This window comes from Manihot esculenta, chromosome 10 (assembly GCF_001659605.2).
Source record: "Manihot esculenta cultivar AM560-2 chromosome 10, M.esculenta_v8, whole genome shotgun sequence".
Lineage (NCBI taxonomy): Eukaryota > Viridiplantae > Streptophyta > Magnoliopsida > Malpighiales > Euphorbiaceae > Manihot > Manihot esculenta.
The window spans coordinates 31,116,024-31,253,387 of record NC_035170.2 but is presented as its reverse complement, the minus strand read 5'-3'; the positions used below and the strand labels follow the sequence as shown (position 1 = coordinate 31,253,387).

Here is a 137,364-nt window from a genome sequence, read left to right as displayed (position 1 = left end):
GAGCATGATCTTGCATTTTTCATATGCATTGCAAATTGATAAAAAATTAATTAAATTTTATCAAAAATTTTAATTAATATCGTTTGATTAATTATTTAAATATGCTAAAACTAATCGTTTAATGTTATAAATATACATATAAAAATAGAGATAATAAGGCAAAATAGGGCAAAGATACTAATTGACAAATTTATGAGCTTCATGTATATAAACTTGTAAGTCACATCATGATATATAGCAACATTGCCTTGCTAGCTCAATAAAAGGCAACAATTAAGCCAAAATCTCAGACAGATAAATTAGTACTTTGTCCAATGTTTAAGTACTTTAATTCACCAATCACATGCTAAATAGTAATTAAATTTATTCTTAAAGGTCTCATTCTGCTTTTCAAAATATTATTTTATATATAATCGATTTAAATTTAAAAAATTTTAATTTTAAACACGACTTCAGTATCAATGAATTAAAACCCTAATCGAATACTTTTCAAAATACTTTAATAATGCTAGGTAAGTGTAAACATCTCATGATATTTCATAGTCATAGACAATGTCCTTTTCAATTTTTGTCATCTTCCTCGTTTGATGTTAACTCTTGAGTAAGTGTCACCTTCTGTGAATCCACTCCTTCAAGCTTTCCAGGATTAACACAATTGTGACACGTGGCCATCACATTAGGCAGACACATTGAAGTTAAAAAATGAAATTCCAATAAATAATTATGCATTTTATATGTGACACGTGTTGAGTAAATACTGGCATGAAAATGAAAGGGAAATACAAAGTTATGTGTCTAAGAAAGAAGTTTTGACAATCAAAGCTTAACGAGCACTATGATGTACTAAAGTTATGGATGTAATTGATCGGCCGACTATCTTCATTTATAAAGTCATTTTTCCATTTTATTTGAGATTTATGATGTAATTATTAAATTCTTTAATTTTATAAAAATATAATAAAAAATTAAATTATATAATATATTTTACTGACTCAAAATAATTAATTTAAATTATTTAATAATTTATACCGACTATTATATACAATTTTAATTTTTTTATTTTTAAAAATCTGAAATTTTCCAGTATAAATTTATTATAATACACTGAACATAATAGTGCTGAACAAGCATATGCATAATAATGTCAAGTTAGAATTCAATCAAAAGTGTTGTGTGCGTAAGGGAAATGTCTTTCTCAAATTTGTTTTTAGTTAACATTGTAGAAGAACCTAGATTTTTCCAAAAAGGAGAACTTCTTGCGAAAAATAATAATATTATTTAAAATAAAAATTTTACAATAAATTTTTTATTTAAAATAAAAGAATTTATTATTTTTCTTAATTTATAAAATTTTTATATTTTTATAAAATAAATTTAGATATATTTTTATAAAAATTTATTCATTTTTTTTATAAAATAAATTATACTGAATAAAGGAAAAGAAAAGAGAAAGGGAAAAGGGTTGAGAAAAAAAAGCCGAAAACACCGGGAAATGTTGGTGTGCGTTTAAATGGGTGATGCAATGGGAACTAATCCTTCAATTTCAGGCCACATGTTAACGTAGATATTGATCATGTGATTTAACTTTAAATTTGCTGAAATACAACACCAAGAAAAAAACAAAAGAAAGAAAGTGTTAATTTATTTTAAGATGAATTATAAAATTATATTTCTAGATAATGCTATTATTAATTAGTCGAGAATGTTATTTAGAAAATTTTAAATTTTGAGTTATTTATTTATTTTCAAGTAGATTTACGTTTGATCACTAATTTTAAATTATGAATCGATTCAGATAATTTATCGAATTGCTTTAGTTTCATATTAATCTATTGATTACAATGTGTTTTTATGTTAAAATATAATTTTTGAATTAAAATTCAAGATAATTGAGTAAATCAAAATGAATTGATTTTCGTTGACCAAAAATCATTGAAGTCATCAAACTGATTCCAAAAAATTTAAAATATTTTATTTTTGTATAATTATTTGAATTTGAATAATTTTAAAGTTTTTGTAAATAAGAGTTGCAAATTGCTTTTAAGTATTATTACAAAATATAAGTTTTTTTATCTTATAATTTTTATTTATTTTCTTTTTAAAATTATTATTCACTTTTTTCTTACATTATAATATTACCTTCATTTTATTTTTTTATTATCTTAAAATTAGTATCATTTTCTTTTTTAGACTATATAATATATAAATTAATTATTATAATACTATTTAATTTTATATTGTTTTTAAGAAATTTTTCAAAACATTACTTAATATTTAATAAAACTTAATATATTTAAAATAGTTATAATAAAAAAATTATATTTTTAAATATATGTTAAAAATAAAGTGTATAAAAATGATAGAAATGAGGGAGTAACATATGAATGGATTATAATTTAATTTAATTTTAAAAAAAGTATAAAAACAACTTGAGAATCTTTAATTTAATTTATATTAAAATAATATTTATAATATCATGTCATAATAAATAGCATTAAATTCTTGATTTCGTAACAAATAAAATATAAATATTAATTAAAATATTATGTAATTTTATATTTTTTATTTTAAAATTTATAATTTAATTTATATTAAATTAATATTTTGATGTATGATTTTCATATTAACAATTTTAATAAAATTTAAAAATTACCGTTATTTAATATTACAGGTATTATTTTAATATAAATTAAAATATAAATTTTAAAATAAAAAATTGATAAAATCACATATAATATTGCGTTGTATTTTTCTCTTAATTTTATTTTAGTTTTAAAAGATTTTTTAAAATTTTTTTTAATATTTAATGAAATTTAATATTTTAAAAATAATATAATTAAAATGTCAATGAAAAAAAATATTTTTTTAATATTTATAAAAGAAGTGTAAAAAAATTATGGAAAGAAAAAAAGTACGTATCTACTCAAGGATGTATGGGCATGGAAGTATATATGCATGCATAGAAGTTATTGATGTATGTATGCATATGAATATGGTCCGTGGCTAAATTACTATTAAAGAAATCACTGCACTGCACGTAGCTTCTCGAAAATGGAAGCTAGCTAAGACTTTACAAACAGAGCTCAAATTTCAAACCCATTTCATATTCTCAAGTATATAAAATTTAGTGAGGGGTATTGTGATTTGATTTTTCTCAAACCATAATTAATTACTTAATAATTTTTAATTAACACTTCTTTGTTTGCAGCTAAGTTTGACCACCACCCAAATTATAAAATAAATAAATAAATAAATAAAATAGTAATGAAGGGATTGTGAAAAATAACAAATTGCATTTCCCAAATAATTCACGTTCTCTATATCTACAAAACTTAGGTTAAGCGTTTAATTAAATGAATCTATTTATACTTCTTGGATTTCATTTGCTAGTTTCTAAGACGTTTTGGATGAATCAAACCATAGTATTTTACAATCTGACCAGCTTCTAGATCAAAAATATTTTATTTTAAACATAAAATATTTATAAATGTTAAATTCAAATTCTTTTATTTTTTTAATGTTTTGTGTTAAATTGCTTTCAAGTACTTAGAGGTCAACAGTATTCAATTTAAATCAAAAAAATGATCAAATTGAATTGATTTAAAAATGCAGTTCGATTTTTTATTCATCTTAATTCGATTCAGTTTTTAATTTTAAAATTTTTAATTATTTTTATTCGATTTGATTTTAATAAAAAAAATAAAAAATAAAAAATCGAACTGAATCAATTAGTTATAATAATATATTATTTTCGAGAAATCAGATTATATTAAGATTAAAATATTTTAATTAAATTTTAAAATACTAAAAATAAAATATAAAAAATAAAAATTTATTAAAAATTTAAATCGAACTAAATCAAACTGAATCAGACTGGTTTGATTTAATTTATAATCAAATCAATTCGATTCAATTTTTATAAATATTAAAATTTTAATTTTTGATTTATTCAGTTCGGTTCGATTTTAAACCGAACTGATCGAATGCATACCCTATAAATAGTTATCGATGATGTTTTTTTATTAAATTTGAATAAAATTTTTTTTATTTAAAAAATATGAGAAAAAAATATCTAAAGCTCTTATAAAAAATATATTATTTTATTATTTTATTTTAAACTAATGTTTTTTAAATTTTTAATGCTTAAACGGCCAAAATTATGATGGAATAGTTTTTATTATTTTCCATTTAATTGCCAAATCAAAATTTTAAATTTATGTATAATTCTGTAACAGATTTATTTTTATATAAGTATAGAGATTTTTTTTTTTTTGAAAAAAAAAGTTATTAATTTGACCAAGTCCAAGTCTTAATAGTTTTGTGTTTCCGAGATTGCACGAGTGTGTGTATGAATGAAGAATTGGAAATGAAGCCTTTTTGTTTGAATCTCTACTTTCAATATAGTTTTTCTATATCACCAAACACTATGCCTCTATATCATCACCATATCAAATAACCATGTCTTATTTCCTCTCTCTCTCATGTCAATCTAATTTATATTTAAAATAAATAATTTTAAATTAGTGTTTTAATAAAAAAAAAAATCAAACCCTAATAATTTAATAACATAATTTGCATGAGTAAAGCCTGCTAGCATCCATATTATGGAGCTGATTATACTGAATTTTCTAGTAAAATTTGAAATTAATTTGTGCTTTTTATTCATATTTCTATATTTTCAATTCATTAATCAATTCATACTAAGTAAACTAAATCATCTTAATAAATGGAAAATCTTTATTATTTAAAACGATAAATTTAGACCTCTCAAATTAATTTAAATTAATATAAATTGATATACTGAATTAATTATTCTCCGGTTAATATTATATGAAATAATTAAAATATTTTTGTCTTTAATATTAATAATGCATAATATAATTTAATATTAATTATTAAAATTAATCTGTACTATACATAAAAGTGAAAAGAATGTGGAATAATGGGATTACTCGTAATATTTTTAAAATTTTAAATTATTTATAATAATATTTAATTATTTATATAGTTAATAATTTTATTTTTTAAAATTTAATTTTTAAAGTAGATGATAATTTTATGATGAATTGTAAAATTTATCACTTTTATCTTATTAAATTCTATGATTTAGATATAAATAATTAATTTTCACTTAAAATATGATTTTGAACTGATTTTTAAAAAAGAATTAAGAAAATGAATGAAAAAAGCCTGAATTGACAAATTTTCGGACTGAAAAATTATAATATTGGGTAAACCTATAGTCCAAAACATGGAAAGCTCCAGACAGTAATTAACATATTAGTTTAGTTAAGAAGTTAGTAGATTTAATTCAAATAAATCGCCTTTATTAATTAAATTTATATATAATTAATTAATTAGAAATTAATTTAAAAAATTCGCGTATTTATTATATATTCAAACAATAAATAATAAAATAAATGATTTTTCTAATTAATGAACACAATCTCAATTTGCATGATTTGTTTTACTTCTTATTTTATTGAATCAAGAAAAGAAAAATAAATTTTAATTAATGATTAAATTTAATAAAATATAAAAATAATATTAATAATTTATATTAATTAGTTTCAAATTTAGAAGAATTAAATTACTTATTATATACTAATAAGTTATTGAATTTGAATAAATTTTAACATTTAAAAATCTCAATTATAAATAATATTATGTAATCTACAACTATCTAATTATTTACAAGTATATAACTAAACATAAATTTTAAAATAGATAATGATTTTATTATTTAAATTAATTTAAAGTTAATAAAATTTTAATTTTATATGTTTAAATTTATAAGTGAATAATGATTTTATAATTAAATTTAAATTTTAAACCTATAATAATATTATTATTTAAATTAATTTACTATTAATAAAAATTTAAATTTTGACTTACATATAAATATTAAAAAATAAATTTATAGTATAAAATTAAGGAAATAATAAATTTAAATATTAAATATATTAAAAACTAAAAAAGGATAATATAAAATTACTATATATATAATAAATTAAGTATAAACCCTAAGAAGAGCGAAAGAAACAATTCTGTGGACAAGAAAGAAGGTGGCCAAAAGAAAAGTTGAAAAACAGGGGGGGAGGACCAGCAATGGATGTATACAGAAGAGAACTACAATCCAAAAGCCATGATTGGAACTCACTGTTCACATACTGCTATGACATCACTTTTCCTGGTAAAATTTTTTCCTTCGTTTTCTCCCCCTGATTGATTGCGAAAGTGATGGATAGTCCGTTATTGCTGCCATTTTAGTTTTTTTTAGAAAATTTATTATCTAATATGTGTGTATTATTATTATTATTATTATTAAATTAATTTTTATATTTTTAAAAGTTTATTAAAATATTTATATTTTTTTATTTACGTAAAATAATTATTTTATTTTTTTATTAAAAATAAATAAAAAATAAAAGAAAAAATTATTAAAATTTAATTTTATTCTCAATTTTTATTTAATTTATAAGTATTGTCATTATTAACAAGTAAATTTTTATATTTATTAAAATATTTTTATTTTTTTTAAATCTATTAAAATATTTTTATTTTTTTTCAGAAATATCTTTATATTTTTTTATTAATAAAATAATCTTTTTTTTCTCATAAAAAAAGAAAAAAATTTAGGAGAGATGATAATGAAGAAAAATATGAAAGTCCAAGTTGTGCCTTCACTCCTTATAGACCGTCCCCCTGTCTACAAGGGAATATAAGAATTATTATAACGATTACATTAATGATAATGTATAATTACTATTTTATCCCTGTAATAAAATAAGTAATCCGTTTATGAATTCTTATGTTCAGTTCTTATCTTTTATGCTTACTGTGAGACTTCTAATGGAATGCAGTATGTTGGCTTCGTAGTTCGCTTATATAATTTTGACTAATCAGAGTATTCATGTTCACAGAATAATCGGGTGATTCTTAAGACTGACTTAATTTGAAGGTGTTCAAATTAAGTGCCGCACATTCTTTTTCTTTTCTTAAAGAAAAAAAATGAAGAAAAAAAATAAAAAAAGGAGAAGGAGAAGGAGAAGGAGGAGAAGAGAAAGAAGAAGAGGGTAAGGGGTAGGAGTACGAGAATATAGATGGTAATTTAATTTTTTGCTATATTTTTAACGATAAAAATAGATAAAATGAAATAATTATTTAATTGAGAAAAAAATAAAAATATTATAATAAATTTTAAAAATTTAGATAATAATTTATTAATAAAAATAATAATTAAATACTAAATTATAAACCTCTCATTCTTTTATCGGTTATGACACCCACTTCACTTCAACAAAGAAAAAAAAGATTATTATAAGCCATAACACCTCTGTGTTGAATAAAGTTGAAAGTTTGATAAGTTTAATTATATGAAAAAAATGGAAGCTGTGGGATTTTGGAGTTGCAGATACTAATTAATTAATTTAACAGATTGCAGGTCTCTCTCTGTCTGTCTGCTGCAAGCTTTTTTAATGCAGAAAAAAAGGGCTTATCCAAAGTTCTGGTCCATACTGCACTGCAGTTCAAAATTTTCCATAATAAACAACCCATAAAAATGTCAGTATTTTTGGGTCCGCCATTATTGTTTTCTTCTGCTAAAAATCTGTCCGCCAAACTATCACTTCTGCTAAAAATTGTCTTCACTCCTACTTTTTAACATTTGTATATATTTTGCTCCCTCTTTCTTTCCGGGAAAATTTTTACATTTATCCTTACATTCAATGGACACATGAAAATCAAAGAAAGTAAAAAGAAAAGAAATGAAAGGAAATCATCATTTTCCTTCACGTACTCTTTTACAGAAAAAATTTATCCAAAATGCATCATTTTGTGGACAAAATAGTGAGCGACTGTATTGTCTGCACAAAAGCAGATATCAAGTGCCTTTATATTTATATATATATGGCAGAAAATAGACATCTCCACTGCTGAGATATGAAAGAGACAGCTACCTTCCATGAGTTTACTCTCAGTTATATTATTATGCATCACCCCAGCTGGTTGTGGCCTTATGAAATGACTCACTGCTTTCTTTTAGAATTTCTCTTGACATTGAGAATACTTTTAACTTTTTTCTAATGTGGATTGTGAATTCTCAATCTCAAAAACAATGTTTTCATGTGAAGATTTATAGAGAGTTGCAGGAAATTCAGCGAAGCCAGTGTATTTGACAAAAAAAAAGAAACGAAAAGCCTGAAATTTAAGTGGTTTTTGAAGCTCTAGAAAAACTGGGCTCATGAAAGCCTCAATTGGCACGTGACATGGGCTGGGCTGGGCTGGGCTTCTTCGCTGTTAAAAAGCACTGGAGATGCGGGGGATCGAACCCCGTGCCTCTCGCATGCAAAGCGAGCGCTCTACCATTTGAGCTACATCCTCACACTTGTGAAGTCAGCTCTGGCTTCATCTTATTATTCAATTTAGATAGAGACGGATTACCCAGTAGATTAGAAAGATATTTATAATCTCACATGGTAAATTCTTTTAAGTAAAATTAGTCGATGTAAAAATCCAATTAGAGATTCTATTAAATTCTGACGAGATTTACCATTTGAAGTTCAAATAAAAAATTAATGCTTTTTATGAAAAAAAAATTAAATTTAATAATTACAATAAAACAAGTATTAAAATTCAGTTATTACAGATAAAAATTACCCATATTTTATATGGGACAGGAATGAAATAAATAAAAAAAAATCGAAAAAGAATAACTATTCTTTGTGTTTGAAAATAATTTTTTTCTATTTATTTTTTTTCAATTTAAAGAAAATTTATAAAATCATATATATACCTTTCAATTATTTATGTAAATTTCCAAGATGATAAATAGGAATTAACTAAAACTATTTTTTTTATATACAATAAAAATAAATTTATTTTTATTTGAGATTTTATTTTTCATTTATCTTAAAAAAATGAAAAAAAATCTATATTTTCCTCCTTGTCCTGCACCCATCCTGCTCCCTCAAAATTTTCCCTCTAAGAATGTAAGGCATTTTGCTTAGATTTAAATTTCCACTCAATTGAATTTTATAATTTTAAAAATTTTAGCCGGTTTGATTTAATTTTTATAAAAAAATTAAAAAATTAAACTGAACCGATTAATAATAATAATATATTATTTTTAATAATATAAAAGATTAGACTATAATTAAAAATTAAAAAATTTTAATTAAATTTTAAAATATTAAAAATAAAAAAAATTATTAAAAAATTTAACTAATCAAATGAAATCGAATTAAATTAAATTAAATTGATTTAATTTAATTTAAATTTTATTCAAAATTAATTCAATTTTTATAAATATTAAAATTTTAACTTTTAACTTATTCAATTTAATTTAATTTTAAATCAAATTTATTAAATAACCGTCCTGAAAAAAATACATTATTATTTATCGAGTAAACAAGGACCATTATTGATGAATGGATGTGAATCGCAATTATTTTATCCCTGTGATTAGGACATGACTTGTACTTGATGTCCCTTGAGAATTACTTTTACTAAATTCATATAAAAGTTTAATATAAATAAATTATTTTTATTTGATTAAATAAAATAAAATTATAATAGTTAATTTATATGTTAATCATGTATAATATAAAAAAATAGCAATAATTTTAAAGCAATAAAAAAAGAGATAAATAAAAATTATAGAAAAAAAAAACTATATATTTTTTATAATTGGAGCTGTCTACCTTTGAATAAAACATAATCTAAAAATTAAATATAACATTACCCTCTATATATTTCATAAAAAATATTTTTTAAACACATTATTATTTTAAGAAAATAGCTTATTTTATATGGTGTAACTACAATATTAAAAAAAGTTTATTGAATAAAAAATTTAAATATTGGTAATAATATACATTCATATCTAAAATTTTAAATTTTGCATAATAAAATTAAACCTTTTCAATTTATCACAATTATAATTAAAATATTAAATTGAAATTTGAAAAATTAACAATAAATTACAATATAATACATAAAGTTTTACTTAATTAATAAAATTTTAGAGATTATATTATAATTTACCGTTACTTTTATTTCAAATTTAATTTAATTTTTTTATTATAATTGTGAAAAATTAAAAACATTTAGTTTTATTATTTAAAATTTAAAATTTAAAATATAAATATCAATTGTTCTAAATATTTAGTTTTTTTGCAGTAAACTTAAAAAAAAATGTTAATAAAATTCATCCATACAAAGGCTGATAATATTAATAAAATTCCTTAAAAGGAGATAAGAACTCCTCATTCATTTCAAAAATATATTACAACACAACCCGTCATTGGAGCTTCACAGTAAGCTCAATGATGTTATTTAATATTGCTAGACAAAGACACACAAAACTATTACCACACAAGCTAGCTATGTCATTGGAGCTAAGAAGTAGCCCAATCATATTATTTCATTGCAAGACACACACAAGCCATATCTCTTTAATTTTGGCACCTCAACCAAGACTACATTATGTAGTATTTGCCAACTTCCCTTGAATCCTGTGAAGTAATCTTCAAAGGGCTCTTCAGGAACTTATGCTTGAACCAGTTAGCGGAATCTTTGGGCATTCTTTTCAAGTGATCATGATAGTCAACATAGTATAAACCAAATCTTGAAGTATAACCGATGTTCCACTCGAAGTTGTCCAAATATGACCATGCAAAGTAACCTTTGAGATTAACATTGTAATTCCTGCCAAAACCAACTTTTATTAGTAAAATTGATTAAGAATGATTAAAAAAAACTTTATATTAGTATATTGGAGTTTAGACTCACTTGAGGGATCCCAATGCATGCCACATGTGCTCTTTATAATAGTTTATCCTGAATGTATCATTTCTCATTTGCTCAGGAGTTCGACTTTCGTTATTGTATCTATCAACCCCTGAATTAATATGTGGAAAATTTAAATAAATTGAAGCACAATATTAATGTGAATAGCTCGATAGTAATTCTACAATAAAAGGAATAAATTATTTACCATTCTCAGTAATATAAATTACTGGATCCTCATATGTATCTTTGGTATAGTTCAAAAGATGTCGAATGCCTTTTGGAAAAATGTAAAACCAAGGTGAGTAAGCCTGCAAATTTTTATTTTGATGTCAGTGATACCATCCATAAATGTGCAATTTTCTTCTTTTTCTTACACTAAATTTCATTTTAATACACACTTACATGTGGACCAATCGGGTTACCATCATAGTCATAGGCTGTAAGGAAAAAAAACATGTTATAAATGAAAACCTTTTTCAAAAAGGATACTTATATCAACCCACATATATATTCTTTCTACTCTTAATATATCACATTTCTGAATGAGCTTACCGGTTGTCGTGGTTCGACTATCAGTTTTGTATCTAATATAATCTGGATCAATTGGAGCATTTGGTTTTGCATAATATGAAGTATAATATTGTAACCCAAGAAAATCATATGATTTTCTAAGCATTTTAGTTTCTTTTTCAGTAAAAGTGAGCAATCTATCTCCAACTAAATCTTGTACACGTCTTGGATAACGACCATAAGTTAAAGGATCCATCCACCTGAAAAATATAGTAAAATTATATATATTATTTATCACTTTTGTATATAAGCTGGATTAATTTGAATGAAAAACTTACAATCCAAACATGAAATCAAGTGCTGTCCTGGATGCTTCTATATCAATTAATCTATTGGATAATGGTTCAAACCAAAAGGTAAAGAGTGTTATCCCAATCTTGCCCATTGTCCCGCCGGTTTGGATTTTCTATATAATCAATATAATAAGAATGTCAAATTAATTTAGATAGATTTGTATTTGACAAAAAACTACGCATGTATATAATATATCCAAAAATCACCAACCTGATATTTTTCTCTGTATAAATTAACAGCTGCAGAATGAGCAAGGAGTAAATGATGTGCAACTATATAAGGTTCAGTAGCTGAATTTCCAGCACGACATTGACGATTCACCCAAGATGAACATCGACCGGGAGCAAAAATTCCATCATCATAGGCAAATCCACTAAGAGACCACGGTTCATTAAAAGTCATCCAAAACTTCACTCGATTACCAAATTTTTCGAAGAGAAGATCCGCATAATCACAATAATCATCCCTATACATTATGTAAGATGAGAACATTATATTCAAAAAACTGATACATAAATTTTTCTTTTGGTAGTTTGAAAATATTAGTTGAAATTATATACTTACACAATATTACGACTTAAAAAGCCGCCATATTTATCCTCTAGAGCTTGAGGAGTATCCCAATGAAAAATTGTAACAAATGGTATGAGTTCTGAATTTTTCGCAGCAAAAAGAAAAATTAGAAATTTGATGTAATAATATGATGACTTCACCAGGGCCCTTTATTACTATTTTGAATACGTTTTCCAGATATTAAAGCCATAATTCACAAAATTTAAGAGAAAAGAAGATGATTTTCACCATTTCTTAGAACTTCATTGATAACATCATCATAAAATTTTATGCCCTCCTCGTTCACTCCTTCAGATCTTCTTCCACCTGAATATTTTAAAATTAATATTATAAACAAGTGTGAAAGTACTTCCTATATATCGAGTAATATTCATGTAATAATAAATTACTTACTGGGTATAACTCTAGACCATGAAATTGAAAATCTGAATGCATCAAAATTCATATTCTTCACATTTTTGATATCCTCCTGCAGTTTAATTTTATTGTTGTCAATACAACGATTTTTTTAGAAAATAGAAAAAAAAGTTTAACTATTATACCCGATATCGATGGTAAAAATCAACGGCAACATCTCCATTACTGTGGTCCTTTATCCTTTCTGCAAGATTATATATAAATAATTAATATTTTGCACGTATATATCATATGTTGATATGCATTTAATCGTACCTGGATATTCATGAGTAAATGTATCCCAGACACTTGGTCCTCTGCAAGATATGTTTGTTGAACCTTCGATCTAATGTAAAATTGAATATTATTTATTTTAAGCAAACTTTATAAACAGAAGAAAGAAGCAAAGCAAATAATGCAAACTAGGGAACAAATAGACAATGGGAGAGCATAGATAAAAATGAAGGTCTGAATATACCTGGTAAGAAGAAGTAGCTGTGCCAAAAATGAAATCATCTGGAAAATAAGTACGGTTAAAGTTATCAGGGACAGCATCAACATCATCAGCCATTGCTGGCTCAGTAAGAGCCAACAGGGCTATGAGGAAGACGAGCATCCCCAGAAGAAGAGAGTGTTTGAAAGCCAAAGCCATGTTGATCGATGGTGTTAAGATTTTGAAGTGCTTGTGTGGTTTGCTCTTCTCATGGCACTGCCCTTTATATAGAGTTCATGGTAACGTGATTCATTGCATGCATGATTGTCCACTTGCCCTTTTTGTGTCACGTCGTCGTCCGATGGTTTAAAGCCAAAGCAATATTAATAACTTTAGTTTTCATTTTTTAAATAAATATCTTTTATTTTCTGATCATTAGAATTTAATTTTTTTTCTAAAAAATATTTTATGCATGTTTCATTTAAATAATTAAAAGAATTTTTTTTCTTCTTATTAATTGATATATATAGTTATATAAGATTATATGTATATTTCATTTTCCTTCACTAAATTGATAAAAGTAAAAAAAAAAAGATAATTAAAAAATTTAAAGTTTAGGCTTTTTTTTTTTAATTTTAAGCCTTTTTGAATATATATTGATGACCTTTGGGCTCACCTCACTCTAGTTTAGGGTCAGATCCATGAAAATAGTCAATTACTTAGAAATCTTCAAGCCACTCACGCGAACTAGGTCCAGTCCGCTCAGCCTCACAACCGGGCTTCATCTGGCTTTCTCCACCAGGCCGGCCTCGTCTTCACTGCACCTCGGGCCGATCCCATTTGGGCCCAGCTTTGTTCCTATCCTCCGGCCCAGCCCAGAACCCGAAGAAGTATTCATCCATCCGCCTCGTAGACCCGCCTACACGTGCACAGAGAGAATCAGAGGCCGTTATGCATGGGGCAGAGATCTGATTCCCTCGTACGTCCGTATCAGCGTAGCAGGGACATGTGGTCTAATGATACTCGTTCTGTTGGCACATCACTAGCAGACAAAAGGAAACATATAAAAGGAGAAATACTCCTCTCTAGATTTAAGTTTTTTCTAAATTTTACAGAGCCCATTGTAAAAACCCTATTTCTGGATCTCAGATCATTATATATGATGTTTGAAAATTAGATCGATGGAATTCTAAGCAATATTATTCTGTAACAAAGAAAGAAAAGTGAATTTCAGAGTCTAACTCTGTGTGTAATTTTTATGCTTGAAATTAAGCTTAAATTACGAAAATTAGTTTTAAATACTTAATATTATCAGTTATTTTTAAATTTATAAGTATTTAAATTTTAAATAATTTCGTATTTACTTAAAATATTTATAAATAATTGATAAATAATAGATATATCTAATACAATGTAATTTATAAATATATTTATTATTAAAATTACTAAAAAATTTAGAATATTTGATTATTAATTAATTTATTAGTTTAATGCTAATAAATATTAAAATGATGCACTCATAAATTTAGTCTGATAATAAGTGCCGATATATTTTTATTTTCTCAATTTTTAATTTCATTTAAAAAAAATAAATACTAAAATGATAAGCTGGTAAATAAATAATATTTTTTATAATGTGTACGGAGCTTTGTTAATATTATTGTTGAAAAATGTTTTAAAAATATTTTAATTAAAATACTAAAATAATTTAAGGTTAAAGTATATTTTTACACATAAAATTTTTTAAAATAATTAAATAATTTCAACAATTTGTTTTTCAATTTTTTATTTTTGATTTTTTGTTTTTTTAAAAAAACAACTTCCTCGTCACAATTCTGAAAGGAAGAAAAATTTTGCATTGCTAGTGGAGAACAAGGGTGGCCCACTAAAAAATACATGGGGCCTACAAACACAAGGATTCTCCACAACGGTACATCTCTTTTTTGCTTCTTTATCAAAAGGAAGAAAAATTTTGCATTGCTAGTGGAGAACAAGGGTGGCCCACTAAAAAATCACATGGGGCCTACAAACACAAGGATTCTCCACAACAGTACATCTCTTTTTTGCTTCTTTATCAAGGATAAGATTAATCTCTTTTACAAATTTCAACTTTCTAGTAACTGTACTAAGCCCATTACTTTTTTTTTTGGGCAGAAGATAAAATGTCCATTAATGTAATTAATGAAAAAAATTATTTATATTTTATTTTTACTATAAATTTAATGAAATTTCTATTTCAAAAAAAATGAAATTAATAAAAAGCTATGATATTTTATCTTATGAGAACATATAATTTTGAATAAAACTCATTATAATAGTTTACATAGAAAAAAAAAAAAAAGAATACGAAAGAAGGAGATAGGGCGGATGAACGGACTGTAGACATCGGTGAGAGTTTCAGACTTTTGTGTTGGTGTCTTTCTGGTATCTTTGGTTGCTCTTATTTGATTTACTTTGATTTTTGTATTTGAGTTTCTTCTGTTCTTCCATGTTTTCAAATTCCTAGTATTTTTTGGTAGTGGGGATTGCTCTTTTGGATCTGATTTGAGGGTCTGGTGACTTTGTATCTATGGTTATGGAGAGTTATTTGCATATGTGGTATTGCACCTACGCATCAATACATCCGATGAGCTACGTTCACACAGTCTGATAATTGACTAAGAGCTCTGCTACGCTGTCTCTTTTTGCGGCTAGTTTTCGTCGGTCGTGACTCTTTCCAATCTAGATCTGCTTGCATGTGCAGATGTATCATGTGTCTCTTATTGTTACTTTTTATTTTTGCTAAAGAGTTAAATAAAGGTTGCTGTCATTATTTCTTAATGTACTGATGACTCAAATGGTACATCGGCGACTCGAAATTTGTGCGACGGTGCTTGTGTCGATCAATTGAGTTAATATGAATTAAGAGTTTCTGCTTTTTAGGCTATTGTTTGGGTTCTTGAATTACTGGATTATTTTTGTGGATATAAGTTATTTGGATACTTTGTTTCTTGTTGGACCAGTGAAAAATGCAATAGATTTACATAGTTCAAGAAAAAAAACTTTTATCTTCAATTTTTAATATAAAAAAAATTATTTACTCTCTTAAATTTAGTTTATTAATCTGAAAAAAATCATTAAAATATTTTAAATTATTAATCAATCATTTATTAACTTTAGATATTAGTATTTTACTGTTTAATCCTTATAGCATCAACAAAATTTATTAGTTAATTTTTTAATTTTATAAAAATTAAACTAATTAATCTTTTATTTTAGACTTTTTTCAACACTTAATAGGTAAAATGAAAATTAATCGAGTAATTAATTAATAGAATTTTTAATATTTTAAAAATATTTTAATATATTTTTTAAAATTAAAAAACTAACTAATAAATTTTACTTTATTTAAAAGATTAAATAATAATTTTCTTCAAATACAAAAGTAACTTTATTATAGGATAGGCATTTGCAATTAATTTTGTAACGTTACAATCATCATAAACCTTTAAATCAAATTTCAATAATGAGATTGCTAAAGTCGAAGAAGAAGGAAAAAGAAAAAGTTTTTGTCTGATGATTATAAAATTTGATTTGTAAATTAAATTAATAAAAAAATATTATTTATACTCTATATATACTATAGAAGTATTTAGATTTGAATTCATATAAATAAGGTTTACTAGTATTTTAATAATTGTATTTTAAAAAATAATTTTAGTATTTTAATAATAAAATTTTTAAATGGCATACCATATACTAAGTTTTTATTTTAAGTCTTAACTTTAATCTAAGATATAATTTTAGTAAATTAAAAAATTTGAAATAATAAATCCAATACTGAAAAATATTTAAATTAAAATATATATAATATTATGTAAATTTTGACTTTTTTGTTCAATGAGACTCTTAAAAATATTTATGGCTCTTTCACATATGCAAACTCTAACTCTTCATTCAGAGTTAAAAAGACTTTGTGAGAATTTAATTGTATTAAATTAATTTTTTTTAATAATTCTCTTGTTTAAAATGAAAAAAAATATTATGAATAATCAATACTCTCAATCTTATTGATGAAAAATTATAATAATTAATAATTAATTTAAAAAAATATATAATACATATTTTTTAATTAATAGAATGAAAAGTGTTAAATAATTATGATTGTTCTTAAAAAATTCAATTATTTTTAATTTAAAAAATTTGTATTTTAAAATAACTTGAAATATGATGTAATTTTATAAAAAAATATTTTTTTTACAAAATAAATTATACCAAAAAAAGAAAAATGAGATGTAATTTGTGAAAATTAAATTTATATGTTATATCTCTCCTTCAATACACATAGATTTATTTATTTTTCATTAAACATAATTTTATTATTTTAAAATTTAATCTCTTACATTATTATTAATTTATAAATTTTAATTACATAAAATTTTCATCATTGATATCAGATGACAGAGAATGAACCTTAAATAGTTAAGTTATTATTATTATTATTATTGTTAACTCTTTTGACTAGAAGTCTACTTTTCTTAATTTTTTTAAACAATTATTTGAAATTAAAAATTTTATAAAAATTAATTTTTTTATAAAATTTTTATTTAAAATAAAAAAATTTAGTATTTTTTAATGTAAAAAATTTTCTTCATACATAAAAATGATTTTCTTCATAGATTTATGTAAGTGAATTCAAATTAGTTTGATAAGTGGACTCAAGATATCATATGATTCAGTTAAAAAATTAAAATGTAACTTATTCGATTTAATAGGACAATAGGATTGTAAATCTCTATGCATTTAGGGCTAAATCCATATAAGTGTTGAAAAGAATTAAATAACTCTGTCAAATAGAAAACTTCTGTAGATACGGTTTTATATGATAATAACACGTCGCTAAACAATGCAGCTCTTGGAAACGCACTTACATCAGAATTTGACTCTTGAATTGTTTGTTTCTTTGCTGTTTTTTTGGGAAAAAATAAAGAGCTGCGAACTTGAATTTAATTAAATTGGTGCATGTTAATTTTTTTTATTTATAAATTTTAATAAAATGACACGTATAAATATATTGTTGCGTCCAAATTCAAATAAGGATAATAGGAGGAGGAGTGAGTAGAATTCAGTTCAAATCGAAAAAATTAATCGAACTGATTTAATTTAAAATTTTAGTTTGATTTTTTTATTCATTTTAGTTCGTTTCGATTTAATTTTAAAAATTTCAGTTATTTCAGTTTGGTTCAATTTTGATTAAAAAAAATCGAATCGAATCAATTTAGAGATAATAATATGTTATTTTTAATAATATAGAGAAATTAAAGCATATTAAAATTAAAATATTTTAATTAAATTTTAAAATACTAAAAATAAAGAGTAAAAAATAAAAAATTTATTAAAAATTAAAATTAATTAAACCAAATTGAATTAAATCGAATCGAATCAATTCAATTTGATTTGATTTTTAATTAAAATTAATTTAATTTTTAAAAATATTAAATTTTTAATTTTTAATTTATTTATTTTAATTTGATTTTAAATGAAATAGATGGAATGGATTGGACTCATCGGTAATGGATTGTATTGGAAGCATGAAAAGAGGTCAAATTTGGCTTTTCTTTAATAAAAGACAAAATTTTATTTTAATTAACTTAAAAAAAATTTAAATGACAAGCTATTAAACTGCTTTATTATAATAAATTTTAATTTAAAATTAATAAATTCAAAATTAAATAATTTTAGTTAAACAGTATATATATATTTTTTGAATCAAAAAACAGTATATATTTAAATTAACTTATTAAATTTATAAACATTGAGCTCTCAAATTTTAACAAGTTATATATTTATAAATTTTAAGAGTGTAATTCAATTGAATGAAATTAAATTTTAAAAAACTCAAATTTAAATTATGAAATTTTATGTAAGTTTTAAATTTAATTCTTTTATTATATTGAGTTCAGTATGTTTTCGAGTATATTCAATGAGTTAATTTGTTACTTTGAACTCATAAATTTTAATAATGCAAATACTAACGGAATTAATATTCGGCTCGTTAAATAAATAAGCTTAAAATTTGAATTCGAGTATATTCAACGAGTTAATTTATTATTTTGAATTCATAAATTTTAACGATGCAAATACTAACGAAATTAATACTCGGCTCGTTAAATAAGTAAGCCTACAATTTAAATTCGAATTTAACTTGTTTCAAAAATAATTTGAATTTAATCGAATTTTTATCGAAACGAATCTTGAATAATTTATGAATACTTTGAACCACATAAAAATAAATAAAATTTATATTCATATTTATAGTTTAGATTAGGTAAATTGATTGTAGATATGAACGGACCATTATAATACATATGGATTTTAACTCGCAAAACTCTATAAACCAAGTTTCATGAGAATCTTTAGAAAAGGGCAGTGTTATGGAAATAATTTTCATGATAATAACAATTTGGTTCACTGAAGTATTTTGTAAAATTCCAAGTATTCTATTTGGTTATAAACTTAATTATGTAGGCTTTTAGCCTTACTGAAAAGATTTCAGATAGACATAGAGGGTTCTCGATTAATGATCCTGACTACTCTAACTTTATAATCAAAGAAAGTGAAAAGAAAAGAAATCATCATTTTCCTTCATGTACTCTTTTATAGAAAAAATTTCTCCAAAATGCTTTGATGACCGCTGGATTTTCCTACTCCAATCCTGGGCCTAGATTACGGCCACGGCCCATGAAAGGAAGGCCCGCACGCCCTCTTAGGTAAAACAGGCCCGGATCATCAGACCCCTGAGGCCGGACTCCACCAGATTCTTCTTTCATCGAGATCGGCCCAGCCCGTATAACCTCCCCACGGATTCTTTCTCCTCCTGGGTTCATCGTCCAGCCCAGCTCTCGGCCCAGCCCAGAATCCAGAACGAGACTCGTCATATAGCCTGGCAGATCCGCTCAAGTGTACGCACGGGGGAGAATCAGAGGCCGTTACGCATGGAGCAGGCACCTGATACACTCGTACGCCCATATCTGTACGGCAGAGACGCGTTGTCCAATCATGGGAGAGCCATTATACGTCACCAGCAAGCAGGAAAAAAATGATAAAAGGGATACTCCTCTAGGGAGATAAGCCAAGTTTTTTCTTCAATACACAAACCCTTATAAAACCCTAATCTATTAGATCTCAGATCATCATGCATCATTTTGTAGACAAAATAGTGAGCGACTGTAGTGTCTGCACAAAATCACAAAAGCAGATATCAAGTGCCTTTATATTTATATATATATATATATATATATATGGCAGAAAATAGACATCTCCACTGCTGAGATATGAAAGAGACAGCTAGCTTCCTTGAGTTTTATTCATGGTGGTTGTGGCCTTATGAAATGACTCACTGCTTTCTTTTTCAATTTCTGTTGAGGGAGAGATTGGTCCATTGAGAATACTTTTAATTTTTTTTCTAATGTGGATTGTGAATTCTCAATCTCAAAAACAATGTTTTCAGATGAAGATTTGTAGAGAGTTGCAGGAAATTCAGTGAAGACAGTGTACTTGACAAAAAAACAAAGGAAAAGCCTGAAATTTAAGTGGGATTTTGAAGCTCTAGAAAAACTGGGCTCGTGAAAGCCTGAATTGGCACTTGACATGGGCTGGGCCTCTTCGTTTTCAAGATTAGGCAAAATAAATATAAAAAAAATAGTGGAGATGCGGGGGATCGAACCCCGTACCTCTCGCATGCAAAGCGAGCGCTCTACCATGTGAGCTACATCCCCACACATGTAAAATCGGCTGTGGCTAAATTCAAATAGCATCTTCAATTATTATGATAGGTGAATAATTAGTTTGATGATAATGACGAGATTACCTTCAATTTTTAAGTAAAATTAGTCTATGTAAAAACCTAATTAGAGATTCTATTAAATTCTGACGAGATTTACCATTTGAAGTTCAAATAAAAAAAAATTAATGTTTTATGAAATAAAATTAAATTTAATAATTACAATAAAACAAGTATTAAAATTCAGTTATTACAGGTAAAAATTACCCATTTTTGATATGGGAGAGGAAAGAAAGAAATAAATAAATAATCGGAAAGGCATAACTATTCTTTGTGTTTGAAAATAATAATTTTTTTCTATTTAATTTTTTTCAATTTAAAGAAAATTTATAAAATCATATGTATACCTAAATTTTTCCAAGATGATAAACGGGAATTAACTAAAACTTTTTTTTTATATACAATAAAAAAAATTTATTTTTATTTGAGATTTATTTTTCATTTATCTTAAAAAAATGAAAAAAAAATCTATATTTTCCTCCTTGTCCTGCCCCCATCCCACTTCCTCAATTTTTATTATTTAATATTCTATTATTTAATAAAATATTCATTAAAGTAATATTTATACTTAAAATATACATTTAATAAATTTAAATTTAATAAATAAATTATAGTTTAATTTAGTAAACATACAATCGAATTTATTAAATTTCAATCCACAATTTTTATTTAGTTAGATTAATAAAAAAATAAGTTTTTCAACAATAGAAAAATTACTAAATATAACATCTTATTAAAAATAAACTCATGAAATTTAAAAAAATTTGCTTACTTATTTCTACTTCCCATTTTTTATTTTTAGAAATGAGGATCGAAACATAATATTATATTAAAAATAAATATATATTTAACATAACTCTTAATTAAAATTTTTAAAAAGTAAGAACATCGCGCATATATTTAATCTGATGGTAAAGTATATTTAAATAAATATAAAAGGTCTCAGATTTTATCCTCCAATTTTCAATTTTTCATTTCAAAACAAAAAAAATGTATGCTTACTCTCTAAATCCGCTGCACCAATGCTATTTTAAATATAATTTATATTAAAATTTTAAAATTATTCTTAACATTGTGAACTTTTTATACATGAAGTTTATTAATTTATTTTATTTTTTGATATTCTAATTAAATAATTATTTCTGGTATATGTATTAAACTATTAATAAAAAGTTTACTGCATGCATATAAGAATGACAAAGTATTTGTTATAAAAACTGCAAGCATTATCACTTATTGGCATTCTTTTTTCCTTTGAAGAGAGAAGAAAGAGAAGAGAGAGAAAGAGAGCTAAGATCTCAAGTTTTGTTACCATTGGATCAAGCCATCTGCTTTTAGGCAAGATTCGATCGATGTCGTTGGCCTTGTAGAATTTTTTCAATTTTGTTTTTCGTGTTTGTTCTCATTTTCGTTTGAGTTAGATGGGTGGTCTCTCAAGGTCATTTGTGGTTGGAGCATTGAAGGCCGGTGGATTGTTGACATCGGAATCGTGTTTTGTTCCTTGAGCTATTCAATAACTATACAAATTGCAATCGTTATGGCCAGTGTTCTTCACTTTGGTGGCGGTAGGCGGTGGTCATCCCTGCATGTGGCAGCAGTTGTTGCTTTTTCTCATTCCCGATGGTTGTGTTTCTGTGCTTTAGGGCGGTTTTCTAGGTTTTATTTGCAACTGTTCTTTGTGTTTAGTTTGGATGTTTCACCTTTTCTTTGTATGTATAGGATTTGTGATTGTTGTCCAGATTTGGCTGCTCTCGCACTACATAATGTTGTTGGCGGCACCTATGGCTTGTCCTCCGGCGTGTGGCATCTGTGGGATGTTTACTATGAGATGGTTCTGTCGGTTTTGGTGGAACAGGCTTCGTTTGTGTGGGCTTCTTTTTGGAAGGGTTTTCCTCTCCTGACCCAGATGATGAGGGAGTGGTGTGACGGAAGATGATGGCCTCTCTCTTGGGGCCGGCCTCCCTCTGTGTTTCATGCGTTCATTTTGAGCTTCTATCCTTGCCCTCTGCTGTTTTGAATATTGGGTTTGATGGAAAAGTTTGCTCTTTTCCCCTTTGCCTCGATAAGTTTTCTATGGTCTTTTAGACTACTGTTGAGGGGTTCTTATTTTATTATATCAATTTTTTGATAAATTTTATTTTTTAAGATTTCATTTATTTTATAAGAAATATTTTTTAAGAATATTTTTTTAATATTTAAAATATTTTAAAAAATTAATTAATGAAACACAAAATAATTGAATTATAATTTTCGATTCAATTTCAAGTTAATCCATAAAAACAAAGTCAAAATAACTAAACTAAACTATATATTATACGGCATTATTTTATTATATGTATGATTCTCTTCTCTTTATGTTTTGTCATATAATTTTTTATTAATTTTTTAATTATATTCATTTTAAATACATTAAATTTTATTAAATATTAGAAGATATTTTGAATATTAATTTTAAAAAAATAATAATTAATTAATAAAAAATTATATTGAAAATAAAATAAAATTAAATAGAATTATAATAATTAATTTATATGTTAATAGTGTATAATATAAAAAAATGAGTAATAATTTTAAAATAATTAAAAATAAATAAATAAAAATTATAGAACAAATAAACTATATCTTTTTCATAATTAGGGCCGTCTACCTTTATATAAAACATAATCTAAAAATTAAATATAACATTAGCCTTTATTTATTTCATAAAAAATATTTTTTAAATATATTATTTTTTAAGAAAATAATTTATTTTGCATGGTGAGACTACAATATTAAAAAAAGTTTATTAGACAAAAAATTTAAATATTAGTAATAATTTATATTGATATCTAAAATTTTAAATTTTGCATGATAAAATTAAATTTTTTAATTTATCATAATTATAATTAAAATATTAAATTAAAATTTAAAAAATTAATATAATACATAAAGTTTTACTTTTTTTTAGCAATATCCTTTTTTATTAATCTCATTATATTCATTATTCATTCTCACTTTTGCTTATTCCCACTTTCATAGGCACATTATAGATTAATAAAAATTTAAAATGTAAAAACAATAAAACTTTATAGTCTAAAATATATAATATTTTATTTTATTAATATTATTAATATAAAGTATAGTTTTTTTTATATATGAAAATACGCACATAATGTTGAGTATAAATATTTCACGAACTTTATAATAAATATTTATTTATTATATAATATAATTAATATTATATATGATAAATATAAAATATATCTATTTTTAATATAAATTTGAATTAAAGGGTTTATATATTTAATTAATATAAAATTTTAGAGACTATATTATAATTTACTGTTTTTTTTTTCAAATTTAACTTAATTTTTTTATTATAATTGTGACAAACTATAAATATTTAATTTTATTATTCAAAGTTAAAATTTTAACTATAAATATCAATTAATCTAAATATTTAGATTTTTTTCAATAAACTAAAAAAAAGTGTTAATAAAATTCATGCATACAAAGGCCGATAATATTAATAAAATTCCTTAAAGGAGATAAACACTCCTTGTTCATTTCAAAAATATATTACAACACAACCTGTCATTGGAGCTTAACAGTAAGCTCAATGATGTTATTTAATTGCTAGACAAAGACACACAAAACTATTACCACACAAGCTAGCTATGTCATTGGAGCTAAGAAGTAGCCCAATCATATTATTTCATTGCAAGACACACACAAGCCATATCTCTTTAATTTTGGCACCTCAACCCATACTACATTATGTAGTATTTGCCAACTTTCCTTGAATCCTTTGAAGTAACCTTCCAAGGGCTCATCAAGAACTTATCCTTGAACCAGTTAGCGGAATCTTTGGGCATTCTTTTCAAGTCATCATGATAGTCAACATAGTATAAACCAAATCTCGAAGTATAACCGATATTCCACTCGAAATTGTCCAAATATGACCATGCAAAATAACCTTTGAGATTAACATTGTATTTCCTACAAAAACTAACTTTTATTAGTAAAATTGATTAAGGATTATTAAAAAAAAAATCTTTATATTAGCATACTGGAGTTTAGACTCACTTGAGGGATCCCAATGCATGCCACATGTGCTCTTTATAATAGTTTATCCTGAATGTATCATTTCTCACTTGCTCAGGAGTTCGACTTTCGTTATTGTATCTATCAACCCCTGAATTAATATATGAAAAACTTAAATAAATTGGAGCACACTATTAATGTGAATAGCTCGCTAGTAATTCTATAACAAAAGAAATAAACTATTTACCATTCTCAGTAATATAAATTACTGGATCTTCATATGTATCTTTGGTATAGTTCAAAAGATGTCGAATGCCTTTTGGAAAAATGTAAAACCAAGGTGAGTAAGCCTGCAAATTTTTATTTTTATGTCAGTGATACTATTCATAAACGTGCAATTTTCTTCTCTTTTTTATACTAAATTTCATTTTAATACACACTTACGTGTGGACCAATTGGGTTACCGTCATAGTCATAGGCTGTAAGGAAAAAAAAACATGTTATAAATGAAAATTCTTTTCAAAAAGGATACTTATATCAACCCACATATATATTCTTTCTACTTTTAATATATCACATTTCTGAATGAGCTTACCGGTTGTAGTGGTTTGACTATCAGTTTTGTATCTAATATGATCTGGATCAATTGGAGCATTTGGTTTTGCATAATACGAAGTATAATATTGTAACCCAAGAAAATCATATGATTTTCTAAGCATTTCAGTTTCTTTTTCAGTAAAATTGAGCAATCTATCTCCAACTAAATCTTGCACACGTCTTGGATAACGACCATAAGTTAAAGGATCCATCCACCTGAAAAATATAGTAAAATTATATGTATTATTTATTACTTTTGTATATAAGCTGGATTAATTTGAATGAAAAACTTACAATCCAAACATGAAATCAAGTGCTGTTCTGGATGCTTCTATATCAATTGATCTATTGGATAATGGTTCGAACCAAAAGGTAAAGAGTGTTATTCCAATCTTGCCTATTGTCGCGCCGGGTCGAATTTTCTATATAATCAATATAAAAAGAATGTCACATTAATCTAGATAGATTTGTATTTGACAAAGAAACTAGGCATGCATGTATGTATATCCAAAAATCACCAACCTGGTACTTTTCTCTATATAAATTAACAGCTGCAGAATGTGCGAGGAGGAGATGATGTGCAACTATATAAGGTTCAGTAGCTGAATTTCCAGCACGACATTGACGATTCACCCAAGATGAACATCGACCGGGAGCAAAAAATCCATCATCATAGGCAAATCCACTAAGAGCCCACGGTTCATTAAAAGTCATCCAAAACTTCACTCGATTACCAAATCTTTCGAAGAGAAGATCCGCATAATCACGATAATCATCCCTATATATTATATATAAGTTATTTTATTAGTTAGATGAGAATATTATATTGAAAAATTGATACATAAATTTCTCTTTTGTAATTTGAAAATATTATTTGGGTTTGTATACTTACACAATATTACGACTTAAAAAGCCGCCATATTTATCCTCTAGACCTTGAGGAGTATCCCAATGAAAAATTGTAACAAATGGTATAAGATCTGAATTTTTTGTAACAAAAAGAAAAATTATAAATTTGATGTAATAATATGATGACTTCACGTTGGACGGAAAACTTAATGAAAATTAAGAATTTAAAAGATGATGCAATTATGCTAGTAATTAATTAAATGTAATTATTCAAATTTATGGTTTTTGAATATGTTTTGCAGATATTAAAGGCATAATTCACAAAATTTAAGAGAAAAAAAGATGATTTTCACCCTGTCTTAGAACTTCATTGATAACATCATCATAAAATTTTATCCCCTCCTCGTTCACTCCTTCAGATCTTCTTCCACCTGAACATTTTAAAATTAATATTATAAACAAGTGTGAAAGTACTTACTATATATATGGAGTAATATTCATACAATAATAAATTACTTACTGGGTATAACTCTAGACCACGAAATTGATAATCTGAATGCATCAAAACCCATATCCTTCACATTTCTGATATCCTCCTGCAATTTAATTTCATTGTTGTCAATACAATGATTTTTGTAGAAAATTAAAAAAAAAAAGTTTAACTATTATACCGGAAATCGATTGTAAAAATCGACGGCAACATCTCCATTACTGTGATCCTTTATCCTTTCTACAAGATTACATACAAATAATTAATATTTTGCACATATATATCATATGTTGCTATGCATTTGATCGTACCTGGATATTCATGAGTAAATATATCCCAGACACTAGGTCCTCTACCAGATATGTTTGTTGAACCTTCGATCTAATGTAAAATTGAATATTATTTATTTTAAGCAAATTTTATAAACAGAAAAAAGAAGCAAAGCAAATAATGCAAACTAGGAACAAATAGATAAAAATGAAGGTCTGAATATACCTGGTAAGAAGAAGTAGCTGTGCCAAAAATGAAATCATCTGGAAAATAAGTACGGTTAAAGTTATCAGGGACATCATCAACATCATCAGCCATTGTTGGCTCAGTAAGAGCCAACAGAGCTATGAGGAAGACGAGCATCCCCAGCAGAAGAGAGTGTTTGAAAGCTAAAGCCATGTTGATGGTGTTAAGATTTTCAAGTGCTTGTGTGGTTTGCACTTCTCATGGCACTGCCCTTTATATAGAGTTCATGCTAACGTGATTCATTGCATGCATGATTGTCCACTTGCCCTTTTTGTGTCACGTCGTCGTCCGATGGTTTAAAGCCAAAGCAAGATTCCATGGAGATTGGCCCACTTTTTTCTTTTGACAAAGGGTTAAAATTAATCCTTCATGACGTGCAACGTTCTTATGTATATAAAGAGTCATATTCGCACATCACCTTAAATGAAAATTCTTTCAAATATATTCCACTAATGATAAATTAAAATTTCATATTAATATATAAATTTTACAATATTTTAAATGATTTTTCTTTTTAAATTTTAAATTATCTATTAAAATTATATTAAATAAATATATATATCCGAATGGGTATAAAAATTTTTCACTTAAAAAATTTCATCCAGTAGAATATTAATTGAAGTCTATTTTTTTAAAATATACTAATCCAAATTTGCCAGAAATTGGTTATTCTTAAGCTTTGAAGTGGTAAATTTTACAACAATGGAATCATAGAAGATAATGATTATGAATTTTTTTTAAAAAAATAATCATATAATTTTTAATTAACCACATAAACCTAGGTTCTGAGCGAAACAAGATTATTCTTTAAAATTTTTCTCTCTACAAAACTTTCTCTTCCAACCAGATTTAAGGGAAAACCTCTCCCTTCCTCCTTCCCTGCATTATATTTTTATTCTTCCTTCCTTTTTTTTTTTTTTTTCTCTTTCTTGGTTTTCTTTGTTGTTTCTTGTTTTTGTGTTTTTAATAACTTTGTTTTTTTTTTCTCTTCTTTACCTATCCAACAACTAAATAAATAACTGGGTTTAGTTTTTGCTGTTAAATTTTGTCTTAATGGAGTCTAATATATAATAATGCAGCCTGTCGTCTGTTGAATTCATCTGTGTATGTAATATGCATCAAGTTCTTGGCAAAAACAATTCATATATGAAAGATCTAGAGAGATTCATTTATTATTTAAATAAAGCAAAGGATCCACCACAACTCAGAAAAAAAAAAACAAACATATAGGGTAGGTTGCATTGCAAGAAACTGTGATAATGATGCAAAGGCAATTGGAAAGAAACACACTGTTCTAGTTTCTTTTCCTTTTCATCTTCTTTGTCTTTTCTTTTGACTGTGGAAAACCCTTCTTTAATTTTTTTTTTTTTTTATAACCAAATTTTATTTATATTATTATTAAAATTTAAGAAAAATTGAGCATGGCACTGGATACTAACTCAAAACTCTATATTAACCAATGATATATTAAATGAAAAAAAAAAATCAAAAGAGGCATAATTAGAAAATTATGAAATTTACCATTTAGGAATGTCGCAAGTTTCCTCTTTTCTGATATGAGATTTTGAGTTTGAATTATAGGTACAAAATATCTTTATAAATTTGAAAGGAAGCGTTTTATTCCTTATTACATCTGTTCAATACGAATTTATATAAGTAAAATACGTGATATAGAAGTGTTTTATTCTTTATTGGACTTGTCCGGCACAAATCTGTATAAGTAAAGTACGTGAATTTAAAATACCGGATGATTTATAAAAAAAATGAAAATATTTGAAATTTAATTTAAAAATTAATGGGAAATATGTACAATTTATCAATTTTAATTACTCCCTTTAATGCTTGACATCAAAATATGCTATTTTAGGAAGAAAATCTGTATAAATTTCAGTATTTGCCAATTGTGATAATAAAAATGTACATTGTAAAATTTTCTTTGTAAGGAATATTAATATCTTTTGTTTTTATTTTTTAAATAAATATGTTTTATTTTCTGATCATTAGAATTTAATTTTTTTAAAAAAATATTTTTTACATGTTTCATTTAAATAATTAAAACAATTTTTTTTCTTCTTATTAATTGATATATATAGTTATATAAGATTATATGTATATTTCATTTTCCTTCACTAAATTGATAAAAGTAAAAAAAAAAAAAAGACAATTAAAAAAATATAAAGTTTAGGCTTTTTTTTTTTAATTTTAAGCCTTTTGAATATATATGACGTTTGAAAATTAGATTGATGGAATTCTAAGCAATATTATTCTTTAACAAAGAAAGAAAAGTGAATTTCAGAGTCTAACTCTATGTGTAATTTTATGCTTGAAATTAAACTTAAATTACCAAATATAGTTTTAAATACTTAATTTTTTTTTAAAAAATAGGAACTGGAGAATAGAATTTAAGATCTATTAGATTTACTCAGATACATTTATTATCAGACCAAGTCTATAAATACTTAATATTATCAATTATTTTTAATTTTATAAATATTTAAAATTTTAAATAATCACATATTTACTTAAAATATTTATAAATAATTGATAAATAATAGATATATCTAATACAATGTAACCTATAAATATATTTATTATTAAAATTACTAAAAAAAATTAGTATATTTAATTATATTAATTAATTTATTAGTTTAATGCTAATAAATAGTAAAATGATAAGCTGATAAATAAATATTTTCTATAATGTGTATGGAGATTTGTTAATATTATTGTTGACGAATGTTTTAAAAATATATTAATTAAAATACTAAAATAATTTAAGGTTAAAGTATATTTTTACATATAAAATTTTTTAAAATAATTTCAACACTTTGTTTTTCAATTTTTGTTTTTTTTGAAAAAACAACTTCCTCATCACAATTCTGAAAGGAAGACAAATTTTGCATTGCTAGTGGAGAACAAGGGTGGCCCACTAAAAAATCACATGGGGCCTACCAACACAAGGATTCTCCACAACAGTACATTTGTTTTTTGCTTTTTTATCAAGAATAAGATTAATCTCTTTTGCAAATTTCAACTTTCCAGTAATTGTACTGAGCCCATTACTTTTTTGTTTTTTTTACGTCAGAAGATAAAATGTCCATTAATGTAATTAATGAAAAAAATTATTTATATTTTATCTTTATTATAAATTTAATAAAATTAATAAAAAAAGTCATGATATTTTATGTTATGAGAACATATAATTTTAAATAAAATCCATCACAGTAGTTTAGAGAGAAATAAAAAAGGAAATACGAAAGAAGGAAATAGAGCAGACGAACGGGCAGTAGGCGTCAATGAGGGTTTCAGGCTTTTGTGTTGGTGTCTTTCTGATATCTTCAGTTGCTCTTATTTGATTTACTTTGGTTTTTGAATTTGAGTTTCTTCTGCTCTTCCATACTTTTGAATCCCTCTATTTCTTTCTCACTAAAAATGGGTGGTTGGTATAAGTTTTTATTTTATTTTCTTTTTAGTTTTTTTTTTTGTGTAAGTTTTTAACGTTTCTTAGTAGTGAAATTGCTCTTTTAAATCTGGTTTGAGGGTTTGTCTGTATAGCTTTTGGGAGTTATTTGCATGTGTAGCATTGCACCTCCGAAATACATCGATACGCCCGATGAGTTACGCTCTCATAGTCTGATGACGGGCTAAGAGCTCTGCTATGCCGCTCTTTTTGCGCCTAGTTTTCGTCTAAGCTGCTTAAGTTCGGCCATTACTCTTTCCAATCTAGATTTGTTTGCATGTGTGGTTGTGATCTGTGTTCTCTTATTGTTATTTTTTATTTTTGCTAAAGGGTTGGATAGGGGTTGCTGACATTGTTTCTCAGTAATATTTTTTTCCCTTATCGGTTTTTTGTTGACTCAAATGGTGCAGTGATGACTCAGGATTTAGCTTGAGTCAATATGGGTTGGGAGTTTCTACTTTTTGAGCTACTGTTTGGGTTCTTAGATTACTGGGTTATTTTTGTAGATACGAGTCATTTGGATGCTTTATTTTTTTGTTGGACTAACCCATAAAAAATGCAATAAATTTGCATAGTTCAACAAAAAGATATTTATTTTTAACTCTTAACATATAAAAAAAAATTATTTAGCCCATTAAATTTAATAAAACTATTAATTTAAAAAAATTTATTTAGCTTTTTAAATTTAATAAAATTAATTAGTTAGTCTATTAATTGTAAAAAAAACTCATTAAAACATTTTGAAATATTAAAAAATATACTAATCAGTCATTTATTAACTTTAAATATTAAGTATTCTACTATTTAATTCTTATAGAATAAATAAAATGTATTAATTAGTCCTTTAATTTTATAAAAATTAAACTAATTAGTCTCTCATTTTATATTTTTTTCAATATTTAATTATTAAAATTAACAGATAAATTAATTAGTAGATTTTTTAATAACTCAGATATGTTTGAATATATTTTTTAAAATTACAAAACTATTTAATAAGTTTTACTAAATTTAAAAGATTAAATAATAATTATTTTTGATATAATAACTTATTATAGTATAGGCATTTGCAATTAATTTTGAATGATTATATATAAATATTAAAGAATATTTTATTTTATTTTTCAGCAATTAAATAACAAAATTATAATAAACTTTTGAAATCAAGAAAAATTACTAAAACTGAAATATTTTTTACTCCATTAGTGTTTCATATAAGCTATCTTAAAGGGTTTATTTTTACATGTCATCCTTTAATTTAGACATAATGATTTTAACGTTACAATCACTAATATGTTAGGATATTTTTTAATGTTTTGTTTTTCCTTTTTCTGTTTTTCCTTTTTCTATGTCGTTATCTTTCAAAAACTTTCAAATTAAAATTTTATTTATAAAAATCTTAAATATAATTAAGATATATTTATTATCATATTAAATCTATAAATACTAAATATGATGCGTATTTAAAAATAAAACGTGGCAAGATTACACTTTACATTTTACATTAAATTTATTAAATCTTAAATTGAATATAAAAAATCAATTTAAATAGCACCGATTTTCAATTTATTTTCTTTTGAGGGGACCCAGCGCACCGCCTTTAATTTCTTTGCATGATGATTATTATTTTAATTTTAATATTAATAAAGGTGGCAACATTCACTTGGACCACCTAAAATCTCAAACTATCACATCAAAAAATAAATCTATTTACTTTCATCATGAAACTTTTGTATCAATTCCAATTAAGGAAAGAATATTAATAAAAATATTTTTTTATTAATTTTCTTAAATAGGCAGAAAATAAAAAAAATAATTCTGCAAAACAGAAACAAATCGAATTTAAATCTAATTTATATATTTTTTTAAAGTGAAATCGATATGCAAGAATTAATTGATGAACCAATAACAAGTAAGGCAAGAATTGATTAATGAACAAGATTGGGATCTGAGATAAGCTTAGACTAAAGGTTTTGGAATACAGAATTAACCCTTTTCTCAATAATGAGATTGCTAAAGTCGAAGAAGAAGGAAAAAGAAAAAGTTTTTGTCTGATGATTATGTTTTCAAATTTGTTTTTTATTATAAATATATAAATACTTTTTTTTTTTTGAAGTGAAATGATTTTATATTTAAAAGTAAAAAAGTTAAGTAATTAACTAATGAGCTAAAATATAATTTAGTAGTATTGGATATTTTAATTATATGCATTAATGAATTTTATAAACTCAATTTAAATTCATTCAATTCAAAATGATAATTCATCACTCATTACAATTCACAAATCAAGGATTAATATGACAATCCTATTTATACTAAAAATATTATTTGATTTGTAAATTAAAATTTGATTTGTAAATTAAATTAATAAAAAAAATATTATTTATACTCTATATATATACCATAGAAGTATTTAGATTTGAATTCATATAAATAACGTTTACTAGTATTTTAATAATTGTATTTAAAAAAATAATTTTAAAGTATATCATTTTTTAAGAAAATAATTCATTTTAACTGTATGGTTGCAATGTTAAAAAAACAGAAAGAGTGTTAATAAGATTTATATAAATAGAGTCAAATATGAATCAAATTCTCAAAGCTAGAACTTATTTTAAAAAGAAAAAGACATTCTTCTTTTTAAAAATATATTAATTTTCTCTTTTACTCTCTAAATATTTTTTTATTCTTTTAAAATAAAATATATTTATCGCTAAATTAGAAATATATATGATTATAATACAAGCGGATTTCACAATATTTTTTATAATCATCGAATTACGGTTATTTAAAAAGCTCATTTCTATATATAAAAAGAAACAATTAAAAAAAAAAAAGCATTAATAAAATTCATGTATATAAAGTCCAATAATATTAATAAAATTCTCAAAATACGTATAAATATTCATATTACATTTCAAAATCTATTATCAGAGCAGAATATTCAGTCTGCTTAATTTAAAATCGAATCGAATAAATTAAAAATTAAAATTTTAATATTTATAAAAATCAAATCGAATTGATTTTGATTAAAAATCAAATCAAACTGATCGATCTGATTCGGTTCGATTCAATTTGGTTTGATCGATTTAAATTTTTAATAATTTTTTTATTTTTTACACTTTATTTTTAGTATATTAAAATTTAATTGTAATATTTTAATATGATATAATCTCTCTATATTATTGAAAATAATATACTATTATCACTAATCGGTTTTATTCGATTTTTTTAATTTTTTTCTGATAAAAATCAAACTGAATCAAAATAATAAAAAATTTTGAAATTAAAAATCAAATCAAACCAAAATGAATAAAAAAACAAAATAAAATTTTAAATTAATTTAATTCAATTGATTTTTTCGATTTGAACTGAATACTGCTCACTTGATTACAACACAACCTATGTCATGGGAGCTTAACAGTAAGCCAACGATATTTATTTAATTGCTAGATACACACAAAACTATTACCACACAAGCTATGTCATTGGAGCTAAGAAGTAGCCCAGTCATATTATTTCATTGCAAGACACACACAAGCCATATCTCTTTAATTTTGGCACCTCAACCTAGACTACATTTTGTAGTATTTGCCAACTTTCCTTGAATCCTTTAAAGTAATCCTCCAAGGGCTGGAACTTATCCTTGAACCAATTAGTGGAATCTTTGGGTAATCTTTTCAAGTTATCATGATAGTCATGATAAAGGATTAATTAGATTTCGTCAGAAATTTTAACTAATATTGTTTGACTAAAATGATATAAGAGAAAAAATAGGTTTAAAGACGAACAGTCTTGTTGAAATTCTTTAGAGATTGAAAAGTGTGTTTTTAGTAGTCAAGAAAGGCTATTTATAATAGAAAAAAATTTTAATATGCAAAATTATTAAATTATTTTAAAAAATAATTAAAATACAAAATTGAATGAATTTTCATATCGAATTTTGTGACAAAACCTACGACTCTCGTCACACTTTTGAAAGCCATGCGTCTTGAAATTTTCTTTTCGAAAAGCTATCGTGGGTCTTCATAGGACGTCAATAGCAAAAGTTAAGTCTGATCCAAGTCTGTTGTAAAATCTTAGACTAGTTGCTTCGTGTCAAGTCAATATAGTACAAACTAAATTTCGAAGTATAACCGATATTCCACTCAAAATTGTCCAAATATGACCATGCAAAATAACTTTTAAAATTAACATTGTATTGCCCACCAAAACCAATTTTTATTAGAAAAATTAATTAAGAATGATTTAAAAAAAACTTGATATTAGTATATTGGAGTTTAGACTCAATTGAGGGATCCCAATGCATGCCACATGTGCTCTCGAAAATAGTTGATCCTAAATATATCATTTCTCACTTGCTCAGGAGTTAGACTTTTATTATTGTATCTATCGACCCCTAAATTAACATGGAAAACTTAAATAAGTAGGAGCACGATATTAATGGGAATAGCTCGCTAGTAATGCAATAACAAAAGGAATAAACTATTTACCATTCTCAGTAATGTAAATTATTAGATTCTCATATGTATTTTTGGTATAGTTCAAAAAATGTCAAATGCATTTTGGAAAAATGTAAAACCAAGGTGAGTACGCCTATAAATTTTTATTTTTATGTCAATGATATCATTCATAAATGTGCAGTTCTTTTTATTATACTAAATTTCATTTTAATACACACTTACTTGTGGACTAATCGGGTTACCATTATAGTCATAAGCGGTAAGGAAAAAAAACCATGTTATAAATGAAAACTTTTTTAAAAAGGATTCTTATATCAACCCACATATATATTTTTTCTACTTTTAATGTATCACATTTCTGAATGAGCTTACCGATTATAGTAGTACCACTATCAGTTTTGTATCTAACATGATCTGGATCAATTGAAGCATTTGGTTTTGCATACGATTAAGTGTAAAATTATAATCGAAGAAAATCATATGATTTTCTAAGCATTTGAGTTTCTTTATCAGTAAAATTAAGCTATCTATGGCCATCTAACTCCTGCACACGTCTTGCATAACGATCATAAGTTAAAGGATCCATCCACTTGAAAAATATGGAGAAATTACATGTATTATTCACATGCTTTAGTATATAAGCTTAATAAATTACTAGATTAGTTTGAATGAAAGACTTACGATCCAAACATAAAATCAAGTGTTGTCCTAGATGCTTCTATATCAATTGATCTATTAGATAATGGTTCGAACCATAAGGTAAGATTGTTATCCCAATCTTACCATTCATCCAACCAATTTGAGCTATCAAATTAACCAATATAATAAGAATGTCAAATTAATCTAGATATATTTATACTTGACAAAGAAACTACATTTGTGTGTATGTATATCCAAAAAAATACAAACGTCTACTTTTCTCTATATAAATTAATGGCTGCGGAATGTGCAAGGAGTATATGATATACAACTATATAAGGATCGGTAGTTGAATTTCCAGCACGATATTGACGATTTACCCAAGATGAACATCGACCGAGAGTAAAAAATCTATCATTATAAGCAAATCCACTAAGAGCTCATGGTTCATTAAATGTCATCCAAAACTTTACTCAAATACTAAAATTTTCAAAGAGAAGATCCGCATAATCACGGTAATCATCCCTGTAGATTATGCAAGTTTTTAATAAGTTATTTTATTAGATAGATGAGAATAATATATTGAAAAATACATAAGTTTCTCTTTTGATAGTTTGAAAATATTAGTTGAGACTATATACTTGCATGATATTACGACTTAAAAAGTCACCATATTTGTCTTTTAGAGATTGAGGAGTATTCCAATAAAAAATTATAACAAATGGTGTAAGCTCTGAATTAATTTTGCAACAAAAAGAAAAATTAGAAATTTGATGTAATAATATGACTTCATGAAGAGACGAAGACTTGATGAAAATTAAGAATTTAAAAGATGATGTAAGTAAGCTAGTAATTAATTAAATGTAGTTGTTTAAATTTATGCTTATGAAATAGTGAAGTGTGAGAATATATAAAATTATAAATATATGAGTTAGTAAAATCCTATATATGAAGCCAATATATGTTGATAAAATACTTACTAGATATAACTCTAAACTATGAAATTAAAAATCTGAAAGCTTCAACACCTATATTCTTCACGTTTCTCATATCTTCTTATATATAATATCAATTTCACAATTTCATTTAATTTTTTTTCTAACAGACAATAAAGATTTAGTTTTAAAAATTAAAAAAAGCTTAATAATTCGATTCTAAAAATCAACCGCAATATCTCAAATAAAATTACATAAAAATAATTAATATTTTGTGCAAGTATATAATATATCGATATGCATATTATATTTAGATATTCATGAATAAATATATTCTAAACACTATATATTTTTATTATCGTCTATAATACTCTTTATGGTTCTTCGTCTCGATCATGTAGAATATTAAAGTTTTAATTCTACTTATTCTTGATATTTACTCTAATCTTTAAAATATTTTTTTTAATAAATTTCTCGTCATATAAATACTACGGTAAATATAATAATTAAATTTTGGCTATAAAATTTATTATTGCCGGATTGACAGCAGTATTAAATATCAGATTTACTTTCTTTACTGTAATTAAATTTTGCTGCACATTGCAATAACGTAATACAAATGTTTTTTTTTTCCTGGAAAAAAAAAAGTTGGTGCAGACCGGCTCATGAAACTAGAAATGGGAGAAAATTAGTAGGGTACACATTCTGTACTTTTCCTTTTAAACATTTACTTTTTTTTTTTTTTTTTAGTTTTTGCTTTTGACCTGATACAAAGAACCTATTTTCTTTATATGATGAATTTAATTTTTTCTTTTAATACTTTCCCAGGAAAAAACTTTTTGTTACCGAACTTACAAAAATGGATCAATTATTGCTATTCCAATGCACCATTTCTTTTTATGGCAAACTTCTTTTTTATATGGTATATTACGAATAAATATTTTTTAAAAAATTATTATACACAAAAACAAATGGAATATGTCTTCTATAACAGTTAAAATGGGCAAATTAAAAAAAAAAAAGTTAAATACCCTACTTCTTTTTTTTTTTAAGAAAAATCCCCTAACTTTAATTATTGCAGTTAGATAGTATAAGCAGGGTACAAAAAAAATATATTAATAAGATATATGCATACAAAAACCAATAATATTAATAAAAATTCTCAAAGTTTAGAATTCCTGGAAGAGATAAACACTCTTCGTTCATTTCAAAAATCTATTACAAAACAACCCATGTCAACATTGGAGCTTAACAGTAAGCTCAATGATATTATTTAATTGCTAGACAAAGACACACAAAACTATTACCACACAAGCTATGTCATTGGAGCTAAGAAGTAGCCCAATCATATTATTTCATTGCAAGACACACACACAAGCCACAGCTCATTTTGGCGCACCTCAGTACAAACTACATTATGTAGTATCTGCCAACTTTCCTTGAATCCTTTGAAGAACTCTTGGGTTTTATCAGGAACTCATGCTTGAACCAGTTAGCTGAATTTTTGGGTGATCTTGTCAAGTTATTTTGATAGTCAACATAGTACAAACCAAATCTTGAAGTATATCCAATATTCCATTCGAAATTATCCAAATATGACCATGCGAAGTAACCTTTCAGACTAACATTGTAATTCCTATCAAAACCAACTTTTATTAGGAAACTCGATTAAGAACTATAAAAAAAACTTTATATTAGAATATTGAAGTTTAGACTCACTTGAGGGATCCCAGTGCATGCCACATGTGCTCTTTATAATAGTTTATCCTAAATGTATCATTTCTCACTTCCTCCGGAGTTCGACTTTCGTTATTGTATCTATCAACCCCTGAATTAATATGTGGAAAACTTAATTAAATAAATAGAAGCAAAATATAAATGTGTATAGCTCGCCAGTAATGTTACGAGAGAAAGGATAAACTACTTACCATTCTCAGTAATATAAATGATTGGATCCTGATATGTATCTTTGGTATAATTCAAAAGATGTCGAATGCCTTTTGGAAAAATGTAAAACCATGGTGAGTAAGCCTGTAAATTTTTAATTTTATGTCAGTGATATCATCTGTGCAATTTTCTTCTTTTTTTATACTTAATTTCATTTTAATACACACTTACCGGTGGACCGATTGGTTTACCTTCATAGTCATAAGCTGCAAGGAAAAGAAAAAAAAAAGTTATTAATGAAAACACACTTCAAAAAGGACTCTTATCAACCCATTAATATATATATATATATCCTTTCTACCATTAATTTATCACATTTCTAAATAAACTTACCGGTTACGGTGGTTCGACTATCAGTTTTGTATCTAATATAATTTGGATCAATTGGAGCATTTGGTTTTGCATAATATGAAGTATAATATTGTAATCCAAGAAAATCATATGATTTTCTAAGCATCTCAGTTTCTTTATCAGTAAAATTAAGCAATCTATCTCCAACTAACTCCTGCACACGTCTTGGATAACGACCATAAGTTAAAGGATCCATCCACCTGAAAAATATGGAGAAATTATGTGTATTATTCACATGCTTTGGTACATAAGCTTAATTAATTACTAAATTAGTTTGAATGAAATACTTACAATCCAAACATAAAATCGAGTGCTGTCCTGGATGCTTCTATATCAATTGATCTATTCGATAATGGTTCGAACCAAAAGGTAAAGAGCGTTATTCCAATTTTGCCATTTATCTCGCCAGTTTGAGATTTCTATATAATCAATATAATAAGAATGTCAAATTAATCCAGATATATTTATGCTTGACAAAGGAACTACATATGTGTGTATGTATATATAAAAATTACAAACCTGATACTTTTCTCTATATAAATTAACCGCTGCAGAATGTGCAAGGAGTAGATGATGTGCAACTATATAAGGTTCAGTAGCTGAATTTCCAGCACGGCATTGACGATTCACCCAAGATGAACATCGACCAGGAGCAAAAAGTCCATCATCATAAGCAAATCCACTGAGAGCCCATGGTTCATTGAAAGTCATCCAAAATTTCACTCGACTACCAAATCTTTCAAAGAGAAGCTCCGCATAATCACGGTAATCATCCCTATGCATTATGTAATTTTTTTAGTAAGTTATTTTGTAATTTATATAAGAATATTATATTGAAAAAATTGATACAAAAGTTTCTCATTTGATGATTTGAAAATATTAGTTGAGGGTGTATACTTACACGATATTACGACTTAAAAAGCCACCATATTTATCCTCTAGAGCTTGAGGAGTATCCCAATGAAAAATGGTAACAAATGGTATAAGCCCTGAATTTTTTTGCAACAAAAAGAAAATTTAGAAATTTGTTGTAATAATATATGACTTCATGAAGGGACGAAAAGAAGATGATCTTCACCATTATTTACAACTTCATTGATAACATTATCATAGAATTTTATCCCCTCCTCGTTCACTCCTTCATCTCTTCTTCCACCTGAATATTTAAAATTAATATTATAAACAAGTGTGAGAATGTATAAAATTATAAATGTACGAGATAATAAAATTTATATGAAGCGAATATATATTAAGTAAATTTAGACTTGATAAAATACTTACTAGGTATAACTCTAGACCATGAAATTGAAAATCTGAAAGCATTAAAATGCATATCTTTCACGTTTTTGATATCCTCCTGCAATATCAATTTTACAATTTTTTTTAATTTCATTATTAACGATGAACAAGATTTTTGTAGAAAATAGATAAAAGTTTAGCTATTATATACTTTATATCGATTGTAAAAATCAACTGCAATATCTCCGGTACTGTTGTCCTTTATCCTCTCTGCAAAATTATATAAAAATAATTAATATTTTGTATATGTATATAATATGTCGATATGCACATGATCATACCTGGATATTCATGAGTAAATATGTCCCAGACACTAGGTGCTCTACCAGATATGTTTGTTGAACCTTCGATCTAATGTAAAATTGGATCTTATTATATTATTTATTTTAAGCAAACTTGATAAACAGAAAAAAGAAGCAAAGCAAATAATGCAAACTAGGGAACAAATAGATAATGGGAGAGCATAGATAAAAATGAAGGTCTGAATATACCTGATAAGAAGATGTGGCTGTTCCAAAAATGAAATCATCTGGAAAATAAGTACGGTTAAAGTCATCAGGGACAGCATCAACATCATCAGCCATTGCTGGCTCAGTAAGAGTCAACAGGGCTATGAGGAAGACGAGCATCCCCAGAAGAAGAGAGTGTTTGAAAGCCAAAGCCATGTTGATGGTGTTAAGATTTTCAAGTGGTTGTGTGGTTTCCACTTCTCATGGCAATGCCCTTTATATAGAGTTCGTGCTAACGTAATTAATTGCATGCATTAAAGCCAAAGCAAGATTCCACAGAGGTTGGCCCACTTTTTTCTTTTGACAAAGAGAAAAATTAATCCTTCATGACGTGCTACGTTCTTACGTATACATGGAGTCATATTCCAATTTACCTGAAATAGATTATTCTTCAATATTCGAAATGGTAATTTTTACAAATTATTTTTTAGCTTATCCTTTATTAGAAAAATTATACAATACACTATGCCAGAGTACACGTGACATATTGAGATAATATTTCCTACTAATTATATTATGATATATAAATAAAAAATAATTTATTAAATTAAAAATTATTTTATTTATTTAATATATTTTTAATAATAAAATAATAAATATTTTAATCATATTAATTAAGAATAAACCAAATGGGTACTTACATATGTATTTTATTATTTTTATCTATAAAATATCTTAATTCTATTTGAGACATAATAATCACCTAAATTTTTAAAAAAATACTACTTTTAAACACTTAAATTCAAAAATATTTAAAATTTTAAAATAATTAAATAATTTTCACACTTCAGTTTTTACATTTTTTTTAAAAAAATTTATAAAACTTCCTGATCACAATTCCGAAAGGAAGAAAAAATTTGCATTGAGAACAAGGATGGCCCACTAAAAAATGACATGGGACCTACAACCACAAGATCTTCTACAAGAGTACATTTCTTTTTTGTCTTCTTTATCTGGGACAAGATTAATCTCTTTAGAAATTTCCAACTTTCTAATAATTGTACTACAAAATTGCAAAATGTCCCACTAATGAATTTAATGAAAAATAAAATTTCATATTTTATCTGCATTTGTAATTAATGAAATTAATAAAAAAATCAAAATGATATATTTATCCCCAATTTTGAATCTAAAAATTTTATTATAGTATATAGTGCACATACAATTAATTAAAATATTGATTTTATTTTTAAAAATTAAATAATAATAATTTAAACTCACAAATTTAATTTGGGAATGGTAAATTAATCAGCCTAATTCTGAATAAATTTAATAGATCTGAATAAATTTAATAGATCTTTAAAAGCTCTCAAATTTAATATATTAATTCCATCTCTTTATCATTAAAAAAAATCAAATTGTGATTAAAAAATTACTAAAATACTTTGAACCCTCAAGTGTTTCATGTAAGCCATCTTAAAGGAGGGGAATCCAAGAGCTAAGGATAAGGAGTAATTTTCACCAATAAAAAAAATATAATATATGATGATGCCTGGATTTTTAATGTTTGGGATAAAATCATACTTTAAAAAAGAATACGGGCTCAAGTCCACCGAGTCTTTTTCAAAATAAACTAGCCCTATGTAGCACGCCCTAACGCGGTAATAAAAGATAAGCCGAACAAGTTACCCGCGCAGGTCTATATGTAGAAAGTCTAGTCGGGTAATGTGACAAGAGGTAAGGGAGCAAGCCAGTCACCTCGCAGTTCTATCCGCATGCACGTCAGAGAAAATTAAATAGCCATGAAGAAGTATTCTGACACACCCATAGATATGGAACTGAGTGACAGAGACATGGTTAAATATCACACAAAAATAAAAGGGATAAAAGGGGAAGAAGAATTTCTTTTCCGATTGAATTTAGACAATCATTGTAAATCTTATTTTCTGAATCTCAAAATATTAATATAATAAATAATAATACTGTAAATTATTATGTAATCACCGTTAAAAACTTTTAGATTATAAAATTTATGCATATTACTATAAGTAATTAATTTTCAATGGTTTTAGTTAAATATATGATAGAATTATTTTTTCATCAATTTAAATAACAAACTTGTAATAAACTTTTTTTTCAACTTGTCATAAACTTTTGAAATCAAGGAAAATTACTAAAGCTAAAATATAAGAAGGGGAATCCAAAGAGCAAGGATGAAGGGTCTTTTTTTACATATAATCTTTTAATTTTAAACCTTTTTATTCCCAAAATATATTATAACGATTGTAAGTTGCTTTCCCTAATTGTTAGGAGATAGCTTTTTTTATCTTTTATTTTTCTTTTCAAAATGATTTTTCAAATTCCAAAAAATTTAACGTTATTTCCCTAACGAGTGTACTGTTTCATATCAATTTTTTTTAAAGTAAAATTATTTATTATATTAATAAAATTTTATTAAATAAAAAGAGATATCATCACAAACGATCATATCTAATAGATTCTCTAATCAAAATATAAGCAGTTAGAGTGGCATGACGACGAATACATCTAATAAAAATATGAGTTCTAGGGTCTAACAAAAATTTACAATCATTCAAAATCAAATCTAGTTCAAAAATATCTAAATGTGGAGATTAAATAGATTGAACCACTTGCAAATAGTCCATAAGAATGCAGCCATTAAAAAGTAAAAATTTCGTCGCAAAGAGCAAATAGCAACGGAAAACTAAAACTTTGGTTTCCATCAAAAATAAAATGTCCGGCTTATAACTAGTAACCAAATCCTTCAATGTATTACCTGTCCGAGAATTGCCGAGTCCTCGGCAGTTACAACACAAGACGATAATTGCTTTCGGCTATCCCGACCTTTGACGGGATGAGCCGCTTCATTTTTACTTGTCAAATTAACATTCGCAGTGGTGTGATTAGAAATATCTGAAGAAAAATTAACATTGTTAAAAAATCAAAACAAATATCTTTTTGCTTCTAATTTCATAATAGATACCCCTCTAAAAGATGCCATAAATCTACAAAAAATGTCTGCATATCCTGAAAATTGATTGAATTGTATGTGAGAAACATCTCCATCATACAGAAATTATAAGCGACGATCAGAATATCTCTATAACTCTTAATAAAGACAACAACATCTTTTTTTTAATTAATAGTCAATTGACGTAGATCATTTTTTATAAGAAAGAAAAAGGAGTTATGTTTAAAAAAAAGAAAAAAATGAGAGTATCGAGACATATAAGAACCACAGAGGAAAATATGTATTTCATATCACATTTTTTAAATTCTAAAATTTATTTATTTTTACATTTTAATTTAAAATATGTTATCCTAAGCTTTTCATTTGGTATAATTGTAGCCTTAATTGGAGTTGAATCTTTTTTACACGTAGTATGCCATTTAAAATTTATATCATTCTTTTTTTTTCTAATAAATTTTTTTATAAAATAAATCGATGAAGAAAAAAATTTATAGTTTGTGGAAATTAAATTTATATGTTATATCCCTCTCTCCAATAAATATAGATTGATTTAATTTTCATTAAACATAATTTTATTATTTTAAAATTTAATCTCCATACCTTAATAGTTAAGTTATTATTATTATAATATTTTTTTTACTCTTTTGACTGGCGGAATGCATCTCTTTTAAATTTCTTTAAATGATGATTATATTATTTTAATTTTAATTGGGGTGGAAACATTCATTTGGACCACCTAAAAATCCCAAACTATCACATCAAAATTATATCTTTTCACTTTCATCACGTGACTTCTGTGTGAATTCCAATTGAGGAAAGAATCCTTCAACCTCAAGTCGCAACAGCATCAAAATTTGTCTCCCCTTTTACGTATTTATTTATTAAAAAATTACTGTTTAATTTCTATAATTTAATAAAATTGATTAATTATTTTATTTTAAAAATTATATTAAAATATTTTTGATATTTTAAAATATTAATTAATTAAATTTAATTTTTATAATTTTAAAAATTTTATTAATTTAATTTCTTTATATTATAAATTTAAATATTTTTATAATATTTAATGATTAAAATTAATAAATAAATTAATTAGTAGACTTGATGTTTTAATATTTTTTTAAATAAAAAATTTAATTATTGAATTTTATTATATCATATGAATTAAATAGTTAATTTTTTTTATTTTTTTATTTTATTAACAATAAGATGGATGAAAAAATAAAACTATATTATAAATTTAAATCAAAGTTAAATTTTATATGATAAAAATAATGAACATTTAGTTTAAATTAGATGTTGGTATAATTTAATTATGAACTTGTAGAATAAAAATAATTATTTAGTCCAATAAAAATATAATTTATATTTTTAGAATCGATGCAGCTGCAAAAGGATGAAACAATAACCAGTAAGAGAAGAATTAATTGATGAACAAGATAGGGACCTGAGCTAACTTAGAATAAAGGTTTTGGAAATACCGAATTAAATCTATTTTTTAAAATAAAGAGATTCTAAAGTAGAATTGGAAAAAAAAAGTTGTATGAAATTGATAATGTTTTTAATTGTTTTATTATTTAATAATTAAAGAGATTTATATAAATATTTTTTTTATTTAAAAATAAAAAGATTAAGTTATTGCAACAACCAGAATGAGTTACGAAGTTTTTTAACTCACCTTGAGAAACGTCTTTCCTACATTTTGGTTCTTAAATCCAAAATTCTTTTATTAAAAAAAATCATCTATTGTCCGAATTGCTTTAAGAAATTTCAAGAACATTGTGCTTTTGTTATGACATCTTTAATTTAATTCAACAAAGATGTTTTCACGGGTCAAGTTCTAATGGTTCCTCTGATTCATGCTCATGTCAATTGCTTCCTGGAAACCAAAGAAAGTACTTTGTACATTTATCATACTAATTAAGTCACTCATGGCAGATGAAATCGATTTTAATTGAGAAATACCCAAAATCCCTATTTTCTTGAATTATTAAGACCTGCAACTTGGGTTCTAATAATGGATTGCATTACTGAAATTGAGTATTTTAGTTACAAAGAGGCAGCGGAAAATATGATCAAAGAAGGGTTGATAGACAGTGGCGGAGGAAAGGTACGGCAAGGGGTACGTGCCGTACCGGCGATCGGAAAATGTTTTGAAGGGGATGAAGGTACCGCAGCGGCGCAGCCGGTGTACTACCAAAGGGAAGCTCCTGGCTCAACCACTGTTGATAGAGAAGCTTGTGTTTGATAGTAATTTGATAAATATGGGAAGATACATTATTAACATTAAACAATTGTAATTTTTTAATATTTACAGCGGAGTGAAACTCACACGCACATAGATTTATAAGAAGTTGGGTATATTTGAGTTGAATTGAAAATCTTTGGTTCAATTGGGAATGAATTTTTATTTTGGTTAAAATTGAGCCTTCACTGAAAGTTTAAGGGTAAATATAAGATTTTTTCCATTTTGAATGTTTTCTAAATATTTAAAGGTCTAAATTTTCTATTCATGGAATGGGATAGAATTCGCTAATTATATAATTGATTTTTCTTTTCAATTTAATAATTTTTATAAATAAGGTGTATTGATCTACTTTATATTTATTTAATTTAAATATTAAACGATAAAGAAAAGAAAAAAATTATTAAAATAAAAGAGACCAAAGAAATTTCAATTAAAAATTTAATTTTAGAAAAATTTAAGGAGGAGTAAAATAAGTGCAATAAAATGATAAAACAAACGATTAATTAAAAGTATTTAAATAAGTAAATTCTATTAATTCTTTCATAAGATTAAATTAATTTGTAAAGTGTTAAATTAATTTTTAATTAATTAATAACTCTAATAAGCATATAAATTTAATTAATTAATCACATTAAAAAATCACTCAATTTCTCAAAATAAAAAGATATCCTAATTGTTATTTATATTAATTCAATTAAATAATTATATATTTATTTGAGTTAATTAATAATATATTATTTAATTAGGATATCCAATAGACTATAGAAGTATTGTATCTAAAAAAAATAAAAATAAAATTTAAGATGAACAGAAAATGAAATTAGATCTCACAACTTAATTAAAATTTTAACTAGATTAATATTTAATTAAATAATTATATATTTATTTGAGTTACTTAATAATGTATTATTTAATTAGGATATTCAATAGACTATAGAAGTATTGTTTTTTTAAAAAAATAAAAATATAATTTAAGATGAAGAAAATGAAATTAGATCTCATAACTTAATTAAAATCTTAATTAGATTAATATTCAATTAAAAAATAAATTAACTATTAAAAGTCATTATAAAAAATAAAAAATAAAAAATAAAATAAATATAAATTCAATTCAATTCAACTTAAAAGGATGAAGAAATCGAAAGATAAAGAAAAAGGAAAATGAGGAGACATATGCAGAAGGAAGAGATGAATTAAGAGATATCTTATTACTTCTAAAATAATAATTTATATAGGTCTTTTTCTGATAAAAGGTAAAGAAGATATTAAATTTAAAAAAAATAAATTAATAAATAATTTTATTATTTTTATTTTAATATTTAATTTGATTGTATTTATAATTATCTGAAATAATTTAAATTCTATATAACTGAACTGAAACTCAGCTATATTTTTTTTGAAGTCATGAAACTCAGCTATTTATTCATTGAGTTTGAGTTACGGCCTTAAATAAGGCGTTGGTTCAAAATATATCTAAAATATCATCTACTAATTTTTTTAACACTTTCAACTTTAAATTTGTTTAAAATAAAAATTTTAATAAAAAATATTTTTTATTAAAAATAACATAACAAAATTAAAAAAATTAATATAAAAAAAATATAGTGAGTTTAGGTACTTATTATCAATTTACTAATTTGAATACTCTAATGATAAAGGAGATAATTCTCGCAACATCATTGTAAAATTGAATTTCATGCTTGTTCACTCTGTCGGGTCTCCTTCCACCTGATCAATGTTCAAAATTAAAATATATATATAGCAAATGAATGAAATAATCCATCAATAATTGAGCCCAATAGTTAAAAAGTCTAAAAAAATAAAATTTTGTACTTCATTGAAAAAACCCATTTAAATTTTAAATTAAAAATAATAATAATAATAATTTTCATCAATGTAAAGTGATATTTTGCGATTTCATATAATTTTTAGATTATAAAATTATATATATATATATGATCTAAATATTATTATGATTATATATAAATGATATGATATAAGGGGAATTCTATTTTATTTTTTAAATATTGTAAAAAAGAATTTCCAACAGCGAATTATAAATATTTATATAATGATATTTGTATGAACCGACATATTTTGAAAAGTTTAACTTTTTAATAAACATATTAATTAGATATTACTCTGGACCAGAAAATATAGAATTTGAAAGCATCAAAACCCATAATCTTCATTTATTGGGAAAATTACTTTTTAGTCCCTGAGATATAGCGTAATTAATGGATTCGTTCCTCTATTTTTAGAACCCAACACTTTCGTCCCTGAGATTTAATTCCGTCAAAATTAGAGGTCCCTCCATAAAAAATGCCGTTAGTGACAGAAAAAATAACCGAACTACCCTTTCTAGAATCCAATACTTTAATCCCTGAAATTTAATTCCTACAAATTTATAGGTCCCTCTCTCAAAGAATTGAAGAAAAAAATATGTTTTCGTCTCTAAGATATTATATAATTAATATATTTGTCCCTCTATTTTTTGAATTCAACACTTTAGTCCCTAAAATTTAATTTCGTCAAAATTCAAGAAAGAAAATCTCAAACTCAATCTCCATAAACAAATAAAAATTTCAATAAATTTAAAATTCAAATTCAGTAAAAATAATAAAAATTAAAATATATAAAATTTAAATTATTAAGAATAAAAAGTTAAAACTCAATATAAATTGCTTTTGTGATGTCATTCGCTATCGATCACTGCTCGCCATTTGAAAAATTCATTAAAATATTTCTAACATTTTAAAAAGTCTACTAGTTAGTCTATCCATTAATTTTAGTCGTTAAGTATTGTAAAAAAAATCTAAAATATCCGTGATATGGAGGGACTAATTAGTAAATTTTTTAATAATTTGAGGGACCAATTAATAATTTTTTCTAAACTATAGGGATTAAATCGTAAAATATTTAGTGATAAAATTAATATAGGAACTAACTAGTAGACTTTTTAAAATGTCAGAGATATTTTAATATATTTTTCAAAATTGAAGGATTAAATAGCGAGTTTTTTCATACTATAGGAATTAAATAGTAATTTCTTATTTTATTATTGATAAGGGTATTTTTGGGATTATATTTATTCTCTTTCCATTAACCAAGTGAAAATCATTGACTTAACAGAATTTTTTGACGGAGAGACCTTGAAGTTTGATGGAGGGACCTTGAATTTTGACGGAATTAAACCTCAAGAACGAAAGTGTTGAGTTCTAAAAATAGAGAAACAAATCTATTAATTACGCTATACCTCAGGGACTAAAAAATAATTTTTTCTCATTTATTTTATATCTTCCCGCAATCGTTGTAACAAAATCTTGTTTAATCTCATTATTGACCATGAAAAATCAAGAGCAACCACATAAAAAAAAAAAAAAGGCAAATTGAAAATGCTTAGTCTTATCTTCTCTTTCTCTATATCAGAAAATTCAACTTCTCAATCAAGAGATGATCCAAGTATTAAATAATAATTATTTTTAATTAATTTACAAAATTTTCATTTCGAAAATTAAAATTTTATATAATTTTATAAAAATTAATTTAAATATTTTTCAAAAATAAGTCATACCAAAAAGAAGGTTACAAATGATTTAAATGCTTGAAAATAATACTATTCAATGAAATTATTATGTTGAATTTAAAATTTTAGTTCAGTTATTATGTTCCGTTTACATTATTATGTCTATTTTTAGTTTAATTATTGTCTTTTTTTTTATTTAATTTTCTTTATTATAGTAAAAATCTATTAACACAAGAACATGGATTTTTCTTCATGGGTTCCACATGAATTGATTGCATCCACAATTTCAGTACCTTACAAAGCAAGACCTTGACTTGCTTACAACCATCCAACTCCATTTTTTCCTTTCACTTTCATTTTATTAAAAAAATTTACACCCTTCTTTGGAATGCATAAGGAAAATATTTTTAAATTTTAAAAAAATATTTTTTAAAAATATTTTAAAATTTACACCCTTCTTTGGAATGCAACATCGATCTTATATTATATGAAGCAACTTATTTATTTAGTAAAAGTTTCTCAAAGTGTAGAGATTACCACCAATAAAAATTAAATTTTAATCAGGTTAACTAGTTATATATTTTTAAGATAAATACTGAAATAATATTATGCTAAAAATTAAGATGTATTATTTTTTTATAAAATTAAAAGTTTAATCAATAAATTTTATTAATACTATAGAGAATAAATAATATGATATTTAATATTTAAAATTAAAAAAAATTGATTAGTAGACTTTTTAATATTTTAAAGACGTTTTAAGGAGTGTTTTTAAATAGATATTCTAATTAATTAATGAGTTTTATTAAATTTAATAGATTAAATAATTAGTTTTTAAAATTTTTTAATGTGATTAAAAGCGGCGAGAATTACATTTAGGTTTTCTTAAATTTTAGGAAATTTATTATTATATTTTTGAATTTTTAAGAAATTTATTATTATGTCCCAGTAATTTTTAAATTCAATTAAAAAATTATTATTTTAAAATATAATTAAAATAATATTTTAATTAAATTTAAAAACTTATAAGAATAAACTAATGAATTTGTTAAAATTCAGGTAGCAGTATTAATTCTCACTTAATTAAAGAGTATTCTTTTAAGTCAACGTAGGTCCACCAAAAATATATATGTATTTTTAATTTGGTATAAGAATATCCTCCAGACAGTCACCTTCATAATCCTTCTCTTACTTTCCAATCTCTTGAAAAGCAATGGCAGATGCAGTTCTCTCCGGCATTACTGTTGAAATCATTAAGAAACTGGGTTCACTAGTTCATCAAAAGACCAAGCTGTACCTGGGTGTCAAAGAGGAGCTTGAGAAACTTCGGAGGACAGTTTCAACTATCCAAGCTGTGCTTCTTGATGCAGAGGAACAGTATTGGCAGAGTCATCAAGTGAAAGATTGGGTTGATTCACTCAAAGAAGCATTTTATGATGCTGATGACTTGTTAGATGAGTTCTCCACAGATGTTTTATTGAAGCAGATGATGATCGGTGATAGAATGGTGAAGGAGGTAGGATTCTTCTTTTCAAGCTCAAACCCATTTGCTTATGGCCTTAAAATGGCTTATAAGATTGAAAAAATTAGAAATAAATTAGATGAGATTGCTGCAAATAGGAGGTTTCACTTAAATGAGCGCAATGAGATCCCAACTCCTAGGGTTGAGGAAAGAGAGCAAACTCACTCATCTTTGCCTCAAGGAGTTGTTGGTAGAGAAGACGATAATGAGAAAATTATTGATTTTCTTCTGGATTCTAGTTATGAGGAGAATGTGTCAATCATTTCCATTGTTGGTATAGGAGGTCAAGGAAAGACAACACTTGCTCAACTTGCATTTAACGATGAAAAGGTGAAATCAAACTTTGAGCTCAAAATGTGGGTGCATGTTTCTGAAAAATTTGATGTAAAAGAAATTGTTGAAAAGATCTTGGAATCTCCTTATGTTGGGAAACATGGAAATCTAAATACATTGAAAGATATTCTTCATGAGAAAATTAATAGAAAAAAGTATTTACTTGTTTTGGATGATTTATGGAATCAGGATTCCGAGAAATGGTTTAAGTTGAAGGATTTGTTAGCTGGAGGTGCAAGTGGAAGCAAAATAATAGTGACTGCACGCTATCAAATGGTTTCCGAGATTATAAGATCAGAAGAAACACATTACTTAGAAGGCCTACCTGTTGATGAGTCGTGGTCCTTACTTAAGAAAATGGCCTTTAAACCAGGGCAAGTGCCTAGCTTACAACATGAGAAAGTTGGAAGAGAAATTGTTGAAATGTGTGGGAGAGTCCCTTTAGCCATAAGTGTAATAGGACGTGTGTTGTATTTTACAAATACAATAGATGAGTGGCAACTGTTGAAAGCAAAAGGGTTTTCAAATTTGAATGAAGGGGAGAATAAGATTATGCAAACTCTCAAGTTGAGTTATACCCATTTACCTTCTCATTTGAAGCGTTGTTTTGCTTATTATAGTTTACTTCCGAAAGGTTTTCAAATTGATGTAACCTATTTGGTGAGTCTTTGGATGGCACAAGGATTTATTAAATCTTCGGATTTAACACGAAGTCTTAGAGATAAAGGTTTAGAATATTTGAAAGATCTTGTATGGAGGTCATTCTTTCAAATCGTAGAAAAAGATGATTTGGGCAATGTAATATTTGTGGAAATGCATGATTTGATGTATGATCTTGCCAAGCTAGTAGCCAAAGAGGAAAACGTTTCATTAAATTCAGATGCAAATCGTTTTGAAGGAGTTCGACATTTGTTGATTGATTCTGATGTTGAGTCATGGCGTAAAGTTACAGAGCGTTTACCTAGTGCAACAAAGTTAAGATCGTTTATATCATGGTCAACAAAGCAAGATGAAGAAGAATGCCATGAAATATTTTCCCAGTTAAGTTGTGTAAGGGTATTGATTTTGTGGGGTATGAGATTTGAGAGACTGCCACCTTCTATTGTCAAATTGATTCACATAAGGTTCCTTGATCTTTCTTATAGTGAGGGCATTGAGATCCTTCCGGATTCCATAATTAAACTTCAAAACCTGCACATTCTGATCCTAATAGACTGCAAAAGGCTTAAGCAGTTGCCTAAGCATATCAAAAAGTTAGTCAATCTCCAGCGGCTTAACCTTGGTGGATGTGTTGCTTTGACTCATATGCCACTAGGGATTGGTCAATTGACTTCCCTTGAGCGTTTATCAATGTTCATGGTGGCAAAAGATAACAGTATTCACAAACGTAGTGGTGGACTCAGTGAATTGCGTTACTTGAATAATTTGAGAGAAGATCTAGAGATTTTGAATCTTCTGTATGTGAAAAATCCAGCATCTGAATTTGAGGCTGCCAATTTGAAAGAGAAGCAACACCTTCCATCCTTGAAATTAGCATGGAAACTGGGTGAGCCCTATGAAGATGATGACAGTGATGCTGAAAACGACCGAGAAATATCATTAGAAGAGCTGCACCCGCACTTTAATCTGAAAGGGTTGAGGGTGTATGGTAGTGGAAGACTAGTATTTCCTAGTTGGATTTCTTCCCTCACTAATTTGGTGGAGCTTGTACTTGATAACTGCATAAGATGCCAACATTTTCCACCCTTGGATCAATTCCCTTCACTTAAAACTCTGTGCATTCGTGATTTCACTGATCTGGAGTATATAGAGAGTGAGATTAATTGTGATAGTGCATTATTCTTCCCATCTCTGGAGAAACTCTGGCTCTTCAATTGCCCAAATCTGAAGGGATGGAGAAGTCATACATCCACATCTCAGTCGCTACAATTTCACTGTCTTCTTTATTTGGAAGTCAAATCTTGCCCTAACCTCACTACAATGCCTCTCATTCCATCTGTCCAAGAATTGGCGTTGACAAATGCCAGCAAGAAGTCATTGGAGGACATACTGAAGATGAACATTTCAGTATCCCCATCTACCTCTTCGTGTTCTTCGGTTTCCCCTTCTGAATTGCAACTGTTGCATATCGAGGGAATTGAGGATCTAGAACTTTTGCCAGAGGAGTTGCTGACAAATCTCACATCAGTCCAACGTCTTGATATTCGATATTGTCCACGACTAACAAAGGTGTCTTCTGCTTTGCGGCATCTGGCCTCCCTTGAGACTCTTGTATTTGTGGCTTGTGAGGAGCTTGATTTACTTTATTTAGAGGATCATAGTGACATGCCATGGCAATGCCTTGGAAGACTCCAACGGCTTGCATTTTCCAATTTGACCAAATTGGCATCAGTCCCAAAGGGACTTCAACATCTTCCTACTCTAAGTAGGCTCACAATCACAAGTTGTCCTAATTTGACATCTTTACCAGATTGGATAAAAAGCATCACTGGATTACAATATTTCTGCATTTTAGAATGTCCTCAAATATCAGAAAGATGCAAAAACAACATGGGTGCTGATTGGCCCAAGATTGCTCACATCCCAAATATTATCATTGACAAAATATGGATTCAAGAGGATGGCTGCTATAAACTATGATCAGAAGAATCAGATTTTTCTCCTGGTACGACCTAATCCTCTTCAATAAACATTAATAACTTTTCCTCTATGTTAGAAGCAGACATCATTGTTAGGGATTAAAATTTTCATTTTTTTTTTCTTATTAATGTTGCAGGTTGACAGATATCTTGCAATAATTTGTCTTAAATGTCAAAGTTGTCCTTCATAGATGTTGAACTAGTGGTGTGTAACAATGACAATATCTAGTAATTCATTACTATAATTTCAGTGGCAAGAATTTATTATAAGCAATTTATATTCTTTTTCTCTCTTTGTGGTCTAGGTATCTTGGGGCATGCACTGCTACTGCTTCTGAACTTTTAGATGGGATTTGGGGTATGTACTGTTACTGCTTCTGTACCATCCATATCAGAGGGGTATCACATTGTTAGCAATGTCTCTATTTTTTCTATATAAATAACCATGTGACCAACCAAGGCAATTACTATAGCCACTAGATTAAAATTGCTTCTTCAAGTTTTTATTTTTCTCCATCTCATTCCCTTGTCAGTTACTTATGCACATTAATTATTCTGGAGTTCATTAAAATGCTTTCAAAATTTGTTATTATTTCTGGAAAAAATGGTATTTGGACGCTTCAAATTTCTTCAATTTTAACTTATTCCTTCCATCCAATTGTCCAATTGTCCAATTGTCTGCTTTTGCTACAACTTTATTGATATGCTATCTTTCCCAAATTGAAGACTTTTCTTTAGGCATTTAATATGGAAGTTACTCAAATACAACAAGCTTTTTCTATTCAATGATCCTCTTTTTTTTTGTGTAACGTTTATAGTTTTATAATTTGAAGTCAATTCCTTCACTTCAAAAATAATTTTTATAATTGCAGGACTGCTTGGAGCTTTTATCACTGAATGCATGTTCTGGGTGAGATCTAGCACTAGTTCAGCTTGGGTTAAGATTGCAGTTGAAGATAAAATCTTCAAGCATGCTTGAGGAATTAGCTTTTTATGTAAGTATTCCATTTCCATGTCTTGTCATGCATAAGTTTCTTTTGTGCAATTATAAGAAAACAAATGGATATCCTTGTCTTAAATCAGTTGGCATCTTAAGTGACTACTACATAATATCTTATAGTTTCAATCAATCTAAATGCTTGTTATTTTTGTAGCATTCACATATGCGGCAGCATGAAAATTAAGGAGCCATTACCTTTTTAAGGAGAGCTGTTCATCTAACTTATCGGCAATATTTGCTAAAGGTATTGAAATTTTAGAGGCCATTTTCTCTTTTTTACTTCTATGAAAATTGTGAAGAGTTCAAAAACTAACTAGCCTAACATGTGTCATAGTGTCTGGGCCTGATGCGAACCTCTAATTCTGATTCAAGCAGATTAAGGGTCAGAATGATGAAAGGTTTAGTGACGCTTACTAGCTGAGACCTGCTCAACTGATTATATACATAACAATAATGCAATTTAAATTGCACAAGGAATGGATCTTTCTTTTAAAATTTAGTATGACAGCAGGATGTCTCAAAAGTCAGAACTGATTTGAACTCAGTTCCTGCAACTGAAGGTACGAGTTAAAACTAGTAAAGTGGGCCATCCAAATGGAATTTCCTCATTTTCTAGCTTTTAACTGAAAAAGTTATTTTCCTCAAACATTGTTGCATATTCAGTTGAAAATTCTGTTAAAATTCAGGAATTGAGGATCAAGAATTTCTGCTAGAGGACTTGCTAATGCAACTCAAACATGGTTTCAGCTAAATGCAGCCAATGGAAGTGTCTTTGGTAAATGTTTATTCCTTTAATGATAGTTTGAAGCTATTCTGCTGATATCGTGACTCAATACTTGAAGCACTGCCATGTAATCTCACTGGTACATGTTTATTCCTTCTTCTTTTTGTGTGACAGGTACACAATACGTTATAATTTGCATTAATCTAATGCTTGCTGCTTACTTGCACAGCAGCATGGAAATTAAGGATTCATTTCCTATTTAGTGGACAACCGATCATCTAAGTTATCTCCAATAATTTGTTGAAGGTATGGAGAGTTTTAGAGACCGTATGATTTACCAATTACCATAATTCTGGGGACCTTTTTTGCTTTATGAATTTCAAAAACTGATTACTTCTAATGTCTGTCATTGTCCAGGCCTGAAGCAAACATCTGATTTTGATTCAAGTAGATATAGGGGTCATAATCATGAAAGGTTCAATGATGTCGACTAATTAAGACCTGATTAATTGATTATATATAAGAACTTTGCAATTTAATATTACACCAGAAATGGAGATGTCTAAGAACTGGTTTCAGTTTAGTTCTGCCAATTGAAGATTTATGAGAAATAAAAAACGATCTCTGAAGGCACATGTAAAAAACTAGCAATCTGGGACGCATTAAAGGAATTCCTCAACTTTTAGATTTTTAACTGAGCAATTTATGGCCTTTTTTTTCCCCCAAAAGTAATTTATGCATTATATATATGGGATCTATAATTATGTGTTAAGTCTTATTGCTTGGTCGTTTTACTATCCTTTTATTGTTATCTTTTCTTGTACTTTGTTATAGATTATAAGAAGTAAATATATTAATATAGGAAGTAAATATTGATAGATGGGTTAGTTGCTTAATCTTAGGGATTGTATAATTATAGACTTGATTTTCTTTCCTGTTTAGATACCGTCTTTTATATATAAATAGGTTGTAATCTTTATTATGAAATACAACATCAAATATTATATTTCTACATGGTATCAGAGCCTTTCTCATAGAGATTTTTTTTTTTTCTTTTCTCTCTCGTAAAGTTTTAAAATTTTTTTGGAGACTTAGGGCTCCGTTCATTTGGGTTATCCATAAAGGATAACATTTGGAGACAGTAGCGCTCTGTTCATTTGGGTTACTCATAAAGAGTAACATTTGGAGACTTAGGGCTCTGTTCATTTGGGTTATTCACAAAGGGTAACATTTAGAGACTTAGGGCTCTGTTCATTTGGGTTACTCACGTAGGACTCTATTCATTTGGGTTACTCACGTAGGACTCTGTTCATTTGGGTTACTCACGTAGGACTCTATTCATTTGGGTTACTCACGTAGGACTCTATTCATTTGGGTTACTCACGTAGAACTCTATTCATTTGGGTTACTCATAAAGGGTAACATTTGGAGACTTAGGGTTTTATTCATTTGGGTTACTCATAGAGGGTAACATTTGGAGACTTAGGTCTATGTTCATTTGAGTTATCCATAAAGGTTAACACTTGGAGACTTAGGGCTCTGTTCATTAGGTATTGTTCACGGGAATTATTCATCAAGTATTGTTCACGGGAATTATTCATCGGGTACTGTTCACGAGTACTGTTCATCGAGGGTACTGTTCACGAGTAGTGTTTCTCGGGTACTGATCACGAGTACTGTTCACGGATTCGAAATTCTATTCACAGTAAGGCGTTTTACTAAGCTGAGAAAATGTGGTCTCCCGTTCTAGTGCTGAATCTAAATGTTGAGTCATGGCAAAAAACCGTTTGTGAAGTTTTGTGCGTACGTCAATTATTGGAAGAAGTTGGGTTTACAAATTCGGTGTCTGTTAAGTTGTATGGGACGAGTTGATTATATATGTAACAAGTTGGACATGATTAACATTTATACTCCAACTTGAGGGGAGTGTTATAGATTATAAGAAGTAAATATATTAATATAGGAAGTAAATATTGATAGATGGGTTAGTTGCTTAATCTTAGGGATTGTATAATTATAGACTTGATTTTCTTTCCTGTTTAGATAACGTCTTTTATATATAAATAGGTTGTAATCTTTATTATGAAATACAACATCAAATATTATATTTCTACATACTTCAATAATTTAAACAGCAAAAACCCCATAGTTTTTGCGTTTATTTGATTTGGTTTCTGGGAAAACAAAATGGCAATCTGGACTTTCATCTATAAAATGTAAAGCATTTGCCTCAAACTGAGGTCTAATCTACAGGAATGTGATATTGAAGGTATCCAGCACTATAAACATGCTCTGTTCAGAGGTCTCTGTTTCTAGAAACATTTTCATTTTTAATTTTTTTTTTCATTTGTTTCTTCATTTCAGAAATCATTTATGTGATTGCAGAATCTTTTGGAAATTTTGTCACCCGATGCATGTTCTAAGTGAGATCTAGTGTTCGGGGACTTATGGTTGTTGAAGGTCAAATCTATAAGAATGAGATCTTATGTAGTTATTCCAATTTTCTTGGTTTTTTCATATTTAACTTTCCTATTTTACGTGAAGTAACAAACTTTAAACAAAAACTTCAGATCTTCAGCTTCTGTTTATCCCTTAAAAGTTAATTTCAAGCTATTCTGCTGAAGTTGTACATCAATAGATTGAAGTGTTTCCATGTAATTTTAATTGAGCTATGGAAATACTGGAACTGTTGCCTTTAAGTTCAGAGTTTGGAAATTGATAATGGTTGTGAATGCCCTTGTGCAAGGAAGTTTTTTTTCTCTTTGTTTTGTCCATCACCTTCACATGCATTACTATGAACATAATTCAAGTATAATTTTTTTTTTAACTCATTTTTCTATTTTTTGACAGTCTGGTGCGTTTTGCAAAATTTCAATCTAAAATGGAACTCAATTGCAGTTTAGACTTTAGAGGAAACCTTGTGGGCACAACAATCACTACATGGTACTCATCTTTTTTTTTTTTTTGCCCTCAAAATGTTTTAATTTGACAACATTTAATGAACCGAGTGAAATCCACTCGAATGGACTGATTTGCTTTTCCAATAGGCATATACAATATAACCGTCGTTCAAGGGTTTCACAAAAGCCATTTGGAATTTGGAAAAAGGTATCTTTTGGATTTAGAAGAGTTTAGGGTTGCAATTATTCAATTTATTATTACACTATATTTGTGCACATCTGAGTTTATTTGATTTATAAACTTCTTCCTCGTATGCTCTAGGGTTTCTGTATTGTTCTTTGTGTGTAGTGAAAGAGAAGCACATCCATCAATCATTATCAGTTCTTGCATATGCAAATAGTTGTAATTACAATCTTTTGTAAGGCAAGTACATCCTGTTCTCTTCTTTAAATTCCACAAGTTACCGCATGAATTCTTCAAATAGTTGTAGTCTTGAAATCACATTGAACATTTCACATCTTTTTCCTAGATTTCTTTGTAAAACTGACAAGGATTTCTTTTTATTTTTTTATTAAGGTTTGACTGTAGAAAAATTGAGTGCTATTGTATATAATGTGCCTCTTATATGGACTATAGGCTGTTCTCCCTCTTAAGCTAGCTTTTGAGGTGAGTTAGGCTTCGCCCAAATTTAACATAGTATCAGAGCCTCCCCATCCGATGTTGGGCCTCCCATAAATATGTCAGACACCGGTAAAAATTCTGGGTGTGAGGGAGTGTGTTGAATTCCACATCGGTTGTGGAAAGGGTAATGTGCCCCTTATATGGGCTATAGGCAGTTCTCCCCTCTTGAGCTAGCTTTTGGGGTGAGTTAGACCTGACCAAAATTTAACAGTATAGTTTTGTATCAGCTAAGTTCACTGGTTGGAGATGAGTGGACTTGAACCGCCAACATCCATCACAGGGTAAACCACTGCCTCTTGGGTCGGGGCTCCCGACTGATTCTACCATAGAAAACCCCCCGTGACTATTCTCTGCAGCATTCATGTGCTCTGGACTTGAACACTATTTATGCAGTGGACCCTTTGTGTGAATAATAGAATGAAAGATACTCCTTTTATTTTATCAATAAGATATCCTTCAGTTGAAATCAACCTCAATGCTTGCTACTCTTCTTGCAGTTACACAAGTATGCAACTTGAAAATGGTGGAGTCATTATCTGCTATAGCACATAGTTGATCAGCTGGAGTTTCTTTATAAGGATGAAGTATTTTCCATGTGTTTCGGAACTTTTGTTCTTCCATAAAATTATGAAATGCCTGGTAAATTCTTACTTTAAATGTATCTCATTGTCTCTAGGCCAAAAACGAACATTTGGTTCAAGTAGATTTGAGGATTATAATCTTGAAAGGTCTAGAATTATAGGAAGAAAAGCATTTTTTCAGTTTCTTGCTTTCTATGTAATAGGATACGAGGATTATATAGTACAAGATATTATCAATTATGCCTATGATTATGCTATCAATTATCGTTTAAAATCATGCTAGGATTATGCTAACTATGATAATGTTAATCATTGATTAATTACAATTATGGCAGAATATTTTTTCCAACAAAAGACGATGCTACAGCTCCTCTTTTTGCTTTCACAACCAGATTAATGGAACATTTGGAGCTTACATGCAATTTAGCATCTCACAAGTTCTTTAACTAGAAATAATTTTCTTTTTATTTGAAGTATATAAAATTTATGCGCTACATAAAATGTTAAATTTTAAATTAAGTCAAATAAATTTGCTCTGTTGTATAGAAGTGTAATAAAAGACCATTCCAATTTCCAACCTACTATTCATCCATGTTCTTATATACTGCTGATTGAGATTGCAGGCTTTTCTTGAAAATTATTCCTGGTTTCCTACCTTCATTGTTTACAAATTCATTATTACAGGTTCTTCCTTTGCTTTATGATTCAGAGAAGCTGGGAGTGGATATTGAGCTGAACTCTAAAATAGTGGTCAGTGATGGATGCTGTTTATTCTCATGGGGGATCCTTTTGAGTTTCTGTTTGGATGGCTCTTGCATTGGGTTGTTAATATGGCAGGCCACTCTTTGGTTAAGGTTGCTATACCTATACTATATTCTAGGTTTTTTCACTTAATATTTTAAATTCTAGGTTGGGTGTAATGGAAAATCTATCTGTCTGAGTTTAATTTGGATCTAATTTGTTAAGTTTATTTCTTGGATATACTTTTAACTTGAAAAAGACCAAGATAAATTAGTTTTGCTAGTGTTTCTTGGAGTTTAATGTCATATTTTATTAAGATGTATTTCAAAAAAAAATGTTCTTTATGTATAAAACTAATTACTTAAATCCATATAATCTCTTTTATCATCGTCTCAATTAGTTTTCATGGAAAAAAAAAGTTCATCACCTGCAATTTTTGCAATCAAGTTTAAATTGATCCTATCTTAGTAAAATAATATATTTTAGCAATTTAAATGTTATTCTCTTATTTTGAAAATTTAAATGTTTTTATTTATTGTTAAAATAAATTAAAAAAATAAAAAATCAATTTCTCGAATAACTCAGATCTCCTTCCTCTTCTTCTTCAATAAAGAAAAATTTTTACATTCAACCAGAAATATCTGGAAATACAGGTAAATTTACAAACTCAACCAGATATACGGGCAACAGAAAATTTAATCAACACTAAAATACTGAAGAATCGAAAAAGAAAAATAAATTTTGTTTTCTGCAACCAAATTTGAAGAACAATAATTAAAAATTCCAATCGGAAAATTCAACCAAGCTTTAAGAAAAACTCAAATATTCAAAAAATCAACATTGAAAACTAAAAATAAATTCCAGAACAAAAAAAAAATTCAAACCCGAAATTGAAATCCCAAACAGCAATTCACTGATCCTATATTTTAAATTAAATAGCAATATAATACATGTATTAATTTTATTGGTTAGAATAACATGTCATTCATAACATGTGGTACTCTAAAAAACGTTGAATAATTTTCCATTTGTTTATCTATAATTTATTAGATTTTGAGTTTTCTCATTTATTTTCTATAATAAATATTTTTGAAATTTAACATTATAAAATTGATATTTAATTATTAAAATTAGAAAAATTATCAATTTCTTAAGAAAAAAACAAACAACCATTGAATTTATGCAAAATCAAAACTAAACTACACTTAAAATCAAGAGAAGCCTTAAAAACCATTTTCAGCAATCGATTCAAAGTCGGAACCGGACGAAAACTGGCCCGTGGCTCAGCCTTATTCACATCCTCCAGTGACTTTTTCTTACCCATTCCGTCGCCGTTTTTATGCTCATAGGAATGCAAGGCCGAGAGTAAAACGACAGCGTCTTATTAAGTCTACGGGTCGAACTGCGCCTACACGTGATCCCGCAAGTCAAGCAACCACACAGAAGCAAAACCCAGACGAGTCAGCGAAATCACACTTACGCTACCACACGGAGCCAATAAAACCCCCCCTGTTTAGCGCTCTTTTCAAAGCTCAGCCTCCTCCACAAATATCTCTCTCTCCTCCTCTTTCAAAGCTCAGCGAGCGGCGGAGAGAAAAAAATCCCACCCAATCGCAGCCACAGCTATCAGGTAAATCATAGAAAAGAATCTGCGCTGACTTCACCTTTCGATTCTGTTTGGATCTGCTTATTTTCTCTGTTTTTACTCCTTCTCTATCTCTTTAGATCTGTTTTTCTCTCTTCCAGTTTTATTGGAGCTTGGTTTCTGTGGTTTAGAAAGGTGTAATGGTGAAACTTACCTGATCTAAGTTAGCATTTGCTTCTGATCTGTTAGATCTGTGAAATAGATCGGAGGAATTGTTGTTTTTGGGCGATCTTTTCCTGTTTGTCTCTCGCGCTTTTTTAATTTTTTAGATCTGTTTAATAGGCGGTTTTATGGCTGTCATTGTTCTTTATTTTTTTGTTTTTATTTCTTTGTGCTTGAATTTGTTGGATTCGCTCAAAGTTATTGATTTATTCTCGTTTTGTTTTTAATTAATTTGGTTTTGATGTTTTTCACCTGATCTAAATATGTTTTTCATTAAAGGAAATAACTTGTTTTGTGAGATGAAAAGTTTTTGATGTTAGATATGTTGAAAAGGGTTTCTATAAAGCAAGTTTTAAAATTTTGGAAAGCATATGCGTTTTGGATTTATATGGTGTACGCAGTAGTAATTTCACCCATTTCTCATTGTTATGTATTTATTTGTGAAAATCTTTATTTATTCATGTCGATCCACTTGATAGTTAAACCTTCTATATGTCCTCGTTTTGCCTCTTTGTTTGTTTGGTGCTAGGGAGTGGTTCTCTGTTTAGATGGGGAGTTGGTTCATTTGCTGCATTTTCTATCTTCAGATATAATTAACTCAATTTTATATGAAGAATGATTAATCTGTGTCCGTTGACTGGTTCTTTTCACTTAGTTATAAATAATCTTTTCAGCTGAGTGTTGGACATTGGATAGTTGTTACTTTATGCAACTAAAAGTGGGAAAAGACTTTCATACTAATGGGCTTGCTTAAATGTATATTGAGTTGTTCTTCATGTGATTGTGATGATTGCATTTCTGTTCAGTATCTTTTTTATTTTATCTTATTGCTTTCATCTGGTGGTTTGTCACCTACTTGTCATTTTGATCTGACTAATTGTGATAGTCAGATTGGTTTACTGATTCCATATGGTTCACCTTAAGCTGTATTCCTTTCCTTTTACCCATCTCCCCCTTCTCTTGTTACTGCGAAATGACATGCAAAGTAGCTTCCCCTGTGAAAGAACACCAGGTTTAGATGAGGCAGATGAAGGGACCTGTTTTCTTATTAAGTTATGGGCTTTTGGTTTTGTTCAAATTGCGTTCTTTGTCCATGGATGAGCTATATTGGCGCTTTTATAGTTATTGCTCTAGCTTTCATTCAACGCTTGGATACTTTGATGTCATTTACTTGAGACTCAGCTCATTCCATTATCTATGTGATTTTATTTTGTTTATATATATAATTGACATAAAACATAGGTTACACAATTGTGTATGACATGTTTTTCTTTCATTCATTGTAGGGAAAATCATAATGGCTGATCAAGTTCAATATCCAACTGTCATGCAGAAGGTAGCTGGTCAGCTCCTTCACTCCAGTGTTTCCCAAGATTTCCATTGCTATGATGGAGCTTACAAGAGGCCTGCTAGTTACCGAACACGTGCCCATGGCAACTACTCTAATGCTGCATTCCAATATTCTGTGGTGCGAGGATGTGGTGCTACTTCTGACCTATCTATTGTTCCATCAACTGCATCTTCTGTTTGTGTCCAGGCTCCCTCTGAGAAAGGTTTTGCTGGTTTTGCTATTGATTTCCTTATGGGTGGAGTCTCTGCAGCTGTATCAAAGACAGCTGCTGCTCCAATTGAGCGTGTTAAGCTCTTGATTCAAAACCAAGATGAGATGATTAAAACTGGAAGACTATCAGAGCCCTATAAGGGCATTGGTGATTGTTTTAAGCGAACAATGAAGGATGAAGGGATTATTTCATTGTGGAGAGGAAACACAGCCAATGTCATCCGTTACTTCCCTACCCAGGTGAGCTAGTATATTCTTTTATCATTTTGTAGTTCTCTTTACTTTGCTCACTTTTTTTCCCTTTTCTTTTGTGGTCTCTTTATGCTGATAGCTGCTGTGTGTCTTTATCAGGCCTTGAACTTTGCATTCAAAGATTACTTCAAGAGGCTCTTTAACTTTAAGAAAGACAGAGATGGTTATTGGAAATGGTTTGCAGGTAACTTGGCATCAGGTGGTGCTGCTGGTGCTTCTTCCCTTCTCTTTGTCTACTCCTTAGACTATGCTAGAACCCGTTTGGCCAATGATGCCAAGGCGGCAAAGAAGGGAGGAGAGAGGCAGTTCAATGGGCTTGTTGATGTCTACAGAAAGACTTTGGCATCTGATGGTATTGCTGGGCTTTACCGTGGTTTTAACATTTCTTGTGTTGGAATCATTGTTTATCGGGGTCTGTATTTTGGAATGTACGATTCTCTGAAGCCTGTGGTGTTGACTGGAAACTTGCAGGTTAGTGATATGCTTCCTTTTTCTCAATTGAATGGCTGATGGGTGCAAGATTGGTTTTATTGATATTGAGTATATGCTTGCTAATGAGTATATTTATCTATATATTGTTTTTAATTATCAAAATAGTTTCAATATTGTTTAATAAGTTCTTAGTTCACGCTATTAAGTTTCTCCAGTTGCCCATCTTGATTCAGGAAGCTAACAGTGCAGTTATTTTTACCATGTTTCTCTTTCAAAACAATTGTCAAGTGTTTTTTTTCCCCCAGGACTTAGAAGCTATATATTTTTCCTGGGCTTGGAGATCATCCAAACTGTTAAAATGGTGCCATAAAGTTTGAGTATTATTAACATATTATTCTTTCTAATGATTACAGGATAGTTTCTTTGCTAGCTTTGCCCTTGGTTGGCTTATCACTAATGGTGCTGGTCTTGCCTCCTATCCCATTGATACTGTTCGGAGAAGAATGATGATGACCTCTGGTGAAGCTGTCAAGTACAAGAGCTCTCTTGATGCCTTCTCTCAGATCTTGAAGAATGAGGGTGCAAAGTCACTCTTCAAGGGTGCAGGAGCAAACATTCTCCGAGCCGTTGCTGGTGCTGGTGTCCTTGCTGGCTATGACAAGTTGCAGCTGATCGTCTTTGGCAAGAAGTATGGATCTGGAGGTGCTTAAGCTGCTCCAAGGTTTCTCCATTTAGCTTTAGATGTTGATGAAAATCTTCACTTACGAGAATTTAGACCGGCGAATTTTTCTTCAAATAATTCGTTTGTAGGGGGGAGTTTGCTCCCCAGACCCAATTTTACATTCGGAAGGAGTTCATTTATCTTTTCAAACCCAATTTATATGAGTTGTGGCCAATGCCACTAATGCTTTTTGAAGTTCCATATATATTTGAGGGATTTTCTTTTCCCAATATCAATTCATGAGATATTTTATTTTGAAGTTTAAATATTTTTCTTGTTTGAGAATGGGAAAATATTCAGCTATGGATGAAATTTCTGGTAGTCTTGCATGTGTTAGCATTTCTTAATATTCTTGTTTTGGCCTTCTGAAAGTGGGGTTGGTTTTCGTGCCCCTGCTACAAAATTATCTATTGATGCTGTTACTGTATGCTTTGATCGTCAGTGTTTTTATTTTGCATTATATAACAGGTGAATCATGCATCTTAGTTAGGTAAAAACTTATCATTGGAGATGATATGATATGGCTATATAAATGCATTTGGGTTCTTGTATGGTTCAGAAATAAATCTGTTCTCCAGGATCTAGAAATGCTAGAAATGGAAGAATCCTTGTAGATAACCCTTTATGGAACGACACTTGCATTGAAATTCTTGATTAGACATGGATGTCTTTTCTTTTCATCAGTGGTGCGCTTCGAGAAGAAAGCCGTCTTTAATACTTGAGGGAGAAGGCATTTTATTTTATTTTTTTAAAGGTTAATTCAGTGCAAATTTTGATTAGTTGGGTGAGCGAGTTTTAGATATATAATGATTTAAGGCAAAAGAAATTCCTGAAAATTCATTGCATCTATCAATTGCATGTCATATTTTATTTCAAAGGACAATGTTATAGACTCATTGTTGATTATGGAGTGAGGAAATTGCTCGTTTGTTCAAGTCCATTGCACTACAAGATTAATGATTATTTCTCGATGTAGAAATGACGTCAAAACAGCAGTCTGGGTAAGCAGGGTTTTGAGTGCCAGTGCTCTTATTTGAATTGGATTTTATGTTTAAACTTAAACTATATTTATTTCAGTCTTTCTAAAATTAAAAGCATAATTTACCACTCCTAAGTTTCCTGCAGATTTTGTAATGTACAAATATTCTAATCTCTTGAACATATTGGAACAAATTTTCTCCAACAAGAGTTTATTTCTATTGCATGAAATTAATATTTCTTTACAATAGACACAGATCCTGAGTACATCACAACATATAAAACATGTAAAGTTTCTGATAAATAACATAACAGATCTATGTTGGGTAAAGAAGGGTACAAAATCCATACAATAGAATGCCATATACAGAATCATCACATTATAATATTGATTGGATTAAAGCTTTGTTAAAACCTTAATCTTTGCTTTAATGAAGTTGACTCAGACCAATACCACTTTGGGATACACTAAAATTTGTATGAGATGCTCAATTATTATCCTTTTCCTCAGTTTTTGACTAGCTTTTTTCCCCATCACCAATATGATCAAGGATCAAGAGACAGGTGGATGGCAGGAAAAATCAATTCCTTGCTTGCAAACCAGGGCTTCTTCTGGCCCCATGGGGAGAATCCACTCTCTTCTAGTTGAGAGGAGCTTTTGCATATCTTAAGCTAAAGACCTGCCCTTTATTCACTGAGTTTAGGTGCAGAGATGAGAAGTAGGCAATGGGAGGCTTTTTGTTAATTATTTTTTATGTGTTTTTATTTATTTATTTGTGAATTTTGGTGGGTCCCTGCATAAGCATTTTTCTGTATGGACAAAAGGAAAAGGTTGGGCAAATTTAATAAAATGATATTAAGATTGGAAGTCATGTAAATTCTTGTTGGATGGCAATCCACAAGTTAGAATTGTGGCGGAAGCAATTTTGTATTTTAAAAAAAATTAAATTTAAAATAATAAATGTTGTTCCTTTATTAAAAAAATAAATAACTCATGCTATTAATTTTTTTTTTAAAAAATAATTATTTTCGACTAAATAGATTTTTTTTTTTTAAAAAAATATTGTATAGATGTGAAAGTTTAAAACTTTAGACGTAAAATTTCAAGATAATATTTTTTTACAAAACAAAGGATTTAAAAAACAACAAAATAAACATCAAAAAAAAAAAAAAAAAACAACAAAATAATAAAGGTCAGATTAAAAATAGTTAAATTTTAAATCATAAAGTTTAATAAATTAAATAAAAACTTAATAAAATAAGTCAATTTAGTCCGAAGCACACAGAAAATTATTTCAATTAATAAAAATTTGATTGAATAAAAGTTAACTTATTCTTATACCTAACCTATTTTATAAAAATGATTAAAAAACTCTTTTTTAAAAAAATAATTTTTAATTGAAATTGTTTAATATTTATTAAATTTGATTTTTGAAATTTTGAGTTGTAATGAAATAAATAAAAATAAATTGATTGTGATTTTTTTATTTTAATTTTTCAAATTAATCAAAAATTTCAAATTGATTATGAGATTACTAGTGAGAGTGTGAAATTTTAAGACACTTTAGAATTTAATCTTTAATGCATAATAAAATAATAAAAAATTGAGAAAATATAAATTAATTCATGAAAAATAAAATAATCATTTTGTTAAAATTTATTATTAATTTAATATAAATTATAATCATTTTAATAAATATAATGTTTTATTAATAAAACTTACGAAATTAGTTTTTTATAAAAGTAAAAAAGTATTATAAAATATTAAAAAAACTAAATTAAGGGTAAAATAGGTGTGGTAAATATTTAATAGGTTAATGTGCAGTCTCATAAAAAACAAAATTTGCACACTGTATCATTTAATTTTTCATTAAAATTCACTTTTTTTATAAATAAATTGATTTCTATCGCACTTATAATTATAAAATTTTTAAAATTTAATAATTAATTTTATTTTTTTTATAATATAAAAATTAATATACACAAAAAAACATATATTTTTATCCAATTATTCTAAATTTTAAATAATTTATTATATTTATCTATTTTACTAGTTTATTATTTATACATATCAATCACTTTACATTAAAAAATATTAAAATTTAATATTTAAAATATATTTAATAAATTATCAATATTATAATTTTCAATCTGAAAAATATTAACACCAGTCACTTTTTCAAGTTACGCATGGCCTGGAATTTCTCTTCCAAGCAAACTGTAGAGTTACAGAAGATGCAATTAAGAGAGAATTTAACCATTGTAACTTGGAGGCATGGGCTTGGTTGCATCCTTTTGTCTGGTTACACAAATTGCAATTGCATTTAATTTCTTTTTCTTTTTAAAAAAAAATATTATATTTTATAATATTAATATGGCTCAATCCCTTTGTCCGAATATCAATAAATGAAGGGTTGTAATTTTTCACACCCAACTCTCAAAACAACTGTGAGGATAATTGACTGAAGAAGGTTATTTCACCTTTTTCAATTATTTTATGATTAGCCGACGAATCTCGACAGTCAATGACCATAGTTTGGATTAGGATTCTGACACTGCAAAACACCGACGAGAAACAAAATCTCTATATAAACCACACTGAAGAACAAACACCGGGGGATTAGCCGAGATTGAAGCTGCGTCGAGCCATCGGCAGCAATGGACTCTTTCTGCCTTTTTGGGCAAAGACAACGTTTATATAAAACTCATGGACGGAGTCAATTGTTAAAAAAGGGAAAAACAGAAACGACAACGTTTATTAAGTCCATCTAGCAACCTAGCATTAAAAAATAAACAAATAAAGATAAAATCATAATAAAAAAAACTGAAAACTCTCTGCGATCACTTTCACTTTCACTCTCTGCTTCTCTCTCTCTCAACAAAAAGGCTTCGCATACAAACACACATACAGAGATAGAGAGTGAGCTTCTTCCCATTGTCTGTTTCTCTCTTTCCTTTCAACCCTTTTCTTTCTCTTCTCTTCTTTTCCCTTCCATCACTTCCTCTCTCAATCTTCCCTTTTCTTGCTTCCAAATCTGCCCATTTACTCTAATCTAAGAATCACTTCCAGTTTTCGTCAATGTATGTACCAAATTCTCCTTTACAATCTCTTCATATGTGCGTTTTTAGCTTATTGTTGGTGATTATGGTGTTCAATGGCATTTTCTTGTTATAATGGTAACGTTTTTTCCTTTTAACTCTTTTGTTTTATTAGATTTTCTTGGAGAGTTTTTGCAGGTGGAAAGTGCAGAGATTTTGTTGTCTGAGGTACGAATTCGTTAAAAAGTAGATTTTGTTGTCTGAGGTACGAATTCTTTAAAAAGTTAAGGGAAAAAAAAGTAACAGAAGTTCTGTTTTCTCTGGTTGGTTGGTTGCTGAGAAAGTGGAGTTAAAAAAAACGAAAAAGAAAATAAATCTGTGTGTATCTTGCGGTTAATTTTTGTTTTCTTGGTTGACCCTTGTTTTTTTAAAATAATTTTTTAGAGGTTAGCTGTGGTTAGCGAAGATTGTTGTTTTAGGCTCTGAATAAGTTTTCATTTGTTTTATTTTTTGTCTGCAAAAGTTGAAAATTATATTCTTATTTTCTTTCTATTTTTTTCCCAGCATTTTCATTTGTTGCCAAAAGGGTGACCAAGAATTGATGTGTATTTTGACTTCAATATAAGAATTTTAACTCATTTGATCTACTAGCTTTGAACGCTGCGTCAATCTTTGTCACTTTAGCCCCTTTTGTGCCTAAATTTTAGAATTTTTGTCCAATTAAATTCATTGGAATTCCAGTCATTCTGTTATTTTTCGCTTTCTAGGATTGGAGTTACAATTCTTTGTTGTTTTGCAGGAGAATGGGATTTGGCTTTCACTGATACGTTGCAGGAACTAGAGAAATTCTAATGTATGTGAAAGTAAATGTGAGGAAGATACAGTCGAGAATTGGATTTGATATTGTTTTCTTTGTTTGTTTCAAATATGAATTCTGTTTTTCACCCTTCATTAGGGGGAGAGAGAGAGAGAGAGAGAGAGAGACAGTTTCATCTCCATATTTACCAATTATTGACAGATAGCGTATTGAATATTGATGATGTTTTGCTGGTCATTTGGTGATTTTCTTTTGGTGGAATTTGCAGCTTTGTTTTGTTTCAAAAAGAAAAGAAAATAGTGGGCTTCCTTCACAATGAATGCCAATAGTCAAATGGAGGTGCATTACATAAACACTGGTTTTCCTTACACTGTCACTGAAAGCTTCATGGACTTCTTTGAGGGGCTAACACATGTGCCTGTACATTATGATCACACTGGAACAGTGCATGATCAGGTTCAGGTACCAAAATTTCCCATTTTAGTTCGAGTTCGAATAACTGCTAAAGTAAATTTTTCTGAAAGACCATCCAAAATCTCCAATAATTTTGCACATGCTTTTGTCAATTCTTTGGTTAACTAGTTAGATCCATGTCCCAGATGAATATTTATTCAATTTGTCCAATGGATACATACATACGCCTTTTTTACGTAGAGAGAGTACATTCTGTTACTTGTACATATATACGCCTTTTTCAGAGAGACTAATGGGCATAATTAGATGAGAAAAGAAAAGAAAAACATATATTTGTACATAACACTTACAAATGATATTTAAGGGTAAGTTTTGAACTGACAATTCTGTTTGCCATTTTCTTTTCAAATGAACCAAAAGATTTTCCATATCATATGTGGACATTTCACCAACCACTAATTCAAAAGCTTAAGCTGTTACCAGGATGCTTATTTAACTATATTAATGAGATAGCATCATTTAGAAGTAATCTATATGCTCTGCAAGGCTCACCCATATCCCATGGTGGCCTTCTTTTGGTCCATTATTTATGAATGCAACTATGCCATCTATGAATATTAGCATAATTCTTTCATATGCTTAGGTGTCTCAACAATCTTTTGTGCATGCTGTGCTTATGCATACTTGTATTACTAGATTACAGGGAAATTGATATTTGCTTGCCCTCTCTATGACCTTTTTCATCTCTTTCTCTTCAGGAGAATGCGTATTGGACAATGAACATGAATGCATATAAATATGGATTCTCTGGTCCAGGGACTGCCTCTTATTACAGTCCTTATGAGGTAAATGATCCTTTACCAAGAATGGATATCGGCAGGGGAGCTTGGGAATACCCTTCACCGGTGAACATGGAGGAGCCCACAACTGCAGATACACAGTCTGAAAGAGATGCAGCTGTCACCGTGCATACTCCTCCAGAAGAATGTTAGTAAAATTTTATTATTACTATTATCCTCTGAATCATATAATTTTGAGGCCCTGGTATCAAGGATCTCCCAATTTTTAGAGTTCTAGTGATTGGTTGAAGTTCAATAGTGCCAAATATCTTTTTTAAAAGCAAAAGAGCTTTCTTTTCCTTAATTTAATTTTTTGCTGCTGGCCTGAATGTATGTCACTTGGTTGATATTTGAATAAAGTTGTTTCCTTCTGGTTGATTTTGTATACATGTATATCAATTGGGAATTTTATAGAATTTCTTCTCATTGTCCTTATTGTCCACTTCTTTTAACTACATTTCCAATCATTTGAATCTTTTGCCCACATTTTACAGGCATCCCAAATCGTACAAGCAGCGATAGTCCTCAGGTATGAAACTAGCTTGCTAATGCATTTGTGCATGTCAACTGATTTTTCTGCTGCAAAGTGATGCACATTCTTTTGGAGTCTCACTGTTTGGTATTAAGGCTCAGTTGTTGTTGGCATAGTGGTAAGGTCCATTCTGTTGTAAAGACTAACTAACCTTCAGGTGGTTTGTCTAAATTTTGCAGGGTGTTTGGCAAGATGATATTGATCCAGATAACATGACTTACGAGGTTTGCTATGTAACTTCATCTGGTTCTCTTCCTTTCAGTGAGTTGCATTTTATTTTAATAGAGTTCAATATTGTCATCGTAATGGTGCGAAATCTGGGGTTAACTGCAATCCACTATGGAAGGGCTGGCATGCCAGTTGATTCGTACAACTTAAAAACTATTTTATCAGATTTTATATGAGTATTCTTAAAAGATAATTCATGTGAGCTATCTTTTATGTCCTAGACTATGCATTTGCAAGACAACAAATTTTTGCAATCTGCTTTTGCTTTGAAGTCATGCTTTTTCATGATTATTCTGCTTAACAATGTTTTCCACATAAGAAGTGGGTTGGTGAATACTAATTATGGATAGACATTTGCTTGGCTGGTTGGCTTTTAGAGTTGCACAAACATGTCAAACTTATAAGTAGGGAACCAGTGGAACCTTAGTAAAAGTTTCATTGGATAATTTGTTATTTCCTTCCAAATTGGATGATGTTCTTGATATTGATATTCATGTGAATTTCTTTAGTCTATGCCTTTCAATATTGAATATTACCAAGAAAATTCCAAATTTTAATTGCTGAATCTGTTAGTGCCACAGGAATTACTCGACTTAGGTGAGGCAGTAGGAACACAAAGTAGAGGTCTCTCACAAGAACTTATTAGTTTGCTTCCAACCTCAAAATGCAAGTTTGGAAGTTTTTTCTCAAGAAAAAAATCTGGGGAAAGGTAAAGTTTTGGAATATTTATTTTCTTTAACTGAAAATTGCAGTTGCAACCATTATATTTGCTTTACTTATATCTATATGTGTATGGCGTATATCTTGTTTCATTTTTTCCTCATCTTTAGTAAATTCAGAATTCTTTTTGCATCTCTGAATTTTCTGATTACAATTTTGATAACACGAATTATTGATGTTAGGTGTTTACTGTTTCTTGTTATTGTTTGTGAAAAACAGATGTGTGATTTGCCAGATGAGGTACAAAAGAGGGGACAAGCAAATGAAACTGCCATGCAAGCATGTGTACCATTCCGAGTGCATCACCAAGTGGCTCAGTATCAACAAGGTCAGTCATTGTCATCTTTGAAGCGAAAAAAAAAAAAGAAAAGCCTTCAGAATTCTGCATTTTGCAGCTTCTAATAGCCTCCATGTCCTACTATCGATTTGTTTCTTCAGGTATGTCCAGTTTGCAACAACGAGGTTTTTGGCGACGAATCAAAGAACTAAATGATCAAAACAGAAGAAACTCACTACTCTTTGCTCCTTTTTCTTCTAGTCCTTCAGGTGGTTTAGTTCCTGTTGATTTTTGTACCCGTAGAGAAAGTCAAGAACTAAGGTGATTTCCTCGGTCTCCATAGAAGTTTGCTTCTATAGCAAGAGAATATGAATTTCAGATAGCACTTAAGTTGAAGTTACTGAATTTTGTGTATATCTGTGATCTTTTGCTTCCTGTATCAATGTTTAGATTGTTTAATCTTATGATCCACAAACTCTATTAGTCTATTTTATCTCCATGGAAGTGTCAGAACTTTTGCTCTCTTCTTACACACGAGTTCGTGAAAATATTATGGCTATGTTTAGTACTTTGTAAGACAATGTAATGGAATCAAAATTTAATATAACGGATCTTCATTGGATGGTTTTGAGAAATAGTTCTGTACGAAGAATTTGCTGTAATAGTGATAAGCGGTTGTCGAAACCGTCAAAAATAAACCTATTAAACAATCAACAATAAACTTGTAGATAGTGGCAATAGGGTCGAACCACAGGGAATTGACACCAATGATTTTCATAATAATGACTAGGTCAAGTAAATAACAAGTAATTAAAAGAGGGGGGTTTGAGTTGATAGATTAACACTAAATAGCAAAAGAAAGCAATAATTTAAAGATGAGTAAATCAATGGATGAAAAGCTTCTAGTTGAAGTATGGATCTATTTCAGATTGTTTAGAATTGATAATTGATTCTTTAATACTCCTATTTATCTCAATAAATTGGTTTAGGATGTAGAAGACACTTCTCACAATCTAAATTCCTCCTTAGTTCTAGTTTGATTAGGAAACGTTCGCTAATTAAACACTAATCAACAAGTTGCCAAGGAACGTCCTTGGGGCATTATAACATCGAACAACTGTTGACTGCATTAAGACTTAGAGAAACCCAATTCTATCATTGCCAACCGCGTGGTCAAGTTTAGATTATGCAATTTGATTAAATGTGTATTTGAACAACCTAAGCAATTACGGACCTAAATTATTCAAACAATATTACTTAAGCAATTTAAAAGCAATGGCCCTTATTGATTCTAAAAGCAAAATAATAATTATGGAAAGATCAAATTGCATAAATATTGAAAGTAAATAAGAGTTTAACAATGGAGATTTAAATCTCCCAATTCATCACAAAATCTGAAATTCACCAACTTCAACTAGAAAAGAATGAAACTAGCCACTCATGGTGGGCAAAATACACAAAAGAAAGAAGAGAAAAAGGGAAGAAGCTGCAGAATTTCTGGAGAGTTTCTGACGAGTTGAGTTGCTGATCAGAAGATGCCTTTGCTGGTTTGGAGGCTCTCCTTTTATAGCTGAAGGATTCTATCTATCTAGGGTTTTGAAATCCCTTTTTGATTTGGTGTTTGACTCCTCTTTTGATGTTGAATTTAATTGCAATTGGAATTCCTTGGATGAGAAGCTCTTTCGTGGCTCTTGGTTTTATGTTGGTAGTGATTGGGTTGGATTTGGACATCTGAAAATTCGGATTTCTGTTTTCTGCCCAATTTCCCGCTTTGCTGTCAGTTTCTGCTGTCAAAGTGATTTGCCCGGTGATTTGACCAGTTTCTTCAAGTGATTGGGCAAATCACTGACCCAATCACTTTTCTGTGAGTCAGTCCAGATTTCTGCTCTCTGTCTTCTGCGAGTGATTTGGCCAGTGTCTTCGAGTGTCTTGGGCAAATCACTGCCCATATCACTTCTGCCTGTTGCCTCCAGGTTTCTGCTGTCAAAGTGATTTGCCCGGTGATTTGAGTGTTTTGGGCAAATCACTGACCCAATCACTTTTCTGTCAATTTTCTGCACTTTTTCTCCAATTTTTCAATTTCTTTCTTTTCTGTAAAAACAAGATAAAAACCATAAATTAAACTAAAAAATGTGTAAATAAGCAATAAAAAGGATAATAAAAATGCGGCTAATTTATGCTTGATCAAATACCCCCATACCTAGTTTTTTGCTTGTCCTCAAGCAACAAATAACTTAGTTAATCAAGTTCCTTTTTCTTTTGAGCCTAAGTACTACTTAATCAGCCCCCCTAGACTCCTAAGCTGAAGTATCACAGTATAGAGTACATGCACCAAGGTCGTCCTCTCCTTTCCTTGTTTCCTTTCACCTACCATGGTCAAGAGAAAGGTTTTTGACTCAATCATGCTTATTCTTTTATGTTAGGTTTAGTGCAGCCCCTAGGAGTGACTTGCCCCTTTTCTTCTTTCTTCCTTTTTATTTTTATTTTTATTTTCAGCAGCACTTATTCTTATCCTTGCCTGAAAAAGTCACTAACCTTTTTACGCGATTGTGTACATGGGTGATACACCCCCGGTTACTCAGTTAGTCACTTGTTCAAGTGGCTACTAGCTCTGTTCATAGTCTAGACCATCGAAACTTATTTGCTTGGAAAAGTCACTGACCTTTTTACGCGATTGTGTACATGGGTGATACACCCCCGGTTACTCAGTCAGTCACTTCTCCAAGTGGCTATTAGGCTCAGTTCATAGTCTTAAACCATTGGAACAAGTTTATGATTTGTGCTTTATGCTGGTTTTTTTATGATAGTTTGGGCAAATCAGCTCATAGGGAGTTACACTAACTTTGTGTTTGCATGTATTTGTATTTTTATTTCCCTTGACCTTAGCAAATTTGAGGATTCAATTCAAGAGAAAAACTCCCTAAGTGAAGGTAACATACTGTGAATGATTCAATTTAAGCTTAAAGGGGTGGCAAATCAATGGGGTCATGAGATAAGGAAACTCTTTTAACCTTGTTATCTATGTTGAGTAGAGCAAAAGCTAAGACAAAATTCTGTGTGTGTGTGCAAGAAAAAATGTGTGCCAAGAAAAAAAAAAAGTGTGGTGTATGTCATGGGGCAAAAAGATGCAAAAAGAAACAAAAAGACACAAGTAGAAAGCAAAAGATGATGGAATCAATGTAAATCAATGCAAAAAATAACCTAGTAATACCCCCACACCTATGACAAACATTGTCCTCAATGTGTAAGCATATATAAAAAAAAAAATTAAGGAAAGAAAGGGAAAGGGACTTCCTGGCCTGTGGGTGATTTGGCCAGTGATTTGGGCAAGCACTGGGCAAATCGCTATCTGTCACGGTGCTGGGGCAGAAAATGGTCCACCAGCAGGTCCAATAGGTGTTCCATCCTTTGCATTCTGTCTTGAGCCTCCACCGAATGGTCTTGAGGTGCCTTTTATGTCCTCCAAGGTCCACCCAATTGCTTTCTTGTGCTTCCTCAACAGATCAAGGAGCTTTTCCTCTTCTTCTTGGCTGAGCTGGTTAGAAATAATTGCTGGAAGTGAATTTCCAGCTCCCAAGTAGGCATATTTGAGGTGGCTGGGCAAGGGTTTCAGTTCTGGTGCAGTTGCTGTTTGTGCTGATTTCTGCTGTTTGCTGTCTGATTTGGGCAGATTATCTGGTGATCTGGGCAAATCACTGTCTGTCAAGTCTGTCTGCTCCAGTGATTTGGTCTGTGATTTGAGCAGATTATCTGGTGATCTGGGCAAATCACCCACATCCAGCAAGTTACAGCAGTCTGCTGTTTTTTCTGCTTCAGTGATGTTGCTGTCCACTTCTCCTTTCCTGCAAAGACCATCATAAAGTAAATTTTCTTGATCAAAATCAAAAATTTCTTGACTTAAATCATCAATAACATCAATGCCATAAACAGGAGAAACATCATTGAGGAATTTCATGGCATCATAAACATTAAATTTGATAACTTCCCCTTCAAACTCCATAGTCAATGTGCCATCATGCACATCAATTTTAGTTCTTGCTGTACTTAAGAATGGTCTTCCAAGTAGGATATCAGAGGTGATTTTGCCCTTGTCTTCCTCTATGTCAATAACATAAAAATCTGCTGGAAAGACTAATTGGTCCACTTGCACCAACACATCTTCTAGCACTCCCTTGGGGTAGACAACAGATCGATCAGCCAATTGGATCATAATGCTGGTGCCCTTGAGTGTACCTGCATTCAACAAGTTAAAAATAGAAAGAGGCATGACATTTATTGAAGCTCCAAGGTCACACATGGCCTTCTTTATTCCTATGTTGCCTATTTTGCATGAAATGGCAAACATTCCTCTATCCTTGCATTTGGTGGGAAGTTTCCTTTGAATGACAGCTGAGACACACTCCCCCACACTTACCTTTTTATGTTCAGCAAGTTTCCTCCTATTGGTGCATAGCTCTTTGAGAAATTTAGCATACCTTGGTATTTGTTTGATAGCATCAAGTAGGGGTATGTTGATTTCCACTTTGCGAAGTGTCTCCAATATCTCTTTTTCCTCTTTCTCCTTTTGGGATCTTGCAAATCTCTTTGGGAAGGGAGGAGGTACCTTGAATTTCTCCATAAGTTGCTGTTTCTGCCTTTGATTGGATTCTGCCTGGTCTGTTGATTTGGGCAGATCACTCTCTGCCTTCTCTGGTGATTTGGGCAAATCACTGCTGGACAGCTCAGTTTGCCCAGCGATCGGGTCAGTTTCTACTAGTGAATTGGGCAAATCACTGCCCTGATCACTTTCTGGCAGAATTTCTTCCATGGCCTGTTTTTGCAATTTTTTAGCCTTGCTGTCTTGTAGCTCTTTTCCACTCCTCAATGTGATGGCACTAGCATTTTGTCTTGGATTTATCTCAGTTTGGGAGGGTAGCTTCCCTTGAGACTCAAATTTGCTCATTGAAGTGGCCATTTGGCTCACTTGTTGCTCAAGATTTTGGACAACAGCAGGGGATGCAATAGTGGCTGATTCAGTGGTGTATGTTGCTGGTTCAGTAAGTGCAACATCTTCTGGTTCAGTTGTGTCAATTTTTGAGGTTGCTGGTGTTTGGACAGCAACAAGGGATGCAATGGTGGCAGATTCAACACTTGCTGATTTTTGGACAGCAGGTTCAGCAATTGCCGGTGCAATTTCAGCAGTGGCAGGTGTGGCATTGGGTGAATTTGTTGGTGCAGAAAATTTTGCAGTAACCTGGAATCGGGTATCTGGTTCAGCTTCAAGTGTAGTGGTGATTTGTGTAGCAGACTCAGCAGCTTGGTCTGTTTCTTCGTCATCGTCCCATAGATCTTGAAGCTCTTCCTCTCTTCTTAATATGTGCGCGTTCATTGAATTGACCGCTTGATCCACTTGCTGTTGGAGAATTTTTCCAGAAATTTCCAATTTCCTTACCATCTCTTCAAGTTCCATATTGGAGTTTTAAGGTGTTGCTTGGGCTTGACAGTTTTGGTAGTAGTCAGCCCTTGCATAGCCATAATTCGGATTGTCCCCCCAACATGGATTGTATTGCAGATCTCTTTGGTAGTCATGGTAGTGGTCTGTCCTTGTATAGCCATAGCTCATATTGTCTCCCCAACCTGAATTGTATGTGTCAAGGTAGGGATTATGTCTTGGCTGTCCATAGAATCCTGTATATGCTTATTGAAGTTGTTGGGCTTGACCTATACCATAATTTCTCACCATAGAGGTTAGTTCAGAAATTTGAGAAGAGAGAAAAGACATACTTACCATAGCCATGCTTGTAAGGTCTTGGCAGTGCGTTTAATTTCAGGATCGTAAAGAAGAGTGTCTTTACGGCCAGACCTAGTCATAAAGGGAAAATACGTTAGTTTAAATCAATTCCCCGGCAACGGCGCCAATTTTTGATAAGCGGTTGTCGAAGCCGTAAAAAATAAACCTATTAAACAATCAACAATAAACTTGTAGATAGTGGCAATAGGGTCGAACCACAGGGAATTGACACCAATGATTTTCCTAATAATGACTAGGTCAAGTAAATAACAAGTAATTAAAAGAGGGGGGTTTGAGTTGATAGATTAACACTAAATAGCAAAAGAAAGCAATAATTTAAAGATGAGTAAATCAATGGATGAAAAGCTTCTAGTTGAAGTATGGATCTATTTCAGATTGTTTAGAATTGATCATTGATTCTTTAATACTCCTATTTATCTCAATAAATTGGTTTAGGATGTGGAAGACGCTTCTCACAATCCAAATTCCTCCTTAGTTCTAGTTTGATTAGGAAACGTTCGCTAATCAAACACTAATCAACAAGTTGCCAAGGAACGTCCTTGGGGCATTATAGCATCGAATAACTGTTGACTGCATTAAGACTTAAAGAAACCCAATTCTATCCTTGCCAACCGCGTGGTCAAGTTTAGATTATGCAATTTGATTAAATGTGTATTTGAACAACCTAAGCAATTACGGACCTAAATTATTCAAACAATATTACTTAAGCAATTTAAAAGCAATGGGCCCTTATTGATTCTAAAAGCAAAATAATAATTATGGAAAGATCAAATTGCATAACTATTGAAAGTAAATAAGAGTTTAACAATGGAGATTTAAATCTCCCAATTCATCACAAAATCTGAAATTCACCAACTTCAACTAGAAAAGAATGAAACTAGCCACTCATGGAGGGCAAAATACACAAAAGAAAGAAGAGAAAAAGGGAAGAAGCTGCAGAATTTCTGGAGAGTTTCTGACGAGTTGAGTTGCTGATCAGAAGATGTCTTTGCTGGTTTGGAGGCTCTCCTTTTATAGCTGAAGAATTCTATCTATCTAGGGTTTTGAAATCCCTTTTTGATTTGGTGTTTGACTCCTCTTTTGATATTGAATTTAATTGCAATTGGAATTCCTTGGATGAGAAGCTCTTTCGTGGCTCTTGGTTTTATGTTGTTAGTGATTGGGTTGGATTTGAACATCTGAAAATTCGGATTTCTGTTTTCTGCCCAATTTCCCGCTCTGCTGTCAGTTTCTGCTGTCAAAGTGATTTGCCCGGTGATTTGACCAGTTTCTTCAAGTGATTGGGCAAATCACTGACCCAATCACTTTTCTGTGAGTCAGTCCAGTTTTCTGCTCTCTGTCTTCTGCGAGTGATTTGGCCAGTGTCTTCGAGTGTCTTGGGCAAATCACTGCCCATATCACTTCTGCCTGTTGCCTCCAGGTTTCTGCTGTCAAAGTGATTTGCCCGGTAATTTGAGTGTTTTGGGCAAATAACTTTTCTGTCAATTTTCTGCACTTTTTCTCCAATTTTCCAATTTCTTCCTTTTCTGTAAAAATAAGATAAAAACCATAAATTAAACTAAAAAATGTATAAATAAGTAATAAAAAGGATAATAAAAATGCGGCTAATTTATACTTGATCAAATAGTTCCTGAAACTTTTTCCCTGAAATATCATGTACATTGCTCTTTTTCTTTCATATGCATCGGTGACGGCATTATCCTTGTTCCTTGGATGAATAGGAAATTTTCAAAACTACATTGAAAAGAGCATTTCAGTTTTTCGAGTTTCAGTTGAGGTTAAATTATAAATAGATAAATGAATAAAATTATTTTTAGTATTACAATTATTACTTTAAATCATTCCGGTAAGCAATTTTCTATAAATATTTTTTTTTGTGAGATTAGAGGAACGAAAATTTAAATTTAATGGGTGCGTGTGCTTTCAACTACACATGCATTGCCCACGGACCAGTTCGGATTGTAAACCGAATCGGTCAAACGGTTTTGATTTTTGAATTCGATCAAAATTTTAAATATTATTCTCCTTTTTTGAACCAGAATCAGAACTGTTATATCAAAATTTAATTCTCCTTTTTTGAACTAGAATCAGAACTGTTATATTAAAATTTAATTCGAAAAATGTATTGTACAATTATCAGTTAAAAGTCTAAATATTTTTAATTACTCATTTAGTAATGTATTTATAATTTTAAACCGAATTTTTTTTAAAAATGGAATTTAAAAATTGAAGGAATAAAAATTTTTTAGAATTATTTAAATGCACGTACTATTAAATTAAATCTATAAATATTTAAATTAAATTTTAAAGAGTAGTTAAAAAATGGTTTAAATTTTTAGAACCTCTTCCATATCTATCACCCTTATCCTATCTTGAAGCTCCAAGTATGGACCACCTTGTAGCTTTCGGCATTGTTGCGTTGAGCCATTCCATAACCTAATTTATTTAATCCTTCTTGTTCTTATCGTCAAGCCAATTCCAAATTCAATTGATAAGTATTATAATAAAAAAAAATTGTAGGAAAGAGTTCACATATGCAATCTGCTACTTTGGAAACCGCACCGATTCATTTTTTTAAAATAATTTTTTTTATCAGAATTTTTTTTTGTTAATTAAAATTTTTTAATATTTTAAATATTAAAAAATATAAAATATTTTTTATAAAATAAAAAAAATTAATATATAAAAAATAAAATAAATAAAAATTATTGTACGATTAAAATATTTAATATAGTAAATTATATAAAGTATAGATATTGAAAATAAAATTGATTGCATTATATTTAGGAATGAAAAGTATTCGATTTAAATTAAAAAATCGATTGAATTGAATTAATTTAAAAATTCAGTTTAATTTTTTATTTATCATGGTTTGATTTAATTTAATTTTTAATTTTAAAAATTTTAATTTAATTTAATAAAAAAAATTAAATCAAATCTGTTAGCGATAATAATATATTATTTTTAATAATATAGAAATATTATATCATATTAAAATTAAAATATTTTAATTAAATTTTAAAATATTAAAAATAAAATTTAATTAAATAAAAAATAAATCGAATCACATCGATTCGATTTAATTTAATTTTTAATTAAAATCAATTTAATTTTTAAAAATATTTAAATTTTAATTTTTAATTTATTTAATTTAATTTGATTTTGAACCGAGCATATGGTAGCCCTATCCCCATGGAACCATCTCTTGCAGCCCAGATCCAATAAGGCTAGAAAAACTAATTTATTAATGTAACGGTCACCACACTAATCAGACCCACCAGCGTTCAGTCTTGCTCCTTGTTCTTTCCACTGGTCTAATGACCGTTACATTCTGACACTTGAATAGTCCAGCAAATCTTCCCCTCAGTTTCAGGGTCCTGTTTCTCTCTCTAAAACCTCTCACTAAACCCTGGAACTTCCTCTAGATTTCTGGGCATTCTGTTCTTTCTCGTAAAGTTCTTCTCTTTACAATGGAACCAGCAAAAATAGATTGGAAGAGTGTGGAGTCTGTATTTGTTGAAGATAAGTTGTATGAGAATATAAATGCGCCTAAATGGGTTGATTTCTTGACCCGTGAAGATGATGACTCCATGGATGATGAGGCATGGTTCTGTAAACCTGGTATTTATCGTCTTTCTCTATGTTCGAGAATAGTTTTAGTAGTGTTTTTCTTCACTGTGTCTCTGATTTGTAACCTTTTTTTTTAAATTTTGTTACAGATTGTGAACATCCAAAGACTGCTGAGGATTTCTTTAGAATAACTCCAACTTCAAAGGTTTCTATTCTGAACTTTTCTGATGTTTTATGCTTCATATACTTTGTTTGGTAATTGAGAAAATGTGGGAAACGAGGGAATTTTTCGAAAAGATAAAGGAACTGATAGAGGTGGTATTCTTAATTATAGAAAAATCTCTCTCTTCTTTGAGGATTCTGAAACATTATATAACATGGGTTTCGAGATTTGGTTTGTTTTCTTTCTTTTTCCCACTATTCTCAGTTACCAAACAGTGGATAAATCCAATTCAATTGAGTAATTGTCTCATTTCTTGTTCTTGAATTGATGTGTTGTAGCTTTCACTCTCAGCTGATAAATCTAAGGGCTCTTTTGGCAGCGGGAACTTAAGGTACAAACAAAGGAACCCCAAATTAATTCATCAATGGGATGTTCAAAATTTACAAGAATCATCAAAAGTTCACTTCTTGTTTTCTTTGCTTTGGGTGTAGAGATGCAAAATTGAAGAGGACAGGGCAAAGCCAGCATTCATTTGCATGTAGTGATAGATCTAAATTCATTGAAGATGGTGAAAATCATGATCCAAATTTATCAACCCCACCAAATCACCAAGCCAAGTTCATCAAAGCAATGACCAAATCAAGCAGTGAAAAGCAGAAACCAGCTGATGATATTTTGCAAACCAATGAGGCAACAAGGCTAACAAGCACATTATCAGCGAAGAATTTGTTCGCAGGGAAGGAAATACTATGTCATATTAGCGAGTTCTGCAATGAATTGAAGAAGATGGCAATGAGGGCAAGGGAGAGAGAATGTGATGAGAAGGAGAGTCAAGTGAGGGAGAAAAAAGATTTGGTAATGGTGAATGGGAGTTCTAGAGAGGTTTTGGGAAAGGTGGATGTGAAGGAGAACGAGCCGAAGCCATTGCTTGATTCAGGGAAGGAGAAATCTGAAGGAATTGAGAAAGGAAGTGTCAAAGAAATGCAGAGGAGGAAGATGAAGTAAGTTAAACATCTCTGATCTCTCAATGCTTTTCTGCTAATTGTGTGTTTGCCCATGCATAAAGACACTGAATTTGAGTTACTAGTAAGCAAAATTTTCAGATTCTTCCAAAAGCTTTGAAATTTCAACAATATATGCTCATAGATCTTGAACAAACCATGCTTGAATATTACTCAAGTGTGCATTAAGTGTTAGCAAATTGAAAATGGACATTATGCTTATGTTCTGCATATTAAACTAAGCCTTGAAAGTTCCACCATTAAAGCATTTGAAAGGCCTTGTGTAAGTAAACATATATTTTTGCAGATTAAATGAAAATGCAGAGAACATTCCATTGCCACTAAATTTGGAAAATGTAAAGCACAAAGGAGAAGAGCGCTTGCTGCAAATTCGAACCAATCCTCCTTCTCCTCAATGCTTTTCAGCCACTCGAGCACCCACCAAAACCACCCCTTCAAAGGCCTGCAAATCCAGGCTTATGGTATGTGATGCTACCAGTTCTACTTCTTTATGTTGACACTGCACTGATCTTTAAGTTTATGGAGAATATAGTTATAGATGGAATCAGGAAGCTCAGAATGACTATTACGCATCAAAGATTTGAGTTCATTTGTAGAATTTTCTAAGCATTATTAGACTGACATGAATTAAATTCAAAGACCTTGTAATTTAGATGCTGAGAAGCTAAAATTTAAAAGTGAAATTTTCTTGTTCTCCCTTGGAGTTGCTTGGAGAGCTTGCATATGTAGCAGAACCAAGCTATATATCAGCTCGGTTCATATTGCAATTCTTCACCTTATCCTGCCGAAAGGGCAGAATCTGGTGGCTAAGTCCACTATACTTCTTTCTTTGACATGTCCTCAAGTGTGATCATTGATCTTCTGATTGGAAGAGGGGAAACCTCACACAATACACATCATAAACAAATATGATTCACGAGTCGGACTTTTCTTGCCTTGACCTAGTCCTAGTCTATGATAGACAGGATCTAAGCAAGAAAATTCAGGCCTGGGCGCCTGGCCAAGTCTGCAAATTCTTCATCTTTGAAAGTTTGCTTGCCAGTAACATTAACTTGGTTGTGAACTGTCCACAGGAGAGAGGCATTCTTCAAGAGGTGAAGCAAAGTAAAGAAGTGGCAAAGGAGGAAACTGACGACAAAAACAGAAACTTTTCCATTGTGGATGGAAAAGAAACAAAAGCTTTGGATGTATTCTGGTTCCTGAAGCCATGCACAATGTCCAGCTAAAGAATTGATTGAACCTTAGCAATAATTTCTAATTCATTGATTCTTTCCATTCTTTCATTATTTCTCCAGTTGAAACTCATCACAATTCATTTATTTTTCTTGTTCATAGGCCCATACCTTCACATGGTAGTCCTTGCTTGATTCATTTATGGTCAATAAGAGAAAATGTACTTAATCATTCGATCGTACTGGAATTGCTTTTAGCAAATGCATTGTTGTACTTTTGACCTACAAAATTTATAGCTAATGCAAATGAGAAGTGAAAATTCTATAATTTTTATCATATTTTACTGTAAGTTTTAATTCCAATTCAACAACAATGATACCATTCCATCCTGTTAAGAGTCTGTTTAGATAAAAATTTGTTTGATAAAGTAAAGTTAGATATTTTGATAATATCTTATTTGGAGATGACAAAACAAGATGACACTTGCCATCAATCCATTATCTGAGGATAGTTCCAAAGTCAGTTGACTAAAAATCCAAAGCAAATCCTTTAATTGAAAAGGTTACTACAGTGTGCTTTTCTTTTTCTAATGAGTTGAGATTGTTGAACAATTTGTATAACAAACAACAAAAGCCAAATGACGAGGTATTAAAAATCTAGATATTAAACTAAACCCAAACTAAATAAATAAATAAAAAGCAAATCTTCTTTGTCTTCATATAGTTTGTATAGATAATATATGAGGTCAGAAATCAGATATTTTTGACAGAACAATGCATAAAATATTAAAAAGAACAAAACCCAGATGCTGTTCTATCCTTCATTGCTTGGATCTTTTGTCCTTACCAGAAGAGAAGAAACCAGATACCTTAATGCCATCACCTTTTTGTTCTTAGTTTTTGTAGTTTTGCTTGATTGGATAATTATGAACATTACTTGCATGCTAATCAAAATCCCTCTTTATAATTATTTATCCTGTTTCACTTTCGCCAATCAAGGGAGAAAATTTATCCACTTTCCAGTCTAGACTTGTACAGAGAAAGCTAACCATACACATCTTTCTAGGTTTTTGCTCAAAAGGTATTAAAGTTGAAAACTTTGGATATGGGTTCTTGCAAAAATCTGAAAAACATGGCTGCAAATACTGACAAACAGAACATGTAATGAGCTTGCAGATGGCACTACTTTTCTGGCCTATGTTGAGAGAGGAAAATCCAAACTAAAACTGTTTTAAACTTTAAAAAAAAAAAAGTTCTGAATTCTGCATCAACCCTTCATTAATCACCTAAATCAAACCAGATCTCTGCAAACTCCCAATTTACAATACTCAGAAAAGATAGAGAGTAAGAGAAACTTCATTGATAGAAGCTGCATAAGATCTCATGGAAAAGGTCACAGATTTATTAACAAGACAAACACAACCCAACAAAAACCAAGTCCTAAAACAGATACTCAGTAATTAACCATCAAGTTTAAACCAAATAGAATAATGAAGAAAAAAAGAGAATGTACACTGAAAAGAACCTCTAATTAATCTAGCCTCAAATTGCAAAGCAAGAGATCCAAAAACCTAGAAAAAAAGAGCCTTGCACGTGGATAGATTCCATGAGTATACTCTCTAGAACCTCTGAAGAGATCTTCCATGGTTTCCACAAAGAGATTCAAGCTCCTAACTGGTGGTACATACAGAGTCAAAGGCGCTGCTGAAAAAGCCACTGTAAAGAACAGCTGCAACATCATTTAACCAAAACCCAGAAACGAAATAGACCAGTTGTTAACTAAAATGAAAATATTTTTGTGTTCTTGGTTTCTGATTTGCCAGATCGCTGAGAGAGAGATATAAAGGTTTTGTGAGTTGAAGATGAAGGGTATGCAGAGGGGAGATTGGGGAATATAAAGGGTATTACAGATATGGGAATAGAAGAAAGTGGTAGAACAAGAAGAAGACAGATCAAAATTCTAGAAATTGGATGAAGATACAATAATGATTTGTGTAAAACTAGACTGGGAGATAACTAGGTGATAGATAAATGGAATGGCGAGGCTCGTAAAAAGGAGTTTAAGAATAATTATATTAAATATTTAATTTAATAAAATAAATTATTTCATATAAAGTCGTATCATTGAAAAGAAAACGTGTGGACTATGGACAAGTAGGGTTTGTTTGTTTTTTTTTCTAAGCATTAGTTGGTTAGAGGGGTGGGGAGCTGTGCTGCAATTTTTTTCATTTTATAAATTTATTATGATTTGTTTAATTTTAAATTAAAATTTGATTTTTTAATAAAAGTTTAAATAATTGATACTGTGGAATTAATATTCAATCTCTTAAACCTTAATTTAAAATTATTATTAATTTTAGTTTAATATTAAATTAATACTATATGATTGTGAAAGTAGCATTAAGTGTGGACTTCTAGATCTCTATGGACTGATTAAGAAAATCAGTGGGCTAATCATAGATTGATTATATCCAAGTGTACTATTTGGATAAGCAAGTGGATATACATTAATTAAAATTTAATAGAAAATTATTATTCATTTCTATAATTTATTAATTTTAATTATATAATATTATTATTTTTTAAACAGCGATAAAAATTAAGAGTTAGAAAGTAAAATTTAAAATTTTTCATATTTATTTAGATGCATATATAATTAGATTAAGTCTGCTATTTTAAAACTCATCTTAAAATTGAAGTTATTAAATTTATTTTTTTAGGTGATTTTACGACTATACTAAAATGAAATCGTGGTGAGTCGGCTTCACAGGATGTAATTGCTTGGCTATGAAGTTGATAGCTCGGTGGTGGTTTGCAAGCGGTGTTTTAGGCTCCTTCTCCTAGCATTTTTGGCTTGTTGCTTGTCTTATGCTCTTTTAATTTGGCACTTGGATGTATTGATGGTGGTTTTTCAGGTCTTATACTCCTTTTATCTGTATTTGGGTTGGCGATATGGGCAATTGGTGCGGTGCTTTTTTGGTTGAAAATAAGCACTTGTCGGCTGGCAATTTCCTGATTGTCTTATCTATTGGGTTTGAGCTTGGTCTCTTGATTTGGATTGGTTGATTTTTGGGTTCGGCCTTCATTCATGTTATATTTGAGATTGAGCTTGTTTATTTGACCCACTACTCGTCATAGCCTCCCAGGCTTTAAAAAGAAAAAATAAAGCCAGTTAGATTTTTTCTCATTAAATTCGATAATTATTGTATAATATTTAACTAATTAAAAATTAAAATGAGGCAGTGTCCGGTTAAAATAATTTAAAATTTTATTTAATTTTTTATCTTTTTAAATTTAATTTAATTTTTAATTTTAAAAATTTTAATTATTTCAGTTTAATTTAATTTTAATAAAAAAAATTAAAAAAATCAAACCGAACTAATTAATAATAATAATATATTATTTTTAAATTAAAAAAAATCAATTCAATTGAATTAATTTAAAATTTTAATTCAATTTTTTATTTTTTTAAATTCAGTTTAATTTTTAATTTTAAAAATTTTAATTATTTCAGTTTGATTTGATTTTAATAAAAAAAATTAAAAAATTAAATCAAATTAATTAATAATGATTATATATTATTTTTAATAATATTGAGAGATTAGATTATATTAATATTAAAATATTTTAATTAAAATTTAAAAATATTAAAAATAAAATATAAAAAATAAAAAATTTATTAAAAATTTAAATTAATTAAATCGAATGAAATTAAACTAAATCAAATTAATTTGATTTAATTTAATTTTTTAAAAAATTAATTCAGTTTAATTATTATAAATATCTAAATTTCGATTTTCTATTTTTAACCCCACCGAGTTAACTTTGATCCCTAGCTAAAACAACTTAAAACACATGGGTGGCTTGCAAAATCTCCCGTTATAGAATTGAATTCGGTCCAACCCCAACACTGCCCCTATGTCTGCGTGTGCGCCATTCTTCGACTCGGAGACTGACTCACTGAACTCTCCTCAAGAAATCCACCCTCAGACCTCTCTCGCTCGCTTGTTTTCGCAATTCTATAGCTGCAACCTGCTCAATCAGTGATTCGTCATTATCAAGGGTAATGTCTCCCCAATCATCAACTTTTCTCTTTTTTTGGCCCCCTGATTTTACTGAGACAGAAATCCATGGAGCGAACCCCATCTAGTTCGGATTTTTTTTTTGAGTTTCTCTAACTGGGTAATTTAACAGAAATTGCAGTTATGCATTTGAACTTGAGTGTATTTTTCGATATATTGAATTTATTTTATTGGCAGATCGTTTTGCCCTTGTCCATTTCTTACAGTTGAATCTTTCAAGTCTGAACTTGGAGCTTCTTTCTTCCATGGGATGATCATTTTTATTGAAAAGGGTACGATGAGGTTTCAATTATATTAAAGGATATGTAATGTATATATGCATGTAGGTGATGACATATTTATGTTTCTATTAGCACATAATGATGTTTTGGCTACTTCCTCATAAGTTGGCAGCTCTATCTACCAGTAGTTTCATTCATCCACATTGGTAAGCAGGAGTTGGAATTAGCATTTTAACAGATTTCTAAACTTGTGTTTGCATAATTTTGCTTCAAATAGTGGTAATGCTTCTGACGCTGGTGCAATTGGTTTGCCATTATTTAAGGACACGCTATTGAAAAATGCTTTTTATATTTGGAAAAGGAATCTTTACTCAACCTGTTTGTTTCTAGATACATTATTTTCCTGGAATATTATGATTAGGTAAATTGCTGTTTACTACTGAAATGTAATATCCATAATCCGAAATATGCGGTGGATATTAAAAAAGAGAGGAAATTTTATGTTACCTAATGGGAAGTTGAAATGCACTGGTAGAGTAATGCTATCAAAATTGTGCTGGTGGTTATGCGGAGGTGTGCCGGTTATCGACATAACTGCCATTGGCTTTTGCATGATATATTCTATTTTGAACTCTCTTTAAGTTAGAAGCATACTGGTTGGCTTTTGCCTTTTTGTTGCATCTTCTTCAAAACTCCTTGAAGCCATATGCATTTTGTTCACTGCCATTGATTATATTTACATGCTTGCAAAGAAAAGACTGCAATTTTTTAATTATTGGTTCTTATTACTGTCCAGCTCGTCAATTGGAGATGGAGCTGGGAAAAATTGAGTTCCTTGGATTAAATGCTTCATTTAAGTATTGAAGAGAATCAATCACAGCATAAAAAATTACTTCCTTTGTTGAGGCCAAAGTTGTGATATAATTGGGAATTTAGCTTGTATCATGATGATTGACTTGCTTCTTTCATTTTTACATCATTATGGTTGTTATATTTAAGGTCTTATTTCCATTTAACATTTAATGGCAGCAGACTGGTGTATTACTGGCTAAATAAAGAAGTCAATCATTTTGGTTAGAGTATTAAACATAAGTAGTTATAGAAGGCATTTCCTTTAAATGTTGTTATGCCATTTCAAAGAGCGGTTAAAAGTAATTCTTTTAGATGTGTATTCCACTTTAGTTATATGGTTACTTCATCTATGCTTGATTTGAAGTTAACGATTCGTATATACAAATAAGGTAGTTCCTTTAAATTATTCTTGTGGCATTTCAATTGGGGGTTAAAATTATTGTTTTCAATGTTGGTATGCAACTCTAGATATCAGTATAAAGTGCATTACTTATTTGCTGTTTAAATTTAAGTTATAATAGAGTATACATTCAACAAAAATAAGAAAAGATCTCTTAAGAAATAGAATAAGAAATAGAAAAAAAGAGGTTGTTTGGTGTTAACAGCAAGCGTTATATATGGCAAGACTCAGTTAGTGGACCCCAATCCATATTAAAACATATGCACATAAAGGGAGAAGCTAAATAGAATGCGAGGAGAGAGAAGAGAGAAGGAAACATAATGTTGCATGGCGATGGAGACGTGTCTAATTTGGGGTTACGTGTTTGATTGAGGGAAAGGGAATCTATGCTGAGCAGTCTTATTTAGCTTTTTGCTAATTGAATCACTTCTTTTTCTGAGATTGATGATAAAATTGGTCTTGATTGTTCATTACAATCATTCTGCGGGTGATTCATTTCTCAAAGTCTTTCTGTCAAGGCTATAATAAGCACTCGAATATGGTTCGCATTTTTCTCAATTTTCAGTATGGCAGATGGAAAAGATGGCTTTTTCACTTTGTTGCAAGATGTGAGCGATTAATTCAGAATCTCCGGTTACATCGTGATGTTTTCATAGAGTTTTCCATGATCATGATCATGCTTTGGTACTATTCGGTGGTGTTTTACCTTCGAAGTCTTAAAGTAGGTTTCGTATCTCACCAGTGAAGTTTGCTTTGGTTTACATATATGTATGTATTTCATGTAGATCCTTGTTGATATGTTCTGCTAGAACAGTACATCTGGAATTTGCATTCCAGTAAGAGTGTGTTTCGCCTAGTCCATGAAACAAATATGAAGCTGTTGTATTATGTTAATATCATAATGTGAAGGTTTTTGTTTTGTGTTTGAAATGGTGATGGTTGAAAGAAGTGACGAGCAACCTTTTTCTTTTGTAAGAAATAAGGTTCAATCTGCAAAGGAAAAAAAGAGTACACCCTGTAAGTACTGTCTTACCATCTTGATTGTGCAATAGGTGGTTAATAAGGCAGCCAACTGACAAGAATTGAAGTCTTCAAATGTTATTTGGCTAGTTTTGTTAAAAGAAATAGAGATCAGGTCCTTCTTTCTTACACTGTCAGGGATATGAGGCTGATAGTTGTCACTTTGTTTAACAACAACAACAACCTTAGTACATTTGAATCTGTGAGGATATATCTATCAGGTGCATCATGCCAATGCATTTCAATATTAAAATTAATTAATAATTGGCTACATTCAATAAGCTTCCTTACTGGTCCTGGCAAGAATGGGGCAGAAAATTGCTCAACCTCCTAATTCCTTTACCAATTATGATGTAATCTTTATGCTTGTCCAGTTGTTTGTGCATATGGTACTTTTGCAGGTGGTTCTGTTTGTCAAACTTGTGCAAGAAAAAAGAAAGTATTTACTGCTGATGATCTGGGCCAAGATAGTACGTTTTTGTTGTGATTTTGTCTTGGGCAGGAGAAAGAACAAAGCACAAGCATGATACGTATACAAGGTTTTGCTGTATCAGTCCTTTCCTTGACCTGTTCTCGCCTGTACAAGCAAGAGTGAGCCTATGAAGAGAAGATGTTCATGTGCAAATGAGATTGTTATACTGGAAAATACTTATCTATTGTAATCCAGATGAAATTTATATATTTACCTTACGAGTTCATATAAATTCGATTGAGGTAAAAATTTTCATATTATATCTTAAAAAATGTGGGTGATGAAATTGTAATAACAGCTTTACAGATCCATCGCTAATATTTCACATTGGGATTGTAAGAGATTTTTTTTTTTTTTGGTGAATACTCTGGGACACGGGCATGTCGCAATGAATTATGAGAAATTATAAGCTTTGAATTTCAACCTATAATTTGACACTGAAACTATTTAATAAAAACACAGAATGTTTAATAAATTCATATTACAATTTAATAGTAATCTTATAATTTTTTTTTAAAAAATCAGTATGATAGAGTTGAAATTCTTTTATTATATGCATTTGTCGGATTGAGATGGCTTTTTCCACTCTCAACTAGGTCCATTTGTAACAATAATAATAAAAAAAATCTATAATTTTATGTGAAAATTTAATGAAAACATTTATTTAGATGTAAAATCATTTTATATAATAAAAATAAATCCAGGCAGGACCGGGCTGGGCCATGAGATCTGCAGCCCTAATGAAATTGAGTTCCTCAGATACACGCGTCACAATCTCATCTTAACATCACACGAAAAGGACGCACCCGGCGGTGACTCTTTTTCCAAGGAATCGCTCCATAACCCTCGAAATTTCATCTCTTTCTACCCATCTCTCACTAGCTGTTTGAAAGCTCGAAAAGCATTGAACAACAGAACAAAACTCATGGCAATGGCTGGGCGTCTCAGATCGGGTCTGCCTCTACTCAATAGGATTTTGAGATCTGATTCCCTCTCTGCTTCCGGATCGGCCGTTGAACGCTCCGTTCTTTGCCCTGCTTTCACATCTGAGGTAGCTATGCAAAACCTAATTACACTTGAATTTGTAAAATTGGAAATCGAAAGCCTTTACCTTTGTTTCCATTTCGTATGTGTTTGATCTATGGGCATCTGATTAATGCTTTGCGCGGGAGATTCATTTCCTCGTGCCGGTAATCGCCTAGTTTTTGAACCCTAAGTTTGGTACTTATGATTGGGAATAAAGTAGATTGCTTGGTGTCTTATTCGCTTTGGAGGCCAAAGGCAAATTGGTATTGTTTAGGTTCCGAGAAAATGGGGGAAAGATATATATATTTCTACTGGTATAGAAGAGCTGATTTGAAACGATTGCATCTATTTATTGCCTTGCAATGATGGTTGTTCACTGTTCTACAATTTTTGTTTTGTTCGCTAAAATTGATTTTACTTTGCCATCTTGTTTTCACATTTTCTCACAAACTATGTGAAGCATTATTAACTTTTGGGCGCATAGTAACTCATGGTAACTATTCTATAATGAAACCTGTTATCTAAAGGTTGGCCATTTCGTTGTTGACAGTCTTCAAAACATTTTGCTACTGCATCTGGACAAAAGGAGGAGAAGGTTAAGGTATGTAAATTTATTTTTCTGGCTGCTTATTAAACTTTTGACTGTGCGCGCACATGGGCATGTATGCCTGTGATGATTCTTTTGCGTTGGTGAAAAAAAGATGTCTTTTATGCTTGGATGAATGAAAATTGGATGCTGGCATGTTTTGTTCTCCACTGCTAAGCTTGATTATGTGGCCATGAAAGAGACTAAGTGGGATAGGATTGTGTGGGAGAGAGTAAACATTCTGTGTTCTTCCATTTTTGGACATTGAACAAACAAGATGCTTCTGGTTATAGTGTGCCCATTTATGTTGCATTTTCAAGTGACCCTTGATTGTTCTTTAAAGAGAAAGACATGGTGCTTATCATTCATTTTTCATGATGATATTCAAGCTGCAACTTATTTTATGATTTTTTTTTTGAAATTTTCATGTGAGACATTGCATATTTGTAAACCTTTTGATTAACTGTAAAAAAAATTGTGCTCTTTTTTTAGTACTTTTCTTACTTAATGATGCTGCAAGATTGGATGATTATCTTACATTACTGATACAACAATGTGGTTAACTTTGTTTAAGACCTGACTTGATCATCAAGGTTTCTGGCTTTATAAGTGTGATATGGAATGCATACATTGAATTGTTAGTGATTGATATTTCCTAAAGCCTTGTGAATTATAACTAGAAGATGAAGTTTGGAATCAGCAATATGTCTTTATTTAGAGAGCAGCACCAAACTTCGAATATTAGTTATCATTTTTTTTTTTTTTGCATTCTTTGATGGTTCTCTCTCACTTTTAGGTGCCACTTGTTTTGTTTGGGGCATCTGGAAACTATGCTTCTGCTTTGTACATTGCAGCCAAAAAGGCTAATGCACTGGACAAGGTTGAGTCTGAAATTCTTGACCTTGTGGAGGCTTCAAAGAGAAGCCCTACATTTTCCCAGTTCACAAAGGACTCGTCAGTGCGTGCTGAAACAAGAGTCAAGGCTATCGATGAAATTTGTGGCCAAGCTAAATTTTCAGATCTTACAAGGAACTTTTTAGGTAATATACAGCTCTGCCAACTGATATTTAATATAATATATTTCAACTTATTTTTTTGGCCTATCATACTTTTTTCTTTATATGAGTGCGCCAAGTAGATAGTGTATGAATGCTTGATATTGGTTAAGTTATACTTGAAGTTGCCTCACATTTTGAAGCATTTAGTTTTTGCTGAAAGCTGATAATATATGTATCAATGTTTATCAATTGTGAAAGTCTTTTGCTATCTTTTTGCAGTTGTGGTGGCTGAGAATGGCAGGCTAAGAAACTTAGATACCTTTGCAAAGAGATTTGTGGAGTTGACCATGGCAGACAAGGGAGAAGTGAAAGCTATAGTCACAAGCGTAATTGTAAGTTTGACACTTTGGTTCACAATCAAACTTGTAACATTAATGCCTCTTGCAATTGTGTCTCTTATCTATTGTACTTTTCTACATAGCAGGTCTTATATGTCCTTGTGGAATTGAATTTTGAAGCTATTTGATGTCTGTTTTATTTTATTCAATTAGATGCTCAGGGCCTGTTTTTTGAAATATGACCCTCGAATCTGTATTATTTCTCGTCACCTATTGCAAATAGCTGACTCTTACAATAAGGGAAGAGCTATAGTTGCCTGCATCTTTGTTTTGTGAATTAACCTGTTGCAATTTCACATGCAGCCCTTGCCTCCAGAAGAGGAGAGAGAATTGAAGGAGACACTGCAGGAAATAATTGGAAAAGGAAAGAAAGTTAAGCTCGAACAGAAGGTATGGATTATAAAACCTTGTTAGTGACTCAATGACCAAATAATTTATCAAGGGAAGTGAATCTAATCATCTCAAATTCATGCCAGATTGATCCAAGTATTCTTGGGGGCCTTGTGGTAGAGTTTGGGCAGAAGGTGTTTGATATGTCCATTAAAACAAGGGCGAAGCAGATGGAGAGGTTCTTGCGTGAGCCTATTAACTTGGGCACCATTTAATTGCCCGTCTTGAGGATACTTCTTTATCAACTTCCATCAATGGTCTAGAAAGGAAAAAGTACTTTGAACTTTTTGGTTGGTTTTGTTCTGTTGTACCCTCCATTTCATGTGATGGGAAAGCATCTGTTTGCAAATAAAAATTTGTTCAGGGCAATCACTAACAGACCTCTACTTTCTTGATTTTCAACTTATTGGTATTTTTGGAGGTCCTAATTTGTTTAAATATTACTGGTCTGTTTGGTATTGCTGCTGCCATTTGTGTTGATAAAAGTAAAAGATTAATATATCATAAAGTTTTAAACTGTTCAATAGTTTTTTTAAAGAAAATTTATTATTTAGTTTTATGTATAGGAAAATTTATTAATTAATTTATCAGTTTTAAAAAATATATTAAAACTTGTACTAATTAGTTTTTTTTTTTAATTTTATTTGTAAAATATTTATTATTTAATTTCTGTAATTTCTTTTATTTGTAAAGTATTTATTATTTAATTTCTGTAATTTCTATAAATTTATTAGTTAATTTTTAATTTTATAAAAAATTTATAAATTATTGTAGAGATTTTATTTTAAATATTTTTTTAATAACATTTAACGTTAAAATTAAAAACTTCTTTAGTAACATATTAATATATTTTTTAAAATTGTAATTATGTAATTAGTGAAATTTTCTATAATAATAATTTTTTTTCAAAATTCCTAAACGTGCTTTTTGAAGTAAATTTTAGTCATATTTATTCTTGCGCAGATACGGGTTCTTGGATAGTCTCATATTAGCTTTTTAAAACGGTTTGCCATGAGTATTAAAATATTTTCTTTTATGGTTTATTATAAAGTTGTGTAAATATTATATAATATGGTTAGCTTTTTATTTATATAATTTTGAGAGAAATTGTTCAATCATACTACTTTTAATTGTTATTCAATAAATAAAAATTTTCTAACTGGGTATATTACAGGGGGTGAATTTGTGTTTTAACAGTAAAAGGGTTATCTAAGGAAGATTTCATTTTATGTATATGCTGCTTTTTTTCAAATTATATGATATTATTGTAAAAGTTTTTTTTATAAATAATAAATAATTATGATAAAATTTTATTTAATTCTTGTAATTTTAATGTCTTATTCCAATCTTATATATTTAATAAATATAAAATATATGTAAAGTTTGAGATATAACGTATACGAAAATGCTAATAAAAATTATAGTTATTATATTTTAGATAAAGCATATACTATTTAAATATAAATCGGAATATATTAATTATTTTATTAGAGAATGTAATTTAAAATAGAGAATATTTTCGCTTAAAAGGAAATTTTCATGTACGGTAAACGACACCATGGATTACCTTTTCTAGTCTCAAAGATGATAAATAATGCGATTTAAGCCAACTATGTTTCGGAAATACGACGACGTTCTGTTACTGAGGAAGTGGAACCTCCATGTGAGATGTGAGTGTGACTTCAGTAGGGTTTCTGCTTGCAACTTGGTGATTTCTGCGTTTTTCTGTGCTGAAATTGAAAATTTGCTCGATTCACATAAGAAGCTTGCTTGGAAAATAGGTGAGTTTCTTCTTTCACCACCTGAATCCCAATACCCATGTTTTATTTTCTCTGCAAAACTATTCTCCATGGGAGAAATGGATACTCAATTACCGCTCAAAACCTATCAATACCACCATTATCAACTTTTCTTAGATACTTGACAAGCGATGCAAGTCAGCACTCGTTTATTGTGTCTTACCTCACAAACACTTGTGGGTTCTCCCCGGAATCTGCTTTATCAGCTTCTAAATTTTATCGACTTCAAACTTTAGACAATGCTGTCTTAGTCCTATCCATTTTCAAGAACCTTGGATGTTCAAAATTCCATATTTCTTACATCATCTTAAAGTTGCCACGTATTCTAGCATCCAATCCTGAGAGAACTATTATCCCCAAGCTTGAGTTTTTTCGCTCTAAAGGTGCTTCAAACTCTGATCTTGTAAGAATCTTCAGTTGCTGTCCTTGGATATTGGAAAGAGGCTTAGAAAAGCAATTAGTTCCTTCTTTTAATTTCTTTAGAGACTTGCTCCAATCTGATCAGAAAACCATTGCAGCTGTTAAATGTTGTCCTTCTATTTTGCTTTGTCGTCTTGAAGCTAGAGTGATACCTGTTATCAACATTTTGCGAGAAAATGGAGTGCCTGAAGCAAATATTTTGCACTTGATACGTTATCACCCTATGAAGCTTCATACAAATCCGGATAACTTTAAGAAGGTTTTGGAAGAGGTGAGGCTGATGGGATTCAGTCCTTTGAAGGTTCATTTTGTTCTAGCAATCGTGGTACTGATGGGAGTGAGAAAATCCGTATGGGAAAACAAGGTTGATGTTTATAAGAGGTGGGGTTGGTCTAATGAAGATGTTATTACAGCTTTTGGAAAGCATCCATTTTGTATGAGAATTTCTGATGATAAGATTATGGCTGTAATGGATTTCTATGTTAACAAATTGGGTTTAGACTCTTCTGTCATTGTCAATTGTCCAGTGCTGCTTGCGCTAAGCTTGAAGAAAAGGATTGTTCCAAGAGGTTCACTTATTCAATTTATGTCATCAAAAGGTTTGGTTAAAATAGATTCTCATATTGCTACACTTTTAAAGCATTCAGAGAAAAATTTCATCGAAAAGTTTGTGAATCGTTATGAGGAATCTCCTCAGTTGTTGAAGCTATACAGTGAGTTGAAACAGCAAGGCGAGCAGCAACAGGATTCATGATTCATCACAGTTAAGGACTTAATTGGCTCCACTGGCAGTATAAAGTGTAAATAATTCAAGTCATGAAATGTAATTGCAACTTTCACTTTCATGTTTGATGCTGTTCTGGAGTGAAAAATTCAAGAGGGCATATCTTCCTAACAAAGTAAACTCGACCTTTTGTTTGTTACCAGTATGATTCACTTACCAGGTTATGTTCTTGCTAAACTTGGTTAATTTTGGTTCATTTTTTACGTCCATTTTGCTTTCCTGGTGTTGTTGTTTGTCTTTTTATTATGATATCCAAACTGCTGTAGTTGGAACTTTTCTGGGTGTCTTTTTGTTAGAAAAGTGCTCATTTTGGGTTGATGATAACTGTTAGAAAATATGCACGAGGATACAGGTTGAAAACAGAAACTTAAGAATAGAAGATGAATGTTGAAGAGAAATTTTGCTGATGTTGTAAAAATGTAAGAGGGTGATGTATTTGGCTTTCACAAATACATTGTGTAAGTTTAACATTAACACGATAAAACTAGACAAGTTGGAGAAGAAAAACTCAAATTTCTTATAGAAAATAAACATAAATGGACTCTCTCTCTTTCTCTCTCTCTCTATCTCTCTCTCTCTCTCTCTCTCTCTCTCTCTCTCTCTCTATATATATATATATATATATATATATATATATATATATGCTTCCACATTTTCGTAATGCACTCTCATTCTCTCTGTTATCATATTCTGCAGCCACCTCTTCTCTTTTATAGAGAAAGGTTGCTTGCCTTAGTCAACAAATGGTGCTTGCACACACCATGCTTGAGTATGGTAGTGTTGCTTTTCTTACATTATCTTTTTGATCTCTATTTCTCCTTAATGAAATTTTTGTTGGAGTTGTGAATTCAATCAACAAGTCTTTGAGATCTTCTGTTTCCTTTGGCAATTCAACAGTTTATGAGCATGCCAAGGTCATGCGCAAAAACCACCAGAAATGGTTTGAAATAGACCCCTCTTGTGTTTATGTTTCCTTTGATTTAGCAATGAGATTTGTGTTTTCTCTCTGTCTTCAACTTCTACTTTGTTGAATTAACATGTTTAGTTTCTGAAATGTCTTTGTTAGAGCTAACTCTAGCTCTCCCTCTTCTCTATTTTCCAACATGGTACCTTAGGGAGCCCTCCTTTTTTTTTTTAACCCAAAAATAACCATAGAAGTAAAGCTTTTTCTTTTTTGACTAATGAATATTAGCTAATTTTTATAGAAAATCATCTCTGTAAATTATGCGTAAATCTAAATGGAATGAATTGCAGTGAACTTGATCTGGAACCATGCTCCTGAAGTCTGTAAAGAACCTTGTTTCTGAAGCATTTTACAATTGCTACTACTGATATGTGCATCTGTCTGTGTATGTATGTCTATACATTTAGACATAATAAATGCATTGCTGTTAACATTTTCCTTATATCTTGTCTTGAGTTTTTAAAAATAATTGTGTTAAAATATTTGTATCATATATTTATAATTTATAAATTTATGTTCAATATATCATATTAGAGAGAGAGCCATAGATGAGAGAGAGAATGAGGCAAAATGAGAGATTTTTTCTCCTTCTTGTCTGCCATCGAAAAACGTATGTTATTTTATAATATATTAAATTAATATTCAAAAAATATTGTATACAAATAAAAAGTTAATGAATAGTAATATTAAATGATGCAATTTAAGTATTTTGCAAGTTACCAGTATTATGTTAGTTCAGTTGTTTGCATGGGAAGTGAAGGGACTGAGACCTAACAGGAAGTTCGTCATGAAGGCTAAGATCCAATGAGTCTTCATATTGGATTTTTGCCAGAGACTTGTATTACAAAGAAGACAAATCTTATCCTCTCAACCTTAAATGTATGCTTGAAGAAGAAGGTGGTCTGAATATTTTATCTTCTAGATAATTTCTCTTTCCTAAACATAAAATAATAAACCAATGTCTCAGTCCTGTATCCATGCAATTGCCAGATGAGCCCTATTTTATATTTCTTAAGATTTCTTTTGTCTTCCTTAAATTTGATAACTTTCTACCTACTAAGATAGTAGAGTAAAGCTGAAGTTAAAACTATTCTTGATCTGAATTTGTTTTTATTTTTTTAAACAAATTCAATGAAGGTATAATGTTGTGGAAGATAATAGGTTGGCTTTATAACGAGAGATAATTTTCTGTTCTTTTTATTATAAAAGCATAGGTAAATGAGAAAAAGCTTGCTAATCAAACAAAGCATTTGGTTGAATATTAACATAACAATATGAATAATATTTTTGATAATGTAAATAGTTAACCTCTGTCACATCGATTGTATTAATATTTTTTTTTTCAAATTCTTTTCAATATTGTCCAAAAACTTGATTTTCCAATGAGGTGGGAAGGGAATAGCAAAATTCTCATGGCCCAATTCCAAAAATCTCAGTTACTGAAAAGCTGAATCAATTGGTATTTATGGCACATAAAAGGAAGCAAACTTTTTGGTTGCCCATGTCTCTGGTTTAAGATGATGAATATGTTCTTCTTGCATGGCTCTCATGATGTTTTTGTTTCTTTGTAAGTCATAATTTGACGAAAAGGATACTACAGAAATAAGTTGTAACTCTTTTGTGACACCCATCAATGTGCACTCATTATGTGGATTTGAGATTAAATATCACTAATTTTATCATTTTCAAGAAAAATAAATTCATGTTCGTGTTCTTACTTGTCTTCTTAACAAAGCAGACCAAGTGTATACATGTTGCTTTGGACGACAGCCTCGTAAGTTAGATTATTATTGTTATTATTTTAAGGATAGCTGTTGATATATATTGTAAGAGAAGAATTAAAGCTTTTGAAGCAATTGAGTAACTTGAGAGTTTTCCACTCTCATCACTTCTTTTTTTCCAGGAAATCTGCTTCTGTCTTAATCAAGCTCTGAATGCAGACGCTGTTTTACACTTCTATATTATTCAACAATTGACCATGACTACCTTGTAATGCTCATTTGGATCGGACAATGACTAGGAATTGGTGATTATTGTATTTCTGTTAATTATACATGAAATTTCTTTTACAGAATTACCATTTAGTCCTTATTGCTTACTAAAACTAACTACGTAATCCATGCACTTTTATAAGTAAATTACTTGGTGCATTTTCTTGTTAAATTACATAGACTAAACAATTGTTATTTAGAAATTATATGAAATCTTTAAGGACAGTCCTAATTCGTAGTGAAACAGAAACATTCGTGACTTTTTACGTTGTATAACTAATACATGTTTAAGATTATGCTTAAAAAATTTAAAAATATATATAATTACGACATTTTATCGGTAATTCAATAATATCAATATTTTAGTAATTAATAAACAATTGATAATTTATTATTAATTTGATCGAAAAACTTTATAGTTATTTTTTTTGTCTAATACCTTTTTGGTTATAGATTTTAATTAATTTTTTCTCAATTTTTTTTCTATATTTTAATAATTCGACTTAACTGTAGATTCATCCATTCCATAAAGCTTGGAGTTCAAACTTCGATTAAAGCTTAACAATAATAATAATACGAATTGTAGTAAAATGAGATTTTTCTTGATATCTTTCTCTTAGGGAGGCTGTAATTTGCTTGTGAAGCATAGTAGCTAGGTAGGTTGTTAGCCAAAAGAGAGATGCTTGGAAATTATTCAAAGAGGTAGTAATCTTTAATGAACAAATGTACTAACAGACAAGCATGCAACTAATGTATACATAGAAAAGATCAATGGAGTACTAAAACTACTTATTGCAGTTTCTCTCCTTCTCAAGTATAAGCCATGAAACTAGACAGAGAGAGAGAGAGAAGCATTATCATTTATGTGAAGTGGAAGCAAAATTGTTTGTCTCATACATGATGATTACCTTATGAGTGAAGAAAAATGCATCGAAAAAGACAAGATAGAGTCAAACACAAGAACACCTACCCATCTCTTAATATCAGCTTCTCTCAAAATCAGAGGAGGTCCCCCTCCAATCCGTTTTCCACTCTACCCATCAACCAACAACAAGCACAAATTCCTCTCTCTCTCTCTCTCCATTTTCATATTCTAAGCAAACCCCACAAACCATCACCATCATCATCACTCTTACCACCGCATGAAGCCTCCTCTCTCTCTACGGGATGCAAACATATCATTTAGCTATATAGCTTTCTCTTATCTCCATCAAGCAAGTTAAAAAAACAAAAAGGAAAAAGAACAAAGGTTCCACACAAGATCCAATCCAAAACTATCAATTCTAATAGCGATGAGAAAGCCGGATCTAATGGGGAAAGATAAAGGAGTCATGAACAATAACAAGGCTAAGCTTAGAAAAGGGTTATGGTCACCGGAGGAAGATGAGAAGCTGATCAAGTACATGTTAACCAATGGTCAAGGTTGCTGGAGTGATATTGCTAGAAATGCTGGCTTGCAAAGGTGTGGAAAGAGTTGTCGTCTTCGTTGGATTAACTATTTGAGACCTGATCTCAAGAGAGGTGCTTTTTCTTCTCAAGAAGAAGAGCTTATAATCAGTTTGCATTCCATTCTTGGCAACAGGTACTTTCTCCATTCGTTTCTTAAGCTTATTTATATGAAACCCTAGATTGAGTTTCCAACACTTTCTTGCTTTTGGTTGTGTATTCTCTATTACATTGATGAAGATACATGATATGGAGATGGAATGTCAATAAGAAATGCAAATTCTTGAAATGCCTAGCTACTGGGTATTATTTTTCTTCTTTTATTTTCTTAACTTAGGAGATCTTAATATTGTCACAATGTGAATTACCTGCTTGCATTTTCTCATTCAGTTGTATAGCATTAGCATCTCAAGGGCAGTGATGGGTTCATTCCATATTCAATCTACACACAAGGTGTAAAACAAGTTTAAGCCTTCAGCTTATCCAAAAAGAAAAAAAAAATCATATATTTTCAGGCTACATATATTTTCTTTTTTTATTTGTTTCACATACTTCTTACAGACCAGAAAGTTGAACAACCATTGATATATATATATGCTATTATTATTATTATTATTATTCTTTTTTTATTTGTTTCACATAGTTCTTTTATTCCCTAAACAATGTCCATGCAAATGCATGCATTTGTAAACTTGTTATATAGAGCTTACTAATTTTATTCTGATTTATATTTAAACATAATTAGCTTGAATATTATTTCAGATGGTCTCAAATTGCGGCTCGTCTTCCTGGAAGGACAGACAACGAAATAAAGAATTTTTGGAACTCCACATTGAAGAAAAGACTCAAGATTAATAATAATAATCCTTCCACAAGCTCACCGAATAATGATAGTGATTCCTCAGAGCCAAGAGATCATGTCATAGGAAATATCATGCCCATGCACAAGGATGATCTTGACCTAATCACCATGTGCATGGACTCATCTTCTTCATCATCAGCATCCATACAACCCATGGTCGGCGCCGGTGGTGGCAACCAGTTCGATCCTTTCTTTATCCTTAATAATAATCAGCTTGATTTCACCGGGGCCGCTGCTCTATTTGACATGTCTACATGCTTAAATCAGGTGGGTATGGGAGATGGATTTTACGGTGATTGTGGGATTTTAGAGAGTCATCATAATGAGATTGGGATTGAAAGGGACCTCTGTGTTCCTCCACTAGAGATCTGTAGTAGAAGTATTGACGAAGAAGAGGAGAAGAAGACGAATAATAATGCTGTAACTAATCACAGCATTATTAACAACAATAACATCATCAACAACCATTTAAACAATAATAATTCTTGCTTCAATAACACTGATCATCATCTTCATCATCAGAACTTCAAAGTAGAGGACATGTTTGGGTTTGAAAATCATTGGCAAGGAGACAACTTACGAATGGGAGAATGGGATTTGGAGGGTTTAATGGATAACATTTCTTCCTTCCCATTCCTTGATTTCCAAGTTCAATAAACCTGCCACCCTTTGAGCTTTCTCTCTCTCGCTCTTTCTATCCAATATCTTTTTCTTCTCTTAAGCCAAGAATGTCCTAGGAAATTCTTGGGCATGCAATTCCTTTTCAAAATCAGCTGAACGCTACTGCAGCCTTTCTTCTTAATATCTCTGAACCTTTCTTTCTCAGCCATACATGTTTATCTTTGTTTCTTTTATACTATTTCTTTAATTTCTTTGTTGTTGGTCAGATGATGAGTCTGCAATAAAGTATTGAGCAATGGTGAAGACATATATATATATATACTTAGGGTGGGTAGAGAGATTCTTGTAAGACAATGGAGTATTAGTTTCATTTTCTTTGTGAGAGTCTAAGCCTTGGATTCATGTGTTGGAATGGATTGGTGCAATAACCATCCTTCCTATGAAGGGAAATGTGAATAGTATAGAAGAGAAAGTGGGTGTAAGAAAATAAAAGATTAGTTGGTGATCCCAAATTATAGTTAATTCCGTGTACAAACAAGAAAAATAATGAAGATCTCCATGTTGTTTTTAGTTGGAGTTACAAGGATACAATACACATCTTGTAAACATTGATTAATAAGAAATTTCATTCAATTACTCTCTCTCTCTCTATATATATATATAGAAATATTAGGCACTATTATATAATGATTTGATAATCTTAATAATTAGTAGTTTCAAATGAATAAATAAAAAATATATTTATTTAAAATGTTTACCCTATGAGTGAGTTTAGGTAGGATTCTCCCCTTTATTTCTTTTTTTTTTTTTATTTTTTAGTGACATATAACTACCATCCTGTTATAGTGTTACCTGTCTCTATCACTCAGTTCCGTACATATGGATTTACCAGCGCACCCTGTCTGTTAGACGAAAATTTAATTTTTTGGCGCGCGTACTGATAAAACTGTGAAGTGACTGCGCCTGTTCTCTTATCTCTTGTCACATTACCAAACTAAGCTATTTTTTGGTGGATCTACGCGTGTGGTCAGTTCGGCTTTCTTCACGTCACTGAATTGGAGCATGCGATATTGGGCCGATCTATTAGAGTGGCCTAATGAACTTTGGACCTATGTTTTTCTCCAAAATCCGGCCCATCCAGAATATAAAAAAATCAAGAGTTTATAAAATCCAAGAAAATAAGCAAGTCAAACCAAAAGGGATTTATCTATAATGAGTTTTTGATAACGTAAGGTTACCAATTCAGGTCTTAGTCATTTGGTTAGACTACAAGTTAGCCTCTTATTAAGCATTTGAATTATGGATTATGCTTCTTAATTGTTAAGCATTTGAAACATACATGTCCATTTGCTATAACACTCGGTCATTAATGAATTTGAATAGTGGAGAATGGACAAATCATTGGATGTTATTGAGCTGATTAATACAAAAGTGAATTAATTAATTAAACTTAATTCTTTTTTTGTAAGCGTAACTCTTGCATTAAAGAAGTGGAGGCTTGTGGTCCGAGTGAAAAACCCAATCCAAATCAGCCTAGACTAAAAGGAACCAAGGTTCAAGACCCAGAAACAAAAACTCAGTGAAACGAGATATGCTCTTTGATGTCTCAATTGCACCCTTGGAAACTATTGCTCCAGGAGCTACCAAAAGCTAGCCATTTGTCGAATATTAAACAAGAGGGACATAGATCGTGCGTTAAGCAACCTGCAGGAGCTTGGTTGTGGATGAAACGAGACAAAACTTCCACCACCACCTCCGTTGGAACCAGAACAGAAGAAGTAAAGGCAGGAGGGCAAGAGCTGGAGCTCTTTTCAAAAGGAAAAGAGGGTCTCTTCTTCGAACATATAAGAACAACACATGCAACCAAAAGAAAGACTTGCACATATTACTTGATCAGGAGAACGAGACAAAACTGAGCATGTACAGCTCATTCTAGAGGCAGAGAGGTGAAATTCACTCTCCAGATTGAGAGGGGAGCTCTCCCGCTCAGAAGGGAATGAGGAAGTTTCTGAGAGGCAGCTAGAACCAATGAGACATAAAAGACAAAAGATTTTGTCTTAAAAACAAATGGAGGATGGGTTCTATTTCACTGATATTGCAGCTGTGAGAGACTACAATTAGAGTTCTGATTAAAGTTAATTAAATAAACAAAAAATGAAAAAAAATAATAATTTCAGAAAAAAGAGATATAAAAAATAATGCTAGTCGACGCCTGAGAGATTCGAACTCTCGCGGGGAAACCCCATGTACTTAGCAGGCACACGCCTTAACCACTCGGCCAAAGCGTCGAGATGTTATCTACATGTGGAAGTTTATTAAATATGAAAAAATACAACAAATCTGGAAGTGTTTCATCATGGTGGAACTGAAATCTACTATGTCCTGGCCTTCCTCGCAAAAGGGCATTCCAAGTTATAAAACTTTGAGGTCATGAGGAACCCCATAGCCAGAAGAAGGGATCAGTGCATAGCCATTACAATTTAGAATAGAGGGTTGTGCAAAAGTTTTGAGACAACAGTTAAGGGCAAGACAAGAAAGTATTATGTAAATTTTGGTAATGATGGTAATAGTGAGAATTGGGTCTTCATAATGTCTTTCCATAAAAGCAATTCCATTATATATATTAGTTATCAATGTTCTTCCTCACTGTTGTATGCAATTATGACTACCAATTTTATATGAATCTACACTCTTGTATTTCAATCCATCTTCTCTTCAAAACAAAGGGAGGGATATAATATATTAAATTCGTTGTAAAGCAAATTCCTGTATAATATTACAATATTATACAATATTACCATTATACTACGATTGCATATGTAGAATAACGGTGATTCTATATAATTTCTGTACTGTTGGAGTTATATAATTATTTCATTTTTGCTTGAATGACTGGAAATTGGCCACCTTTTATATGGTGGTGAGGATTTATGCTTCTCTTTCAAGCATTATGATTATAAACATTCATCACAGTTCCAAAAGCAGCATATACATTAATTGCTTTCCCTAATTTATTCATGTATAGATCTCCAAGCTTTCATCATCAAGCCAAAGCAATCTCTGCTCTAAAAATTTCGTGTTTAAAAACCTGTAAAGCTGCCCCCTTCCCTTGTCAGAAACTCCATCTCTCTCTCTGAGAACACTGAACAATGGCTACCCACAGAAAAATGGACAGTGAAGACCAAGAAGCCTTGTTTCACTCCTACCCATGTGCCTATTACGTGCAGAGCCCATCCACAGTTTCTCATGCAAACAGTTCAGAGCTCAAAACCCAGAATCCTGAATCCACCTTTCACTCCCCTTCAAGATCCGACAGTAATAGTCTCCTCAATAAGAACCCTGACGTTTCAAGATTCACTCTCTCTCGCTACTCCTCCTCTCGTGGCTCCAACAACTCTTTCTTGAATGAGAAGAAGATTAGTGGAGATGAGAATGGTGTCAACCGTTTGATCACTGTTGATGGGCATGGACGTTGTGGGGCGGAGGAGGAGGATGAAGATGATGAGTATTATTATGGGAGGAAAGGTGGGTGGTGGTGGAGATATTGTTCTTTTAGAAGGAGCAATTCTTGTGCTTGGATTTCTTTGCAAATAAGTTGGAGACTTTTGGTGAGTTTGGGAGTTGCGTTGCTTGTTTTCTACATTGCTACTAAGCCGCCGCCGCCAAAGATGTCCATCAAGGTAACATGATCCATTTCTCCTCTCTATTCTTTGTCTTCTTCTAGATATTATAATCTAGTGCCAATACTAATTGTCTGCAGCCTTCTCACTACTAATGGTCTACTACACATCTTTCGCACTGGTCTTATAATTTTCTTGGATTGTATTACAATTTTGAAATGAAGGGTTGGAAGTGAATGAGTGGGTTTAGGCCTTATTCCACAACAGTTTTTTTAGATAATGTGTAGGGGTTATCATTACCAAATTCTTTTTTCCTTTTTGAAAAAAAACATTGAAGTGAGAAAAGGTGATGCAGATGGCAGGAATCAAGGAATTTGAACTAGGGGAAGGAGTAGATGGGAGTGGTGTTACAACTAAGATCCTCACCTGCAACTGTTCAATGGATCTCGTGATAGAAAACAAGTCCAAGCTCTTTGGTCTTCACATTCAACCTCCACTTCTTCAAATGTTCTTCGGTAGCCTTCCGTTTGCTATGTCTCGTGTAAGCATATGTTATCTCCTTTAGATTTTACCTTCAGTTGTTCTTTGGTCACCTTGTTTATATGTTAATAGAATTTATGATAAATTGAGCGTTAAAACTGAGTTATAGTAAATGAAATGGTGAGTTCAACCCAGCAGGGTTCAGAGCTCTATGCTGAAACAAGGGGTTCGACAGTGTTCAAATTGTACGTGGGAACCAAGAGCAAGCCCATGTATGGAGCTGGAAGAAACATGCAGGACATGCTAGACTCTGGAAATGGATTGCCCATATTGATTCGAGTGAGCTTGAGCTCCCATTTTCATGTCGTTTTAAATCTTATCAACCCAAAATATCATCACCATGCACAATGTCTACTGCTTCTGGACACTACGTACGATCTCAAACATCGTACCCAAACGTACAACAGCACCTGCACAATGTCCTAAATCCTTCTTCTTCTTTTTCATTACACAGATTAAAAAAAAGGGAGGAAAATTACAGAAAGTGTTGACAACTCGTATCAGCAAATTAATTAATATATGAAATATTATGTATATAGGTATATATATATGTTGTAAGAAATTAAGGTTCAAAGAAATTATGCGCTTGTATATATATTTCATTTCGTTTCATTTTTTTTAAATTTAATACATATATTATATTTCAGAATTAATTATAATTGAGTAATTTACTTGAAGTTAAACAATGAAATTTTAAATAAAATTATATATATAAAATGCAACATATGGACAATACGGTAAAAAAGTACAAAATAATTATGATAAAATAATAAACTCATTTTTATTAATTTAATTAATTGTAAAGAATTGAATAATTATAAAAAAAATATATGTCTGTTTTCTTATTTATATGTTAGTTTTCAAACAGAATATATTAAAAAAATATTATATATTTATACGTTTATAAAAAATATAAAAAATTAAAATAATTTTATCTAGTGTATAATCCATAATCATTGAATTCATATCTCTACATTAGTTATTATTCTACAATTAATTGAGCAATGGTTAGCATCTGTTAACATCTTTTTAATTTGAATGCACTACACCATAATAAATTGAAAAAGAATACAAACAAAACATACCTAATTAGTGATATTGAAGCCATACACATAAAAAAAAGCTCATATTGATTACTAAAATCCCATTAAAAGCTTGAAAATTACAGGATTCTAATATCCAAAATCTTTATGATTATGGAGTGGTGATTGGTAAATTTGAATTCTTAGCATTATGAATGTTGTGCATGGATGTCAATTCTGCAAATTGGTTACACTGATGAAAAGCAGTATTCCTTATCAAAACCAGTAGCTTAGCCATTACAATTGTAAATTAGTAAAGTCATTATCATAACTTGTTAAACCTTAGACCAACTCCAATAATTAGGGTTGCACTTAATTTTTTGATTCCCTTTACATTATCTTTCGTAACGAAATAATTTAATTTTTAAAATTGGTATGCAATATTCACGCGCTATTACATCTTAAAAATTTTAAAAATGATATGTATATCATTTTATTTTAAAAAAATTAAATTATTTAAAATTTAAAAAATTAAAAAATCATTGAAAATTGATTGTTAAATTAAAAAAAGATATTTATATTAAATATTAATCACGTGTCATTACTATTTTTACCAATAACTGATTATAGTCGGTGACTGTGACGCTAAATAATGCTAGAGATTTATGCTGTGGCAAAACTCATCCTCGTTGATAGTCCATATAAATATTTATGTTTTGAATTTTTGATATTGCTTAGGAATTTAATGATGATGAGAAGAATTTTGGTGAATTAATATATGGTGCATGTGTAAAGATAGATGAGTAGAATCCAATTCATATTCTAATGAAATTGGCAATAATAATAATGGTTGCTTTAGTTCAGTTGAACTTGACATTGTGGAATATGCGAATTCCACACGAAAGTGGGATTTCATCTCTTCATATTACAATCTTGTACGATATATCCAATTTCATGAGTTTCTTCAAGATTATGTCTTCACCATCTAGAAACCATTTTTGGGATTTTAATTTCAATTTAAGAGACCATTTTTTCTATATATATATTTTTTAATAAAAACTGAAAGAACTGATTTATTTTATATTTTTAGTCAATGAAATAAGCCGATTAATTATCTATTAAATATTTAGTAATAAATATGTAAAATAATAAAGGAGGCATTAGATTTTATCGAAAGTTTTAACCAATATTGTTTGGTTAAAATAATATAAAAGAAAATGATAGATTAGAAATCGAAAAGTATTATTGAAATTTTTTAAAAATTGAAAAATGAGTTTCAAATAATTAAAGAAAAGCTATTTATAATAAAAAAAACTCTAATATGTAAAATTATAAAAATATCTAAAAAAATAATTAAATTGTAAAATTGACCCTCTAAATGGTAGAATTTTTGCCTCTAACTTTATGATAGACCTGAGGTTTTTATCATACTTTTCAAAGTGGTACGTCTCAAAATTTCCTTTTAAAAAGTTATTATGGGTTTCTATCGGATATCGGCAGCAAAAATTAGGTCCAATCCAAATTTATCAAAGAATTTAAAACTAATTGTTCAGTGTCACAAAAACCAAAGTATGTTACCATAACACGAAATATTCAAAAATTTTATATTATTTTTTTAAAAAAAATTATTAATTAGAGTTCTATATCAATAGAAAAACTTTAAGCTAATTTATTTATCTTAAATATATATATAAATCGATATGAGGAAAAGCATCCTTAAAATCGCAAAAAACAATATTTAATCATGATATTTAAAAGTTAGTAATTATCTTTTGCGGATTTTTATTAACTTGGCATGTTTCTCTCTATATTGATATTGATGGAGATCTAGTTGAGGATTCTATGCTAAATTTTTTATTATCAAAATAATTTTAATATAATCTTTCGTTATCTAAAAAGAAAAGAGAAGCCTAAACTTTTGAGTTTGATTGAATGTTGTAATATTTAAGTTTTGAGAGATTAAACAAAGGGAAGATAGCACTAAGCCTTAATGAATTAATTTATCAACAAATTGCAAATAAGAAAATCTTTTGGTCCTACAAATTTATGAAAATATTGTTGTTACATGGACAATTGTACTATGGTGTACCTTCTCTTTCTCTTTCTCTCTCTCACGCTATAGCTATGAGGTTGTAGTGGAGTCTTATCTCATCAACAACACCAAACACACCACTATGAACTAAAAACAATTGCCTTTTTTCTCACTTGTTATTATGATGCCATAGGCCTTATCCAACTTGTGTTCACTAAGGCAAAAGGAGAAAAATGATGAAAACTATATGATATTCTGAAATTAAATAGAATTTACGGTATGAGTATAAGCTCTTTTGGAGAGTAAGACGTTTCTCTCTTTTTATCCCTTTTCAATTTATCTGCTAGTGACGTTTAACGACCTTTTTACTGCAGCGCCACCTGTCTCTGTCATTTATATCCGTATGTACGGACGCGTCAGAGCCCCTAGGCTCCACGCCAGGTGGCCATTTAATTCCTTCTTAGCACGTATGCGGGCAGGGCTGTAAAGTGACTGTGTCTGCCTTGCCTACCTTTTGTTAGGTCATCGGAGAATAGGACTGCGAGCGTGTCTGGTTTGGCCTGTTTCATATCTTCAGGTCGGGGTGCTCCACGTGGGTTGATTATCTATGAGAAAAGTCTGATGGGTTTTGGACCAGCATTTTTATCTTGGAACTGACCTCATCCATGGTAGGGAAAGTCCGGCGGTAATAAGGAATGATGAAAACTATATAAGGAATGATGCAAAGCTGCAAAGTGACTAAGCCTGCCTTGCCTACTTTCTGTCACGTCATCAGGCTGAGTTCTCAGAAGATGGGCCTGCGAGTGTATTTGGTCCGGCCTGTTCATATTTTCGAATCGGGGAGCTCCATGTGGGCTGGTTCATCTATAAAAAAAGCTTGGTGAGTTTTGGACCAGCATTTTTATTTTGAGTCTGACCTCGTCTAGGTTAGGAAAAGTCTGATGGTCATCATTGTATATAAGGAATGATGAAAACTAGGAGTGATGAAAACTATATAAGGGAAGAGATGAGAAAATTAGGTAATGTAATAATAGGTAAGGATATGGTAGTAATGTTGGAGATCCTACGTAGCCCACCTGAGCTAGAAGCTTTGGATGTTAGTGTCACCTACTAAAACCACTTATATTTTGTACCAAAAAAGTTAGACAATGTAATTTACAACAATATTTATTTATAGCTTTTTCTTTTTTCTTTTTTACTTTAATTAATTAATTGAAGAAAATTGGAGACGGAGTGTATCCATAAAAGGAAACTCAAGGGTTGGCATTTGGCCTGCAAATGCAATCAAGTTGGTGGAAAAAAAAAAAAGCTTTGAAGTTTGCTGCAAAGATCGAGAAGGACTCTCTCTATATTTGCTACTTTTCTCCAGAAGGTACAATGATTTTCATTAGCTATATATACTAATATTTATAATATTCATTTCGTTAATATTATCAATATATTGGTATGTATATTTAGTTCTTTGATGTATATTTTATTTTTAAAATTAAATTTAATAATAAAAAATAATTTTTTTTAAAAAAAATATTTTATAAATATAAGTTATTTTCTATATATAATATTTTATGTTTTTATTAATTTAAATAAGAAACGTAAACTCAAGATTTCAGAGTTATTAATTTAATTCCATCATTACTGATTAAAGCTTATTGGCTCCTTTAGGTTAGTTTAGGCAAGCAAACCTTCACTTTACCTGCTATTTGAGTATTTATCTGGGGGAGGAGACTCATCGAATCTTCCTTAAACAAAATACCAAGGATTTTTTTTTTTTTTTACTTATAGATTTTGTTTGAAAATGAATAAAGATATATGAATGTAAGTATATTCTGGCAAATATCAGTTTTTGTCTTGTATTTATAGGTAAAAGTAACTTTTTTTAAAAAAAAAAATTGAATTTTAACCCTAACTCAATAAAAATTACAACTTAAAATAAGACGGATTAAACTCTATAAAAGTTTTAATCAATAATATTTGCCTAAAATAAAATTTAAAAAAGAAAAAATTAAAATTCAAAATCTCTTATTAAACTCTTAAAAATTAAAAAATACTTCGACGGTTAAGAAAATACCTATTTATAATAGTTAAAATCATAATATAATAAAATGTAAAATTAACTCTTAAATGATGAAATTTTCACTTGAATTTTGTGACAGATTTATGGCTCTGATAATATTTTTGAAAGTCGTGCGTTTTAAAATTTAATTTTTAAAAAGTTATCGTGAGTTTATGATAAATATCAACAAAAATTAGAGCAAATAGTTTATGGTTAATTGTTTCGCATTACGACCAATTACAACTCTAGTACAATTAAGCTAAACTGATTAAATAATTATAGTGAATATCTGTAACGTAGAAATGAGGATACGTGTATGTTTATACGTGACCTTATTGTGGCATCTTGTCCCATTGTTAGCTGGGGAGACAAAGAACTGAGGAAGGTTTGTGCATGAAGTGAACATGAGTCACATTTTCCAATAAATTTGATTTTCTTCAAGTTTTCTAGTAAAATAAAACAAATCATTATGCTTGATTTCTGTTTTCTGCATTATTTTAGTAATTAAATGACTCTCTTGTGAGTTTACAGGCGAGCTTTGTGGCCAGACTAATTAAAATATTAAGAAAACATCTGAACATCACCATATTTAAGAAAATTTGTTGAGCTATAGACCAGCTTATTTGACCATGAAGTTTATGTTGCAAAGATAAAAGTTCGAAATGATCTTTGCAGAACTATCAAACTCTACAAACTCATACTTCCTTTAACATGTGTTTCCATCTATAGAACAACCAGGGAAGTTCAACTATATTTAGCCCAAGATTAAGGCAAAAAGCATACAAACTCATACTTTAAATCTCCATGAGCTACTCCACTGGCATTAGCTTTTGTTTCATCTTTAACCTTTCTAGAGCATCTTCCTTCTGATAAAATCTTGAAAGCAAGTTTGGTTTTTGATCATTATTTGTTTTCTGGGCTGATAATGTGTTGTGACTTAAGAGATTGTTGCTGAGTTAGGTTTATAAGCCAAGAATCTAACAATTTGGCAAACGGCCTGACGTCGTGTTCTTTCATTTCTGTCACAATTGTTCTAATGATAAATCAAATCTGTAATGTGCATGAATCTTGCATGGTTGTTGATGGAGTTCAATGTTAATTCAATTCATGAACTCTGCAGGTTACAGATATTATTTAACTTGTGAGAATTGAAGCCACACCCACAAGCTAAATTCAGTTATTTGCATAAGAAACAAGTGAGGTCTTGATTTGGTATCATGGCTGAGGATAGAGCTTTGCAGCAAACTGAGAGAAAATGGAAGATGCCACTCCTGGTTTTCTTTAGAGATGCAAGGTATAGTCCCTCTTTTTTCCATATATTTTCGACGTTTTCATGTCATACGCAGAACTCGAATTTCAATATCAATGAGTTAAAACTCGATCACAATGTCTTAGTTTTTGTGAACAAGCTAACGTGGGTTATTTTGCAGACTTGTTTTTAAGATGGATGAACTTGGTTCTGAGATACTAAGGATTGCAGTACCTGCTGCTATGGCTTTAGCTGCTGATCCCATTGCTTCGCTGATTGACACTGCATTCATTGGCCATCTGGGTATGCTTCCATTTCCATCTCCTTCGTTGAGTTTATATCTGTTTTCAAGAAAATTACAGCGAAATATCTGCATTTTTTTTACAGAAGAAGAGTGCTGAGTCTCTACAGAAATCTCTAAATGCATTTGCCAAGTGAAAGCTGATTTTCATTTTTTTATTTCTTTACAGGACCTGTGGAAATAGCCGCAGTTGGAGTTTCAATTGCCATCTTCAATCAAGCATCAAAAGTTACCATATTCCCATTGGTTAGTATCACTACTTCATTTGTTGCTGAGGAAGATACTGTTCAAAGGGTGAGCAAAGAACCACAAGAGGTGGAGAACTTGGAAAAGAAGGATTCAGGTAAAACCTCTGTAGTGAAAGAAGATGTCATGCTTGAGAACTTGGAGAAAGGATCAGCAACGGACACTGAAAAGAATAAAGATTCAATTCCAGAAGATGGTATTTCCTCTCTCTTTCAAGCTCATTCTCTCCATTAAGGGAAAAAAAAAAATGATAGTGTTTGATGTTTTCTTCAGCAGCTACATGCAAGTCTCCCACTTTTACTGAAGGCAAAGGTGTCAATGAAAAATCAAACAATAAGAAGAAGGGAAGAAGACATATTCCTTCAGCCTCAACAGCACTCATTGTTGGAGGAATTCTTGGTCTTGTTCAGGCAATATTCCTCATTTTCTGTGCAAAACCTCTCCTCAATATCATGGGTGTGAAATCTGTAAGCACCTGTGGATTCCAATCTATTCATTTGCATGCATGGGAAATTGACATAAATAAAGTTTCTGATCAAAATTTGATCTTATTATTAATTCTGCTTTCTGCTGCTCTTTATTGAATAGGAAAATAACAGTTCATCTCTTGAAATATTGAACAGAATTCCCCAATGTTAACTCCTGCAAGGAAGTATTTGACATTAAGATCACTAGGTTCTCCTGCAGTTCTTCTGTCTTTAGCCATGCAAGGAGTCTTCAGAGGATTTAAAGATACAAAAACTCCATTATATGCCACTGGTGAGAGACCTTTTTATTTTTTTCAGCTTTTTCTCATAGATGTCTCTTATTTCTTGAAAAACGTGATTCGATTGATGGGATTTAACATGATACTTATGAGATTGATATTCCAAAATTTTCTTTTTAAAGCGTATAGATTTAAATTTAGGAGAATTCCGTATTTTTCTAGAAATTTCTTAAATTCTAATTGTTTCGTAACAACAAAAAAGAGATTTTTTAACAAAAAAAAAACCTCAATTCAAATAGAGAATACTTATCTAGAAGTTTTCGCAATTCAATCATATAAAAGTTTTCACAACGCAAGCATGTATAATAAAATTATTTACAAATTATTTTGTCTGGCACAAAAAACAAAAAAAATTAAAAAAAAGAATTGAATAGAGTCAGCTCCAATTATCGATCATTTTTCACCTACTCAAGATGATTAACCCATTTTTTATTAGTTGGATCAAGGATATATATACGTAGCTCATTAAATTTCCATTTTCCATTCCCAACAGATGAGGGAATCCAGTCCCAAGCGGTGGGACGTTACATTTTCTTTTTGTTCTTCTAGTTTAGATTCATGAATTTCAACTCTTTAAATTTCATCTTACTTATTCTTCCTGCAATAGTTGCTGGAGATGTAACAAACATCATTTTGGATCCGATTTTCATCTTCGTCTGCCGGTTGGGGGTCAGCGGTGCAGCCATTGCACATGTTCTTTCCCAGTAAGTATATCATCTTCAATATTGTCCGATTTGACTTTAATTAGTAAACTAAATTATCTTGTTCTGAGTAATCTTTCTTGGTTTTCTAGGTACTTGATTTCACTTATTCTCCTGTGGAGGTTAATGAAAAAAGTTGATCTCTTACCACCAAGTCTTAAAGATTTACAATTTGGTCGGTTTCTCAAAAATGGTAAGGAGTACTTTTGATTTTTGTTAATGTTCAAGGTTATCTTATCACTATTTTTAACTTCATTTTTCTGCCGGGATTTAAGGTTTCCTATTGTTGGCTAGAGTTATAGCTGCTACTATCTGTGTAACCTTAGCAGCATCAAGGGCAGCAAGGCTCGGTTCGACACCAATGGCTGCTTTTCAAGTCTGCTTACAGGTCTGGTTGACCTCATCACTTCTTGCAGATGGCTTGGCTGTTGCTGGACAGGTAAGCTTCAATTTTCATTCTTTTTTTCTTTGTACAATCCGCTCAAACTGAAACTGGAACTCGAGACCTGAAACCCAGTAAAAGATTTCATTACCACTCAGATAAAGCCCATTGGTTTTGACTTGAACTGAAATGTGTGCTTCTTTTTTATCATTCTTTCAGGCAATCATTGCCTGTGCATTTGCTGAGAAGGACTACCAGAAGGCAACAACTGCGGCAACTAGGGTTCTGCAGGTATGCCAATGAACACTACTAACATCATCTGAATTCTCAATTTCTGCTAAAAAAATTCAGAACCTTAATCTTCTTTGTTCTGCAGATGAGTTTTGTTCTTGGCCTGGGGCTAGCTGTTGTTGTTGGAGTAGGTTTGCATTTTGGGGATGGAATTTTTTCAAAAGATCCTAATGTTCTTCACATTATAAGCATAGGCATTCCGGTAAATATTTCATTTGGCTTCAACTAAGACTCAGACCCGAGTCATTAAAAATCTAAATACGATTGCAGTACTAATGAGCTAAAGCTGATAATTCTGTTTTTGGGTATCAATCTATCCATCAGTTTGTTGCAGCTACACAACCTATCAACTCGATAGCCTTTGTTTTTGATGGTGTGAACTTTGGAGCATCTGATTTTGCATATTCTGCATATTCAATGGTAAGTACATTAGCAGAATGAGTTTGAGGCATTTTACAAATCAGTCCAAAAATTTCTTTTTTTTTTTCAACGGAAATTTTCTTGTGTATTTCAGGTCCTTGTGGCTATAGCAAGCATTGCAGCCATTTTTGTTCTTTCTAAAACTGGTGGGTTTGTTGGAATATGGGTTGCTCTAACCATCTTTATGGGGCTACGTACATTTGCTGGTGTATGGAGGTATAATTCTTCCCTTTCTTTGAAGTAAATTGTGGGATGCTTAACATGCACTAGAAAAATATAAAATAGTATAAAACTATTAAATAATTTAAATTAATTATTTTAAACTAAATGTAAAATGAATTTAAAAGAGCCTCCCCAGCCTAGACAGAGTAAGGGGAGGCTGATTTACTACGGCAAAGTAACAGAAGTTCTACTCCCAGAAAAACTTCTACAGAGAAAAATCTCTCTTTAGGAAACTACAGAGAGGCAAAAAGTAGTGATGTTTCAGATATTTACTTAATAAGAGAAAGGTAATTTTAGAGGGAAATTTTTTTCTTTTTACATGAAATTATTTGAGGGTATATTTATTTTACATGCTATAGCTAATTTAAGAATTTTTCTTTGTTTTTTTTTGGCATAATCATTGAAATAGAACTGCTACTATGTTTGCAGAATGGGGACTGGAACTGGACCATGGGGTTTTCTCAAAGGTCGACTGTTGCCATAGGAAATATTCTGACCAATATAAACTCTCATATTTTCTCTTACCCATTTTTGCCTCTCCTCTTGTTGTCTCTCCCTTTTGGCTGTGGCTTTGGCTTTGATCTCGTCTTCTGGACAACTATATATATATATATACACTCTGCTTTCTGCAGTTCCTTGCATGCTTTTTCTATTATGGATTCTCACACAAATGGCGACTAGGCATAGTTTATATTTGCATGCAACAGTCCAGAAACTAAATACTCGTCCATAATGCACACACAACTGTTGCAGGCCTTGCATGCTTATAAAGAAAGAATTAAAGCAGGAAAAAAGGCAAATTGCACAAACGCCCCTTTATCTAGAAAAGTATACCACTATAGTTAATCAAGAAGATAATCGCATTTCAAAAAAAATAAAATAAAATCAAGAATCGAAAATTTTTTCTTATTTATAATTAAAAATCATCCTTAACATCAAAGCTCGACTTTCCAGTCAAATTGTACATGTAAAAAGAATATCTTCTCCTCCAAAGGCTTGCAAGCCCTAAACTCTAATCCCGAGGAACTTGTGATCCTTTGGCAACATTTGGCACTAGGGAGCTAATAATTGGGAACTAATCAAACAAGCTATGAGGTTGCGTTGCATAAACTAAGAGCAAGCCAATTTAGACTGAAAACCTCTGCCATTTAGAGGACTAAGAAAAATAGTAATCAATGAGGTAAGAGCCTGCCAAGGATTCAAGGAGTACTTTACCTAATTGTTTAATGAAACACTGTTAAGAGCATTGAATATTGCACACCAGCACATGCATGCTTGAAAATGATGCTTAGAAATATGGATTTAAAGATGCTTTAGGCAATAAAAGGAACCTTTCTTGTCCTAAAGGTGCCCTGATCTGCACTCAAATTATATTTGGGTAATGATAACATTGATGAACCTTTTAGACCCAAAACCCACTTTGAATTTAAGCAACCTAAGTTTTTAACCCACCATTGAAGGCACTACCCCCTGAAGTCCTAACACATGCCCCCACAAATTCACCATCAATTAAAAACAAAGTTGACAATGACAGCATCCATTTCTCTATCTCCCTCAAAGAACCACCCACCCACTTTAGGGTCACTGGTTGGCATCAATGAAGGAGAATTGACACCATCATCCTCTCCCAAAAAGGCTCCATCATCTCTAAAAAGTAAGATCCACGTTTCTTATTGAAAGGAAAAAAAAAAAAAAGATATCCTCACCCAAATCCATCACAATCTCACATTTGATGATCTTCTAAATAAAGATCGAAAGAATCCCAAAGACAATCCACTTAACTAATCAACATCCGTAAATGGGTTCCACCGCATCATGTACTGCTCCTTTCTCAAAAATTAAAAAAAAAAATTGAATAATCAACATCATCCACAGGGGAGCAAAAGAGGAGAAAAGTCGAAGGCAAAGCAATGTCTATAAAAACAACGTAGAGATTACGCAACCATGAGACTGAAAATAAAAGGCATAGAATTTAATAACTTAAAATATCAGTTTTACATCATCAAAGAAAACATAATGGTTCCTCACTATCTGCTCCCCACCATAATGAATTCTCACTGTAACACATCATCCATCAAAGCTTTTAAAAGAATTACCCTCCTCTCACCCTCTCTTAAAAGTAAATTGAACCAGAAAATGGAATATTGAAGAAATAATATACTATCAAGAGATACAACTCATGGTGTCATTGCATGATGAAACTGGTAGCTAAAGCTTCCCTTTGGAAAAAGGAATAACAGTAATTAATTGATCCTAGAATCAGAAATATTGAAGAGAGACCTAACCTGGACTGGGTTTCATTAGCATACCCAGAGAGGCTTCATCCTTCCAATCTTTGATTTAAACAACAAATGGTAAAAAAATTGAATAATTTCCCGGAAACTTTATGCCAATTCTTTACCTTCCACCTTTCTTCCCACACCTTCTACTACCGTTATCTTCCCAACTTCACTTGCTCATTAGCCATAAACCCGCCAAAAAAATTATTTACCTTCAAGAAAATTCTTTAACCTATCTCAATTCAGTAAAATCGAAACATTTTCACTAGACTACAAGCTGTTGCTGCTGATCAAGCTGCATCTGCTCAAGCCAAGATTCTAAGACAGAATCAATTTGAGAACTAGGATTCAATCCCTCACCAGTTGAGGCTGCACCAGAAACAGGTACACCATACTTCTCCTTAATCATCTCAGGAGGTGATTCCTTAACCAGAGACTGGACCCATGAAAGGTCAGGCTCCTCACCATTGTTAGCAAGCTCAAATGATGATGATCTTCGAAGTTGACCAAGATCATTTCTTCCACTAACAGACCAATCCAATTTCCCATTTGGGGAACCCCACTTGGTCCAAGAATTTACTGTAGACCCAACAATGGAGACTGCAGGATTGTTTGATCCAAGATCCCTTGAACTAAGGCTTCGAAGTTGTTGGTTCTGCTTCTCCCGCTGTGCAAATGCAGAGAGACGAGAGCCCATAGGAGAGATAGGCTCTACACTTCTTGGAGACATCCTTCCAGGAGATCCAACACCAAATGAAGCCTGCAATAGAGGGTGCTCAACATTTTTTGGGGAGAAAACACTTGTATTGATGGGTGATAACATGCTCTGCTGCTGCTGGAACTGATTGAAAACAGCTGATTTGTGTGAGGGGGAGAAAACTGCAGCAGCTTGATCAGCATATCTGGGAGATGAGATTTCAGCAGAAAAAAGCTCTTCAAGATTTGATGGAGTTAGTGCTTTAGACCGACCAGAATGGTTCAAAGATACAGAATTGCTACGAGAAAGTGAAAAACAAGTTAAATCGTTTAAAATCTGTTGCTGGGCATCAAAATCAGGCAACAAATTAAGATCCTCAGGTGGGATATCTCGGGCACTAAGGGATGATCTCAAGCGACTTGATTGAAGGTTGCTTAGTGGAAGATGTAGTGTCGGTATATTTGGCTGTGGCCATGCAGCAGATGAGTGTGAAATACTTGCTGTAGGGGACATTGGTTGGTTAAAAGGGGTAGGAGACATGGCAGAGACTGATGATGGAGAAGCAGGCAAAAGGCTCAAAGCAGCTGCCATGTCCATGACACTGGCTGCAGATGCAGATGATCGTGGTGAAGGGACAGCAGATCCTGTAGAGACATACAAGGGCCTGAGTTCTTCAGGTGTATGGGCAAAAAAGCAGACACGTCTATTGCAACAAGTGCCATCTTTGCAAAGTCGAGTTCGGTATTGAGCTGGGTGCAACCAACACTCAAACACCCCATGAGCATACTCACACATGTCCCCACGCCTGCAGGCCCCTTTACGGAAATCAGGGCAAGGCACACAACTATAGTGAAACTTCCGTGGGTCTCTTCTACGTGCATTCTCTCCTGGGTGAACGAAAGGGCACTCTGTCCAGTCATGAGAATATGCCCTAGAACATGGGCGGATCTTGAATGAGTACATGCGAAACTCATCTGTTGCATAGATGCTGTTCTTGATGTCTGGGAGTGATGGATCAATTGGATATTCTTTCTTCTCAGATGTATTTATTGGCAAATCATTGTACTTTGAGGACATCGGAGAAGACCCCAACACAGGAGAAGACATTGAGCCATTTTCCGGGGATGAAGAAAGGGTTGGTGAGCTAGTATTAGAGGTACTTATTGACACCCGTAAATTGCACTCGCCCACGGAACCATTAGAAGTGTTCTCACCAACGGACCCATTACAATTGCGCTCCCCTAATGAACCATTAGAAATGCTGTTTGAGAGAAGCTCTTTGAGGGCATCCCTCATGCTATGCAGCTTTGGCGGAACAACAATAACATCAACAGGGCGATAGCCATTGGCATCGAGGCAATTCACATATGCACCTGCAGATAAAAGCAGTTTAACCACTTCAACAGCATTAAGAGATCCACCAGAAGCAGCACAATGAAGTGCAGTGGTTTTATCCATCCCACATGAGAGATTAACATCAGCATCTGTATCAGTAAGTAAAAACTTGATAACATCAATACTGCCATAAGTAGCAGCAACCATTAGGGGAGTCCTGTGGTCAAGAACAACATTCTTTGATCCCTTTTGGCGACCATACCAGTACCCAACCTCATTAGTCGAGGAAGCATCCCGCTCTATTAATTGCTTAAAACCTTCAACATCATTGTTAGCCGCAAGCTCAAGTAAATTGCAAAAAGAATCTCCCGTTTCAACAGTTAGATGATTCATATCTTTTGTGTTAGCTGTGATTTCTACAGTAGATGGAGATGGAGCAGATGATTTTGATGATCTGTCCGGACCACCGCACATGCTTCAGTTAGCTGGAAATTCAACAAACAAAAATTCAAAATTCATTTCGAACTGAAATTTATCATCAGATAAATTCTGCACAATCAATCTGATCATACAGCAATTGATTGCACGAATTTTAGTAAGAAACAGGTTGGAGAGATCAAAACAGAGAGCATAATTATTTAGTATTTCGAATAAAAAAGAGGAATATTAGCTCATGTCATTAATATATCAGGTCACAATCTAGAATCAACCACTACTTTGGTGCAGAACTTAAAAACAGCAATATTCTTATTCTCCAATGAGGAATTTCGGATATGATCAAGACGAACCTAACAAGAATCTATCATCAAATTGTGCAGGATAAAATCATTAGAGATTAAGGAGAATCCCAAATAAACACAAAAAAGGACAACTCAAAGAATTCAGCCTAATAAAATAAAATCAACCCAACCAACACAAGAAAGAAAAAAAAAAACTCCCCCATCTGTTGATTAATCGAAAAACAGGAATCTATGAGCAAGCTTTAAAACTAATCCAATTTTTCTTCAAAAAAAAAAAGGTCAAGATTAAGAAAATCCTATATTGACCAAAAGATAAAGCATTTTCATCATTTTCTTTGTGTTTCGTCCATTTTCAAGGCATCCAATCAAGAAAACTATCAATCAATCAGCCGAAGTTCACTACAATGCCCAAATTCCAAGACATACTACAGTGAGCTCACTAAATGTTCCAGAGAAAACTAAACAGAAACAACACAACCAAACAACAATTAACTGAATAATCCAATTCAAATTCCACTTATATAACGACACCTTCTACGAAAATTAGCCTATTAAAAAATCTCTTAACGTGAGCTCAATAATCAGTTGCTAAAGCAAATCAGCTAATAACAAGCTGAAACACGCTACAATTCATCAATACCCACTTAATTAACAAAAAACAGAGTTGAACTCACAACCAAAACCAATCTGAACAAGTATTAACTCACCAATAACCAAAATTTGGAGCGAATATCAGCTTAATAACTTAAATATCAACAGATCCAGACTATAAGTTTCAACTCATACTTGATCTAGAGCAAAAAGATCAAAAGCCGATACAGGCAGCAGAGTAAGAGAGAAAAATTTTAGATTTAGAAAGCTTCCTGCAGCTTCAGTCTCCATTGATGACACCAAAAACAAAGGAACGAAGAAAGAGAGGAACTTGTTGCAACTAGAGAGAAAGGAAAGGGGAAGGAAAAGTTTCTTTCATGCAGAGAGAGAAAGATAGAGAGAGAACTGAGTAACGTTTTCGAAACTGAAATGGAAATGAAATGCGAGGAAATTTAAGGCAAATTTAAATTTAAATTTTAATCCCGGAGATATTGGGGTTGGGGGAGAGAGAAAGAGAGGGAGAGAAATGTGAAGCAAATGCTATCGAAATGCACACCAAATGAAATTGAAATGCTAGTCAAATTTCAGGAGCATGAAGTGACGAAGACCGGTTGGGCCGGTGAGTGAAGATAAGGTGGATCACCGGGTTGGTAAGGAAAGTCAAGGGTGGGGCAACCGGTTGAAGGGTGCGGATCTGAAAAGGGAGTTGGAAAAGTAGAGTAGAATCAGGATTTGGAATCCGCCAATGAGAGAAGTACAACAAAGCGGACGTCAGGGTAGTGGTCAATTATGATTTAATTGTGCAGTCAAATCGAGAGGGAAAAAAAAAGGCATGAAGCACCGAGACCTTAAATTTAAATTTCAGGACGATTTTGCTTCTTTGTCCTTAATCTTTTTCTATTTGCGAATACCCCCTTAGCATTTTGTAGTTCGGTTCAATTCGGATTGAACCGAATAAAAAAAAATTAAAATTTTAATAATTATAAAAAATAAATTAAATTAATTTTAATTAAAAATTAAATTAAATCAAAATCATTTATCAATTCGATTTGATAAATTTAAATTTTTAATATTTTTTTTTATATTTTATTTTTAATATTTTAAAATTTAATTAAAATATTTTAATTTTAATATAATTTAATCATATTAAAAATAATATATTATTATCATTAATTGATTCACTATAATATTTTTAATTTTTTTAATTAAAATTAAATTAAATTAAAATTTTTAAAATTAAAAATTAAACTAAATCAAAATAAATAAAAAATTAAATTAAAATTTTAAATTAATTTAATTTATTAATTTTTTCGATTTAAACTAAATACTAAATTTTATCTATTACAATCATACTAAATAAAATTTATTTTATTAATTTTACTATTATCATTTTTTTATCTAAGATAAAAAAAACTGCATTAATAAAGGGCCCAAGCCCAAAAATATGGAGAAGCATAAAGCCAGCCCAACAAATAGAAGACACAATGAAGAAGCCTAAAGCCTATAAAGCCCCTACTGTTACAGAAGATGAAGGGACCAACGTTGCCGCTGTTGCATAAATGGAGGCGTCTGCAAACAAGTAAGGGTAGGCGGGCTTCGCGGTGTCGATGACGAATGGAACCATACCTAAAAAAGCTACCATGACCTACTTGTCGATAAAGAACAGATGAAGACTGCTTCTCTTAGGTTCCCAACTGAACATGTATAAGAAGAGGGGAGGTTCCAGAAGGAAGAAGATTCCCAATCAAGCTAAATCTGGCAAAAACCCCAACAGATCGAGCCTAGAATGAAACAAATCTGCCAGTAGCCATCACCAAAAGACTCAAATAGAGCAAAAGAAGATAAAATATGCAACATGCACATCCTCTCATGGTTCGACAGTCTGCAACTAAAAGAAAACCAAACAACAAAATCAGAAGGAGAACGAAAAAATTATTCACAATCCACCCGGAGTGGAGAAGAACAAACTCACATCTGGGAAGGACAGGAGAAACCTACAGAGGACAGCAAGAAATTATCTGAAAGAGAGAAGAAAATGAAGAGGCATTAAAGAATTATTGCAGGTATCCACTAAATGTTGAATTAAAAGACAAATTTAATTTAAAAAGATAATATAAAATATATTATTTTAACTATGTTAATTATATATTTTTTTAAAAAATTAATAAAAATAATCACAAGGGTATTTTTGTAAAATAGGGAGAGAGTGATAAATAAAATAACAAGAGTGGTCACAAGAATCAAGATAATATATTATATGAACTTATTTAATTTATTAGATTATCCAAATTGGATTAAGTGGTTTTCTTCAATGTATTGCTTTCTTTTTAAGCAATTTTGATTTTTTTATTTCTGGATTATTCTCATTTAAATTTTTCTTCAGGACCCACATATTAGATATAATAAATAAAATGAAAATTATTATTTAGTTTTTTATTTTTATATTTTAAAAAATATTAATAAATTTATGTATTTTTATTTCTTTTTTTTGCCATGCATGTATTTTTATTTCGTTTACTATTTCATATCTCTAATTATTTTAGATTAAATTTCATTTAATTTCTGTAATTTCAAAAATATAATTATAAAATTTATTTATTTTCTAAATATAAATTGGTTATTAATTTTCATAATGATTTATTCTTTCTTTGAATATATTCACTTATCCAAATTGTAATTGAAACTAAGCAGATAATTAAAGAAAAATTGGAATAAAAAAATATTAGGACTAATTATATAATATATTTTTTAAAATAAAATTTTAAATAATTAGTTTATCAAAATAAAAAGACTGAATAATAATATCCCCAAATAAAATTAATATTAGTAAATGATTCTAAAAAAAAGGGAAAAGGCATTTTGGCCCATGCAGGTCTCGAACCTGCGACCTTCGCGTTATTAGCACGACGCTCTAACCAACTGAGCTAATAGGCCACTTGTTTTATAGGGCAAATAATTATTTAAATGTATATATTTTTAGTTAATATAATAATTTATGATATAGTATTTTTTTTATAGAATTTGTTTTATCTCAAATAATCATTTATTATTAATTATATAAAATAAAATTGAATATAAGTCTAATAAGCTTTCATGGTCGATTTTTAAAATTAAATTTGTATACTATTACTCAATGATCAAATAACCACTCATTTAATATATTATTATTTTTTAATAATAAAAATATTTTTATATGATAAAATTTTAATTTTGTAATTTTAAAAATTATTTATTTTATTTATATATTTTTATGATAATTAAAATACTAATTTTTTATTTTTAAATTATAAAAAATAATATTTTATTATATTAGAATTTATTTAACCCTTAATAAAAATACATGAATTTAATTGAGTTAAAATTTTAAATTGAACTTATTTAATCATTAAAAAATATAATAACTTAATTAAACTTATTTCTAAATAAAATTCCTTATTAAATAGACTAATACAATAATCACTAAAAAAATGGCATGCCAATTTTTTTATTTTAAATTAATTTAATTATTTTGTTGAGTTTAATTTTTTAAAAAAACCTCCATATAAATTTAACCCATGGAGCAGTTTTACTTTAAAAAAAAAAATACTACATTATTACAAGTAATAAATACATTAATATTTGTTATTTTCTTCTTCCTTTATACACTTTTATCTATCATTTAATTTTTTTTTTGTTTAATAATTAATAAAGCAATTAAATGATTTAATTTGACCAAATTATTATTTTTATCTATTTTAATTACTCCAATCTCAATATTTTTCTTCACGTCAATCTACTGCTAAAAAATTGAACAATTAAAAAGAGAAAAAACAAAATAATAAGATGAGTTTTAAACATAATTATCTTGTTTACTAAAAATATTGGTAAAATTAAGAAAATAATTATAAGCTTTTTTTTTTTTTCAAAATGTGATATTTTTTTAAAAAATTCCAAGATAAAGTGAAGGAAGGGAGGGAGAGAGTATGTGATAAAATAATTATTATATTGTTAATTTCTTTAATTCTTTTTGTAAAAAATTAATAGGGATGGATGTATATAATTATTATTGAAATTTGAATAATAAATATTTTTTCAGTAGGAAATAAAAATATAAAAATTCAAATCTGAATTTTTTGATCCAGTAAAATGCTTTTACTTACTTGACTAGATCAGATTAGATAATTTTTGTTTTTAAACATAATAAACATATTCAATTACATATGCATAGTAACAAAAGTGGATATAAATTAGAGGCCCATCTTCAAAGCTTTAGCAATGGTTCCTTCTTCATATGAAAACTCCATTTCAACAACCTTGGATAAAATCAAACTTGATAGAGATTAGCTAGCAAAACCCTATTTTGATTTTGGTCCCATTTGAAAAGCAATGCTTAGTGTTCTCAATCAAATCAAATCAATAAAAAAAAAAAAAAAAAAAAAACAACCTTTGCCATATTTCTCAACTTATTACTGTTGGTGATAGTGACTTTTTTTTTTGGAGTCTTTCATTTAGCTCCCTCTATTGAGTACCAATCCAATGTGGACCTCAATTGCTTTGTCCATTGCCCTTGCATTTTGGTAACCTATTGTTCAATGAAAGTTTCACTAGTCTTCTCCCAATTGGTCCCCATTGTGGAAACCGATATCATCTTCTTTTTTTTTTTTTTTTCAAATATTGCAATAATAAGAATATTATACTATATCTATTCCACAATAATTATCGTTTGAAAAACTTTTTTACTTCAAATTATCCATCATTTTAAGAATTTTTAAAATAATATTAATTTTTATTTTCTATATATACTTTAAATCATTTAATAAATCGACTCGTTTTTATTTATTTATCAAACAAAATAAAATTAAGCTTATTAAAATTTAATTTAAATTTAAATAATTTTAAATTTAAAAATAAATTTAATGAATTAAATTTAAAGTCTTCAAATCTGTTAATTCAATTACATCCTAGTTTCAGTTGGATTGGATTGATGTCACAAAACAAAATTTGTCCTTATCCTTTTATCAACCTAGACTTGGCATGCATAGATTGATTGTAGAGTCACACATTAGAGGGAGGTATCATTTCACCCATCAATTCATTTCTGGCTAAAACAAAATGATTCCTGTTTTTGAACAGCTTGTGTCCCTCTTACTAGAGAAACATTAAATATCAATGGCTTATATGGAATGAAATTATTTTGGCAGATATGTGCTTCAGGACAATTCCCTTAGAAATTAGAGTCCATCATCGAGTGGAGAGGTCCCACGTAATGGGATTATTATGGATCTCAATCTCACCATATGGGACGTTCTCCACCGTATGATTTGTGTGAAGTTGCGACTTTCATACTCTTTCCCCTTGGACTTTAATGATAAAAGTGAAGAAAAAGAGATTCATTTACTTTATTTTATTTAAATCAACTCTTAAAATAAAATAAAAAATTATAATTTCTCACTTAATAAAAATATAATAAATGACTTATATTCTCACAAAATAAAAAATAACAATTACAAAAAATTATGTAACATTTATGTATCCTCATTTTTCTCTCTTTTTTTTTCACCGAATTGAAGAAAAATGTTTTGTGCCAAATAAAAGAATTGAGAAATATAATTCCTCATCTCTTTCTCTCTATTTCTCTTTTCTCTTCTCAATCTAATGTTCAAATAAGAAAAATTTGAGAAATCAAATGTAATTCTTCTCTCTATTTCCCTAATCCTAACAAAACATTAGTTAAATGTTATAAATAATGAAATTAAATGAAAAATTCAAGAAAAAGTTTCGGTTTTCTTAGAAAACACATTTATTTCATTCAAATTAATGATTCAAAAATTTATTCATTCAAATAAATGATTCATGCACGGACACTGTAAATGCATACGGCTGACACGCTGATTCAGAACCTCCAGCCATTAAACCCTACCCAGGGATGTACAAGCCAAAATACCAAAATGCTGTAACATAAAGGAACCAAAATGGCAGATGAAACCAATCAAATTGACCTTTTTCAATTCGACTTCTCAATTTTAAACAGAATTCTGGCAGTAGCACGAAAATAATACCGTTTCAATTCTCTTCCCTTTCTACCGAGCAAGTAGACTAACGAAAGAAGTAGGCTCAGTGCCAGCAATTGCAAGCAAACGGCCCTGTACCCAGCAATAGCCTCACTTCTCAAATCACCTGAACAACAAATTAGTAAGATCTCAACAATTTTAACAGTCTCCTCAATTCACAAATTGCCCAGCAGTACTAAATCTTCAATTGATATAAAAAATAACATAAAGCTTAAATTACAAGGATTTAATAACATAGAGTTTACATTATAGGGATTTTAAAACTTACATAATCCTCAAATCAAATTAACACCAAAAACAACCAAGGAAATTGAAATTGCATATCTAAACTCTTTAACGTTAGTGCAAATGTGAAACTATAGAAAACCCTTGGAGATAGACTGCTTGATTTTGCTTTGTGGAGAGAAAATATCCATTGAGAAGTGGTTGATGCCGAGACTTCGCTTAGACATGACAGAGATACTGAGGTGATTTAGAAAGTTGAGAGACGTTTGAGGGGCAAAAAGTAGGGATCTAGGCATACATAAGAACTCTAAATGACGTAACAGATGATATTTGGTTCTATTCAATTTTTCTTTTGGTTTCAGAAATAACCAACCTGAATGACTAAATATTCACTAACATAATAACTGAATCATTTAGTCAAAAGACCAAACCGAAAAATAGAATTAAACAGGTTTAGTTTTTAGGTTAAAACCAAAATTTGCTCAATATGGACCTGGATTGTTTTGCTGATGCCTCTGCCTCCAGTTCCACAGCTATTACTCTCATGCAATATTTAGATAATAGGAAACAGACAAAATTTTCATTTTTGCACAGCTTTGGCCTTCTTCTTCACTGATTGGACCAAGGTTGCAAGCTCAGGCTTCTCCATTTCTTTTGCACCTCTAGGTTGAAATTTTTCTTCTTTCTTTGTTTTGCCATTAGAGGGCAAATGGATTTGCTTGGACTTCATCTTAAGGGACTTTACCAATGATGATATCTCATATTTCTCTTTCTTTGATGGCAAAACATCGGAACTCCTCTGCTCCTTTATGTTTGCATCTGGCTCATTAGCTGGTACCTGAGATTTTGTCGGCCGTTTCTTATGCCCCCCTTCCAGTTCTAGCTGATCACCCTTTTGCTGCGTCAACGCCATCTGCCTAGCGTAAGCAGCACTTCTGCAATATCCACAGCAGAAACTTTTGGTTACAATAAGGAGGAGGCTTACACTACATAAAGCCAAAATCTTCTGATCTTTTGCAGAATTGAAATAAGAAAATATACGAGTGCCTCAATCTATATACACCAACATGCTACCTCTAGAATCTCTAAGAATTAAGTAATATATATATTTTTTCCAAAGGAACATATTGGAGAATACCTTTTGAACTGTGGATCTGTAGGATCCAATGAAAATAGAGGTGAAGTGAAGAGAGCTGAAAACCGTGGATCATCATAGTCACCAGTTGGTATTTTGTTCTCATCTGACACTTGTTTTTCCTTTTTACCCTTTGCTGTTTTATGTTTCAAATTATATCCCTTTACACCATTATTAGCCCCATTATCATCAGCAAGTAACAACTCAAGCTCTGCTCTGCTTGCTTCTGCTTCCTTATCTGTATACTGGTGTTTCTTTCCTTCTTTGTCGCTCTTAGCTCGACATTCCTTCTTTCCCTTTTTAATAGCTGGTTCTTCAAAAAAGAAATCATCAGGTTCTTCTTTTTCTTCATCAGCATCACTACTCTCGTCCTCTGATGAATACTTGGATCTCTTTTTTCGAGCCTTCTTCTTCTCACGCTTTTCCCTGAGATGTGCTTCCCAAACACTTTCTGATTTCTTATCCCTTTTTTCCAGAATGTGCTTACTTATATCCTCTAAGCCAGTGTTAAAAGTAATCTCCATATCCTGCCCTTCATCCTCATTCTCTACATCTGAACCATCAGCAGACTGGATTAAAGCACGGTACTTATCCAGTTTTTTACTCTTTTTATTTGATTCACCCTCTGCAATGGCAGCATCATTTTCATCCTCATCGCTTTCACTCTCATCAGAAGCTAAGAACTCCTTCAACTCCAACTCAGCCAGCTAAATGAAAGAATAACTCACGTAACTATACATGCAAAAGTTAGGTAGCACCTTAAGCAAAGAAGAGCATTTGTCATTTGATTTGCAAATTTATTGTTGCTTCTAGGATAATCCCTATTAAACTTTTGTTGTTACATCAATATATCATCAATGTGACTTCAGAAAGTGGTACATGTCACAAGTAATCCAAAAAAGAAAAAAGGAAAAGAAAAAGAAAAACTGAGCACTTATTGTTGCTTCTGGTCTATGCTGCTACTCGGTTAGTGCTATGGAACAACAGCCAAATATGCAAATGAAGATGCTTATATTTTGTATTTTTAACAAGGTTGGAGGATATACCAAAGCATGCAAGTCTGTTTCAGTGTTTGACACAGGGCGTTGAAATAAAGTGAAATGCCAGGTTATAATGGTTCCAGTTATAGCATAGTTTTGCTTATTATGTGATTACGTAGTCTTGTCCACATGTACTTTGGTACCTATGCTATGCAATGGTATTATGTAATTAGTTACTTATGATGCATGATATTTAGTAATCCTATATATATATATATATATATATATATATATATATATATAAAGCAAGAGATCATGACATGTCACATGTTTAGATGGATATCAGCAGATAGTATGTTTAATATTTTTCTTTACAAGCAGCACTTAAACCATTTGCCACAAGGTCATGACCATGCAAGTTAGATCTAAGACAGGCAGCAGAGACAAAGCCATTTATTTAATTTATCTCAGTTGTGTGTGTATTAATCCAAAGTTCAAGGCCAGACTTTAAACTGAGATAAAATTGGGTTTAAACAGAAAGGAGGAAGAGGAAGGGCATGGAAAGAAGCTCAAGCAAGTGTCAGAACTAATGATATGATGGGAAGGTTGCACATAATAGGAAAGAAACTAAATATGGTAAACAAAACTTCCCAACAGAAACCCAAAAAATAGCCCTTTCCACACCTCATATGTTTGATCTAGAATTTCCATTTCCACATCAGAATGAACCCCAACAATAAATGAATAACTACATGAATAAATGGATGAAAAAAGAAGAAAATAAAGCAGCTCCTTAAAAAAGAAAATAAAAGATATGCACCCCTATTATATTTAGTAGAAAAGCAACCGATATCAATAAACTAATAATCATGACAAATTTGACATACCTGGTCAGCATTAAATTTTCGTTTCAAGGTCTTGACACGCTGTGGTTCATCTTCATCCCAACTAATAGGAATATTACTGTGCTGCAGTGCTTTGGTGTGGAAATCCAATCCCTCATAGCTTGCTGGTGCCTGACCAAAGGATACCAAAAATTAGTAGTTTCTACTGTTTCTTAAACTAAACTTCAAGGAAACAGAAGGAAGTTGAAATGTTGGACAAAGTTTGGCCACTTTTTGCTGGAGTTAATTTCATTTATGGTCACCAATTTCAGTTCATATTAGCATAATCACTCACTTCTATTTTATCAGAAAATGGTCACTGTTGTTTTTTTTTTTTTCAGAGATTTAACCAGATAGTTTCACATGATGATCAAATACAATATCCTCAATTCCTCATATCCTATATAACTATATTACGATTGTGCAAAAGAAACTGATGAAATTCTATCAAAATTAGGTAAGAATGACTTTATTGGGAGAAAGACATTATGGGTAATGATTTTGCTTGCACTAAATTAAGATTAGTGACCATGCAAAAAGAAAAAATAATGGTAAGTTAAACACCTATGGTCAATTAAGCCGTAGCAGCTGCAAATTTTTCATGTGCAATGGATTGTAGAAACCCCAAATTGCCAGATAAAGGACATTGAGTGTTTAGACTATTGTCCATAGAAAAATTATAAATACACAATGCTTTTTAGGACAAGTGAAACATATACCTCCGTTGCAACATCACGAGGTGGATGTTTAAATTCCATAGAGTCAGGAACAAATCTAAGATCAAAAACATTAGAAGATCTTTCAAACTCAACTCCATCACAAGCTTTGTATAGGTGTTCTGCTGTTGATACAGAATCACATTCCACTACACCATAGTAGTACCTGAAGAGGTAGACAGCCACATAAGTTCAACAACAACAGAGAAAAAAGGTGGAAGATAATATTCTAAAAGCAGAAAATACTGATAAGGATGGCATCTTATGTGTTTAAAAATGGCTACAATAAAGCCACAAAGGATGGTTAAGCCCCATACAGTCCATGGAAATTGTGGTACATAATTGGTTGAGAACACTATTATGTGAACTAGTGAAAATTAGCATATACTCATCTGAGACACACAAGTTGCACACTCTAATAACCTGGGAGGCGGACTTGAGGCCTTTTTTGCCTTTACATCTTAGGTTAAATTACGCCAGTAAATGTATTTGCTGCTTCAAAGAATCTCTTTGGCTTCTGTATAATAAGCAAAACTTAATAGACATCCTAGACACATCAAGCACTATACCGGTTGTCATAATATCTACGTCAATGTCTGCTTGCACAGACGCAAGTTTGTGTTTCTTTTATGCACAACGAAACACCCACACACAGACAACATAATCAAAATTAAATTTCTGAAATATTATGTCAGAAGGATAAAAGAAAGATTATCATTCAAGCAGCAAAAGGAAAAATTGACACCATTTAGCAGGAAAGAAATAAAAAAACACCATACAATCAATCACCTCAGCCTACTTTTCTCATAAGCACGCAATTTCTCCTCGTCAATCTCATCATCATCATCACTGCCACCATCACCATCCTTGTTCTCGTCATCAAATAAGCCAACAGGACCATGAAGCTCTTCCTCTTTCATACGCTGAAGACCAAATTCAGATGGATAGACAGACAAAGACAAAATTTCTCCTCCTTTTGGAAGAAATGAGCGTAGTATTACATACAAGTCAACAGCCTACAGAATACAACAAAGTTCTAAGTCAAGGGTAAACCAAAGAAAGGCCTAGAAAAGAACTATGAGCATCAAAGGGAACTTATACATAGAGCTCAGCTCAATAATGTGTGGCCTCAACAACTAGGAATTTCTTATTCAATGGAAATTCCTTATGCCCTATTCAATAAAATAATTATAGAATAAAAAAGAAACAGCCTGCTTAGTGATCACATTTCTTATTATTGCTGATCAGAGAAACACAAGAATAAGCATTCTCAGATATACTTCATAAACAAGGGCCATTTAATATTGTCCAAAAAAGCATAGGGATGCATCTACAGGATACAAAATGAATATCTATAGATAGATGAACAGTATGAAAATGAAACATTAGCAGCACCATGGCTTGCAAAGTAGAGATATTATCACCTGCCATCCAAGGGGAAATCTTTACGAAGCCAAAGGAGGTGGGATGGGGTATGTTAGGCCACCCCACCATGCACCATGATTGCACAAGTATACATCATAAATTTTATCAACACCAGTAAGTGAAAACTTATTTACCTTTGGAAATATGCAATTTATCATCAAAATGATAACATATATTATAAAATTATAAAAACTAAAAGTAGGGTTGTGAAAACATTTTTAATAAGAAACAAAATTTTAAACAGGGTATTAGACGGCTGCATTGGTAACCTTAACTACAAATTGCCAACATATATGTTTTCCTGATTCCACAGTATCCATATTTAAGGTGTCCATGCAAATACAAGAATAAGTAGGTGTTTACCAGCTCACTTTTCAAAATTAACATGTACTCAAACCATGAACATGGAACATATCATATCAAATACTTTAATGGAGAAAACCAGAACAAAATTCATTCAAGTTGTGTTATTAAAGATACGCAAGCCTCTTTTCTTTACGGACAAACCCTACATTACAAATACCAATAGCGTACCCTAACGTGTCTCCAGTCCATATTAACAATGGCAAGCCTGCGGGTTCCATCTTCAATTGTTGGTATATTTTCCACCTGTTACATACAGTAACTCAATCATTCAAATATTGAGCATCATAACATTAAAAATAAATAATGATAGAGCAAGTAGCTTTGAACTTTGATCACAGAAAACGGATTATCTAAGTACACAGTTCAAAAAACTAGCAACAATTTCTACAATTACTCAGCAACTAAATTATAATTGACCTCACAGCATACCTCTACTTCAGACAAATCATCCTCATAAAACACCTCCTCATCCTCCTCATCAGTAGTGGACTCCGCGTCAACCTCCGAGTCCGACGCCTCAGATTGACTACTCGACTCGCTTCCTTCTGCTGCGAGATCCAATTTCTCTAGTTCCTCCTCACTTTCTTCTTCTACTTCCTCTCCACTGTTATCCTTATCATTCACGATCTTCAATTTCTTCTCTATCTCTTTCATTCTATCATCATTATCTTCTCCTTCTTCATCTTCAATTCGATAGTAATGGCGCAAAGAACTTTCCGACTTGTGCTTCTTAGGCTTACCACGTTTGTCTAATTTTGCAGAAGAGGAAGCAAAATTTTTGTCCGTGAACATGCGGTTGAAGCGAGAGTCGATTGCGACCTTGGACTTTTGCTTAGTAACTTTCTGAAACCGAGGGTCTGAGTGTACTGATGCAAATCGAGGGTCTGCGATGATCTTCCTTCCGCCGCCGCCTTCATGGTGGATTTTGTCGTTGTTTTTAGCATCCAAATCTTTCGTTGGTTTGTTTTTCTTCTTCTTTTCCTTACTCTCCTTATAATCTGTGTTTTTGGAACCCATTGGAAGTGAACTGGCTGCACAGAAATTTTTGGGGCTTATCGTTCTGGTTATCAGGGTTTAAGTTCGTCGGCTGAAATTTAGAAAAGATGACGGATGGTGTTTGGACGCAGAAATTACCCTTATTCCCAATTCGTTTAAGCCCGTTGCTCTGACGGAACGAAACGCTGTGTTTTATGACCCGAGTAATCTAACCTGTCTAGTTTAATAAAAAATTATATTAATCAACATATTTTAAAAACCTCTTTAGTTAGTTTTTATATATTAAAACATAAATAAATAAATTAGACTTTTTATTTTTTTATCTCATTCATAATTTAGACTTTGTAACTTTATATATTTTAATAATTTAATTCATATAATCATAATTGACTTAATTGTAATTTTCACATTATGAATTAATTTTTTTTAAAATTGTAATGATATAATGGCTGACTTTTAAAAAATATAAAAATTAATATGAAATTAACTAAAAATAACTTTAAATTAATTTCAAATTAGTAAATTAGATTAAATACTATTTTTTTTCTAATTTAATTTTAAAATGATAAAATCACAGGGTTTAAAATTGGAGCCCAATACAATCACATATTAAAATTTAAATTGAGAAATTAGAGATAAATTACAACATAA

At 30.2% G+C, this 137,364-nt stretch overlaps 14 protein-coding genes, 2 long non-coding RNA genes and 4 other non-coding genes across 52 annotated transcripts; 10 read left to right on the top strand and 10 right to left on the bottom strand.

Annotated features, from left to right (window-relative positions):
- Window positions 1–8,309: 8,309 nt before the first annotated feature.
- On the bottom strand, window positions 8,310–8,382 carry TRNAA-UGC. The gene has a single exon. It is a non-coding gene; the product is annotated as a tRNA-Ala (tRNA).
- A 1,849-nt stretch (window positions 8,383–10,231) lies between these two features.
- On the bottom strand, window positions 10,232–13,303 carry LOC110625210 (beta-glucosidase 13). The gene is made up of 13 exons (XM_021770797.1): window positions 13,103–13,303; window positions 12,901–12,970; window positions 12,771–12,829; window positions 12,622–12,697; window positions 12,457–12,534; window positions 12,220–12,307; window positions 11,866–12,121; window positions 11,640–11,767; window positions 11,344–11,561; window positions 11,194–11,228; window positions 10,997–11,099; window positions 10,792–10,900; window positions 10,232–10,707 (listed from the first exon to the last, which is right to left on the bottom strand). The coding sequence occupies exons 1-13, from the start codon at window positions 13,274–13,276 to the stop codon at window positions 10,479–10,481; spliced, it is 1,623 nt and encodes a 540-aa protein (XP_021626489.1). The 5' UTR covers window positions 13,277–13,303; the 3' UTR covers window positions 10,232–10,478.
- Window positions 13,304–20,741: 7,438 nt separating this feature from the next.
- TRNAA-UGC lies at window positions 20,742–20,814 on the bottom strand. Its single transcript has one exon. It is a non-coding gene; the product is annotated as a tRNA-Ala (tRNA).
- A 3,549-nt stretch (window positions 20,815–24,363) lies between these two features.
- LOC110625212 (beta-glucosidase 13) lies at window positions 24,364–27,530 on the bottom strand. The gene is made up of 13 exons (XM_021770799.2): window positions 27,334–27,530; window positions 27,150–27,219; window positions 27,020–27,078; window positions 26,869–26,944; window positions 26,702–26,779; window positions 26,392–26,479; window positions 26,022–26,277; window positions 25,794–25,921; window positions 25,498–25,715; window positions 25,347–25,381; window positions 25,150–25,252; window positions 24,945–25,053; window positions 24,364–24,857 (listed from the first exon to the last, which is right to left on the bottom strand). Exons 1-13 carry the CDS (start codon window positions 27,505–27,507, stop codon window positions 24,629–24,631), a joined length of 1,623 nt encoding a protein of 540 aa, XP_021626491.1. The 5' UTR covers window positions 27,508–27,530; the 3' UTR covers window positions 24,364–24,628.
- A 10,467-nt stretch (window positions 27,531–37,997) lies between these two features.
- On the bottom strand, window positions 37,998–41,133 carry LOC110625211 (cyanogenic beta-glucosidase). Its single transcript, XM_021770798.2, has 13 exons — window positions 40,937–41,133; window positions 40,727–40,796; window positions 40,597–40,655; window positions 40,428–40,503; window positions 40,225–40,302; window positions 40,048–40,135; window positions 39,666–39,921; window positions 39,438–39,565; window positions 39,129–39,346; window positions 38,967–39,001; window positions 38,777–38,879; window positions 38,568–38,676; window positions 37,998–38,484 (listed from the first exon to the last, which is right to left on the bottom strand). The coding sequence occupies exons 1-13, from the start codon at window positions 41,108–41,110 to the stop codon at window positions 38,259–38,261; spliced, it is 1,620 nt and encodes a 539-aa protein (XP_021626490.1). The 5' UTR covers window positions 41,111–41,133; the 3' UTR covers window positions 37,998–38,258.
- Window positions 41,134–50,809: 9,676 nt separating this feature from the next.
- On the top strand, window positions 50,810–61,076 carry LOC110624916 (putative disease resistance protein RGA3). Of its 19 annotated transcripts, none has more exons than XM_021770374.2 (12): window positions 50,810–54,180; window positions 54,292–54,359; window positions 54,460–54,512; window positions 55,027–55,149; window positions 55,309–55,398; window positions 55,489–55,552; window positions 55,666–55,714; window positions 55,841–55,929; window positions 56,053–56,184; window positions 58,729–58,821; window positions 58,926–58,986; window positions 59,128–61,076. In XM_021770374.2, exon 1 carries the CDS (start codon window positions 50,874–50,876, stop codon window positions 54,153–54,155), a length of 3,282 nt encoding a protein of 1,093 aa, XP_021626066.1. In that variant the 5' UTR covers window positions 50,810–50,873; the 3' UTR covers window positions 54,156–54,180; window positions 54,292–54,359; window positions 54,460–54,512; window positions 55,027–55,149; window positions 55,309–55,398; window positions 55,489–55,552; window positions 55,666–55,714; window positions 55,841–55,929; window positions 56,053–56,184; window positions 58,729–58,821; window positions 58,926–58,986; window positions 59,128–61,076. The 19 variants fall into 19 exon arrangements, with proteins under 19 accessions (XP_021626066.1, XP_021626063.1, XP_021626059.1 ...); XM_021770371.2 differs by having other exon boundaries at window positions 55,489–55,714; window positions 59,128–60,099; window positions 60,751–61,076; XM_021770367.2 differs by having other exon boundaries at window positions 55,489–55,714; window positions 59,128–60,099; window positions 60,726–61,076.
- Window positions 61,077–62,261: 1,185 nt separating this feature from the next.
- Window positions 62,262–65,821, top strand: LOC110624864 (ADP,ATP carrier protein 1, mitochondrial). The gene is made up of 4 exons (XM_021770279.2): window positions 62,262–62,412; window positions 63,876–64,390; window positions 64,502–64,873; window positions 65,248–65,821. The coding sequence occupies exons 2-4, from the start codon at window positions 63,887–63,889 to the stop codon at window positions 65,542–65,544; spliced, it is 1,173 nt and encodes a 390-aa protein (XP_021625971.1). The 5' UTR covers window positions 62,262–62,412; window positions 63,876–63,886; the 3' UTR covers window positions 65,545–65,821.
- Window positions 65,822–69,352: 3,531 nt separating this feature from the next.
- LOC110624438 (E3 ubiquitin-protein ligase BIG BROTHER) lies at window positions 69,353–73,616 on the top strand. Of its 11 annotated transcripts, none has more exons than XM_043960621.1 (10): window positions 69,353–69,614; window positions 69,771–69,800; window positions 70,372–70,425; window positions 70,658–70,851; window positions 71,562–71,790; window positions 72,137–72,171; window positions 72,354–72,435; window positions 72,976–73,111; window positions 73,342–73,450; window positions 73,561–73,616. In XM_043960621.1, the coding sequence occupies exons 4-10, from the start codon at window positions 70,705–70,707 to the stop codon at window positions 73,609–73,611; spliced, it is 789 nt and encodes a 262-aa protein (XP_043816556.1). In that variant the 5' UTR covers window positions 69,353–69,614; window positions 69,771–69,800; window positions 70,372–70,425; window positions 70,658–70,704; the 3' UTR covers window positions 73,612–73,616. The 11 variants fall into 11 exon arrangements, with proteins under 11 accessions (XP_043816556.1, XP_043816560.1, XP_043816554.1 ...); XM_043960625.1 differs by having other exon boundaries at window positions 70,372–70,441; XM_043960619.1 differs by having other exon boundaries at window positions 69,748–69,800; window positions 70,372–70,441.
- Window positions 73,617–82,465: 8,849 nt separating this feature from the next.
- Window positions 82,466–85,453, top strand: LOC110624607. The gene is made up of 6 exons (XM_021769814.2): window positions 82,466–82,811; window positions 82,910–82,965; window positions 83,262–83,314; window positions 83,415–83,924; window positions 84,232–84,406; window positions 85,019–85,453. The coding sequence occupies exons 1-6, from the start codon at window positions 82,661–82,663 to the stop codon at window positions 85,169–85,171; spliced, it is 1,098 nt and encodes a 365-aa protein (XP_021625506.1). The 5' UTR covers window positions 82,466–82,660; the 3' UTR covers window positions 85,172–85,453.
- Window positions 85,454–88,962: 3,509 nt separating this feature from the next.
- On the top strand, window positions 88,963–90,837 carry LOC110624379. 2 transcript variants are annotated; one of them, XR_006352326.1, is made up of 2 exons: window positions 88,963–89,180; window positions 89,377–90,837. It is a non-coding gene; the product is annotated as an uncharacterized LOC110624379 (long non-coding RNA). The 2 variants fall into 2 exon arrangements; XR_006352327.1 differs by having other exon boundaries at window positions 88,963–89,299.
- A 2,140-nt stretch (window positions 90,838–92,977) lies between these two features.
- Window positions 92,978–96,020, top strand: LOC110625361 (ATP synthase subunit O, mitochondrial). Its single transcript, XM_021770984.2, has 6 exons — window positions 92,978–93,215; window positions 93,741–93,791; window positions 94,573–94,816; window positions 95,054–95,166; window positions 95,476–95,562; window positions 95,649–96,020. The coding sequence occupies exons 1-6, from the start codon at window positions 93,090–93,092 to the stop codon at window positions 95,775–95,777; spliced, it is 750 nt and encodes a 249-aa protein (XP_021626676.1). The 5' UTR covers window positions 92,978–93,089; the 3' UTR covers window positions 95,778–96,020.
- A 1,136-nt stretch (window positions 96,021–97,156) lies between these two features.
- On the top strand, window positions 97,157–98,535 carry LOC110624451. Its single transcript, XM_043960750.1, has 2 exons — window positions 97,157–97,343; window positions 97,598–98,535. Exons 1-2 carry the CDS (start codon window positions 97,157–97,159, stop codon window positions 98,533–98,535), a joined length of 1,125 nt encoding a protein of 374 aa, XP_043816685.1.
- Window positions 98,536–101,976: 3,441 nt separating this feature from the next.
- On the top strand, window positions 101,977–105,088 carry LOC110625353 (transcription factor MYB83). The gene is made up of 2 exons (XM_021770974.2): window positions 101,977–103,102; window positions 103,729–105,088. Exons 1-2 carry the CDS (start codon window positions 102,813–102,815, stop codon window positions 104,483–104,485), a joined length of 1,047 nt encoding a protein of 348 aa, XP_021626666.1. The 5' UTR covers window positions 101,977–102,812; the 3' UTR covers window positions 104,486–105,088.
- A 1,567-nt stretch (window positions 105,089–106,655) lies between these two features.
- TRNAS-GCU lies at window positions 106,656–106,737 on the bottom strand. Its single transcript has one exon. It is a non-coding gene; the product is annotated as a tRNA-Ser (tRNA).
- Window positions 106,738–107,460: 723 nt separating this feature from the next.
- LOC110625263 lies at window positions 107,461–109,181 on the top strand. Of its 2 annotated transcripts, none has more exons than XM_021770868.2 (3): window positions 107,461–108,129; window positions 108,425–108,610; window positions 108,745–109,181. In XM_021770868.2, the coding sequence occupies exons 1-3, from the start codon at window positions 107,599–107,601 to the stop codon at window positions 109,033–109,035; spliced, it is 1,008 nt and encodes a 335-aa protein (XP_021626560.1). In that variant the 5' UTR covers window positions 107,461–107,598; the 3' UTR covers window positions 109,036–109,181. The 2 variants fall into 2 exon arrangements, with proteins under 2 accessions (XP_021626560.1, XP_021626562.1); XM_021770870.2 differs by having other exon boundaries at window positions 107,462–108,129; window positions 108,748–109,181.
- Window positions 109,182–112,935: 3,754 nt separating this feature from the next.
- LOC110623926 (protein DETOXIFICATION 43) lies at window positions 112,936–118,935 on the top strand. Of its 2 annotated transcripts, none has more exons than XM_021768947.2 (14): window positions 112,936–113,035; window positions 114,837–115,010; window positions 115,147–115,268; window positions 115,436–115,708; window positions 115,786–115,979; window positions 116,136–116,271; window positions 116,886–116,982; window positions 117,072–117,172; window positions 117,255–117,418; window positions 117,581–117,652; window positions 117,738–117,854; window positions 117,977–118,072; window positions 118,167–118,288; window positions 118,724–118,935. In XM_021768947.2, the coding sequence occupies exons 2-14, from the start codon at window positions 114,934–114,936 to the stop codon at window positions 118,776–118,778; spliced, it is 1,626 nt and encodes a 541-aa protein (XP_021624639.1). In that variant the 5' UTR covers window positions 112,936–113,035; window positions 114,837–114,933; the 3' UTR covers window positions 118,779–118,935. The 2 variants fall into 2 exon arrangements, with proteins under 2 accessions (XP_021624639.1, XP_021624640.1); XM_021768948.2 differs by having other exon boundaries at window positions 112,937–113,035; window positions 115,789–115,979.
- Window positions 118,936–120,245: 1,310 nt separating this feature from the next.
- LOC110623925 (zinc finger CCCH domain-containing protein 30) lies at window positions 120,246–124,394 on the bottom strand. The gene is made up of 2 exons (XM_021768946.1): window positions 124,053–124,394; window positions 120,246–123,090 (listed from the first exon to the last, which is right to left on the bottom strand). Exon 2 carries the CDS (start codon window positions 123,077–123,079, stop codon window positions 120,839–120,841), a length of 2,241 nt encoding a protein of 746 aa, XP_021624638.1. The 5' UTR covers window positions 123,080–123,090; window positions 124,053–124,394; the 3' UTR covers window positions 120,246–120,838.
- Window positions 124,395–125,289: 895 nt separating this feature from the next.
- LOC110624552 lies at window positions 125,290–126,000 on the bottom strand. Its single transcript, XR_002489437.2, has 2 exons — window positions 125,909–126,000; window positions 125,290–125,824 (listed from the first exon to the last, which is right to left on the bottom strand). It is a non-coding gene; the product is annotated as an uncharacterized LOC110624552 (long non-coding RNA).
- Window positions 126,001–126,796: 796 nt separating this feature from the next.
- TRNAI-AAU lies at window positions 126,797–126,870 on the bottom strand. The gene has a single exon. It is a non-coding gene; the product is annotated as a tRNA-Ile (tRNA).
- A 2,827-nt stretch (window positions 126,871–129,697) lies between these two features.
- LOC110624381 (pre-rRNA-processing protein ESF1) lies at window positions 129,698–136,891 on the bottom strand. 2 transcript variants are annotated; one of them, XR_002489403.2, is made up of 8 exons: window positions 136,147–136,890; window positions 135,886–135,960; window positions 134,716–134,942; window positions 133,930–134,092; window positions 133,214–133,342; window positions 131,350–132,053; window positions 130,705–131,146; window positions 129,698–130,092 (listed from the first exon to the last, which is right to left on the bottom strand). XR_002489403.2 is itself a non-coding variant. In XM_021769478.2 (7 exons), the coding sequence occupies exons 1-7, from the start codon at window positions 136,732–136,734 to the stop codon at window positions 130,792–130,794; spliced, it is 2,241 nt and encodes a 746-aa protein (XP_021625170.1). In that variant the 5' UTR covers window positions 136,735–136,891; the 3' UTR covers window positions 130,174–130,791. The 2 variants fall into 2 exon arrangements, 1 of the variants encoding a protein (XP_021625170.1); XM_021769478.2 differs by lacking the exon at window positions 129,698–130,092 and having other exon boundaries at window positions 130,174–131,146; window positions 136,147–136,891.
- Between the last annotated feature and the right edge of the window lie 473 nt (window positions 136,892–137,364).

What these genes read in the sequence shown, in the direction of transcription:
- LOC110625211 (XM_021770798.2), bottom strand. Translation starts at nt 41,110, where the DNA reads ATGGCTTTGGCTTTCAAACACTCTCTTCTTCTGGGGATGCTCGTCTTC. An exon ending in CAGCCACATCTTCTTATCAG is followed by an intron (nt 40,797 to 40,936) that starts GTATATTCAGAC and finishes ATTTTACATTAG; the next exon opens with ATCGAAGGTTCAACAAACAT. An exon ending in CATTTATATTACTGAGAATG is followed by an intron (nt 38,677 to 38,776) that starts GTAAGTAGTTTA and finishes ATATTAATTCAG; the next exon opens with GGGTTGATAGATACAATAAC.
- LOC110624916 (XM_043960964.1), top strand. Translation starts at nt 50,874, where the DNA reads ATGGCAGATGCAGTTCTCTCCGGCATTACTGTTGAAATCATTAAGAAA.
- LOC110624607 (XM_021769814.2), top strand. Translation starts at nt 82,661, where the DNA reads ATGGAACCAGCAAAAATAGATTGGAAGAGTGTGGAGTCTGTATTTGTT. An exon ending in ATGCAGAGGAGGAAGATGAA is followed by an intron (nt 83,925 to 84,231) that starts GTAAGTTAAACA and finishes ATATTTTTGCAG; the next exon opens with ATTAAATGAAAATGCAGAGA. An exon ending in CCTGCAAATCCAGGCTTATG is followed by an intron (nt 84,407 to 85,018) that starts GTATGTGATGCT and finishes AACTGTCCACAG; the next exon opens with GAGAGAGGCATTCTTCAAGA.
- LOC110625361 (XM_021770984.2), top strand. Translation starts at nt 93,090, where the DNA reads ATGGCAATGGCTGGGCGTCTCAGATCGGGTCTGCCTCTACTCAATAGG. An exon ending in GCCCTGCTTTCACATCTGAG is followed by an intron (nt 93,216 to 93,740) that starts GTAGCTATGCAA and finishes CGTTGTTGACAG; the next exon opens with TCTTCAAAACATTTTGCTAC. An exon ending in TCTTACAAGGAACTTTTTAG is followed by an intron (nt 94,817 to 95,053) that starts GTAATATACAGC and finishes ATCTTTTTGCAG; the next exon opens with TTGTGGTGGCTGAGAATGGC.
- LOC110625263 (XM_021770868.2), top strand. Translation starts at nt 107,599, where the DNA reads ATGGCTACCCACAGAAAAATGGACAGTGAAGACCAAGAAGCCTTGTTT. An exon ending in CGCCAAAGATGTCCATCAAG is followed by an intron (nt 108,130 to 108,424) that starts GTAACATGATCC and finishes AAGGTGATGCAG; the next exon opens with ATGGCAGGAATCAAGGAATT. An exon ending in TTCCGTTTGCTATGTCTCGT is followed by an intron (nt 108,611 to 108,744) that starts GTAAGCATATGT and finishes AGTTCAACCCAG; the next exon opens with CAGGGTTCAGAGCTCTATGC.
- LOC110625210 (XM_021770797.1), bottom strand. Translation starts at nt 13,276, where the DNA reads ATGGCTTTGGCTTTCAAACACTCTCTTCTTCTGGGGATGCTCGTCTTC. An exon ending in ATTTTTACCATCGATATCGG is followed by an intron (nt 12,698 to 12,770) that starts GTATAATAGTTA and finishes ATTAAACTGCAG; the next exon opens with GAGGATATCAAAAATGTGAA. An exon ending in AATTTATATTACTGAGAATG is followed by an intron (nt 10,901 to 10,996) that starts GTAAATAATTTA and finishes ATATTAATTCAG; the next exon opens with GGGTTGATAGATACAATAAC.
- LOC110623925 (XM_021768946.1), bottom strand. Translation starts at nt 123,079, where the DNA reads ATGTGCGGTGGTCCGGACAGATCATCAAAATCATCTGCTCCATCTCCA.
- LOC110624864 (XM_021770279.2), top strand. Translation starts at nt 63,887, where the DNA reads ATGGCTGATCAAGTTCAATATCCAACTGTCATGCAGAAGGTAGCTGGT. An exon ending in TCCGTTACTTCCCTACCCAG is followed by an intron (nt 64,391 to 64,501) that starts GTGAGCTAGTAT and finishes TGTCTTTATCAG; the next exon opens with GCCTTGAACTTTGCATTCAA. An exon ending in TGTTGACTGGAAACTTGCAG is followed by an intron (nt 64,874 to 65,247) that starts GTTAGTGATATG and finishes TAATGATTACAG; the next exon opens with GATAGTTTCTTTGCTAGCTT.
- LOC110624451 (XM_043960750.1), top strand. Translation starts at nt 97,157, where the DNA reads ATGCGATTTAAGCCAACTATGTTTCGGAAATACGACGACGTTCTGTTA. An exon ending in GAAGCTTGCTTGGAAAATAG is followed by an intron (nt 97,344 to 97,597) that starts GTGAGTTTCTTC and finishes TTCAAACTTTAG; the next exon opens with ACAATGCTGTCTTAGTCCTA.
- LOC110625353 (XM_021770974.2), top strand. Translation starts at nt 102,813, where the DNA reads ATGAGAAAGCCGGATCTAATGGGGAAAGATAAAGGAGTCATGAACAAT. An exon ending in CATTCCATTCTTGGCAACAG is followed by an intron (nt 103,103 to 103,728) that starts GTACTTTCTCCA and finishes ATATTATTTCAG; the next exon opens with ATGGTCTCAAATTGCGGCTC.
- LOC110625212 (XM_021770799.2), bottom strand. Translation starts at nt 27,507, where the DNA reads ATGGCTTTAGCTTTCAAACACTCTCTTCTGCTGGGGATGCTCGTCTTC. An exon ending in GTGGTCTAGAGTTATACCCA is followed by an intron (nt 26,780 to 26,868) that starts GTAAGTAATTTA and finishes TAAAATGTTCAG; the next exon opens with GTGGAAGAAGATCTGAAGGA. An exon ending in TTTTTAAGTCGTAATATTGT is followed by an intron (nt 26,278 to 26,391) that starts GTAAGTATACAA and finishes TATAATATATAG; the next exon opens with GGATGATTATCGTGATTATG.
- LOC110624438 (XM_043960624.1), top strand. Translation starts at nt 70,705, where the DNA reads ATGAATGCCAATAGTCAAATGGAGGTGCATTACATAAACACTGGTTTT. An exon ending in CAAGCAGCGATAGTCCTCAG is followed by an intron (nt 72,172 to 72,353) that starts GTATGAAACTAG and finishes TAAATTTTGCAG; the next exon opens with GGTGTTTGGCAAGATGATAT. An exon ending in ATCTGGTTCTCTTCCTTTCA is followed by an intron (nt 72,436 to 72,975) that starts GTGAGTTGCATT and finishes TGAATCTGTTAG; the next exon opens with TGCCACAGGAATTACTCGAC.
- LOC110624381 (XM_021769478.2), bottom strand. Translation starts at nt 136,734, where the DNA reads ATGGGTTCCAAAAACACAGATTATAAGGAGAGTAAGGAAAAGAAGAAG. An exon ending in CTCGTGATGTTGCAACGGAG is followed by an intron (nt 133,343 to 133,929) that starts GTATATGTTTCA and finishes TCCTTTGGTCAG; the next exon opens with GCACCAGCAAGCTATGAGGG. An exon ending in GAAAATTTAATGCTGACCAG is followed by an intron (nt 132,054 to 133,213) that starts GTATGTCAAATT and finishes TCTTTCATTTAG; the next exon opens with CTGGCTGAGTTGGAGTTGAA.
- LOC110623926 (XM_021768947.2), top strand. Translation starts at nt 114,934, where the DNA reads ATGGCTGAGGATAGAGCTTTGCAGCAAACTGAGAGAAAATGGAAGATG. An exon ending in TGCATTCATTGGCCATCTGG is followed by an intron (nt 115,269 to 115,435) that starts GTATGCTTCCAT and finishes ATTTCTTTACAG; the next exon opens with GACCTGTGGAAATAGCCGCA. An exon ending in AGATTCAATTCCAGAAGATG is followed by an intron (nt 115,709 to 115,785) that starts GTATTTCCTCTC and finishes TGTTTTCTTCAG; the next exon opens with CAGCTACATGCAAGTCTCCC.